This window comes from Salvelinus sp. IW2-2015, linkage group LG36 (genome assembly GCF_002910315.2).
Source record: "Salvelinus sp. IW2-2015 linkage group LG36, ASM291031v2, whole genome shotgun sequence".
In the NCBI taxonomy this organism is placed as follows: domain Eukaryota; kingdom Metazoa; phylum Chordata; class Actinopteri; order Salmoniformes; family Salmonidae; genus Salvelinus; species Salvelinus sp. IW2-2015.
The window spans coordinates 18056013-18158228 of NC_036875.1; the positions used below are offsets into that span (position 1 = coordinate 18056013).

Genomic DNA, 102216 nt, shown 5'->3' on the forward strand with positions numbered 1-102216 from the left:
GCCTCTTCTCCTTGTATCAATCATCTGCAATTCAACACTGACCTGTAAGTGTTGGACAGGTTAAGCATACCATACTAAGTAGGTTCCACAAGGTAAAGCGTCAATACAGGACTAAGATCGAATCGTACTACACCGGCTCCAACGCTCCTCAAATGTGGCAGGGCTTGCAAACTGTTACAGACAACAAAGGGAAGCACAGCCGAGAGCTGGAGCCTACCAGATGAGCCAAATTACTTTTATGCTCGCTTCGAGGCAAGTAACACTGAAACATGCATGAGAGCATCAGCTGTTCCGGACAACTGTGTGATCACTAAGACCTTTATTTTATTTCTTTATTTAACTAGGCAAGTCAGTTTAAGAACACATTCTTATTTACAATGACGGCCTACTCCGGCCAAACCTGGACAACGCTGGCCTAATTGTGCGCAGCCCTATGGGACTCCCAATCACAGCTGGATGTGATACAGCCTGGATGCGAACCAGGTACTATAGTGATGCCTTTTGCACTGAGATGCAGTGCCTTAGACCGCTGCGCCACTTGGGAGCCCAGGTCAACATTCAGGACGTGTACTCCGAGCATGCGCTGACCAACTGGCAAGTGTCTTCACTGACACTTTCAACCTTTCCCTGTCTCAGTCTGTAATACCAACATGTTTCAAGCAGACCACCATAGTCCCTGTGCCCGAGACCACTAAGATAACCTGCCGAAATCACCACAAACATACCATCGTAAAACTGACTATCCTACCGATCCTTGACTTCGGCGATGTCATTTACAAAATAGCCTCCAACACTCTACTCAGCAAATTGGATGCAGTCTATCACAGTGCCATCCGTTTTGTCACCAAAGCCCCATATACTACTTACCACTGCGACCTGTATGCTCTCGTTGGCTGGCCCTCGCTTCATATTCGTCGCCAAACCCACTGGCTCCAGGTCATCTATAAGTCTTTGCTAGGTAAAGCCCCGCCTTATCTCAGCTCACTGGTCACCATAGCAGCACCCACCAGTAGCACGCGCTCCAGCAGGTATATTTCACTGGTCACCCCCAAAGCCAATTCCTCATTTGGCCGCCTTTCCTTCCAGTTCTCTGCTGCCAATGACTGGAACGAATTGCAAAAATCACTGAAGCTGGAGACTAATGTCTCCCTCACTAACTTTAAGCATCAGCTGTCAGAGCAGCTGACAGATCATTGCACCTGTACATAGCCCATCCAACTACCTCATCCCCATATTGTTATATATATTTTTTTTGCTCCTTTGCACCCCAGTATCTCTACTTGCACATTCATCTTCTGCACATCTATCACTCCAGTGTTTAATTGCTACATTGTCATTACTTCGCCACTATGGCCTATTTATTGCCTTACCTCCCTAATCTTACCTCATTTGCACACACTGTATATAGATTTTTTCTATTGTGTTATTGACTGTACGTTTGTTAATTCCATGTGTAACTCTGTGTTGTTGTTTGTGTCGCACTGCTTTGCTTTATCTTGGCCAGGTCGCAGTTGTAAATGAGAACTTGTTCTCAACTGGCCTACCTGGTTAAAAAATAAATAAAAATAGACTGTTCTCTCTGCTACCGCACGGCAAGCGGTACCGGAGCGCCAAGTCTCGGTTCAAGAGGCTTCTAAACAGCTTCTACCTGCAACCCATAAGACTACTGAACATCTAATCAAATGGATACCCAGACTATTTGCACTGCCCCCCTTTTACACTGCTGCTCCTCTCTGTTATTATCTATACATAAATCACTTTAATAACTCTACTCACATGTATATATTACCTCAATTACCTCGACTAACCGGTGCCCCTGCACATTGACTCTGTACCGGTACCCCCTGTATATAGCCTCGCTATTGTTATTTTACTGCTGCTCTTAAATTATTTGTTACTTTTATTTATTTTCTTTATTTGGTATTTTTCTTAAAACTGCATTGTTGGTTAAGGGCTTGTAAGTAAGCATTTCACTGTAAGGTCTACACCTGTTGTATTCGCCGCATGTGACAAATGCAATTTGATTTGATTTCCCCCTTACCCTGCCAGGTCAGTACAGATAAGGAGAGGACGAAACACAACAAGAGGCTATTTTCTTACATGGCCTAATGCCTTCTTCAGACCCCTCTCTTGCTCTGCTACTCCCTTTCTATCTCTCTTCACCTCTTCCTTCCTCCCTTCTATCTTCTAGCTCAGTGATATAAGGAAAGAAGATAAGAAAAGGATCAAGGAAGCCATTTCACAGTACTGAGACACATCTCTGCCAGTGAGCCAGCCCAAGTAGGCCACAATCCAAGTCAGTCAGTTGGCAGGGGGTTGAGGAGACCAGCTGGAGCATATGTTGAGGCAGGGCCGGATCACCAAACGGACGAGGTTAGCCCCAGATACCATATGATAGAAAAATGTGTTGATTGCAGGAAATGTAGCTTTAAAACATTTTCTCTGAGCCTCATGGCAAAATTTATAGAATAGCAGTACATTTGTTTTAAAATTGTGTAGAAAATGTCTAGAATAGTGTTATAAAACTGCACATTTTTCTCTCTGCACCATGGCAAAATGTGTTGAAATTCAGGAAGTTAGCTGATTTCCAGACAACAAAAGAGGCCGGTGCCCCGGGCCCCAAATGCGTTAGTCAGGCCCTGTGTTGAGGGGATCAGGTTAATCAGAGGTAATAGGCTGTGTGGCAGAGCTTGGCTGTGGAAGATTTTCATAATAGCAAGCCACAGACAGGGAGGAAGGGAAGCAGCAGGAGTTGGGAAGAAGAAATCATTGGCCGTGTTCCCTTAATCAGTCGTTGCATGCATCAACCAATGATTGCATGCCATGTCATTGACTGTGCAGTTGCGCACCAGATTGCTATACCATATGATGTGGTTAGCTGATGCGTAAAATACCTATCCAGGCATTGTAAGATTTGGCATGCATCAGCAACATCTGAGCAGGAGAAAGCAAACCTTGTCTGTCTCACAGGTCAATCCTCCAGACCAGGCATTTAGCCTACCTCTTTTTGGGAATGTCAACAACCTTATTTGACCTGGCAGTGAACTCAGTGTTTTAAAAAAAGTTCAAAAAGGGCAAAAAAATGGGAAATTGTGTACCGGTATGTGTGTAGATATTCATATTTTCTGAGGAGTGCAATATCACTCTTTGTTCTACTTTATGTTCTTTTTAGTACTACATTGATATTGATTACGATATTGTTGGGTTTAGTGCTTGCAAGTAAGGCATTTCACTGTACTTTTGTACATGACATTTAAACTTGAAAATGAGTATAATTACGGAGGTGAAAAGGAATTAAATCGTGAAGTTACGTGATGAGACATCCCTGGATGCGTCCTGCTCTGTGAATTAGATTGCCCAGCAATGGAAGCTTTATCAAACACAAATATATGTCTGCTAATGATCTGCTGCCATCAGCTGGGCAATCTAATTCACAGCAGCAAAAAAAAAACACGTGCCTACTGTTCCCATCAGCCCCACCGTATACTTCACCGGAAGAAATCGTCGGACTCTTCCTCTTTCCGTCATCGGGGTTTAGGTAGGGGAATGGCGATTTTATTCTCTTCACATAATCCGAGTTAAATCTTGTTTAAAATCCTATCATCCTCTCGAAAATGTCACTAGAACATATATAATAAACACTGCTAAGTATAGTCGTTTTATTATTTAAGAGACAAAATGTGATTATTTCGTTTTAATTCTTGGATGAGTGGTGTGTGTCTATGGGTGTGCAGTGACATGGCCTATCGTTTTGGTGTACTTTACAGTAGTTGGTCTTTAGCCGCTGGTAGCTCGATTTTGTGGTTCGGTGATTTGTTCAGACGTTCTGTATTTATCCACGACCGTAGAGCCGCCGTGCAGTTGCTGTAGAATAGTTCACATAATCGCTTTTACCCAACGTTTATTTTCATGGTTTCTAGTTGGATGAACTTGTATAGCGTAGTGAGTTGGCGTCTGAAGTTTTATAGGTAGCTAACTAGTGTTAGCATACTAGGAAAATCCGCATGTTGGCTGGCTAGTAACCGTACAACTACATGCAAGTATATTGGCCATTTATTATATAAAATGTTCAGTTATCAATTCACCTTTCTTGCAGAACAGGATCACTACTTGATTTCAGAGTTAGTTGGTTAACTAGCTAGGTATATACTGTACATTTCTTCAGTAGCTAACTGCGGCAAGTGGCAGGTATTTGTAGAACAAATGTGTACCTACATAACGTTACACATTCATGTGGCATAACTTGCTATCATGTAGGCTATTGCTAGTATATCTCTTGAACTGTAGAAATCTCTACTTTGATCCTGGCTCTAACAGAATACTCTACTTTTTTGTTTCCAGTCACGATGGGACGTGTTATCAGGGGACAGAGAAAAGGTGCCGGCTCCGTGTTCAAAGCCCACGTGAAGCACAGAAAAGGTGCCGCTAAACTCAGACACATTGACTTCGCAGAACGTCATGGTTACATCAAGGGAATCGTAAAGGTAAGCGCTCTCACAATAGCTTTTGCTGTTAAAATATACGTTTTCTACAAGGTCCAAAGTTGCGTTTGCCGTGCATTTTTAGGTAGTTTATTTTGTGTAACACCATCTGCTTTGGACCTGACCTTTGTCTCTCTCAGGACATTATCCACGACCCTGGCCGTGGTGCTCCCCTGGCCAAGGTGGCTTTCCGTGACCCCTACCGGTTCAAGAAGAGGACTGAGCTGTTCATTGCTGCTGAGGGCATCCACACCGGACAGTTCATCTACTGTGGCAAGAAAGGTAAGGAATGGAGATTGACACACACTTGGCAGCCTACGGGTTAACAACCCGGTGTCTAACACATTTTATGCTATGCTGGTTAGATGGCAGTTGTCATCTCTTTTAGGATCTAATCTCCAAATACAATGTGAATACCTGGTACCTTAATAAATGTTCCCTTCTCAGCTCAGCTGAACATTGGTAATGTTCTGCCCGTGGGCACCATGCCTGAGGGAACCATCATCTGCTGCCTGGAGGAGAAACCTGGCGACAGGGGCAAGCTGGCCAGGGCGTCTGGGAACTACGCCACAGTCATCTCCCACAACCCAGAGACCAAGAAGTCCAGAGTTAAGCTTCCCTCTGGCTCCAAGAAGGTCATTGCTTCTGCTAACAGAGCTGTCGTTGGTAAGAACACAGGATATGACATGTTTGCTATGTGAATGTTAGCTGATGCTTTCAGAAGATGTTTCCTGATTTAATGGGGAGAGGTGGATGTATGACCTACATTTTGATCTTTGCCAGTGATGCTTTGGAAGTCGTTTTGATGTACCTTCTGTAGATCGTTTCTCATAAACTGGGTCCAATGTCAAGTTGACTACCTTCTCTTGGATCCTTGAAATGTAAGGAATCTGCTCTGATTTCCAGCTGCACTGTATGCAGTATTTTGGATCGATTTGATGACTAGTCGTTTGTTTGCGATGTTTGTAGGCAGATGGTTAAGCTAGAGACCAGAAACTTAAGCGGCTACAATTCTGATTTGTTGTTCAGAATACAGGTCTGCTACAAGTCATCGCAGGTGACATGGTTGCTTTCTGAGCATATTGGCTGGGTAGGAATCCTGTCCAACTGCTTAATGGTTCTCTCCTCTGGGCATCAGGTGTGGTTGCCGGAGGTGGACGTATTGACAAGCCCATCCTGAAGGCCGGTCGTGCCTACCACAAGTACAAGGCCAAGAGGAACTCCTGGCCACGTGTCCGTGGTGTGGCCATGAACGTAAGTGGACATTTTATCTTCTGCATATTTATTTTTGGGTAGGTTCAGGTATTTTCATCCATCACTATGTTTAAGAATCTTATGTTCTACCTCAATCTCTGGAAAAATAATTATCTTCTCTGCACCTGATGTTTGTAAATGGCCCTTTGCTGACATGTTTCTTCCCTCTTTCTAGCCTGTTGAACATCCCTTCGGTGGTGGTAACCACCAGCATATTGGAAAACCCTCAACTATCAGGAGGGATGCACCCGCTGGTCGCAAGGTCGGTCTCATTGCTGCCCGTCGTACAGGCAGACTGCGTGGAACAAAGACAGTCACGGAGAAGGAGAACTAACTCCCTTTACAATAAAATGTTCCAAGGAAGCTGACCAATGACTCCTTTTGTAGCGTCAGTGTTTGTAACCATGGAGTTGGAAACGAGGACATTTCGCAGCACTCATCTAGCAGTGAGGGTTATATTTTATAGAAGTGTAGTAGATTTGAGTGCGGTTGATGGGGTCGGATCACCATAATTCGTCTGCTTAATGGCATTTATCCAAAGCACACATTTTGCAAATTGTTTTTCCCAACAATGAATTAAGACTAGTGCAGTTAGACATGGTTAAAATAAGGGGAGCTTACTCATGTAGACCTCGATTGTGGTATCACAAGGTCCGATCTAGTACGCTGCATTTTATAAGCATGAAAGATCCTGCATGTCCTCAAGCTGCCTATAGGTATTGGCCATTTAGTTTTAGGCATGTACTGAGCACCCAGAAAGTAATTTTTCAATGTGCATCAAGTATATATACAAAAGACAGTCAAGATTCCATGTTCTTTATCTGCTACGGGCAATGCTTTTTTATTTTATATTTCTGTGCACAAAACCTCTGAAAGTTCACATCGCGACTAGCTCCAGAATTCAACGTCACACCATGGCCAAAACAAAAGTCGGCAAACTGGGCGCAGAACTCTGTTCAGTCAATATCTCCATTAAAAATAACACGGACAAATGTTCCTCAAATCAAATATTTTTTTGTGTGAAATACAACAAAATAAATTCTATAAAATAAGAGCAAAATATTTAAATATAATACGGTGTGCAGAATATTTTCATTTGCAGGAGTATTTGGTATTTGACAAATCCCCCAAAATACACGTGTTAAACTTACCAATTAAATACAGTATTTACTGATGTTTACGTTTAGCTCAAGTTGCAACATGACTAACCAGCCGATATCTTCTAACCCTACTGTGTTCCCATTCTCCCTGGAGGGAGAGGTCTCCGATGCTGCCGCCCAGTGAGCTCCATGAAAGAATGGTAGCGGTCGTCTTAAGACTAGGCTCTACCATAAAGAGACAGAAGCAAACCACACCGTCTAGTACACATCAGGTAGCCGGCAGAGCAAATCTGTTGCATATGTTTTTAATTTTCTCAATTCCTATAGATAAACTAAACTGATTGCCGAATGTGAAGTTGGAGGATTTTAGCAATTGAAAAGCCACTTATTCTTACATTGGTTCAACAAGGGGTAGATGAGCATTAATAAAGCCTAAAGGAAGTGTCCTCTAGGATTAAGGACGTCAGTTGGTATGATGACATTTTCCCTTGTGCTACGCTATTCTGGTGAGAAGCCATGCTAAATGTTACAGCATATTATCTATAGCTTCCGAAAGGATTGGATTAAATTACCAGAACAAAAATAAAAGGCAATGAGAGTTCCAGAACAATTTTGCATCACTTTTTCACATCAACCAAAACACAGTAAAAGTTCACCCAACCATTCCATGTCTCACACTAAAACCCCAGCACGTGAGTTGATTTGGCATGGGTCAAGAGGTTATGTGTCCTCCTAAAGGTGAATGACCAGTAACTGATGTCAGACCAAATCGCACTGCTGTGCATGGGTGATAAAACAAAGAGTTCTCTTAAGCGTTTTATTTTTTTATCTCCCAACAGCAAACCTGACAAAGTTATGCTATTGCGGGGGATTAATTTTTTGAACAGTCAAAACATGAACATATTATGTACACCTTTCCGTCATGTAGACAAGCGCATCAGCATCGTCAGGCCTGGGTCATTATGTTTATTACAACACTACCCCACTGCTGTCGACAGCAGCCAGGCCCCAGTCTGCAGGGCATAAGAACCCAGGGGAGAGCACCCCCCCCCCAGACAGGCAGCACAGGAGCAGGCTGGAGGGGGAGAGACTCACAGGAGCCTGGGGAGGAGCTGTGAAGCCTGCCCTGCCGTGCCCTTGAGGCCCCAGAGAGAGAGTGTCCCGATCAGGAGGTCGGTCGACGAGAGGAAAGAGAGCAGGACGATGGAGGCACAGCAGAGGGGAGGGCCGGTGTTACTCCTTAGGCGGAGCAGGGGCCACGGAGGGGACCTCCTCAGTGCTCTCCCAGTTGTCTTGTGCTTGTGGGCCTGTGCCGGGCGCAGGGCCTGGGGCAGAGGAAGGGACAGGGCCGGGGCGCTGGGGGTTGTTCATGTGCTGGGCAGCTGGGCCTGTGTACGGCTGCCCGTGGGGGTGGTTGTTCTGCTGGGGAATGAGAAAACAATCCGTTTTTTTGTTAAACTACTGATGTGCGGTGGAACTTGATACAAAATGTCTGCCATAGGTTCTTCAATTGTTGAGAAGTCTCTGTTTACATGGATCCTTAAAAGTCTAAATATCATGCTGCTTCTACAATATAGTGTGGGTGTGTACCTGCTGAAACTGTGTCGTAGTCCCTGGAGACGAATGAGGGTAGAGGGAGATGTCATCTGGAGGGGAGGTGTCCTGATCTTCAGGGGCTTCCTGGTCATCGGGCTCCTGGGAAATGAAGTCAAAGAATAGTTTTATTCCCAATGCATTTTTCTACCTAACACCAACATTCACACACAGCTCAAGTCTATGGACCCAATAGCAGACCAAAGAGTCTCTTAATATGCCTTTGCACTGGATGGGAACGTTGTCCTACTTTAGCCTATTTTAACTGAATGAGATGAAAGCGAGGCACACGCTGTGTAGGAGAGTGTGACAGCCTTGGATGTAATAATATCAACGGACAGAGGTATAAATAGAAAAGAGACTTTGTTATGTGAGTGGGTGTTATTCTCCGCTAGCGAGCTTCTCCAGTGTGGTGGGAGACATGCTTAATGAGCTCATGTTTCCATATAACACCAACGGGACTGGGGCCAGAGCTGTTCTTATAATGTTGATATGGGCTAATTTGCTGGGTCTAATACTAGATGCAAATGCACTGGATCTGAGAAAAACTGAAGGATTTAAACACACTGTTTAAAGTTTGTTCGATCAATGATAGTTCTGTGGCGGTTAGGCCAGTGTTATCTTTAGACTAGCATCTTTGTGCTTGGATCAACTGGCCCTGTGTCTATCTTGATTCGTTCTGCTTATAAAAGACAGACTGACACACTACAACATCCAGCTGAACACATTACAACATGTGACCAGACAAACCAGGGATAGAGAACAGCTTGTGTGTTAGTCTAAGTGGGGTAGATTAGGGTTGATGATATAACAAACTTATTGTACTGGAAATGTGCCTGAAAACATGCACTCAATACTACTACAGACCCCTATTGTAATCCTACAATAACCTGTGGGTAAAGTAGGTGCTGCCTATCGTCAATTAAACTTGTGGTCCAAAGACATGCTTTTTCTAAACTAGTGATTCCATCTGTCCAAATGTATTATGGGTTACAATTCTAACTGTATGCAAGGCAAAGTTTCCGATAAAAACAATCAACATGGGCCCCACTCTCTGTTTGCTGCTCATAGTTGGTGATGGTTCAACATTAGAATTGACCTGTTGGAGTTTGGCTCTATTAATTCTCTACTAGGATACATTTATCTCCAGTCTCTGCCTACGAACCTGGAGTTGGCTGCATTGTCAGTTACTGGATACTCAGAAAGGATTTTTTTGGTTGAATCATTTTCACCATCACTAACTTTCAAAATCACTTTTGGGAGCAGCACGCAAACAGCCGAGCAGACATCTCGTCACTGCCATCTGTTATTGTCCTGCTCCTATACTCCAGACTGTGTATGTGTTGTTACTGCCCAGGCTACTCTCCTCATGTCACTGTGCTAGTGGACAGCAGTAACATCGCACTGTATGGAACATCTAGAGAGAAGTCAGAGTGGAGGAGGAGAAGGGTGCCTGTGGCTGGGGTGGTTATATATGAGGGCTTACAGTGTGCTGCTGTCCTGTCCCTTCCCCTGGCAAAAGCTGCTGTGGCGAGGACGATTTCCGCATGGCAGCGTCTTCTTCAGACACCGCCTCACCGTGCTTCGTTAAGTGACACTAGTTTGAAATGGCATAATTGATATCATTGCATAATATATACAAGTGTCAATAAACGATGCTTTCAGGTGGATTTCTTCGTTTTTTAAAAAAGTTTTAAAGTAGCATATCATTTCTATCATATCGCTATTTATGATAAGGATCAATTAGGCTGAACATAATGTACACCGAGCTTCAGCAAATACAACTTTATAACACAAATAAGTGAAATGACAGAAAAAAGTATTGTAATAATGTTAGCTTACAATATACTATGGGCGTATAAACTGGAAATAAAAGATTACAAAAATACTTAAGAAATCATTTTTCAGCAGATAACAGTTTACTAATCCAAAATAACCTTTGCGCTAACTTGGAACTCTCAACTAGAGCTTTAAAAACATTCAGTTCCAGTAACACTTGAAAATACTTGAGACAGAGAAGAGTGAAAAAACAGATGGTTAGCGTCAACATGTTAACCATACAGCACATGACAAAGAAAATAGTATAGTTTATGTATTGCTGCATATTGAGGTCCCACATAATCAACACTGCTGTTTTACAAATTCATTAACACTATTATTACAACAGGCAAGCTCTGCGTCTCCACATTACATCATTTTAACTCTGTAGGTCAAAACCAACAAGGTCAGAATGATGCATCCTTCAAAAAGACACCACTTTTTTGGAGGGACTTTCCAATACTGACCTTTCTCTACTTCAACTACTACCATTTCGGCCATGCATCCATGTTAGATACTACTGTATTACCTTTGTGTTGTGTGTGTGCATCATTTGGTGTGAGTCTTACCTCCTCAGGGCAGAGTTCACAGGCCTTGGCCAGGGTCATGCGTGCGGAGTGCGAGCGCTCCAGGAAGTATCCGTTGGAGGTCTCGTTGCTCTGGACTGGGGGAGACCAGTTGTTGTAGGTGTACTGAGGGTTCCCTGTGTAGGGCCTCCTTTCCAGCTCGTCACCTAGCCACTCCACTGCCCACGTCCACTTACGCTTCAGATCCCCGTTACTCTGCAGGACAGAGAAACACATACTATTACTAAGAGTGCTTATCAATTACCTTTTTCCTTCCATTGCAATTCTGAATCCTGAAAATATGATTTCATTTTTTTTTTATAAAAAAAATGATCAATGAAGGGTTATTTACAGAATTTTCTCTCTGCCTTAATTCGGCTTCATAAAATGACTCCTAGAATCAGATTAGGGATGGGCATTTGACATTCAATAAATTAATTAAGCCCTAATCTATGGGCAGGGGCGCAGCCATGGGTGGGTCTTGGTGGGCACAGGCCCACCCCACTGGGGAGCCTGGCCCAGCCACTGGGGAGCCAGGTCCAGCCAAACAAAAGAAGATTTCCCCACAAAGGGCTTTATTACAGACAGAAATATTCCTCCGTTTCTGGGCTCCCGAGTGGCACTGAGGTCTAAGGCACTGCATCTCAGTGCAAGAGGCGTCACTGCAGTCCCTTGTTCGAATCCAGGCTGCATCACATCCTGCTGTGATTGGGAGTCCCATAGGGCGGCGCACAATTGGCCCAGCGTCGTCCGGGTTTGGCCAGATAGGCTGTCATTGTAAATAAGAATTTGTTCTTAAATGACTTGCCTAGTTAAATAAAGGATACATTTATTTATTTTTAAATTCATCAGCTGTCCAGGTGGCTGGTCTCAGAYGATCCAGTAGGTGAAGAAGCCAGATGTGGAGGTCCAGGGCTGGCGTGGTTACACGTGGTCTGGGGTTCTGAGGCCGGTTGGAAGTACTGTCAAATTCTCTAAAATGACGTTGGAGGCGGCTTATGGTAGAGAAATATACATTAATTTCTCTGGCAACAGCTCTGGTGGACATTCCTGTAGCAAACATGCCAATTGCACCCTCCCTCAAAACTTGAGATATCTGTGGCATTGTGTTGTGTGACAAAACTGCACATTTTAGAGTGGCCTTTTATTGTCCCCCAGCACAAGGTGCACCTGTGTATTGATCATGCTGTTTAATCAGCTTCTTGACAATCCATCCACCTGACAGGGTTGGTATATCTTGGCAAAGGAGAAATGCTCACTAACAAGGATGTAAAGAAATTTGTGAGAAATAAGCTTTTTGTGTGTATGGAACATTTCTTTGCTTTCATATTTTTGTTTAGTATAGAACACAAGGCCTGTATTTTTAGAACACAAGGCCTGTATTTTTAGAATACAAGTCCCGCAATAAAAATATATAATTGTAATAATCACATTTATCTATAGGTCTATGCCAACAATGCATAATTTGTCTAACCATTACAGATAAATCGTAATTGCTCAATTACCCCATATATACACAGTGTACAAAACATTAGAAACACCTGCTCTTTCCATGACATGGACTGTCCAGGGGAAAGCCATGAGCCCACCTCTTAAAACCACTTCAATAATGAATGTAGATGGGGGGAGGAGACAATTTTAAACCTTGAGACAATTGAGACGTGGATTGTGTATGTGTGCCATTCAGAGGGTGTTTGGGAAAGACAAAATATTTATGTGCTTTTGAACGGGATATGGTAGTAGTTGCCAGGCGCACCGGTTTCAGTGTGTCAAGAACTGCACCGCTGCTGTGTTTTTCACGCTCAACAGTTTCCTGTGTGTATTAATAATGTTCCACCCAAAGGACATCCAGCAAACTTGACAACTGTGGGAAACATTGGAGTCAACGTGGGCCAACATCCCTATGGAATGCTTGACACCTTGTAGTCCATGTCCTGACAAATTGAGGCTGTTCTGAGGGTGAAAGAGGGTGCAACTCAATATTAGGAAGGTGTTCCTAATGTTTTGTACACTCAGTGAATATTCAGTCAATAAATAAGCAAGTGCCATTTAAAGATACACTATGGAGAATTCGCTCCGCCATTTCCTGGTTGTTAAAATTAGAATAGTTAGCCTAATTTGAGTTTGTGAGACAAAACAAGCAAGTATAGTGTATCAAAATGTTTACTTATTAAGTATTCAACCCCTTTGCTATGGCAAATCTAAATATGTTCAAGAGTACAAATTTGCTTAACAAGTCACAATAAGTTGCATGGACTCACTGTGTGCAATAATAGGGTTTAACATTATTTTTTAATGACTACCTCATTTTTGTACCCCATTCATTCAGTGATCTGTAAGGTCCCTCAGTCGAGCAGTGAATTTCAAACACATACTCAACCACAAAGACAAGAGGTTTTCCAATGCCTTACAAAGAAGGGCACCTATTGGTAGATGGGTAAAAAATAAAAAGCAGCCACTGAATATGCCTTTGAGCATGGTAAAGTTATTAACTACACTTTGGATGGTGTATTAATACACCCAGTCACTACAAAGATACAGGCATCCTTCCCAACTCAGTGGTCGTAGAGGAAGGAAACTGCTCATGGATTTCACCATAAGGCCAATGGGGACTTTAAAACAGTTAGAGTTTAATTACTGTGAAATTAGAAAACTGAGGATGGATCAACACCATTGTAGTTACCCCACAACAGTAATCTCATTGACAGAGTGAAAAGAAGGAACCCTGTGCAGAACAAAAATATTCCAAAACATGCATCCTGTTTACAACAAGGCACTAAAGCAATACTGCAAAAAATGTAACTTTTTGTCCTTACAAAGTGTTATGTTTGGGACAAATCCAATAAGATATTACTGAGTACCACTCTCCATATTTTCAAGCATAGCAGTGGCTGCATCATGTTATGGGTATGCTTGTAATCGTTAAGGACTGGGGAGTTTTTCAGAATAAAAAAAGAAATGGAATGGAACTAAGCAGGCAAAATCCTAGAGGAAAACCTCCTTCAGTCTACTTTCCACCAGACACTGGGAGATGAATTCAACTTTCAGCAGGACAATAACCTAAAACACGAGAGCAAATCTACACTGGAGTTGCTTACCAAGAAGACAGTAAATGTTCCTGAGTGGCCAAGTTACAGCTTTGACTTAATCTATGGCATGGCCTGAAAATGGTCAACAACCAATTTGACAGAGCTTGAAGAATTTTATAATAATAATAATAATAAGACAAATGTTGCACAATCCAGGTGTGGAAAGGTTTTAGAGATTTACCCAGAATGACTCATGGCTATAATTGCTGCCAAGGTATTGACTCAGGGGTGTGAATACTTAGGTAAATTAGATATTTCTGTATTTCACTATCAATACATTTGAAAACATTTCTAAAAACATGTTTTCAGTGTCATTATGCAGTATTGTGTATAGATGGGTGAGAATGTCATTTTTTTATTATTTTGAATTCAGGCTGTAACAAAATGTGGAATAAGTCATGGGGTATAAATTACTTCTGAATGCACTATATTAAAACAAAAAAACATGTAATATAACAGAATATTTTTCCAAATGAAAAAAGTTGCCAGTGCAAAGTGATACACATCTCGCATCTGTAACTGTTATTCTCAAACAGTGATCATTTGAAAAGGGGCTCAATTTGGCGAGTATTTTTCTTTCTTCTTCAGGGTTACATATACAGACGTTCAACTTAGTACATTCTGCCCGTTCTTTGGAATTTTCGAAAATGGATGAACAATTCCACATTGAACACTGCATGGTGATCAATTACGGCCGCGACATCGGTTTGGTGAGTAGGCCTATGCTTAATGATTCTGATGAAAATATGCTCTTTGTCTTAATAAACTAATGTTTTTGCATATTTTCAGTGTGGAACCTGTCTATGTTTAGGGGGGGTTATAGCCTAGGCTAACCAATTATATACTAGCAGTTCGCAAAGTAGCCTAAGCGGAAAATAGACGGGACGCAATTATTCCAAAACTGCTGCATGTTATTGGAACACATTTTCCAACTTCAATCAACCAGTCCATTTTGAATTTGTGATAAAGCTGTAGTCATTTGGCAAGGAATGTAGCTTGTGTATCCCATCAGTTAGATATGTTTTTAAAGGCATTTATTTCTGTAAGCCTAACAGGAGCTTGGGTGTGCACTCAGCATGTGTGTGTGTGTGTGTGTGTGTGTGTGTGTGTGTGTGTGTGTGTGTGTGTGTGTGTGTGTGTGTGTGTGTGTGTGTGTGTGTAGGGAGCAGTCGGAACGCAATTGAGTGAATGACACACTGAGGGGAAAGGGACTTTAGGGAGAAAAATTGTGCAATGCTTGGCTTGGTTTCTTTTTTGTTATGCCCGGCAAATGCACAAATGGAACACTAGAGTCAAAGCAAATTAATGTTGTCTTCAAGACAATTTAATTTGCCAATTCGGGCAGCCACAATGCACATTCCACAAAATAGTTTGTGTTTGAAAACATTTAGGTCTTTGGTTAAAGATGGAGCTTTGAAGTCGGTTCGAGTACTAGATTACTCATGCCCATCCCTAATTCAGATGGTAGCATAGTGTAGTTGTGTCTCTTATACCTGTAGTATCTGGTAGGCCACAGAGCAGTTGCTGAAGAGGGCTACCATGCACTTGATACACTGGTAGGCCCGTTTCTGGTAGTGGTTCTTGGAGCGCTGGATGGTATCAAATAGGCCATCCCTGTCATCTGGTATACCCTTCAGCACGTTGTGGATCCTACACAACCAAGCAGGGAGAGAAAAAACAGAACAGGGATGATGATGTTGGCACAACAGAAAATCAACCAGAGACGAAAATCCAACCAGGGAAACCAGCCATTCCTAGAGGGCCACAGGGCGTGACATTTTTTGTCCCAGCCCAGCACTAAGCAGTCGGATGAGTTGAATCAGATGTGTTGACATTAGAGCTGTCAAACAATTAAAATAATTTAAAATCGAGGTAATGGTATTAGTTAATCACGAATTTGGAATTTGCTCAAATTTGGCCCTAGATAAAGATCTATTCTATTTTAAAAGCAGTGCATTGAATTACAGGCAAACTATGCTTTGATTGTAATGGATGGAAACACAAAATTATGTGTTAATAGCATTTTTAACATAAACACCAAAAAAAGTCACTAACATACAATGCTCCCAATGTTTAAGTAGGCCTACTCCCTCTTATCAGACACACACACACACACACACACACACACACACACACACACACACACACACACACACCTTTAAGTACTGTTAAAGCTTCAGGCATTCTAAATGAGTGTAACTATAGGAAAAAATAACTGGCTCTATGGATACAAAAAACAAAGAGATTTTAAACTTGTCCAACAATGTTATGAAAGCCCTGTAACCATCTGTACTGTTCAGATAACTTTACACACATAGGCCTACACTCTCACTCCCACACCCTCACTCCGACTCTCACACACACCCCACTCTTGCATATGCAGCCTACCATTGAAGCATCTCTTTGAGTAGCCTATTCCTTTTCAGTTCTTCCTGTGACATCCAAATTTGTGCATAGCCTAGACAGTGGTCAAGTTATCAGGTTGGTAGCTAGCTACCTAGCTAGGTAACATGACTAGATAGCTAAACAATGTTATCAAACCAAAACATTTTTGTCCTGCGAGTAGGTTAAAAAAGCCTGCGATAGGCACACAAGTCCGCAGCAGAAAGAAAAAACATAGCTCCGGTAATATTGGGCATGATTTTGGCTAGAGCCACACGGTCTTCAGCTATGTAAAGGCGCAACCATTGATTGTAGATGTGTTCCGTGTGGAAACACATGCAACTTAAAAGGTTCCGTTTAGTGAAGAAATGGAGACGTGATTAACGGCGCACATTTTTTTTTACGCCAATTAACATGTCACATGTTAACGCGTTATTAACACATGATCAACTTTGACAGCCCTAGTTCACACTAGGTTGGGACAAAAATCCTGAGTCCACTGAGTGACCCTTTCCAGATCAAAGTGAGGAGCAAAGATATGATGCTGTCCCCCGGGTCTGACCTACCTGTGAGTCTGCCAGGAGTCCTCAATGAGCAGGATCTGCAGCAGCAGGTCCAGGTAAGGCCTCAGCTCGTAGGTGTACGAGTACGCCACCTGGGGGATAACAAAACACACACTATCAATAAGATCTAGCACACATCTTATTAACGGAAATATGTCCAATATGAAGACATAAAGACCAGTTGGAGAAATTGATTGTAAGGAGGAGGAGACTTGGGGCTTCTGAGATGCAATAGTTTCCCACCTCCTTATTGTATGGGACACTTCTAAATGTGACTTTGGAGGCCATGCATTTCAATACTCACCTTTAAAACAAACTTAGGTGAAAAGAGTTCATCTTAAAAAGGAACAGGACAGATAGATCGTTTTTATTGCTAACAGAGGCACGGAATAAGTTAGAAAACAAAATTAAATTGGGGACTGGATGGAATATGGGGGAAAATGCACCATTTTTTTTTTTTTTTTTTAAATCTTCAACATAGAAATGCTAACAAAAATAATTTTCAGAAACTTGTTACGAATGATGGAGTCATCCATGATTCAGCAAACAATATTTTGAAAGAAGAGGCACAGTACTTTAAACATATGTTTTCAGTCTCCTCCAACTCCACTAACTGAAGTTAATTGTAAGGATTTTTTCTATTAATAGTGTAAAATGAACAGCTATACAGAAAGACTCATGTGAAGGCCTAATTATAGATGAGGAACATCTAGATGCAATTAAAGCCTTCATGTCTGGAAAAACTCCAGGGCTGGATTGCATACCAGTTGAGGTGAATTAAATATTTTTCGATGTACTCAAAAGGTCCGTTATTAACATGTTTTAACCACTATTACTGAAACAGGACCCAGATGGTAAATATGAAGATCCAGTCCACCTAAAAAAACTGGAGACTCCTTACACTTCAGTGTTGTGATGCCAAAATCTATGCAAAATGCATGGCGCATAGAATTAAAAAAGGTATTGAAAAATCTGGGAAACCAGGCCTGGTATTCATAGCCGACTTTGAAAAGGCCTTTGACAAAGTACGACTGGAATTTATATATAAATGCCTGGACTATTTTAATTTGGGAGAATCTCTTATACAATGAGTTAACGTTATGTATAGTAACCCCAGGTGTAAAATAGTAAATAATGGTTACTTCTCAGAAAGTATTAAATTGTCAACAGGAGTAAAAACTCTGTCCAGTATCTGTGTTCTTTTGCCCATCTTAATCTTTTATTTTTATTGGCCAGTCTGAGATATGGCTTTTTCTTTGCAACTCTGCCTAGAGGGCCAGCATCCCGGAGTCGCCTCTTCACTGTTGACGTTAAGACTGGTGTTTTGTGGGTACTATTTAATGAAGCTGCCAGTTGAGGACTTGAGGTGTCTGTTTCTCAAACTAGACATTCTAATATACTTGTCCTCTTGCCCGGGGCCTCCCACTCCTCTTTCTATTCTGGTTAGGGCCAGTTTGCGCTGTTCTGTGAAGGGAGTAGTACACAGCGTTGTACGAGATCTTCAGTTTCTTGGCAATTTCTCGCATGGAATAGCCTTCATTTCTCTGAACAAGAATAGACTGACGAGTTTCAGAAGAAAGTCCTTTGTTTCTAGCCATTTTGAGCCTGTAAACGAACCCACAAATACTGATGCTACAGATACTCAAGGCCAGTTTTATTTCTTCTTTAATCAGAACAGTTTTCAGCTGCGCTAACATAATTGCAAAAGGGTTTTCCTTACGCTTAATTAGCCTTTTAAAATGATAAACTTGGATCAGTTAACACAATGTGCCATTGGAACACAGTAGTGATGGTTGCTGATAAATGGGCCTCTGTACGCCTATGTAGATTTTCCATCATTTTTAATTTTTTCCCCCAAATCTGCCATTTCCAGCTACAATAGTAATTTACAACATTAACAATGTCTACACTGTATTTCTGATAAATTTGTTATTTTAAATGGACAAAAAATGTGCTTTTCTTTCAAAAACAAGGACATTTCTACGTGACCCCAAACTTTTGAACGGTAGAGTATATATTTACAAAAAAAAGATATGGGGGATTGGAAATGATGCAGACAATTACAGTGATAGAAGCCACAATCTATCTGCAATATTAAAGCTGACCTACCCCCTAAATAAATATATATTTATATCTGTATAACCTGCCTAGTTTGTGTGGGTGTGTGTGTGTGTGGTCTTGCTCTTCTATCCTCATGGGGACCTGAAATCCCCTAAAGTCCCCACAAGGATAGGAAAACAAGGAAAAGTATCCCTTGTGGGGACTTCACACATCCCCACGAGGACAAAGGCTATTGTAAGCTAAGGGGTTAGGTTTAGGGTTAGGTGTTAAGTATAGGGAAAATAGAATTTAGAATGGAAATAAATTGTAGGTCCCCATGAGGACAGAAAAACAAGTGTGTCCATCTGTGTTTTCACCAGTTTTAACACTTACCTGCCAGAGCAGCTCTGATAGTACAGTGGAGGAGAACTGGGGGTTTTCCCAGCAGCTGAAGCGCAGCAGCTTGACCGTCTCCTCTGAGTTGCTGCAGTCCTCAATGATCTTTTTCACGTAGCTGGTCCTTACGAACAGGATCTCTCCCACCAGCTGCTGCACAGGCATCACCGGGGTGGTCTGGTTGGCATCACCGTACGGGTTAGGGAGAGGGGGGTTACCTGGATGTAGAGAGAAAGAGGGAGAGAGAGAAGGACAATGAATATGACCCAGGTGTTACTGGCTCGTCTTTGTCCGTTGACCATAGGTCACGACCCCTCACCCCTGAGTGAACTCACCATTGATGGAGGACTGCATGCGCGCGGCCACGTCACAGCAGCGCACCAGTTGGGAGACTACGGTGTACAGTTTGCCTAGTTCAGCATACTGGTACTTTATGGGAGGGCCAGGCCCCTCGTCTAGAGCCACCAGCATGAAGGTAGCTGGGACACTCAGCTTCAACAACTGGGTCTTCTCTGCCAGCCCTGGAGAAGGGTGGGAGGGAGGGTATAAGGAAGAGAAGGAGAGCGAGGCAAGAAGAGAAATGAATAGCCAGTGAGCCATACTCTTCCTCAAAGGGTTGAGAGAGCAGGTGTGTATGGCAGTACTGTGTGTGTGTCTTCCTTACCCAGGTTGGCATACATAACGAAGAGGTTGAAGTACTGCTGCAGGTGTCGGCCGTGCTCTGACACCTCTCTCCTGAGCAGGTTCAACACAGTCCTCAACAGGTGGTCACTGAGACTCAGGTTATCACATGCCTGACACAGAGAGAGAGAGCGAGAGAGTGAGATGAGAGAGAGGAGGAAGAGCGAGAGAGCGAGAGAGCGAGCAGAGCGAGACGAGAGAGAGAGAGAGAGAGAGAGAGAGGAGAGAGAGCGAAGAGAGAGAGAGAGAGAGAGAGAGAGAGAGAGAGAGAGAGAGAGAGAAGAGACGAGAGAGAGAGAGCGAGAGAGAGAGAGAGAGAGAGATGAGAAGAGAGAGAGAGAGAGAAGAAGAGAGAGAGAGAGAGAGAGAGAAGAGAGCGAAAGCAAGAGTGAGAGGGGAAGTTAAAACATATTCCACAAGAACAGAGAAAAGTTGCTTTGTATGGGGTAATGCTCAGTATGCATGAAACGGGGGGTAACATTTGATAACAGAAGCCGAAAACAAGAGTTCTTATTGGACAAWTCCAGGTAGAACCTGCTCTGTTTCAAAACGTTTCTCCCGTTTAATGCCTACTGAACACCATCCTGATAGTTTGTGTTTTAGGAATAGGAGAACCAGCCCATTCACCTGTGGTTGGGTGGAGGCTCCGACAGGAGAGGCGGTGGGGGAGGGGCAGGGTCCGTCTTGCAGGGAGAAGTGTGCAATGAAGACGATAAGTTTGGCGAACGCGCCCCGGACCTCGGCACTGGGGCACTCCAGCAGGTACTCAGAGAAGCGGTTGGCGTAGGCAAACAGGAAGTTGTGTGCAAACCAGTAGCGTACATTCTTACTGTGTCTCAGCAGGACGCAAAGCGCATCATACCTGGGGATGGAGAGAGAGATACACACATGTGATTAGAGAAAGGGGAGAGAAGAGAGGGATGTGTCAATGGATGGAGGAAGCAGTGATAGTTTCCGAAGGGGAGAGAATGATGCAAGGGAGAGTGGAGATAAATAGCGAGGAGGAGAAAGGGAAGACTGATAGAAAGGAATAACAAAACATAGAATAATAAAACAAAGATCCTTCACTCTGAACACAGGTCAAAGTTGAAAGGTGAGACAGACAGTACTCACCAGTCACTGGCAGGCCCCCTCACTACTTTCTTGGTGTGGAACCCAGTGCTGAAGAGGAACTTAGCAGCCAGCTGAACACTAATCATAGCCATCTCCTCCGCCTCAGGCAGTAGATGGTCTTGTCCTGATTCAACCAAACAACAAACATCGCTTCAGACTTCAGTCACAAATTAACATTAAAGTTCCTAATGGAACATTTCAATGAAAAAAGGAAAGAAAATTCATGTTTCTTCTCTAAATGCAAATTAGTGAAGGATTAAGTTGGTATTGAATAATATTCAGCAAGAGACTATTCCTGAGCTTCACAGAGCGAGATATTTCAATTTCAAAGTTAATGTGTGAGTCAGTCACTGGAGCCGAATCCGAGAATCTCATCACTGTTCAAATAGCATATGACCTAATTTGCTGCTTACTTCTAAATAAGAGGCTGAAATTGGGGACATTGACGAGAACAGTTGTCCGTTTGCACACATGACACTAAAAAGAAACAAACACATCCTAACAAACCTCCCCCTCTTTCACCCACATACCCACATACATACATACATACATACATACATACATACATACATACATACATACATACATACANACATACATACATACATACATACATACATACATACATACATACATACATACATACATACATACATACATACATACATAATCTGAAGCATTTCATCCCAACCAAGTGCTTTTACACGGATGGCTAACCCTGCAGTAGTCAGTTCATTTCCCTGTGCCTGTCGTGCAACAGACAGACAGACAGACAGCAGTACACTGTGGCCTGGCTGGCTGCATTAATAATGCAGAAGGCAGAGGAAACTGCTGCAGTTTACAGTCAGCCAATGTTACGTTCAGCTCTGCCATCCTACACTCTCCCTCTCCATACAACTCTCTAAGGGGGCGGTGAAGTTGAATACATCTCCAATACAGTGCTACCAGTGGTAAGATTAAAACGAGGGGGTCTTTTTCATCTTTTTAAATATTGAAAGGAATGAAAGTATCTCCTATTAAAGCAAAAGTCATGTCGCTATTACAGTGATAAAAAGCCTTGTTATGGTACTAAGGTGAGAGGTTGGGCCATTCACAGTGCACAAATTAAAAAGGCAAATCACAGTAATATCAATCTCACTTCTTGGGTTGTACACATTAGCAGGGGAAATAACAGGGGAGAACAAAGAAGACAAACAAAACCTCAGACTAGCAGCAACACCCACCCCGAGAAGAACTCTAAAACTCAAAAGGAGGTATTCTGAAGCCTGTGTGTGTGTGTGTGTTCCACTTACCTGGCGGAGGGTTTAAATAGACACTGTTACAGGTCAGAAGTTTCTTAACAAACTGGAAATACTCCAGGCTGTACTGCATACGATTGTGCATGAACTGCACGTTCTGCTTGCGCACACTGCACTCGATTACACCGGGCATCTTGACCTGGTGCGACGGCTTGTTGTTGGACGAGGACGAGATGGTCAGCTCCTGAATGTATTTGACCAGCTCACTGTCCTTGTCCAGTGAGTCCATCCGCTCGTAGAAGAGGATGTATGCGTTCCACCAGCGCTTCTGACGCCGGTACGACATCCTCTTCATCATGTGGTCAAACACCTCGCCCATGTACTCCCCTCCGAAGCACTGGTTCTTCATCTCCTCCTCGTCGTCCATCTTGCACTCCGTCACGTCGCCGTCGTCAAACTTGTACCAGCGGTTCCGCTCGCCGTCTGCCCCACCCACGTTCCTCTGTGTGATGTAGGAGTAGTAGTGTCCGCCGCTGGCCTGGCCTGAGTGGACCAGCACCCCAACCAGGCGGTACTTGGAGCTGCCTGGGGGCTCTGGTTCAGAGGGCTCGTTCTGCTGGATCACCTGAGGGCAGGACACAATAATTGATGTTAAAGTGAACCACTTAATTGGTTCGTTTAAAGGGACAGTTCACTCCAAAGTGAGGTATGAAGACATCTGACACTGATTTTTGGAGTGAATTGTCCCTTTAAATGTGATCCCATCTGAATTCATTGACATAAAATATTTCTAATTTCAACTATCTGAAATGTTAGAACGACAACTACAACATTATGAAATCATTAAAATATACATTTACTCCGTATTTCTACACACAATGTAATAATCTGTGTCATCTTCATGCCATCCCTAACCTGGTTCTCTGGGTTGACGTCGTCCCCCTCCAGCTTGGCCACCCCGGCTACTGTGTAGGGCTCCATGTCCAGCTCCCTGGGGAACTCAAAGTAGTCGTTGAACTTGATGGCACACTCCCTCTCCCAGTCGTAGTCAAACCTCTTCAGCTGGATGGCTAGCACTGGGGGAAGCTTCTTGATCAGCAGCCGCTTCACTGTGTCCACCTGGAGGGTGGGGGGTAGACGACCAACACGTTACTGCTACTAGCCTTCTGGTCAGGGGGCCTAAGCTAACCCTCCTCCCGGAGAACTACTGGGCAAGCAGGCTATTGCTACAACCCTGGAAAGCCTATAGGAATGTAGCTAGTTAGGAAAAAGGGCTATTGGTACATTTCAATTGTAAGATCTGATAAGAAAAACGTTATTCTTACCTTCTTGTTGCACTTCTCACAGTGGTATGCGTTAGCACCCTCCAGCAGGTCTCCTTTGACGTACTGCTCCATTGAGTCCAACAGGTTCTGGTGGTTCCTGATGTCTACATTCAGAGTGGTGAATGACTCCTCACACTCATACCTGTAGCACACACAATATCCACATTCATTTCAACCAACACTGTATAGTCTCATAAACCCGACTCTAGGCAACAGCAATGACTAGGGTCTGGTTTCACTAGCTAGGTTTCCATCCAATTGGTGACGGATTTTCATGCAAATATTCACTTGGTGAAGGCCATAGGACTGAAAATGAAAGACTTCAACAATGTCTCTGTCACTAACAAATATAGTCATGGGGGGTAACGCCATAATGCAATTGAAAAAGGCAAGGCACACTGGGAAATTATTGGAGGCGTGGTTTGTGGGGGCGTTAAATGTATACCTTAATCATAACCTCTGATCTCCATCCTGCTCGATACCACTTTGTATTTTATTGAAGCCGATAAGGATGTGACGTAGGTAGTGACAAAGACATGTTATGCTGGAACATGTCAAGACAGAACATTTGAAAATGGTGAGAGGCAACCTGGATATCTAGGGAGACTAAACACTGAAGCAGCCTCATATAAAACCACAACAAACAAATCTCTCTCTCTGCAGAAATGCACATCTTCAAATCAATTACCCTGAGATGCGTGAACAATAAGCATTGGTCCATTTTGCCCCTAGACCAGATCTCAAGTCAGTTTCACATTCTCCCCCATAATGGTTGAGGTTATGAATTGCCAAGATATCACTGATCTTAGATCTGTTCCTATGGCGGTGTGTGAGTTACCTATGTGGGCACCCCTGGCAGATCTTCTGGTCAGCAAAGGATCCACCCAGCACCTTACTGAGCATGGCTGGGTGACCCAAGGCTTTCAGAGCCTCGTCCAGACTGTCCACTAGAGAGTTGAAGAACTCCAGGGCATCGTGCTGCTCTCGCAGGTTCACCGGCTCACCCCATAACCTATAGGAGGGGATGAGGTTAGAAGGGATGAAAGGTGAAGTAGCACTTCTGGGACTATAGCACTGGTTCCATTGTACGAGGCAATCTAAATCGAGTGTAGGTCAAGTATTTCAAAATATTTGAAGGGAATAAAAAAAAAAAGAATATTCTACTTCATATTCACAATCTACACAGCACCACCCCAACATCAACATGTGTAAATGGCGTGTTTCTATTKTCTGTAGTAAAAAAGAGATGAGGGTAAGTGTTGTTAATGACATGCCTACTCATAATTGGTTAAAAATCACACGATGCACACCGATGTCATTCMAAAAAAWTTTTTTTTTACATTAACCCATCAACCACCCCCTCTTTGGAGGACACATAGTTTGACAACTTTTTTGCTACATATACATACATTCTACATACAGTATCACAATTTACATATATATTTGACATACATTGTACTTTTATATACAGCAATCACATAACAATAACACATGACTGAACATGAGCTCTTCAATCGCATCCCTCAGCCCATCCCACCTATCACCGTAGACCACAACCATTTGGTTTCCATGTGTCATATATTTYTCAATTGTGTTGTGATGTTTTACATAAATGTTTAACCTTTCTAATGGTATACCACAGATTTTCATTAAAGATGAAAACCTTTCCTACAAGTATTATATTATTGACTGACTATAGCTTTACAAATCGCCCAACTCTGCTATTTGTAAGGTACATTTTAAGTGAATTTTGTGATTAAAAAAAAAAACACTCCTGAAACTGTAACCAAACTACATAGGGGCCATACCAGAACAAATGATCTTGTGATTCTCTCTTCGCAGCAAAATCTACAGAGCTTAGATTGCTGTATGCCCCACACAGTGCATTCGGAAAGTATTCAGACCCCTTGACTTTTTCCACATTTTGTTAGGTACAGCCTTATTTAAAATTGATTAAATTAAGTGTTTCCTCACCAATCTACACACAATACCCGATAATGGCAAAGCAAAAACAGGCCTTTAGACATTATTGCACATTTATTAGAAACAAAAACAGAAGTACCTTATTTACATAAGTATTCAGACCCTTTGTTGTGAGACTCAAAATTGAGCTCAGCTGCATCCTGTTTCCACTGATCATCCTTGAAATGTTTCTACAACTTGAATGGCGTTCAACCTGTGGTAAAGTCAATTGATCGAACATGATTTGGAAAGGCACACACCTGTCTATATAAGGTCCCACCGTTGACAGTACATGTCAGAGCAAAAACCAAGACATGAGGTCGAAGGAATTGTTCATAGAGCTCCGAGACAGGATTTTGTTGAGGCACAGATCTGGGGAAGGGTACCAAAAAATGTCTGCAGCATTGAAGGTCCGCAAGTACACAGTGGCCTCCATCATTCTTAAATGGAAGAAGTTTGGAACCACCAAGACTCTTCCTAGAGCTGGCCGCCAGGCCAAACTGAGCAATCGGGGGAGAAGGGCCTTGGTCACAAAGGTGACCAAGAACCCGATGGTCACTCTGACAGAGCTCCAGAGTTCCTCTGTGGTGATGGGAGAACCTTCCAGAAGGACAACCATCTCTGCAGCACTCCACCAATCAGGCCTTTTTTGGTAGAGTAGCCTGACAGAAGCCAAACCTCAGTAAAAGGCACGACAGCCCGCTTGGAGTTTGCCAAAAGGCAAAACAAGATTCTCTGGTCTGATGAAACCAAAATGTCTTGGGCCTGAATGCCAAGTGTAACGTCTGGACGAAACCTGGCACCATCCCTATGGTGAGGCATGGTGGAGGCAGCATCATGCTGTGGGTATGTTTTTCAGTGGCAGGGACTGGGAGACTAGTCAGGATCGAGGGAAAGACAAACGGAACAAAGTACAGAGAGATCCTTGATGAAAACCTGCTCCAGAGCGCTCAGGACCTCAGACTGGGGCGACGGTTCACCTTCCAACAGGACAACGACCCTAAACACACAGCCAAGACAACGCAGGAGTGGCTTCTGGACAAGTCTCTGAATATCCTTGAGTGGCCCAGCCAGAGCCCGGACATGAACCCGATCGAACATCTCTGGAGACCTGAAAATAGCTGTGCAGCGACACTCCCCATCCAACCTAACAGAGATTGAGAAGATCTGCAGAGAAGAATGGGAGAAATTCCCCAAATACAGGTGTGCCAAGCTATAGTAAAGGGTCTGAAAACTTATGTAAAAGTGAAATCCCTAAAACCTGTTTTGCTTAATCATTATGGGCTATTGTGTATAGATTTGTGATGGAAAAAACGACTTAATCAATTTTAGAATAAGGCTGTAATGTAACAAAATGTTGAAAAAGTCAAGTGGTCTGAATACTTTCCCGAATGCACTGTATAGTGTACGTTTGTTTATTTTTTACCATTTTGATTGAAAAGAAATCACAGTAAGGTACTTAATTGTTACCCAGATTATTTGATATTGAGATAAACACAGCTGCATTGGGCCTTTAAAATACTGGTATGTATGACCCATCTGGTTTTCCAGTTAATCATTCTCTTCCCTCCACTGACCTGAACTGTTTCCAGAAGCCTCTCGGTATGTAGTACTGCAGTCTGGAGGAGGCCAGGTGGCCAAAGATGACCTGCAGGTGGCGCAGCACCCCGATGTTGTACTCCTTCCTGTCCTCCGACTTACTGAGCGATGGCTTGTCGTCAAACTGGTGGTGGTAGTTGAACACCTCATCTCGTGGGTCCACATTACTCTGTAGGGGCCGATGGACACACAGGGTTAAGCTGGGTCCTGGTCATTAGGACACACAATGGAACACGTTTTAAACCACATACTCTGTTACCGCAACACCCCGCATCTTCAGTGCCATAAAAGTGTCTCAGCTAAGGAGCTAATATCAACTGCAGCTATCAATGGAACTACAGCTCAGCCTTCAACACCATAGTACCCTCCAAGCTCATCATTAAGCTCTGGGCCCTGGGTCTGAACCCCGCCCTGTGCAACTGAGTCCTGGACTTCCTAATGGGCCGTCCCCAGGTGGTGAAGGTAGGAAACAACACCTCCACTTCATTGATCCTCAACACTGGGGCCCCACAAGGGTGCGTGCTCAGCCCCCTCCTCTACTCCCTGTTCACCCATGACTGCGTGGCCACGCACACCTCCAACTCAATCATCAAGTTTGCAGACAACACAACAGTAGTAGGCCTGATTACCAACAACAATGAGACAGCCTACAGGGAGGAGGTGAGGGCCCTGGCGGAGTGGTGCCAGGAAAATAATCTCTCCCTTAACGTCAACAAAACAAAAAGGAGCTGATCGTGGACTTCAGGAAACAGCAGTGGGAGCACCCCCCTATCCACATTGATGGGACAGCAGTGGAGAAGGTGTAAAGTTTAAAGTTCCTCGGCGTACACATCTCTGACAATCTGAAATGGTCCACCCACACTGACAGTGTGGTGAAGAAGGCACAACAGCGCCTCCTCTTGTCACTTTAATAATGTTTACATACTGTAYTCTAATCTATGCCACTACGACATTGCTCGTACTAATATATAATATATATACACAGTTGAAGTCAGAAGTTTACATACACCTTAGCCAAATACATTTAAACTCAGTTTTTTCAGAATTCCTGACATTTCATCTTAGTAAAAATTCCATGTCTTAGGTCAGTTAGGATCACCACTTTATTTTAAGAATGTGAAATGTCAGAATAATAGTAGAGAAAATTATTTATTTCAGCTTTTATTTCTTTTATCACATTCCCAGTGGGTCAGAAGTTTACATACACTCAATTAGTAGTTGGTAGGATTGCCTTTAAATTGTTTAACTTGGGTCAAATGTTTCGGGTAGCATTCCACAAGCTTCCCACAATAAGCTGGGTGAATTTTGGCCCATTTCTCTTGACAGAGCTGGTGTAACTGAGTCAGGTTTGTAGGCCTCCTTGCTCAGAACACACATTTTTTCAGTTCTGCCTACAAGTCTTCCATAGGATTGAGGTCAAGGCTTTGTGATAGCCACTCCAATACCTTGACTTTGTTGTCCTTAACTTCTTATGGCTGCAGGGGCAGTATTGAGTAGCTTGGATGAAAGGTGCCCAAAGTGAACGGCCTGCTCYTCAGTCCCAGTTACTAATATATGCATATTATTATTAGTATTGGATAGAAAACACTCTGAAGTTTCTAAAACTGTTTGAATGATGTCTGTGAGTATAACAGAACTCATATGGCAGGCAAAAACCTGAGAAAAAATCCAAACAGGAAGTCGGAAATCTGAGGTTTGTAGTTTTTGAACTCAGCCCCTATCGAATTCACAGTGGGATATGGGTTATGTTGCATTTCCTAAGGCTTCCGCTAGATGTCAACCGTMTTTTGAACGTTGTTTCAGGCTTCTCATGTGAAGGGGGGCCAGATGGGAGCTGTTTGACTAAGGGGTCTGCCAGCAGCCTCGTTCTCAGTCATGCGCATTTCACATGAGAGGTATCTCTCGTTACATTGCTTTTCTACAGACAATGGAATTCTCCGGCTGGAAAATTATTGAACATTTAAGATAAAAACATCCTAAAGATTGATTCTATACTTAGTTTGACAAGTTTCTTCGACCTGTAATATAACTTTTTGAACTTTTCGTCCGACTGGACCTGAACGCGCTTTTGGATTTGTTTACCAAACGCCCTAACAAAATAAGCTATTTTGAAATAAATGGACATAAATGATGGACATTATCGAACAAAACGAACATTTATTGTGGAACTGCGATTCCTGGGAGTGCATTCTGATGAAGATCATCAAAGGTAAGTGAATATTTATAATGCTATTTCAGACTAATGTTGACGGCGCAACATGGCGGATATTTCTTTTGGCTGGTTTGGGTTCTGAGCGCCGTTCTCAGATTATGCTTTTTCCGTAAAGTGTTTTTGAAATCTGACACAACGGTTGCATTAAGGAGAAGTGTATCTAAAGTTCCATGCATAACACTTGAATTTTCATCAACATTTATAATGAGTATTTCTGTGAATTCATGTGGCTCTCTGCAAAATCATAGCATGTTTTTGAACTACTGAACATAACACACCAATGTAAAATTTGATTTTTGGATATAAATATGTACTTTATCGAACAAAACATACATGTATTGTGTAACATGAAGACCTATGAGTGTCATCTGATGAAGATCATCAAAGGTTAGTGACTAATTTTATCTCTATTTGTGGCTTTTTGTGACTCCTCTCTTTGGCGGGAAAAATGGCTGGGTTTTTCTGTGACTTGGTGGTGACCTAACATAATCGTTTGTGGAGCTTTCGCTGTAAAGCATTTTTGAAATCAGACACTGTGGCTGGATTAACGAGAATTTTATCTTTAAAATGGTGCCTAATACTTGTATGTTTGAGAAATTAGATTTATGAGATTTCTGTTGATTTGTATTTGGCGCCCTGCAATTTCATTGGTTGTTGGCGAGGGGTTCCGCTAGCGGAACGGGGTACCGCTAGCAGAACCCCAGTACTAGACAGGTTAAGAGTGGTGTCCAGAGATGGGGAAAAACTGGGACATGCTTCTGCCCAACTTAATGTTTGCCATGCGAAAATTACCCCAGGCGTCCACTGGGTTCTCCCCCTTCGAATTGCTCTACAGCAGGCCATGTCGAGGGATCCTCGACTTAGCCAAGGAGAACTGGGAGGTCCAACCATGCCTGTTCCAGTCGACGATAGAACATGTTACCCTGATGAGGGACCGCCTGTCGGCAGTCTGGCCTATAGTAAAGTAGCATTTGGAGAAGGCGCAACGGACTCAATCGTAGGCCGGGCCTACGATAAGTCAGCAACACCCAGGGAGTTCACCGTGGGAGAGAAAGTGATGGTACTCGTGCCCACGGCCAAACACAGCTTGCTGGCACAGTGGAGGGGCCCTACGAGGTAACGGAAAGGGTATCACCGGTCAATTACTTCCTCAAGCAACCGGACAGGAGGAAGAAGGTCCAACTCTATCATATCAACCTGCTGAAGAAGTACCATGTGAGAGAGGAGGGTGTGGCTTTGATGGCCGTGGAGGACAAGGAAAAAGAGGAGGCCCTGCTACAGGTGCGCAGTGGCCGAACTCTCCTGCCAGAGCAGTCGAGACAGCTAGCCATGCTGATTATGCAATTTGGCAGGGTATTCCCGTCCTTAACAGGACAAACAGATGTCCTGTTTCATCATATCGGCACTGAACCCGGCAAGAAGGTGCATATCCGGCCTTACGGGATTCCTGAGGCCCGCAGAGTCATTGCAAAGAACGAGGTAAGGGAGATGCTAAGGATGAGGGTGATTGAGCCATCTACGAGTGAGTGGTCCAGTCCCATAGTCATGGTCCCCAAACCGGACGATAGTATGAGGTTCTACAACAACTTTAGGGGGGTGAACGCCATTTCTACATTCGACGCGTATCCCATGCCCCGCGTGGATGAACTCTTGGAGCGCTTAGGAATGGCCAAGTTCATCACCACCCTGGATTTGACGAAGAGATATTGGCAAGTGCCGGTGGCTCCGGAGGACCGCCCAAAGACTGCCTTTGCCACACCGGAGGGGCTTTTTCAGTATGTGAGGATGCCCTTCGGACTGCGGCAACTTTTCAACGCCTCATGGATGCCATTCTACGACCCCATCAAAAGTACATGGCGGCGTATATAGACGATGTGGTCATCCACAGCAAGGACTGGGATAGCCACCTCCTGCGACTACGGTCAGTGCTCTTGAGGGCTGACGGCCAATTCCAAAAAATGCTACCGGGGTCTGTCCGAAGCGAATACACCGTGGGGAACGGAAAAATACGCCCACAGGCAGGAAAGACCAGGGCCATTCGGGACTGGCCGCGGCCACAGACGAAGCGGGACGTTCGAGCTTTCTTGGGGATAGCGGGATATTATCGCCATTTCATGCCTGGGTATGCAACCATTGCCAACCCCCTCACAAACCTCATCAAGTAAAACCTGCAAAACCGTGCAGCGTGGAAGGACGAGACGGAAGACACCTTCCAGTTGCTAAAAGAGAGCCTGTGCTCTGATCCCGTCCTGCATGCTCCTGACTTCTCCCAAGAGTTAATTGTGTAGGTAGACGCCTCAGATAAGGGGCTCGGAGCCGTCCTAATTCAGGGTGAAGGCAAAGCAGAGAGGCCTATTCTCTTTATATGTAGGAAGCTCAGTGATCGGGAACAGAGATATGCTACCATAGAGAAAGAGGCCCTAGCCATTAAGTGGGCCCTCAATTATCTCCGGTACTACCTACTCGGGCGTAGGTTTGCCCTCGTTACTGACGATGCTCCCCTCACGTGGATTGTCGGTAAGAGAAACAATAACAGAATAGCCAGATGGTTTCTTGCTTTACAACGATTCTCTTTCCATGTCATCCACGGGGCTGGATCGAGGAAAGGGAATGCGGACGCGCTGTCCCAACGCGACCAAGGCGGCGGCACGTCTGGCGCTTGGCCCTCCAGTCCGGTCCTGAGGGGGGAGGTATGTGGAAGGACCACCAGAGGGCAGGCTGCTCCCACAGACAGTAGCCCAGTCCGGCATGGCAGTCAAGGTGATCAGAGGCAATTAAGCACAGCTGACGGTACTAATGAGATATTATTTTTCCCCTACAAGAGAGAGGAGGGAACCGGCAGAGAGGGGAGAAAGAAAAGAATGTTTGCTTCTACAGAGGAGATGATGTACCTTTCGGAAAGGAGAAGAAGGGGACACACCATCTCTTGGGAATGGTCACCACGGATCCGGGCGACCACCCGACGGGAACTCTCCAAGGAAGGATCGTGAAGGCGGTGACGCACCCGTGATTGTTATAGTTTAAAGATACTCACCTTGTGTTCCTTGTTCTTGTGAAGAAAAAGATGTATGTTCTCCTTGGGGTATCATCCTTGATTGTGTTGGAGTGTTTGAGAAGGAAAAATTACCTCAATAGAGAACTTTGTTCAATTAAGAAAACCTGCTCCTGACTCGTTTATTCCACCTTTACGCTTTAGAGCAACCTCCAAGTGCTTGGTACGTTCACATATTTCTTAATTCCATTCTTTTACTTTGAGATGTGTATATTGTTGTGAATTGTTAGATACTACCGCATAGGAACATATTTCACTACACCCACAATAACATCTGATAAATATGTGTGTGTGACCAATAAAATCTGATTTTAACAAAACATGGATTAACCAACAAACGCAACATCACCGTATGACTAAACCCTAGTAATTGCTTTCAGAAAATTCTAAATTCCGGGGCCCCCAGAGTGGTGCAGCGGTCTTGAGGCATCACTACAGACCCGGTTCAATCCCGGGCTGTGTCGCAGCTGGCCACAACCGAGACACCCATGATGTGGTTCACAATTGTCCCAGCGCCGTTCGGGTTAGGGGAGGGTTTGGCCGGCTGGGATGTCCTTGTCCCATCGTGCTCTAGCGACTCCTTGTGGCGGGCCGGGCGCATGCACGCTGACTTCGGTCGCCAGCTGTACGTGTTTCCTCCAACACATTGGTGCGGCTGGCTTCCAGGTTAAGCGAGCAGTGTGTCATGAAGCAGTGCGGTTTGTCGAGGTTGTGTTTCAGAGGACACATGGCCATCGACCTTCGCCTCTCCCGAGTCCGTAACGGGTTCTGCAGCAATGGGACAAGACTAACTACCAACTGGATATCATGAAATAATAGAATTCTAAAGTCGTTCCTCGATACTGCTCTCTCCTGCATTACCTCGTTCTCCTGCTTCTCATCACCGGACATGTCATCGTCCACATCGGTGCCGGTGCCCTCGATGGCCAGAATGCCGTTGCGTATGGGCGGGATCATGTAGAGCTGCTGGATGACTGAGTTCATGTAGCAGGTGGCTCCGGCGTTCTTCAGTCCCACAAAGCCTTTAGTGGGCCTCGGTCCCACCGGGGGGAGATACTCCCACTCTGTCAGAGCCTCACAACCTGGGAGATGGGGGGCGAATATAATTTGGCCATACACAATAACAGGTGGGTAGGTTCTGTGCCTCACAACCTAAAGGGAAGTAAACCAGGGAGTGAGTTCTTATCACTTTAGATTGTATCACTAAATGTAAGCATAGAGTTGCAGGGATGTGATTGCACCAATATAAATTGAGAAGAAAGACTAATGTAATGATGAGATACAGATCAAGAGTAAGTAATAGTATTTCTGGCTTTCTGAGGTGCAAACATTGATCAGCGAAAGTTAATGGAGAACACAAATAAATCTGTGTAGTTTTCCTCTTAGAGCTCCTACCTAGGTAGTACATATCAGTGAGCGTGTCGACCATCTGCTTTAGATTCCGGACACAGCCCACCGCCAGCGCCACCAGCAGCTCGAAGCCTGCGTTGATAGAGGCGGGGCTGCTACAGACAGGGATGGCTTGCTCCGTGGGGAACTCCCCACTCTTCATGTACTGCAGGTACACATTCGATGCTGGGAAAATGAAGTCATCTATCAACTCCTGGACAGAGGGGGAGGGAGAGCGACAGTTAATACAGGGTAAGAAAGTAACATTTACTGCTTGCGGCACATTTATTACAGCCACATACAGATACGAAGGTCACTCTAAAATTAAAAATATTTATTACCACATAAGATCATTCTAGAAGTTTCTGGTGGGCCAAATCAAATGTTGTCGAGGGCCAAGTTTGGCCTGCGGGCCCCACTAATGTCGGTGAATAAGTAAAAATATTAAATTCAATACAAAATGGACGCCATCCTACCTTGATGAGGTTGGCCCCTCCCTTCTCACAGCCGATGTAGTACTTCTTCTCTGATGTCTGGAAGGCCAGCAGCTCCTTGGTGATCCCGATGTGGCCTTCCAGGATGGTTTCCTCTACGCCCGTCTCCCCTGTCCTCTTTACCTCATCCTGGGACACACACACACACACACACAGTAGTAACAACCAGGGTCCTATTCATTAAGCACACAACAGAAAAGGACTACATGGACTTGTCCAAAAACAAGTGCTTGCTTGATTCCCCCCCCCCCCCCGTTGATTAACATCTTGCTACGGTGTGTCCTACTGAATACAACCTAGCTCTGACTAGGGCTGTGGCAGTCACGAAATTTCATCAGCTAACGGTCGGTCTCACGGTAATTGACCGTTAATTAACATACACATTTAGCATCTCCTGGCTTCCATACATAGCTTACAAGCTACTGATGCATTTGGAATTTGGAACATCTACATTTTAAAAAGTATATTAAATCCATGTAATAAAGCTTACACCTTCACAATAAATCCATTATTTATTTTATAGTCAGGTTTAAAGAAACATGATATGAAGAAGTTGTCCTTATGTTAGGGCCTGAGCTGGCTATGCCATATGGCTGTGGGCTACACTAGTTCATTTACCAGACAAGATTTGGTTAGAATTCCATGGCATTATTTTATAGTAAGAAGAATACAATTGAACAAAGCTGAATCAAATAGTAAGGATATTTTCTCCAAAAGATTTGAGGGAGTGCGCACATTTGGCTATTCTGTGTTGAGTAGTTAACAAAGAAATAGGTACTCCAATATGCTTAATTTAAAGTTAACTTCTTATGGCTGCAGGGGCAGTATTGAGTAGCTTGGATGAAAGGTGCACAGAGGTGCCCATAGTAAACTGCCTGCTCCTCAGTCCCAGTTGCTAATATATGCATATTATTATTTGTATTGGATAGAAAACACTCTAAAGTTTCTAAAACTGTTTGAATTATGTCTGTGAGTATAACAGCACTCATATGGCAGGAAAAAACCTGAGAAGTTCCACTTCCTGTTTGAATTTCTTTTGAGGTGGCAGATTTTCAACCAAGCTCTCAATGAAATTACAGCGGCTTCCACTAGATGTAATAATAATCCTACGGCTTCCACTAGATGTCAACAGTCAATAGAACTTTGTCTGATGACTCTAATGTGAAGGGGGGCCGAAGGAGACAGGAATTAGTCATCACTGCCACGAGCTGAGCATGCTTTCACCATGCGCTTTCACATGAGGAGGACCTCCATTCCACCGCTCTTCTGAAGTCAATCTAATTCTCCGGTTGGAACGTTATTCAAGATGTATGTTAACAACATTCTAAAGATTGATTCAGTACATCGTTTGACATGTTTCTACTGACTGTTACGGAACTTTTGGACATTTCGTCACGTTATAGTGGATGCGCTTTGTGACTTTGGAATTGTTTACCGCTAACGCGCTAACCAAAKTAGCTAATTGGACATAAWTAACGGAYATTATCGAACAAATCAAGCATTTATTGTGGACCTGGGATTCCTAGGACTGCATTCTGATGAAGTTCATCAAAGGTAAGGAAACATTTATCATGTATTTTCTGGTTTCTGTTGACYCCAAMATGGCGKCTAATTTKRYTATWKTTCTGAGCKCCGTCTCAGATTAYTGCATGRKTTGCTTTTTCCGTAAAGTTTTTTTGAAATCTGACAYMGCGGTTGCATKAAGGAGAGGTATATCTATAATTCCATGTGTATTACTTGTATTATCATCTACATTTATGATGAGTATTTCTGTTGAAACGATGTGGCTATGCAAAATCACTTGATGTTTTTTGAACTAGTGAATGTAACGCGCCAATGTAAACTGAGATTTTTTTATATAAATATGAACTTTATCAAACAAAACATGCATGTATTGTGTAACATGAAGTCCTATGAGTGTCATCTGATGAAGATAATCAAAGGTTAGTGATTAATTTTATCTTTATTTCTGTTTTTTCTGACTGCTATCTTTCGCTGGAAAAATGGCTGTGCTTATTGTGGTTTTGTGGTGACCTAACATAATCGTTTGTAGTGCTTTCGCTGAAAAGCATATTTGAAATCAGACACTTTGGTGGGATTAACAACAAGATTACCTTTAAAATTATATTAAACACATGTATGTTTGAGGAATTTTAATTATGAGATTTCTGTTGTTTGAATTTGGCGCCCTGCACGTTCACTGGCTGTTGTCATATCGATTCCGTTAACGGGATCGATATGACAACAGCCAGACGAAGTGCAGGGTGCCAAATTCAAAAAACAGAAATCTCAGGTGTGTACAGACTTGACCTGTATGTGTGAAATTTGTTTTGATTTAGAAGGGACCATTATCATGCAAACAGGGGCAGGGGGAACACGTAATCTATGCATTTAAATAGCGAATGGAGGATGCTTTACCCGTGATTCATTTTCATGCCAGCCATGTAGGCTATACTCCTGTTGTAAAGAGAAGCAATGTGCTTAATATTAGGAAAGTTTAGAAATAAATATAGTAGGCCTAGCCTATAGAAAGCTGATGGGATCCTCTTTTTAACAGAGGCCATCTCTGTTTTCTCACGCAATTGCATAGCCTATAGAAACGTTGCGCAACATGAGCTCATATGCTCTCATGAAGAGTTTGATTTGATTTTCGATGACATTTGCATTGATGTCAGAGTGATTAGAGGGACAATAGAGTGCTGAGTACCAGGCAGTCTACTAATGACCATCAGCAGCATCAGTGCTTGGAGAAGAAGCCTAATTACAGTGACTCAACGGTCACATGGAATTTGACTGCCTTCATGACTCATGACCGCCGGTGTGGCGATAATACGGTCACCGCAACAGCCCTAGCTCTGACCAAGGACTACAACCTCAGCCATGAGCTGCAATTAACTCAACACAAAGCTCAGGGGCATTATTCATGACACAATATCTGGATGAAACATGGTCATACCCTGATCCTCTTGAGCCAGTCGATTTCATTGTTGAGCAGCACCTCTGCGTTGGGCAGGTTGATGTTGCTGTTGTAGGCGTAGTTCAGGAGGTGCCTGAGCAGGGTGAAGTAGTCCCCAGCATGCTTGGCCCGCTCCTTAGCGGTGCTCTGGAACACACACAGAGAGCATGTACATTCACATTAGTACTGTATTACCTGGAGCAGCAAGAGATCAATGTTGGAATACTTTATAGGGAATGTTTAAAAAAAAAAAAAGCTGTTAAAGCCATGAAAAGCTTACTTAACACTGCCTACTTTATACAGTACATGCGTACCTTCTCCTTCCTTCCTTGAAGTGATCACTGCTCTCTCCTGGCTGGATAGCTGAAAGCTATGATATAATACAACCTTAGCTTATTCTGATTTGGGAGATCAGTGAGAACTTCAACGAAGGCAGGCAGTGAGAGTGTAAGTTCAATGTATTTGAACAGGGCCATGATTGCAGTGAAAGTAATGTAAAACCACAAAGCACTCATGTATGTGAGAGGTGCTGATACGTACCCCCAGCACAGTGAGAGGTGCTGATACGTACCCCCAGCACAGTGAGAGGTGCTGATACGTACCCCCAGCACAGTGAGAGGTGCTGATACGTACCCCCAGCACAGTAAGAGGTGCTGATACCTACCCCCAGCACAGTGAGAGGTGCTGATACGTACCCCCAGCACAGTGAGAGGTGCTGATCTGGATTGACCAGTACACCCAGCACAGTGAGAGGTGCTGATACCTACCCCCAGCACAGTGAAGAGAGAGGTGTTGATACGTACCCCCAGGACAGTGAAGAGAGAGGTGCTGATACGTACCCCCAGGACAGTGAAGGAGAGGGTGCTGATACGTACCCCAGGACAGTGAAGAGTGAGGTGCTGATACGTACCCCCAGGACGGTGAAGAGAGAGGTGCTGATACGTACCCCAGCAGTAAAGAGTGAGGTGCTGATGTACCCCAAGGAAGTGAAGAGTGAGGTGCTGATACGTACCCCAGGACAGTGAAGAGAGAGGTGCTGATACGTACCCCCAGGACAGTGAAGAGAGAGGTGCTGATACGTACCCCCAGACAGTGAAGAGAGAGGTGCTGATACGTACCCCAGGACAGTGAAGTGAAGTGAGAGGTGCTGATACGTACCCCCAGGACAGTGAAGAGAGAGGTGCTGATACCTACCCCAGCACGTGATAGAGAGGTGCTGATACGTACCCCAGGACAGTGAATAGAGAGGTGCTGATACGTACCCCCAGGACAGTGAATGAGAGGTGCTGATACGTACCCCCAGGACAGTGAAGAGAGAGGTGCTGATACGTACCCCAGGACAGTGAAGGAGAGGTGCTGATACGAGCACCCCAGGACAGTGAAGTGAAGAGAGAGGTGCTGATACGTACCCCAGGACAGTGAAGTGAAGAGAGAGGTGTGATACGACCCCAGGACAGTGAAGTGAAGAGAGAGGTGCTGATACGTACCCCAGGACAGTGAAGAGAGAGGTGCTGATACTACCCCAGCACAGTGATGAGGGGGTGCTAATACGTACCCCAGGACAGTGAAGAGAGAGGTGCTGATACGTACCCCCAGCACAGTGAAGAGAGAGGTGCTGATACGTACCCCAGCACAGTGAGAGAGAGGTGCTGATACGTACCCCCAGGACAGTGAAGAGAGAGGTGCTGATACGTACCCCCAGGACAGTGAAGAGAGAGGTGCTGATACGTACCCCCAGCACAGTGAAGAGAGAGGTGCTGATACGTACCCCCAGCACAGTGAGGAGAGAGGTGCTGATACGTACCCCAGGACAGTGAAGAGAGAGGCTGATACGTACCCCCAGCACAGTGAAGAGGAGGGTGATGAAGAAGGAAGGGGTCGATGGCCCATGCAACACCTGGTGGCCATGAGGAAGAACTGCTCCTGGGCCATCTGACGAACTGACCTGGAAACAGATCAGAAGACAATTATACTACAGAACAACTAATCCATCAATCCACCAACTGACCTGGGACAGATATTACATTACCATAGACACAGACCGTCCAATCCCTCACCATCTGAATAAGCATGCCCCATTCAAGAAATTTAGAACCAGGAACAGATATAGCCCTTGGTTCTCTCCTGACCTGACTGCCCTTAACCAACAGAAAAACACCTATGGCGTTCTGCATTAGCATCGAACAGCCCGTGATATGCAACTTTTCAGGGAAGCCAGAAACCATATAACACAGGCAGTTAGAACAGCCAAGGCTAGCTTTTTCAAGCGGAATTTGCTTCCTGCAACAACAAATTCAAAAAAGTTCTGGGACACCGTAAAGTCCAATGGAGAATAAGAACACCTCCTCCAGCTTCCAACCGCTCTGAAGATAGGAAACACTGTCACCACGACAAATCCACTATATTGAGAATTTCAATAAGCATTTTTCTACGGCTGGCCATGCTTTCCACCTGGCTACCCCTACCCGGACAACGCACTGCCTCTCCCTCTGCTACTCGCCAAAAGCCTTCCCCATTTCTCTTTCTCCCAAATACAGTCAGCTGATGTTCTAAATGAGCTGCAAAATCTGGACCCTTACAAATCAGCCGGGCTAGATAATCTGGACCCTTTCTTTCTAAAACTATTGCTGAAATTGTTGCCACCTATTACTAGCCTCTTCAACCTCTCTTTCGTGTCGTCTGAGATCCCCAAAGATTGGAAAGCAGCTGCGGTTATCCCCCTCTTCAAAGGGGGGACACCCTTGACCCTAACTGCTACAGACCTATATCTATCCTACTGCCTTTCTAAGGTCTTCGAAGCCAAGTCAACAAACAGATTACCGACCATTTCGATCCCACCACACCTTCTCCGCAATGCAATCTGGTTTCAGAGCTGGTCATGGGTGCACCTCAGCCACGCTCAAGGTCATAAACGATTCGTAACGCGCCATCGATAGGAAACAATACTGTGCAGCCGTATTCATTGACCTGGCCAAGGCCTTTGACTCTGTCAATCAACCACATCCTCATTGGCAGACTCGACAGCCTTGGTTTCTCTAATGATTGCCTCGCCTGGTTCCCAACTACTTCTCTGATCGAGTTCAGGTGTCAAATCGGAGGGTCTGTTGTCCGGGCCTCTGGCAGTCTCTATGGGGGTGCCACAGGGTTCACTTGGACCGACTCTCTTCTCTGTTTACATCAATGATGTCGCTCTTGCTGCTGGTGATTCTCTTGATCCACCTCTACGCAGACGACACTATTCTGTATACTTCTGGCCCTTCTTTTGACACTGTGTTAACAACCCTCCAGGCGAGCTTCAATGCCATACAACTCTCCTTCCGTGGCCTCCAACTGCTCTTAAATACAAGTAAAACCAAATGCATGCTCTTCAACCGATCGCTGCCTGCTCCTGCCCGCCTGTCAACATCACTACTTTGGACGGCTCTGACTTAGAATTGTGGACACCTACAAATACCTAGGTGTCTGGTTAGACTGTAAACTCTCCTTCCAGACTCACATCAAACATCTCCAATCCAAAGTCAAATCTAGAATTGGCTTCCTATTCCGCAACAAAGCATCCTTTACTCATGCTGCCAAACATACCCTTGTAAAATTGACCATTCTACAATCCTGACTTCGGTGATGTCATTTACAAAATAGCCTCCAAAACCCTACTCAATAAATTGGATGCAGTCTATCACAGTGCCATCCGTTTTGTCACAAAGCCCCATATACTACCCACCACTGCGACCTGTACACTCTCGTTGGCTGGCCCTCGCTTCATACTCGTCGCCAAACCCACTGGTTCAGGTCATCTACAAGACCCTGCTAGGTAAAGTCCCCCTTATCTCAGCTCGCTGGTCACCATAGCAGCACCTACCTGTAGCACGCGCTCCAGCAGGTTATATCTTCTAGTCACCCCCAAAACCAATTCTTCCTTTGAACGCCTCTCCTTCCAGTTCTCTGCTTGCCAATGACTGGAACGAACTACAAAAATCTCTGAACTGGAAACACCTATCTCCCTCACTAGCTTTAAGCACCAGCTGTCAGAGCAGCTCATAGATTACTGCACCTGTACATAACCCATCTACAATTTAGCCCAAACAACTACCTCTTTACCTACTGTAATTTATAAATTTATTTTGCTCCTTGCACCCATTATTTCTGTCTCTACTTTGCACTTTCTTCCATGCAAACCAACCATTCCATTGTTTGTTTTTTTTAGTTTTTTATTTACTTGCTGTGTTGTCCTCACTTCGCCTCCATGGCCTTTTATATTTTTATTTATTATACATATATTTGTTTGCCTTCACCTCCCTTATCTCACCTCACTTGCTCACATTGTATATAGACTTTTTTTTTTTTTTCACTGTATATTGACTATATGTGTTTTCCATGTGTAACTATGTGTTGTTGTATGTGTCGAACTGCTTTGCTTTATCTTGGCCAGGTCGCAATTGTAAATGAGAACGTGTTCTCAATTTGCCTACCTGGTTAAATAAAGGTTAAATAAAAAAATTAAAAAAAATGCTCATCCACTACAAGAAGCAGTTACAACACAGAGCCCACTGTGGTACACCAGCAGCAACCAGCCTTGAGGTGTGGCAGGCCGCTCTTCCAGCCTAACACGAAAACATCTACATTTAGGGTATTTAGCAGACGCCATTTAGAAGACTCTCTTATCCAGAGCTACTTACAGTCAAGTGCACATCTGATGCTGATAGACAGGCAAACTGGCGCTCTCACACACACACAGGTCGTCTCCTTACACAGACACACGGCGGGGGGTACATACTTGCTGTGGCAGTGCATTAGCAGGTCTATGATGAAGGTCTGCCAGGCCTTCTCCTTGCTGAGTGTGTCCAGAGCGGTGGGCAGCAGGGAGAAACACAGGGTCATGATCTCCAGGGCCTCACAACACACCTGCTCATCCTCCCCGTCCGGCTCCTTAGCCGCATTCGTCTGTAGTGGGGGAGAACACACACACCGCGGTGACTTTATAAACACACACTTCTCTGTATTTCAGGAAGCAGATGCACACAATTAACCAATTAGTCCCTTCGGCAAGCACCACAGAGAGACACAGAATGACAGACATTAAACAGCCGCTCAACACACTAAAGCAGATCTAGGACTGTATAAGCTAAACAATACACACTAGCCTAATCAAGGTAGAAAATATACTAACAACAAACAATTGTGAACTGTTAATAGAAGGAAAATCAATGAGTGCAGTGGCCGACACAACACCCCACTATAGAGCAATGGATCTGCACAGCCTCCGAAGACTGAGATCAAAATAAAGCAGATAATCAATCAATGGACTGATGATCAAAGGATAAGCAGCCATGCGTACCTTCTCGTAGATCTTGCTGATCTCTTCGTTGGAGCTAAAGACTAGCTGTACGGTGCCGCAGCCCGACGCCCACACTATCTTCTGCACCGCCCGGATCACACATATGTCTGGGATGTACTTGGACGCCTGGAAGAAGTTCTGGAGGAGACGAGAGGGAAAAGGAAGGAGGGGGAGGGTCAGTTCAATTAAAGCAGATGATGTCACAGGCATCAACATAGTTGCATACGTACAGTCTGTCCTTCTACCCCATCTCTCCCCACTTCTTTAATTCCCAAGTTCTCATTCCTCTCTCGCAAGCTCCTTCCTCCCTCCCCGTTTCTCTCTCTCCCCCCCTCTCACCTCGTCAGAGATCTGCTGAGCCAGGCGTATAGCTACGTTGCGGAGCATACACTCTGAGGCAGGGTTGGGGATGTTTTGCAGGGCACTCTGGAGGACAAGGGCTTGGTCATGAGTGGCCTGGTTGATCTGAAGAAAGGATGTTAGCATTAACATGGCCATCACAATCCTAGTTCGACTTCGCATGCACGCGTTTCTGTGTGTGTGTGTATGTCTCAGTGTGCACGCGCTTGTGTGCGTCTAACCAACTAACCGGTGAGACTGGTATGGTCCCCTCAGCATTGGGCTGGCAGGCTTCGGCCACAGCTTTAACGTGTCCGAACCCCACGGCGGTGAGCAGCAGCTTGGCGATCTTCAGAGCGTTGAGGTACGCCCCTCGCCGTGTCTCCATGTCGGCCGAAGGCAGGAAGTTGTTCCGTGTGAGCATGCTCAGTACAAGAGGCAGCCCGCCACTCTTCAGGAAGTTGTACTGGAAGTCGCTGGCATCCTCCCCCAATGTGGCGCTGGCTGGCATGAGTAGGGCATACACCACCTGAGGAAGGGAGGGGGAAAAGAGGTATACAAACACACACAGAGTAGAAGTGGTCAACAGAGAGCAAAGCGTACACCACCCAGTATGGTAATGATGAGACAGTCAGCAGTGATCACACACAAGATGAGACCCACCTCTATGAGGTAGAGGACTTGTGATGGCGAGGGGCCAAAGAAGCGCGAGTCCAGTGTGGGGCTGAGGCTGTTCTCTCCCAGCTTGGCATGGTCCAGACACACGGCACGCAGGATCTCCACGGTACTGTTATCTACACAAACCCAATCAACAGGCCATTTACACATCCCACATGTATGTTTCATTTTAACCATGTTTTGATGCTATAAACCATTTGATTTTACAATTACAACCTTATATTTTGTGTTCTGAACTATACCCATGAGGCATTTATAGTTATATTCAACAAATGAATGGTATACCACTAATTTTAAAGTCTAAACAATTGATGTAGCAATTCCAGATTGCCCCTATAAAGTGAGTGAGTGACAGAGAGAGTGAGTACCTGGAGGCATTAGCTTCATGAGTACCCTGGCTCCATCTCGTAACAGAGGCATGTTAATGCCACAGCCCAGGTCCGCTACCTGCCACAGGAAAGATATGTAGCGCAGGTGGAGAGACATGATCTGGAGACCGAGAGAGGAGCGAACAGACAAGCGGTTAACATTGTTCCATTTACTCATCTGCAGTCATGCATGAGATAGGAGTTTTTCCTACTAGCTTGATGCTTTCCTAGGCAAAGGCAACATTTTGAATTATTTTCTAGGCAAGGACCGAGAGAGCTAGGCACCCTTCCTGATGAGGTGAGAGGTGACGCGCCACTCTGGGGAAGTTTGTGTGTGTGTGTGTGTGTGTGTGTGTGTGTCGCTCACCACTCCAGGGAGACAGCTCTCCACCTCTGGGTTGGGCCCGTCGCTGAAGTGGTTGCCGTGGTTACCAGGTGAGCCGGTGGAAGAGTCAGAGGAGCTGTCTGGGCTGGATGGCATGTTGGCACTCACCTGGGTCAGCTTGGCTGTGATCAACTACAGACACAACACAACGGGAGAATAGAAGACATCATACAAACCATTTCCTATAAATGACCTATACAAACAAGCTGTAAAGAACCCACCGGTGACATGAGGCTCGTCAAAACACGGCTCATCATGCTTACCGTTTTGTCTTTGAGGTTGAGCTGGCCAATCAGCTTTCTGTCATCGGCCGGGTCGACGACATCCCCGCCAATGAAGAGCTCTATCTTGGTGTGCGTGGCGTTGGCCTTGATGCGTGTGAGGATGCCACGGCGCACCGAGCCGATGGTGTCGTTGGTGTGAGACCAGATGTCCAGGTCATCTACCTGACGGCCCTGGTTAGGGAAACGCACGGTCAACGTGATGTGCTTCCCCCGGAACGCCCTGAGAGGTAGAGAGAGGAGGGAGAGAAGAGAAAAGAGGAAGAGGGAGCGAGGGAGAGAGGACAGGTTAGGGTGAAGTGGTTTGGGGGAAGAAAAAGGTCAGGACAACAAGCTTAAGCTCAGTGCTTGTGGGCTCCCCTACCTGGACATGGGCAGTATGGTCCTCTCCTCGTGGTAGTCGCTGTCACACTCGTTGATGTACTCCTTGAGCACAGTGAGCACGCGGACCATGCGGATGGCTTCCTGCCGGGCCGAGTTGATGCTGTCCTTGTCCCCGTCCAGGACACGCAGCGTATCGTACGACGCCTTCAGACGGTCGAAGCACGACTGGATGAAATCCTCGTGGATCTCTACCTGCATGGGGGACAGGAGGGGGAGTGAGTTCAGGAGAAGGGCATTCATGTCTAATGGTTGACATCCTGTTTGTCTGGAACTGCAGTGTTCCAATCCATCCCTCAGATAATAGAACCGACATGTACAACAGTGATCCCAGAGGAACGGATTGGAAAACATTGTGACTGTACCGAGGTATCACATACAGTGGGGCAAAAAAGTATTTAGTCAGCCACCAATTGTGCAAGTTCTCCCACTTAAAAAGATGAGAGAGGCCTGTAATTTTCATCATTGGTACACTTCAACTATGACAGACAAATGAGAGAAAAAAATCCAGAAAATCTCATTGTAGGATTTTTTATGAATTTATTTGCAAATTATGGTGGAAAATAAGTATTTGGTCAATAACAAAAGTTTATCTCAATACTTTGTTATATACCCTTTGTTGCAATGACAGAGGTCAAACGTTTTCTGTAAGTCTTCACAAGGTTTTCACACACTGTTGCTGGTATTTTGGCCCATTCCTCCATGCAGATCTCCTCTAGAGCAGTGATGTTTTTGCCCCACTGTATATTTAGGTGGCCGTCTCAAAATAGCTAGATGATTTAGGTTGATCTAATAGCAGATTGAGCTGTTATTGTTACCGGTACAAAGGGCACCGATGGTTACCTGATTGACTTGTAGTTTTGGTCCGAGGTTGGTGTAGATCTCTTTCAGCAGGTCTATGGCTCGACTGGCGATGTCATCGCTCCCTTGAATTACGACCTGGCAGGAGGAAATAACAGACTGATTCAATGGACGCCTACGGCCCTCTCCATCAAACAGACCTGGAGACAACACTGAAGAGACTGTGAGTGGTATGACTCATCATCCAGACTAGAGGGTCATTGATAAGCACTCAGCGGCAGCACACAGAAACATCACCAGTCATGACCACTGGCCCTGAGCTGCCCTCACACACTAACATCAGTACATTAACCCAGACTCAAATACGGTCTGTGTGTGTGTGTATACCACGCAATGCTTACCAGCCAAATCAATAACATCAGTGAATGAGCTTTACTTAGGATGCAATCAAATGAATTATTCACAACCAAACATTGCATACAAGGAAATCATATGAGCACAAACGTAGCCTCGGCCCCTGTGTAAACAGATCTAATACCCAAATATTCAATAACAACTCCTGAATCAGCTATTCATAGCAAGTGAAAACAAGGTTTACAAATCCCACATCTAAAACAAATTAAGCAAATCATCTAATATGCCCAGAGTGTAAATAACAATGTCAGAATAACACTTGAAGCCAACGCAGGAAACGCAACAGATTCTCCCATTGAGGGATTATAGGACATGTAGGTAACTAAAACAAACAGATAGGCCGCTGATGCTAACTAACTGGGCCATCCACCGCCCCCCCACCCATCCATAGTCTAAATATATCAGTTCAAGCAGCCCCTGAAACAATCCCACAGAACCCAGAGGTTAATATACACATGGAAATAACTAATGAGTGTCACCTCAAATAGCAGCATTCAAGAATATGGTCTTTGAAGTTGTGCATTTTTAAACGGTGAGACAATATTTTTTCAACACTTATTTCCATGACTGATGAAAACGAGTTCTCATGGCTCTCTCTTGTCCTTCTGCAGCAGACATATGGTTGAGCTATATGTTTGGAACATCAAATCGCAGTATCGAATCGCTATACATATAGCGCATTCGGAAAGTTTTCAGACCCCTTCACTTCTTCCACATTTTGTTACATTACAGCTTTATTCTAAAATGGATTAAATCGTTTTTTCCCTCATCAATCTACACTCAATACCCCATAATGACAAAGCAAAAACAGATTAWAMGTTTTTGCAAAAAACTAAAATACTAAACTGAAATATCACATTTACATAAGTATTCAGACCTTGTATTCAGTACTTTGTTGAAGCACCTTGGCAGCGATTACAACCTCGAGTCTTCTTGGGTATGACGCTACAAGCTTTGCACACCTGTATTTGGAGAGTTTCTCCCATTTATATCAGCAGATTCTCTCAAGCTCTGTCAGGTTGGATATGGAGCGTCACTGCACAGCTATGTTTCAGGTCTCTCCAGAGATGTTCGACCGGGTACAAGTCCGGGCTCTGGTTGGGCCACTCAAGGACATTCAGAGACTTGTCCCGAAGCAACTCCTGCGTTGTCTTGGCTGTGTGCTTAGGGTCGTTGTCCTGTTGGAAGGTGAAACTTCACTCCAGTCAGATCAGCGCTCTGGAACAGGTTTTCATCAAGGATCTCTGTACTTTGCTCTGGTTGCATTTCGATCCCGACTAACCTCCCTCGATCCCGACTAACCTCCCAGTCCCTGCCACTGAAAAACATCCCCACAACATGATGCTGCCACCACCATGCTTCACCGTAGGGATGGTACCAATTTTCCTCCAGACCTGACACCTGGAATTCAGGCCCAAGAGTTCAATCTTTGTTTAATTAGACAAGAGAATCTTGTTTCTCATGGTCAGAGTCCTTTAGGTGCCTTTTGGCAAACTCCAAGCGGGCTATAGTGTGCCTTTTACTGACGAGTGGCTTCCGTCTGGCCACTCTAAAATAAAGGCCAGATTGGTGGAGTGCTGCAGAGATGGTTGTCCTTCTGGAAGGTACTCCCTTCTGTCAGAGTGACCATCGGGTTCTTGGTCAACTCACTGACCAAGGCCGTTCTCCCGCGATTGCGCAGTTTGGCCGAGCGGCCAGCTCTAGGAGGAGTCTTGGTGGTTCCAAACTTCTTCCATTTAAGAATGATGGAGGCCACTGTGCTCTTAGGGACCTTCAATGCCGCAAATATTTTTTAGTACCCTTCCCCAGATCTGTGCCTCAACACAATCCTGTCTCGGAGCTCGATGGACAATTCCTTCGATCACGTCTTGGTTTTTGCTCTGACGTGCACTGTCAACTGTGGGACCTTATATAGACAGGTGTGTGCCGTTACAAATCATGTCCAATCAATTTATTTTAAAACAGGTGGACTTCAATCAAGCTGTAGAAACATCAAGGATGATCAATGGAAACAGGATGCACCGGAGCTCAATTTCGAGTCTCATAGCAAAGGGTCTGAATACTTGTAATGTATTGTTCTTCTCTATAAACCTGTTTTCGCTTTGTCATTATGGGGTATTGTGTGTAGAATGATGAGAAAAATACAAATGTAATACATTTTAGAATAAGGCTGTAACGTAACACAATGTTGAAAAAGGGAAAGAGTGAATACTATCCAAATGCACTATATATACAGTACCAGTCAAAAATGTGGACACACCTACTCATTCAAGGGTTTTTATTTATTTTTACTACATTGTAGAATAATAGTGAAGACATCAAAACTATTAACACATATGGAATCATGTAATAACCAAAAAAGTGTTAAACAAATCAAAATATATGTTATAGTTGAGATTCTTCAAAGTAGCCAACGTTTGCCTTGATGACAGGTAGTCACCTGGAATGAATTTCAATTAACAGGTGTGCCTTCTTAAAAGTTAATTTATGGAATTTCTTTCCTTCTTAATGCGTTTCAGCCAATCAGTTGTGTTCTGACAAGGTAGAGGTGGTATACAGAAGATAGCCCGATTTGGTAAAAGACCAAGTCCATTTTATGGTAAGAACAGCTCAAATAACTAAAGAGAAACGACAGTCCATCATTACTTTAAGACATGAAGGTCAGTCAATACAAAAACATTTCAAGAACTTTGAAAGTATCTTCAAGTGCATCAAAAAGAAAGGAGGACCAAGGCACTCTTCATATAATTAATTAAAATGCCTTTATTAGTATGGCATGTTCAATAGAAACAAAGTTTAAAAAATCCGACACGTTTCGACTGCATGGCCTTCGTAAGGGAGTACAAAAAAATAATACAATGTCCTCTTTTGAACAGCTTTTCCAATTAGCCCTAATTAGAAGAGGGAGTGGTTACAAAATTGATTGGACAAACCTAGTAAGCAATACTATACACATTAAAAAGTGAAATACTGTAGCTATGTTATTTTTAAACTTTGTTTCTATTGAACATGCCATACTAATAAAGGGAGTACAAAAAAATAATACAATGTCCTCTTTTGAAATACAACTCCAACTCTTGGAGTTGTATTTCAAAAGAGGACATTGTATTATTTTTTTGTACTTCCTTTATTAGTATGGCATGTTCAATAGAAACAAAGTTTTAAAAATCCGTGAAGGCCATGCAGCTGAAACTCGTCGGATTTTTAAAACTTTGTTTCTATTGAACATGCCATACTAATAAAGGCATTTTAATGAATTATATGAAGAGTGCCTTGGTCCTCCTTTCTTTTTGATGACCAATTTACCCCTTTTACCAAAGAGCACCTTCTGTCTACCAACATTTACTATTGTGTACCTTAGTAGCGCYTYCCTACCTCCTCTTTTTACTATATTCAAGTGCAGTCGCAAAAACCATCAAGCACTATGATATAACTGGCTCTCATGTGGACCACCACAGAAAAGGAAAACCCAGAGTTACTTCTGCTGCAGAGGATAAGTTCATTAGAGTTAACTGCACCTCAGACTGCAGCCCAAATAAATGCTTTACAGAGTTCAAGTAACAGGCACATCAACTGTTCAGAGGAGACTGTGTGAATCAGGCCTTGATAGTCAAATTGCTGCAAAGAAACCTCTACTAAAGGACACTAATAATAAGAAGACTTGCTTGGGCCAAGAAACATGAGGAATGGTCATTAGACCGGTGGAAATCTGTCCTTTGGTTAGATGAGTCCAAATTTGAGATTTTTGGTTCCAACCGCCGTGTCTTTGTGAGACGCAGAGTAGGTGAACGGATGATCTCCGCATGTGAGGTTCCCACTGTGAAGCATGGAGGAGGTGGTGGATGGTGTAGGGGTGCTTTGCTGGTGACACTGTCAGTGATTTATTTATAATTCAAGGCACACTTAACCAGCGTGCCTACCACATCATTCTGCAGCGATACGCCATCCCATCTGGTTTGCGCTTAGTGGGACTGTCATTTGTTTTTCAACAGGAAAATGACCCAACAGACCTCCAGGCTGTGTAAGAGCTATTTAACCAAGAAGGAGAGTGATGGAGTGCTGCATCAGATGACCTGGCCTCCACAACCACCTGACCTCTACCCAAATGAGATGGTTTGCAATGAGTTGGACCGCAGAGTGAAGGAAAAGCAGCCAACAAGTGCTCAGCATATGTGGGAACTCCTTCAAGACTGTTGGAAAAGCATTCCAGAAGAAGCTGGTTGAGAGAATGCCAAGAGTGTGCAAAGCTGTCATCAAGGCAAAGGGTGGCTACTTTGAAGAATCTAAAATCTTAAATATATTTTGATTTGTTTAACACTTTTTTTGGTTACTACATGATTCCATATGTGTTATTTCATAGTTTTGATGTCTTCACTATTATTCTACAATGTAGAAAATAATAAAAAATATATAAAAACCCTTGAATGAGAAGGTGTCCAAACTTTTGACTTGTAGTGTGTGTGTGTGTGTGTGTGTGTGAGATATATACACACACACACACACACACACACACACGCACAATTGTGTGAATCGCAATACATATCGTATCAACACCTAAGTATCGTGATAATATTGACATTGAGGTCCCTGCCAATTCCCAGCCCTACTTACGAGTAACAACAGCTGTCTGTTATAGTGAAAAGGCTAATAACTCACCCTCCAGAGGTAGTCCAGTCCTATGAGCTCCAGGTCGTCCATCATGTAGGCCCTGCGTTTGGCCACCAGCTTTCCCTCCCGGCAGTTGACAGCCTTGAAGAACCTCTCGAAGCACTTCATGCCGTTCTCTGTGAGCAGAGACGGGTCCAGCTGGAGTACGTTGTTCTCAAAGAAGTCCTTGTTAATGTCTGGGTCCAGGTCTGGCTCATCTCCCATCAGCTTGGAGTACCTGGGGATGAACAACAGAGTTGAGTGGGTGTTTTGTTGTTGTTGTTGAGAACATTCAAGTTGAGAAAATGTTGAATATTTGACTTGTTCTCCATGACAGAAAGGAAATAACATAAATTGAAACATGTTGGAGCCATATTCACCCTTTCGAGGTGATAATATTGATGATGGCAGCGTACCATTTGAAGCAGGCCTCTCTATCACATAGGAAGACAGCGTTTTCGGCCAGGCACTTCCAGATCTGTTTGGCCTGAGGAGCACAGAGCCACAACTGGCCATCCTTCAGCAGGAACCTGGGGACAACACAGACACATACATTAACCATGAAGATCAGACTACAGTGGCTTAGTTCATGGTTCAATTCCATTCATTGTATTCATGAAGATGGAGCTGGGTCGTATTCATTAGGTCACGTAAAGGAAAACGTTTTAAAAGCGTTTTGCAAAGTAAAACAACAATTAGTGCTTCTTATTGGACAAGTACAGACAGTGACTCATGCCTGTTTTAGTGTGTTTTCTTCAGTTTGGTGCCTAATTAATACAACCCCGCAGATGTGATGTCATACCTCAGGAAGTTGAGTCTCTCCTGGACTTCCTGTACGTGGCTGTAGCGGCTCCCTGCCCTCACCGTCTGGGGGTCAAACTCTGCCTGCTCGGCTACATAACACACAGGATCATCTACATCAGGGCTCAATGTACATCTTTGAATATCACGCAAATACTGATGTTTTTCAAATGGAAAACTAAAACTAACTGCTCAGGGTTAGATACAGAGGGTAGAGAACGTAGAGAAACACACTGAGTGTACAAAACATTAGGAACACCTGCTCTTTACTTTCCATAACAGACTGACCAGGTGAAAGCCATGGCCACTTGCTAAATCCACTTCATATCAGTGGTCACCAACTGGTCAATCGCAATCAACTGGTCGATCTTCAAGCATTCCTAGTGGATCACCAAACATTTCTGTAGAAAAGCCAATGATAAATGCTTGCACATATTTTTTTAATTATTTGCGTTGCACTGTTGGTGGTAGGTGTACTTGATTCAGAAGCCCTGCCCACCGGGTAGGCAAAGTGTTGCCATTTTGAACAATTTAAATGTCTGAAACAACTAACTCCTCCTACCCGGCAGACCGGGAGATCTATGGTTAAATCGAGCGAGTCTACTGCGCTGGCCAATCAGATCAAATCAGATCAAATCACAGTGCCTACAAGTTGGATACTAGCCTATGTGAAATGTCATAACTTTTAAAACCATGACCAGAGAGAGACTCAAAGAATATAGCAAAGAGCTGTTGTTATGAGTTCATGTAAAAAAAATATATATATATATATATTAAAACATAAAAGGCCTTCTCCCTATTCCCACTCTCGCTGCAATGAATGAGTAGCCCTGCACTTGTATTATTATTAGAAGCTCATCGTGTTCATTTTAATATCGAGGAATATTTCACTTTCACTGGTCATAGGAACAAAATTAATTTTAGCTTGAGTCAGATGTGACTCGAGTTTCGCCATCAGGTGGAAGACTGTCCCCTCTCTCTGCTCAGTCTCACCGGAGGAAAGGCAGGAGACCGTGAGAGGATGACCCTCTGCTGCTCTCTTTTTTTATTTTTTTTATTTCACCTTTATTTAACCAGGTAGGCTAGTTGAGAACAAGATCTCATTTGCAACTGCGACCTGGCCAAGATAAAGCATAGCAGTGTGAACAGACAACACAGAGTTACACATGGAGTAAACAATAAACAAGTCAATAACATGGTAGGAAAAAAAAGAGAATCTATATACAATGTGTGCAAAAGGCATGAGGTAGGCAATAAATTGAATAATTACAATTTAGCAGGATTACATGGAGTGATAAATCATCAGATGATCATGTGCAAGAGGAGATACTGGTGTGCAAAAGAGCAGAAAAGTAAATAAATAAAAGCAGTATGGGGGTGAGGTAGGTAAATTGGGTGGGTAGTTTACAGATGGACTATGTACAGCTGCAGCGATCGGGTAGCTGCTCGGATAGCAGATTTTTAAAGTTGTTGAGGGAGATAAAGTCTCCAACTTCAGAGATTTTTGCAATTCGTTCCAGTCGCAGGCAGCAGAGAACTGGAAGGAAAGGCGTCCAAATGAGGTTTGGCTTTAGGGATGATCAGTGAGATACACCTGCTGGAGCGCGTGCTGCGGGTGGGTGTAGCCATCGTGACCAGTGAACTGAGATAAGGCGGCACTTTACCTAGCATAGCCTTGTAGATGACCTGGAGCCAGTGGGTCTGACGACGAACATGTAGCGAGGGCCAGCCGACTAGGGAATACAGGTGCAGTGGTGGGTCGTATAAGGTGCTTAGTAACAAAACGAATGGCACTGTGATAAACTGCATCCAGTTTGCTGAGTAGAGTATTGGAAGCTATTTTGTAGATGACATCGCCGAAGTCGAGGATCGGTAGGATAGTCAGTTTTACTAGGGTAAGTTTGGCGGCGTGAGTGAAGGAGGCTTTGTTGCGGATAGAAAGCCGATTCTTGATTTGATTTTGGATTGGAGATGTTTGATATGAGTCTGGAAGGAGAGTTTGCAGTCTAGCCAGACACCTAGGTACTTATAGATGTCCACATATTCTAGGTCGGAACCGTCCAGGGTGGTGATGCTAGTCGGGCGTGCGGGTGCAGGCAGCGAACGGTTGAAAAGCATGCATTTGGTTTTACTAGCGTTTAAGAGCAGTTGGAGGCCACGGAAGGAGTGTTGTATGGCATTGAAGCTCGTTTGGAGGTTAGATAGCACAGTGTCCAAGGAAGGGCCGGAAGTATATAGAATGGTGTCGTCTGCGTAGAGGTGGATCAGGGAATCGCCCGCAGCAAGAGCAACATCATTGATGTATACAGAGAAAAGAGTCGGCCCGAGAATTGAACCCTGTGGTACCCCCATGAGACTGCCAGAGGACCGGAAACATGCCCTCCGATTTGACACACTGAACTCTCTGCAAAGTAGTTGGTGAACCAGGCAAGGCAGTCATTAGAAAAACCGAGGCTACTGAGTCTGCCGATAAGAATATGGTGATTGACAGAGTCGAAAGCCTTGGCCAGGTCGATGAAGACGGCTGCACAGTAATGTCTTTTATCGATGGCGGTTATGATATCGTTTAGTACCTTGAGCGTTGGCTGAGGTGCACCCGTGACCGGCTCGGAAACCGGATTGCACAGCGGAGAAGGTACGGTGGGATTCGAGATGGTCAGTGATCTGTTTGTTGACTTGGCTTCGAAGACCTTAGATAGGCAGGGCAGGATGGATATAGGTCTGGAACAGTTTGGGTCCAGGGTGTCTCCCCCTTTGAAGAGGGGATGACCGCGGCAGCTTTCCAATCCTTGGGGATCTCAGATGATACGAAGGAGAGGTTGAACAGGCTGGTAATAGGGGGTGCGACAATGGCGGCGGACAGTTTCAGAAATAGGGGGTCCAGATTGTCAAGCCCAGCTGATTTGTATGGGTCCAGGTTTTCCAGCTCTTTCAGAACATCTGCTATCTGGATTTGGGTAAAGGAGAAGCTGGGGAGGCTTGGCGAGTAGCAGCGGGGGGGCGGGGCTGTTGGCCAAGGTTGGAGTCGCCAGGAGGAAGGCATGGCCAGCCATTGAGAAATGCTTGTTGAAGTCTTCGATTATCACGGATTTATCGGTGGTGACCGTGTTACCAGCCTCAGTGCAGTGGGCAGCTGGGAGGAGGTGCTCTTGTTCTCCATGGACTTTACAGTATCCCAGAACTTTGGAGTTAGAGCTACAGGATGCGAATTCTGCTTGAAAAAGCTGGCCTTTGCTTTCCTGACTGACTGCGTGTATTGGTTCCTGACTTCCCTGAACAGTTGCATATCGCGGGGGCTCTTCGATGCTATTGCAGTTCGCCACAGGATGTTTTTGTGCTGGTCGAGGGCAGTCAGGTCTGGAGTGAACCAAGGGCTATATCTGTTCTTGGTTCTGCATTTTTTGAACGGAGCATGCTTGTCTAATATGGTGAGGAAGTAACATTAAAGAATGACCAGGCATCCTCAACTGACGGGATGAGGTCAATATCCTTCCAGGGTACCCGGGCCAGGTCGATTAGAAAGGCCTGCTCGCAGAAGTGTTTTAGGAGCGTTTGACAGTGATGAGGGGTGGTCGTTTGACCGCGGACCCGTGGCGGGATACAGGCAATGAGGCAGTGATCGCTGAGATCTTGATTGAAGACAGCAGAGGTGTATTTGGAGGGCAGGTTGGTCAGGATAATGTCTATTAGGGTGCCCATGTTTACGGATTTAGGGTTGTACCTGGTGGGTTCCTTGATGATTTGTGTGAGATTGAGGGCATCAAGCTTGGATTGTAGGACTGCCGGGGTGTTAAGCATATCCCAGTTTAGGTCACCTAACAGAACAAACTCTGAAGCTAGATGGGGAGCGATCAATCACAGATGGTGTCCAGGGCACAGCTGGGAGCTGAGGGGGGTCGGTAGCAGGCGGCAACAGTGAGAGACTTATTTCTGGAGAGATTCATTTTTAAAATTAGAAGTCGAACTGTTTGGGCATAGACCTGGAAAGTATGACAGAACTTTGCAGGCTATCTCTGCAGTAGATTGCAACTCCTCCCCCTTTGGCAGTTCTATCTTGACGGAAAGTGTTATAGTTGGGTATGGAAATCCCAGAATTTTTGGTGGCCTTCCTAAGCCAGGATTCGGACACGGCAAGGACATCAGGATTGGCAGAGTGTGCTAAAGCGGTGAGTAAGGCAAACTTAGGGAGGAGGCTTCTGATGTTGACATGCATGAGCCAGGCTTTTTCGATCACAGAAGTCAACAAATGAGGGTGACTGGGACATGCAGGGCCTGGGTTTACCTCCACATCACCCGAGGAACAGAGGAGTAGTAGGATGAGGGTGCGGCTAAAGGCTATCAAAACTGGTCGCCTAGAGCGTTGGGGACAAAGAATAAAAGGAGCAGATTTATGGGCGTGGTAGAATAGATTCTGGGCATAATGTGCAGACAGGGGTATGGAGGGGCGCGGGTACAGCGGAGGCAAGCCCAGGCACTGGGTGATGATAAGAGAGGTTGTATCTCTGGACATGCTGTCTCAATGGGTGAGGTCACCGCATGTGTGGGGTGGGACAAAGGGGGTATCAGAGGTACGGAGAGTGGAAACTACAAGGTCCATTGCAAACCAAAACAATGATAATGATAACTAGCCTGAACAACAGTATGCAAGGCATATTTATATTTGAGAGAGACATACAATAAGGCATAAAGTGATTGCAGGTCTTGATTGGGAGAGGCTAGCTAAAACAACAGGTAAGATAACAGCAGCAATAACGGGTGCTAGTCTAACACAGCAACAACAGGTAAAAATGGCGACGACTAGGCAGAGAGGGTCGGATTAACACACACAGATCCTGAGTTAAAGCACAGAGCCGACAGATAAAACACAAATAAACAGAATGGAGTAACGCTGAATTAATGGACAGTCAAGCATGCATCAGCTATGTAGCCAAGTGATCATAGTGTCCAGGGGGCAGCCGTAGATGGAGCAGGGAGGCCTCCACTAAGCTAGCACGCAGCGTTTTAAAGTTAGTAGCCCGGGGGGTGTCTGCTCAGACGTGGTCGTGTCGACAGAGAAACCAAGCCGGATGGCGAAAGAGAGGTTTGTGAGTTGTAGAATTGTGTTTGCTAACTGGTGCTAGCTTCGTGGGCAGTGCGCTAGCTGCAAGCTAGCTGTGAGGATCAGAAGTAGTGGCTCAGGGATTACGGCAGGAATCCGGCGTTGTTGTCGAGAGACAGTCCGATGCTGGTAAATTGGTGAGTAATATCCAGGCTAATAACAGGGCTGGGTTGTCTGTGCAGAAGGTAAAGCTACTAGCAGCGGCAAAAAATTAAATAAAAATAAATAAAAATAAAAAATAAAAATGGCTAAATTAGCTTGTAGCTGATTTAGACCAGTTGTAATGGATTGGCAGGGCTCTGTGTCGGCAAAAAAGGTCCAGTCCAATTGGCAAAAGAGGTATTGTAGCCCAAGAATTCGCTGGTAGACTCTTCGGCTAGCGGCAGATGGGCCTAGCTCGAGGCTAGCTCAAGGCTAACTGGTGCTTGCTTCGAGACAGAGGTGTTAGCCAGTAGTAGCCACTCGGTTGCAGCTAGCTAGCTGTGATGATACGGTGTAATTGTCCAGAGCTTGCGTCAGGAATCCGGTGATGTGGTAGAGAAAAAGCAGTCCAATATGCTCTGGGTTGATATCGCGCTTGCAGACTGGCAGGTATTGGCCCGGTATTGAAGCTGGCTGTGTCCGAGTTGAGGGTGAAGACCGCAGCAGTGGCTAACTGACTACTAGCTAGTAGCTAGTTATCTGGCTAGCTTCTGATTGGGGTTACGGTTCTAAAGTATAAAAAAATAGCAGGTCCGTACCACATTGGGTGAGGCGGAATGTAGGAATGTATATTCAGTTCCTAGATGKAAAGTGAAATTAAAATATATACGAAATGTATACGAAAAATACGAAGACTATTTACACGGGACAAGACAACACACGTCCGACTGCTACGCCATGTTGGATTCTCCTTCCCTTCGCTGAGACAAATGCAATGTTCAAAACATCTGGGAACTCTGACAACTCCGACTTAAGTACGTTCACTCTTCCTGGGGTCCACACAAAACACGACATAATACAGAACATTAATAGACAAGAACAGCTCAAGGACATTTTTTTTATATGTATGTAGTTATGTCCTTGAGCTGTTCTTGTCTATTAATGTTCTGTATTATGTAATGTTTCATGTTTTGTGTGGACCCCAGGAAAAGTAGCTGCTGCTTTTGCAAAAGCTAATGGGGATCCTAATAAAATACCAAATACCAAGACAACAGGGAATTTTTTTTTTTAAATACAAAAAAAAATAGATCCGACTGGGAAAAATAGTTTTCAACGGTCATCCAACTCGGAATTCGACCGGAGCATCACGGACGTCGTCATTTGACCTAGTTTTTTCACCCTGTTTTCCACCCTAACCCAGATGTCTTGAAAGCACCATGACCATCAGATGCAGGTACCATCAGTCCAGTAAATTAAAGCTAATTTGCTAATTATTTCAGTTTATACTTCAGCTGTGCCTCATAAGTTGTACACCAACTACGGATCAATTTTGTTATCAAAGCTAGAGTTTTGAAATATAATATGGTCTGAGAAGAACAATATTGGCAGGCCAGGCATATAGCCAATATGCTGTGATAATATATTAGGCCTGCCTACTGGACAAACTTCATTTCCTACAGAACTGTTTTTATTGGGTTAATGTTACATTTGAGTCATGTTGAAAAAAAACAGCGGTAGATCTCGGCTTGCTTTTTGACTGCGAAACTGATCTTTACTCAGAAAAGGAAGGTGACCACTGGTGTAGATGAAGGGGAGGAAAGAAGGATTTTTAAGCCTCAAGACAATTGAGACATGGATTGTGTATGTGTGCCATTCAGAGGATGAATGGACAAGACAAAATATTTAAGAGCCTTTGAACAGGGTATTGGTATTAACTGCCAGGCGCACCAGTTTGACTGTGTCAAGACCTGCAGCGTTGCTGGGTTTTTCACGCTGAACATCAAAAATTATCTACCACAAAAAGGAAATCCAGCCAACTTGACACAACTGTGGGAAGCATTGGAGTCAACATAGGCCAGCATCCCTGTGGAACACTTGACACCTTGTAGAGTCCATGCCCCGACGAATTGAGGCAGTTCTGAGGGCAAAAGGGGGTGCAACTCAATATTAGGAAGGTGCTCCTAATGTTTTGTACACTCAGTGTAGTATTTCTAAAGAAGTCTGAAAGTCAAGAATGAGGCAATCGTGATTAATGAGAAAATCTAATCTAATGTGTCAGGTGAGCCGTACCTTTAGAGAACTGCCTCATGGTCTCCATGTAGGCAGAAAGGTTCTCAGCCACCAGCGTGACCAGAGCATGGTTGTGTTGGAGCTGGTTGATCAGGTCATGACGATAGAACACATGAGGACTCCTCTGGGTCTGACTGTATAGCAGAGAGTGAGGTGGAGAGAGATATGAAGAGAGAAAGATAGTTGGAGGGAGAGAGAGATGGAGAGAGAGGGTGGAAAAGAGATACAAAAGTTCAGAGACTTAGCCACCATGTCTATGACAAGTAGACAACTTCAACTTATACTCCTACTAATGAAATTATTACAATGATTTGTGTGTACAATTAGTGGAATTTTGTTGGTTATCTGCATCTGTAGCTTATAGAAAGCAATATTGGTATATCCACTGTTCTAACCAGTAAGCCATTATCTGTGTGTGTGTGTGTGTGTGTGTGTGTGTGTGTGTGTGTGTGTGTGTGTGTGTGTGTGTGTGTGTGTGTGTGTGTGTGTGTGTGGTCTCTTATACACATCTAGATGTGTATAAGAGACAGGTGTGTGTGTGTGTGTAGCACGGGAAATGTTGAGGAATTTCAGTCTTAAAATTACTAGGATGTTGTGTTGTTTCGGAAATGTGAGTATGCAGCACCCTCAGAAATGCCCCCCAAAATGTCACCCTGCAAACAGTCAGTGATTGGAGCTAAGAAGAGCTAGTGCAGAAAGAGACGCATTTCAGTGTGACACCCTTTTCCCTATGTATTGAAATACTTTTGCACCCAATTCCCCAAATAATGCACTACTTGACAAGAGCCCTGTGTGGCTCTGGTCAAAAGTAGTGTACTATTTGTGGTAATTTGTGGCTCTGGTCAAAGGTAGTACAGTAGTGTATAAGGAATAGGGTGTAATTTGAGATTTACCCTGAGAGGTTTGCTAAAGCAGATTAATGAATGAAAATAAACATTACAGATCTGTTGTACCATCTGAGAGAGAGTAAATTAGAAATTATTTACAATTTATAAAAATATTGCCATAATATCCCCCAAATTAGCTGTCAACTTACCCCGCTAAGTTCGTTTGTATGTTAATAGGAATTTTCTTTCTGAAAAACAACAGGCATGTGGTGTGCTACATATTTGCTGCATTTACTTGTACTATTTCAGTCAGTACAACTGCACGTTGTTATTAAAAGCAGCACCTTATTCAACAACCTCCATGCTACTTTGAGAGCTCAGCGTTTAAGAAGCAAGATACATTCGCTCAGTTTTAGTCTTTAAGAATGCTCCCTGTCTAAGCGCTACTGAAAACCTGGTCAAGCTGGATGGCAAGGTCAAGTCACAGACTGTTGACATAAAATCCCTGTTTACAAAAGAGTTGGCATGCCTCAGCCTCTCTGGAAATGTGATTAAAATGCCAGAGACATCTGTGTCAGCTATGTGAAAAATCAAAGCCATGCTTTAAAGGCGTAGAGTAAATGTATAACCAAGCATAGCATTCTGAGCACAACAAAAATGGTCCTTTTTTAAGTGGGGTGAAATATTTAACTATTTAAAATGTTGCAGATAGAAACGTAAAGTATTAAGCTGACAAATCCCTTTTGTACATGACAAAAAACGTCTGCTCTACACTGTGCATTTCTATCTGTTCCCTCCTGAATAATACTCCATTTGTACTCATTCTGTTTCCATATCTTTGTCAATCACTAGCATGTTCAACTATGTCCCTCCTCCAAGCCCGTAGTTGAACTCTGACCATCTCCTTACCTGAGATTCTGAGGAGCCTCTCCGAACAGGCTACAGATCTCTCGGATCTGCTTTAGTGCAGGAATCACCCATTTGTCATTGGTGCGCAACTCTTCTATGAAGCGATCGATCCACTGGATCTTCTGCGTGTCTCGATCCTAAAATGAACACGAACATCCGTATTCAAGGAACACACACACAGCCATAAGCCGCTTCTTCTGAACACTCCAACAGACCCCTTCAAATAAATCTTAATTGATTGGTTTTCAGTACCTCGAGCCGTGTGGGAAAGCATTTGCCTGGCTCTTGACCGGTACCTAGTATTACCTGAGAGCAACTGTAGTCCAGTATCTTGATGTGAGCACTGAGGGCCTGGTCCATGATGTCTACAGGCACGTCATCGCTGTGAGCCAGGTTCCACAACAGGTTCAGCACCTTGTGGTGAGAGGAGGAGAGGAGCCTTCAGTACTTCTATCCAAACAGAGCACAAGGAGCTGGAATAAGACATCTCTTTAACCAATGCTCGACATTCAGGGCTGCCCGCTGGCCAGGGGAGGTTTAGGAAACCCCTCGGGCCAGTCTACCATCCCAGTCAGTGGTCCGCTTGGGYCAGTGAAAAAAAGGTTAATAAGGATATATAACTGTTTAAAAAACATGAATTCCCGAAGCTGCTAGTTCGTTATGTACACTGAACAAAAATAAGTGCAACATGTAAAGTGTTGGTCCCATGTTTCATGAGCTGAAAAAAAATCCCAGAAATGTTACATATGCACAAAATGGTTATTTCTCTCAAATGTAGTGCACAAATTTGTTAACATCCCTGTTAGTGAGCATTTCTTCTTTGCCAAGATAATCCAGCCACCTGACAGGTGTGGCATATCAAGACGCTGATTAAACAGCACGATCATTGCACAGGTGCAAGTTGTGCTGGGGACAATAAAAGGCCACTCTAAAATGTGCATTTTTGTCACAATACAATGCCACAGATGTCTCAAGTTTTGAGGGAGCGTGCAATTAGCTTGCTGACTGCAGGAATGTCCACCAGAGCTGTTGCCAGATAATTGAATGTTAATTTCTCTACCATAAGCTGCCTCCAACCGTTTTAGAGAATTTGGCAGTACGCCTAACCAGCCTCACAACCGCAGACTACGTGTAACCACGCCAGCCCAGAACCTCCACACCCAGCTTCTTCACCTGCAGAATTATTTGGTGGGGGGTGGCAGGGGGGGCTGAGGAGTATTTCTGCCTGTAATAAAGCCATTTTGTGGGGGGAAAAAACACATTCTGATTTGCTGGGCCTGGCTCCCTTCCAAGGCCCACCCATGGCTACACCCCTGCCCAATCATGTGAAATCCATAGATTAGGCCCTAATGAATTGATTTCAATTGACTTATTTCCTTATTAGAACTGTAACTCACAAAAATCTTTGAAATTGTTGCATGTTGCGTTAATATTTTTGTTCAGTATAAATTGCTTAATCGCTCGCGCGCCTCACACAGCCTAGTTTGAGATAATCTGTTGGGCAGAGAGAGCACACAGCTCTCCAACAGCTGATTGTTTCGTGGAGCAGCTCACCGAAGACCGACAGCGATAGGAAAGAGGTAGGAAAGATGTTGCAAGTTATGATATCTACCTGTAAAGGCTAAGGCCAGAAAGGGTATGTAAACCAGGTATGTAAACCAGGTATGTAAAAAGTCTTGGAACAAGCCTCCCGGGTGGCGCAGTGGTTTAGGGCACTGCATCGCAGCGCTAGCTGCGCCACCAGGGACTCTGGATTCGCGCCCAGGCTCTGTCGCAGCCGGCCGCAACCGGGAGGTTCGTGGGGCGACGCACAATTGGCCTAGCGTCGTCCGGGTTAGGGAGGGTTTGGCCGGTAGGGATATCCTTGTCTCATCGCGAGCCAGGTGCAACCAAGGGAGCCAGGTGCACGGTGTTTCCTCCGACACATTGGTGCGGCTGGCTTCCGGGTTGGAGGTGCGCTGTGTTAAGAAGCAGTGCGGCTTGGTTCGGTTGTGTTTCGGAGGACGCATGGCTTTCGACCTTCGTCTCTCCCGAGCCCGTACGGGAGTTGTAGCGATGAGACAAGATAGTAATTACTAGCAATTGGATACCACGAAAATTGGGGAGAAAAGGGGGTAAAATTTAAAATTAAAATAAATATATTAAATAAATAAATAAAAGTCTTGGAACATTTGCAATGTGCAATTCAGTCATCATGGAATAGCCTACCTTGAATTCAGACATTTAGGCTATTTGGTACTTGAAAAGTCCTTGACATGCTGGTAGCCGATTTAGAAGTTCAACGGCTCCGATTCATGATTTCCTTTATGATCCGTTTTTATGAGAGATGTAGCCGCTTTCATTTGTTTCAAGCCATTTCAATTGATAGGTGCTGCGCTATTCGGTTGCTTTTGTTGGGGTAACACCATGTACGGATATATTATTACRAAGGGAACCCGTTTTTTGCTCACTTTCTCGTTTCCAGCATACAATAACTCTTCAACATCTCAAATGGCGAGACTGACTAGCTACTACATGGACAGACTTCATGAGTGTTTTTGTGTCAGGAACATCTATCGCTGCATGCAGTCTATATAGTCAGGCAATGCCCACATTCTGACCTATTTTAGAATATAAAAATACATGTCAATGTCAACGCATAATGCTGTTGGGAAGGCCTATAAAATAATTTAAATTATGTTAATGTAAACTTTTTCGAACATTGGGGGGGGGAGTTTTATTTCTTTCGTCTATTACAATGAAATATAACATGTAGGTCCTTGAAAATTACAATGAAGTGCTTGAAAGTCCTTGCATTTGTCTGTAAGAACCCTGTATAGGATACTTGCTACAACCTAATGAAAGATAAAACCACCTGCTATTGAAATTATGCTCGCATCATTCGCTTTCCTGTCAGATCTTGACCTGGTCAGTATTTTGTTCCATTCGGGCCAGTAGCTTTCATTTGGCACTGACCCCGTCTGGACTGGCAAATTGACCTGAATGTCGAGCCCTGATTACCTTGTGGGCCATCACTCCATCCTTGTCATCCTCCGCCAGACGACGGATCAGCTCCAGCAGCTTCTCACGCTGCTTCTTACTAGCGTTCGTCCAACTCGCCTGCAGGCCACAAACACCACCACGGGGGTTAGGAGAGCAGTGTGTGTGTGTGTGTGTGTGTGTGTGTGTGTGTGTGTGTGTGTGTGTGCGCGCACGGAGAGAAGTCTCTCACCTTGAAGCAGTCAAAGAGGTGGTCAAGCTGCTCAGGAGAGAAGTCCCAGGCCAGCTTGGCCAGGAGGTCGTGGACGTTCTTCACGATGGCCTCATGTTTACCAGCCTGCGGGTGGAACAAAGTGTCAACAAACATGTAAACAATCACACTGCTGGATTACCATCTGTTTCCAGCCTCCGATAGAGACGATGCAGGAGCACATAAACATTACATTTACATTTTACATTTTAGTCATTTAGCAGACGCTCTTATCCAGAGCGACTTACAGTAGAGTGCATACATTTTATTACATTTTTACATACTGAGACAAGGATATCCCTACCGGCCAAGAGCAGACGCTCTTATCCAAAGCGACTTACAGTAGAGGTGTGCATCATTTAATGGATGCTTAAGAAAGTGCGTTTTCAGCCGATCAAACCCAATGACCTGGAAATGCCCCAGCTAAGACACAAGGGATTTCCCATTCTGCTTTTAGAGCCGTTACGGGTAGGACCATGCTTTTGGTGCACTTTTTGAGGCACTGTGCTTATACCGGTATTTCCAGCATTAACCACTAGTGTTGCTGCAGGTAAGAAATCCTAGGAAATATTTTGTAATTGACACAAGCCATCTCCAAATCAACCAATCAATGTCTGGTTGTGTGTTTGTGTTTGGCGGAGGGACCAGAGAATGTGTAGCTCTGCCACTTAAGGTGTTGGCTTGACAGTTGCTGGACCCAGGTTCGAGTTCCAGTCTGGGCTACCCCCCAAATTCACTAGAATATAATTCCATGGTTGGTTTCATTGACTTTCCCCTTTAACTGCATTGAATTTACCAGTTTTTTTGCTACAACTTCTGAGTCTGTTGGAGAGATATAGAATCACTGATCTACAAATCGTATTCCCTGACAAATAATAGGTTTTGTGAGATTAAGATTCACAGAGCTACGCCTCCCCTGACTCAGCCAATCACGCAACCAAACACACGCACAACCAGACATTGATTGGAGACAGCTTGTGTCAATTACAGCACATTTCCTAGGATTTTTTACCTGCAGCAATTCTAGTGGATAATGCTGGAAATACTTGCTAACAACTACACAAAAAAGCGTCGCCCTAGTTATAGGTCATATCCCTTTCAACTGAACCATGCACGATGTGTGTGATAATCAATGGCTGGGCCTCCCGGGTGGCGCAGTGGTCTAGGGCACTGCATCGCAGTGCTAGCTGTGCCACCAGAGTCTCTGGGTTCGCGCCCAGGCTCTGTCGCAGCCGGCCGCGACCGGGAGGTCCGTGGGGCGACGCACAATTGGCATAGCGTCGTTAGGGAGGGTTTGGCGGTAGGGATATCCTTGTCTCATCGCGCTCCAGCGACTCCTGTGGCGGCCGGGCGCAGTGCTCGCTAACCAAGGGGGCCAGGTAGTGTTTCCTCCGACACATTGGTGCGGCTGGCTTCCGGGTTGGAGGCGCGCTGTGTTAAGAAGCAGTGCGGCTTGGTTGGGTTGTGCTTCGGAGGACGCATGGCTTTCGACCTTCGTCTCTCCCGAGCCCGTACGGGAGTTGTAGCGATGAGACAAGATAGTAATTACTAGCGATTGGATACCACGAAAATTGGGGAGAAAATGGGAGAAAATGTATTTAAAATTAAAATTAAAATAAAAAATAAAAAAAGATAATCAATGGCTCTCTCTTCAAACACGTACACACACGTACACAAACACACAGTACCTGTGCAGCCCAGATGTTGTCCAGGTCCTGCATGGTAAGAGCTTTCTCTTTGATGACGAAGCGAAGTATCTTCTCTAGTTTTTCTACGTACTGAGGCTGGTGCAGACTGTCCCTCAGCACGATGGACAGGATGTGGTTCTGCTGGATCCACTCCTGAGAGACAGAGGCATCTTTCAATCTCCACTCAAACACCAACAGTTCTGCCGACTATGCCACCAGAAACAACACCAAGGTATACTCTCTATATTACGCACTTTGTGACAAAATCGCTCGTTATAAAAATACATTTGATATGTTGGTGGTTAACTCACCGCCATGCGTTCTGCAGTAAGCCACTCCTCYTCCTCAGGGTTGCCATGTCGATGTGTGTAGTAGGACACACTTGAGATTACCTTGTTTACTTCATTTAGTGCATTCATTTTGCCATTAAAAGAGGAAATTTGCAATAACCTGCAGATGAAAACAACCACCACAGATTACTATCAACAAATAGTTCACATWGGGGCAATCCCTAACTAAAGACTACAAAACCCTTATTGACATTAATACATGATTTGTGCACATCAGGTTAGCATTCAGCCAACAGTTTGAAAGGCAGGTGTTTTAAAACAAAAGCTTTAAGACAGTTTGGTCTGACGCGAACTCACCTAAGAATCATTTTTAACCTAAAAATCTCTAAGCTCTTCACGGTCTCCTCCTGCCCAGGCACCCTGGAGGCCAGGTTCTTCAGGGACTTGATGATCATGGACAGGGCGTCATTTTTGGCTTCGTTCTTGGCCTCCTTCTTCAGCTCCTCATCTGTCAGGTTCTCCAGAAACTGAGGAACCATCTCGATGATGGGCAGGAAGTACTTCTTCACCGTGTGCAATGTGAGGAACTCGTAACACTGCCCAAAAGGCCTGGAGGACAACACAAAACAGTCGCAACACGTCCAGTAGACCATGTCGTTCCCATAGCTCTATATAGGGTTCATACACATTTTAACAGATGGAATTCCATGACTTTTCCATTACTCTCCATGACTTTTAACCAAATTTCCATGACCAACAATTGGCGGCATCTCCACGTATGTTTAAAAAAGTATGCCTAATGTGGTATCGATACTGGGAGGATGCTCTCTGATCCCATGTACCATCTTCTGTCATTGTGCAAGGCACTTAACCCCCCACACAGAATACCTGTTAGGCAATTGTATAAAACACATGGTCAACCCTAAGTCTGGAGGGCTACTGTTGATCAAGCCCTGCTCAAACAGATAATCAAGATCTAATTGAGCAGTTAATTTCTAAAATGTGGTTAGTTATAAGGGGATTGCAATAAAAGTCTGCACACCCATTAGCTCTCAGGGAGGATGGTTGACCACCCTTGATGTATAACATTGCAACATTACAACCAAATACGTTTGCCTTTTGAAAAAAAATTGCTTATTCAATATATCAAAGAGCAAATGGCTATGTTAGGCTACAAATCTTGATATTCAGTTGAAGCAAGCTCACATACAGTGGGGAGAACAAGTATTTGATACACTGCCGATTTTGCAGGTTTTCCTATTTACAAAGCATGTAGAGGTCTGTAATTTTTATCATAGGTACACTTCAACTGTGAGAGACGGAATCTAAAACAAAAATCCAGAAAATCACATTGTATGATTTTTAAGTAATTCATTTAGATAAACAGTAAACTAGAGGGTACATTTTTTTTTTTGAATTGGCTACCTAGTCTGTTCTCTATCATATTTTATTGGCCTACTTGCTGCTGCAATGTCCTACTGTCTCTCCTTTAGTTACGGCCCACTCGTCTTGCACACATGCAGGTGATGCGCGCAAACAAAGACACGCTAAAGTGTCATTCCGATCCTGGCTGATATGTGGATTTTATTTGATTGACAAAATACACTGCTCAAAAAAATAAAGGGAACACTTAAACAACACAATGTAACTCCAAGTCAATCACACTTCTATGAAATCAAACTGTCCACTTAGGAAGCAACACTGATTGACAATAAATTTCACATGCTGTTGTGCAAATGGAATAGACAAAAGGTGGAAATTATAGGCAATTAGCAAGACACCCCCAAAAAAGGAGTGATTCTGCAGGTGGTGACCACAGACAACTTCTCAGTTCCTATGCTTCCTGGCTGATGTTTTGGTCACTTTTGAATGCTGGCGGTGCTCTCACTCTAGTGGTAGCATGAGACGGAGTCTACAACCCACACAAGTGGCTCAGGTAGTGCAGTTCATCCAGGATGGCACATCAATGCGAGCTGTGGCAAAAAGGTTTGCTGTGTCTGTCAGCGTAGTGTCCAGAGCATGGAGGCGCTACCAGGAGACAGGCCAGTACATCAGGAGACGTGGAGGAGGCCGTAGGAGGGCAACAACCCAGCAGCAGGACCGCTACCTCCGCCTTTGTGCAAGGAGGTGCACTGCCAGAGCCCTGCAAAATGACCTCCAGCAGGCCACAAATGTGCATATGTCAGCATATGGTCTCACAAGGGGTCTGAGGATCTCATCTCGGTACCTAATGGCAGTCAGGCTACCTCTGGCGAGCACATGGAGGGCTGTGTGGCCCCACAAAGAAATGCCACCCCACACCATKACTGACCCACCGCCAAACCGGTCATGCTGGAGGATGTTGCAGGCAGCAGAACATCGTCTCCAGACTCTGTCACGTCTGTCACATGCTCAGTGTGAACCTGCTTTCATCTGTGAAGAGCACAGGGCGCCAGTGGCGAATTTGCCAATCTTGGTGTTCTCTGGCAAATGCCAAACGTCCTGCACGGTGYTGGGCTGTAAGCACAACCCCCACCTGTGGACGTCGGGCCCTCATACCACCCTCATGGAGTCTGTTTCTGACCGTTTGAGCAGACACATGCACATTTGTGGCCTGCTGGAGGTCATTTTGCAGGGGTCACCTGACCAAGGCCCTTCTCCCCCGATTTCTCAGTTTGGCCGGGCTGCAGGCTCTAGGAAGAGTCTTGGTGGTTCCAAACTTATTCCATTTAAGAATGATGGAGGCCACAGTGTTATTGAGGACCTTCAATGCTGCTGACATTTTTTGGTACCCTTCCCCAGATCTGTGCCTCGACACAATGTTAGCTAGCAAGTCTGACTACACAAATAGTGAGTTAATGTTACCGAGCTAGCTAAATATCCCTTCCCTGGTGGGCTAAAGCTAGCATGTCACCATGTGAAAAAGTATGACTACACAAACCGTGAGCTAACGTTAACTAACTGGTTAGCTCACTAAAGACACAGATCTGGTATCCTTCCCCAGATCTGTGCCTCTATACAATCCTGTCTCGGCGCTCTATGGACAATTCCTTTGACCTCTTGGCTTGGTTTTTGCTCTGACATGCACTGTCAACTGTGGGACCTTATATAGACAGGTGTGTGCCTTTCCAAATCATGTCCAATCAATTTAATTCAACACAGGTGGACTCCAATCAACCTGTAGAAACATCTCAAGGATGATCAATGGAAACAGGATGCACCTGAGCTCAATTTCAAGTCTCATAGCAAAGTCTCCTATTTATTTTGAATACATTTCCCAAAAAAATCTAAAAACCTGTTTTCACTTTCTCATTATGGAGTACTGTGTGTAGATTGCTGAGGATTTTTTTWAAATRTAATCCATTTTTAAATAAGGCTGTAACATAACAAAATGTGGAAAAAGTCAAGGGGTCTGAATGTTTCATATAAAGTGAATTTGTGGGGGGACTAGATACATAAAGTGCTTTCATTTCTAAACTGTAAAACATATGTATGGAAATACCATTGAATAAAAGGTGACATTATGTACTGTCGCCTCGTATATGTTCTCAAATAAAAAAATACTGGAGTATAAAGCCAAATTTAACAAATGTAGCTTCACTGTCCAAATAAATACAGCGGGGAGTGTGATGTAGAAAGCACTTGGAAATGTAGTGAAACATGCTATTAAATGTAATCTATTAAAGCAGGGGTTTTCAACCTTTTCTTGACCAGGGACCCCCACCCAGGCAAACCGGCAACCCAGGGACACCCATATATGTCAGCAACAACAACAACAAAAATAACGTCTTATTATCAGGTGAATGGTAATGGCAAGTAATCAACATTTTAAAATGAATAGATTTGGTAGACTCATAATTTTGACCTCACCACAGCTCTAACAACTAGAAAGGTATAAGAACATTGTGCAGTTTTGAAGCCAATTTCGCAGACCCCCTGCCCCAGGGGGCCAGTGACCAGTTTGAAAACCCCTGCATTAAAGTGTGTGTGTGTTCACAGGCCAACTCACTTGATAAGTGCGGCGATGATCTGGACGTTCAGTGCTTGGCCACCTATGAAGCGATCGTGCAGTGTTTGAAACCCATTTAACGAGCCAAATTTGTTTATTAAATCCACCAACCAGCCCTGTAAACAAAGAGCAAAAAAGAACACACTTGGTAAAGACACTCACCATCCGACCACTATTCACTCAAGTTGTTGAGCTATACAAATACATCCCTCTCATCTCAAAGCTATTACACAGAAAGGCTTGGGTTGATTGAAGAGACAATCAGAGGAGAACTGGTTGGCTTCTGATTCAACCCACATGCCCATAAAGGCTGCAGCAGTGTTCATATTGGGCTGCCTGCCATCTACAGCAGACAGGCAGCTGCCGCCTTGGCTTCCCTCCGCAACAATGTTCACATTGACCCCCCCCCCAGCCCACGCTCCATTCATCGCACTTTTCATAGAAGAAATCACACTCTTCCTGGCATGGCCCACTCTCATTTAAACTCCACAACACTCGAGTGCATCCTTTTATTGTATTTTCATGCCTCTTCCATTTTCTATGCAGTACACGGAGGGATCCTCCTTTGTTTCTGTGTGCTGGCCCTAAGGCGGCAAGCCCAGAGCAAACAATACTGCTCTGTAGATTTGTTCCAAGAAAATAAATTGCAGGCCAACAGACGACAAAAAAGACTGTTCCCTGTTCCTATGGCAATCGCAGACATCCAGAGGATATTATATTTAGTCTCAATTCAAAAAATGTATTCAGACATTTCTCATTGTGCAGATATGAAGAGATTTAGATGGGAGAAAAAAAGACATTCACACAGTATCCCCAATATCAGTCCCAGCACATAAGTTTATTAAAAAATCCTCAGTATGTATTTTAGTTGATCCACCTGGCTACAAGTCATTTATTTTTTATTTAACCAGGTAGGCCAGTTGAGAAAAAGTTCTCAATTACAACTGCGACCTGGCCAAGATAAAGCAAAGCAGTGTGACACAAACAACACAGAGTTACACATGGAATAAACAAACGTACAGTCCATAACACAATAGAAAAATCTATATACAGTGTGTGCAAATGTAGTAAAGTGGGGTTTATTGGTGAATTTGGAAAAAGATCTTGGCAAACAGGAGTAAGTTGTAGTGGTAACACTCCCTGGAACCAGGGATGGGCATTTGAAATATTTTGACTGTTCCAGTACCCATGTGATATTTAGAGTAATTGAATGGAGAAAAATATACATATTTTTAGAACAAGGGTCGCACTGAATTTGTACTTATATACATGCAAACAGATCGCAAAAATAGCAAATTTATCATAACCATTATAGATAAATCCTAATTGATACATTTCCCCACATATAAATTCAGTCAATAAAAAAAGCAAGTGCCATTTAAGATTAATTTATTGAAACCGTAATATCAACTGGTTATATTATATTGTGGAACTCAAGCTTAAAAAAGGCATTAACCTCAGAAGCGGCGCTTGCTTCTAGAAGCCTATGGCTGTGTAATGGCATTGCTCTGTTAATTTAGCAGACAAGACGCTCTTAACACTAGAACCGCCTGGCCTTTCATCCTGTAAGTACCCGGTAGAGAACATTGCCGGGCATCTCTTTAGCATATGCATCAGATGCATATCAAGAAGTACAATGGGAGAACAACAGCTGGTTCACCTTGGGTGAGAAATAAGAAATCTTTGGGGGGGGGGGCTACCTTGAATTCGGACCCTACCTTGGGGGAGCGAGGGTCAGGGGGGCGGGCGAAGAGCTCGTCATCGGCCAGCTGCACCCCGGCAGGCACCGTCTCAGAGGGCCGTGTGCCGTTGTAGATGTGGAACTTGCAGTGGGGGTTGGTGGCCATGGCCAGCAGCTCCAACAAGGGGAACCAGTCCTGAGAGAGCTTGGCCACACACAGCTCCACCAGCCGGTGTGTGTTGTTGATGATACACCTCTGGACAGGGAGAGAGAGCGAGAGAGAGAGCGAGAGAGAGAGCGAGAGAGAGAGCGAGAGAGAGCGTGAGAGAGCGAGAGAGAGCGAGAGAGAGCGAGAGAGAGCGAGAAAACAATCAGTGAGGTGATTTGCACTGAAACAGCACAATAGGTCTATTTCAATCTTAACATACAAATGTAAGCAGTAGTAGTTCTCTGATACACAGAGAACATTTTGATAAAGCCTTGAAGTATAGTCTGGTGCCCAGAGCAAACCCAACCCCTACTATAGCCCCTAACCCTTCAGTCTTTGTAGACCTGGAGGAATCAGTGGCACAGCGGTCTAAGGCACTGCATCTCTGTGCTAGAGGCGTCACTACAGACACCCTGGTTCGAATCCAGGCTGCATCACAGCCGGGCCGTGATTACGAGTCCTATAGGGTGGCGCACAATTGGCCCAGCGTCGTCCAGGTTTGGCCGGTCTTCTTAACCGACTTGCCTAGTTAAATAAAGGTTCAATAAAAAAATAAGCAAAATGTATTTAAAGATAGCTGTCAGCAACATGGTGACGGCTCCACATAGCCTGGTTGACACTAGTTACCACAGCCACAAAGTCAAAATTGGTTACACCGCAAATATTCATGAAAACAATTTAAGGTTAGGGTTCGGCATAAGGTTAGCAGCAGGGGTTGTAACCGGTTTAAGGAACAGAAAACCAGGATCAATTTTTTGGGAGGGAAGGAAATGAACAAAAGTGATCTCTAGCGTTCCGGAAGATAACCATTATTTTAAAAGCACCCCCCCTGAAAAAAAACATAAAAGTGCCTATAAAGCCAGCATGATTTCTAGGTTAAGGATACTATAGTTATCATGTTTCATATTGGATTTATTAACAAACAAAAAAGTATGACGTGTTTTGAATTCTGGTGTCGCTGCACACACACAAGCTTGTTAGCTAGTTCTGGTCAAAAGCATTGAGCTAGCCTCGGTGATGAGCCAACTATCAGACGTTCAGATGTCCTCCATATTAGCCACTTCTCCTCAGGTATCTAGCTAGTATTATGTAATTGATAAGCTTACTACTAATATCCTAAAAACAGTCGAGTGCACGTTATATCATGATGCTCAGTGCTTCAAGCCAAGCCTCCATGTCATGTCAACCACGCAAAAAAACTTCTGTCAGATCTCGCGCCCTACACTGTCCAAGCATGTAAACTAGCTTGCCCGGTCCATAGCAAGCAGCTCTATCCGCAGTGATTGGTGGAGTTAATTAATGAGCTAAATGTAAAAACTCTGTTGATTTCACAGGTTTAAAAAAGGAACGATATAAACAGGTACTTTTTTTCGTTCAAACCAGTTCAGAACTTTATAATGCTGGTCGGAACAGTGGAACAAAACAAAAAATATATATATTTTTTTATTTCACTAGGCAAGCCAGTTAAGAACAAATTCCTATTTACAATGACAGCCTACCCTGGCCAAACCCTAACCCGGACGACGCTGGGCCAAATTGTGCGCCACCCTATGGGACTCCCAATCACGGCCGGATGTGATACAGCCTAAAATCGAACCAGGGTCTGTAGTGACGCCCCTAGCGCTGAGATGCAGTACCTTAGACCGCTGCGGTTCTGTTCAGAACAAAAACGATTGGGAAATAATTTTGGTTCCAATCCCTGGTTAGCAGGGTGGTTAGGTTTAAAATCAGATTTTAAGAAGAGAGATTATAGAAAAGGGCAGGGTTTAGCCATAATTATAACTTTGTGGCTGTAGTAACTAGTGACGACCACATAGCCTAGCTGAGAGCTTAGGGGGAGCTTCCTCCATATTTCTTAAAACTATCCAGTTCCATCATATCTGGTTCCTTCAGAACACATTCCTAAGTCTGCGGTAGCAATGTATCAACTCAAAAGAGCCATCATATTTGCATGGATGCGAGTGGCCAGAAACAATGTATATTGTCTAGTTTGATATCTTATCCACCCTACCCCTGACATTTCTCAAATCTGAAATTAGCTCCACCTTTCCCTTTGATATTGTACTCAGTCAATCCTTTCATGTCTAAGTCAAGTCCCAAGAAGTAAGTGTCAGGCATGGGAACTGATTTGAGACTATTGGGGGGGGGGGGGCTGGAGATAGAGCTGGGCTGTCAGAGTGGGTGGCTCACACTCTACTGAGAGCGGCTATTCAGGATCAATGTTACAGAGTTAAACAGAACAGCCAAACCAAAGCCCCCTCCAATAAAAAGAGCATTGATCACCCCTGTGATTCTCTGTTAATTTTTCCTTCTTTGCTCCAGCTCAAGGGTCCAGATAGCAAACTGTGTTGACCGACAAGACTGAGGCAGAGGAACATAAGCCACCTGCTTTGCTTTCAACAGAGGACAGAAAATAAATTCATCGGATCTCAACAGGAGGGTGCTTCTGGTGATGTCACTCCCCTTAGCAAGGCCCTGTTTGAATACTTCTTCAGAAATGCATCCTTCCCTCCTTGAGTTAATCACAATTAACACAATTGGATTGGTCAAAAAACAGGATTTCCACTGGATAGGTTTCCCCAATTCAATCTTGTCAAATTAGTGATTACCCTAAGGAAGGGACTGGGAGGAGGAAGGGTTTTCAAAGTATTGGAAGAGGGTCCGTGACTTCTTAAAAAACAGTGACCACTATCCTGATTAAATGATATACAATAAAGAAGAAGACTCACATGGATCTCAAACTTCCACCCGCTGACGGCCTCGTCTGTAAGGATCTTGGTGAAGGAGATGGTCAGGCCATCTCGGAAAAACCTCTGGCACGCCTCACACTTCACATCAAGTCCTAAACAGAGAGAAAATAATTAGGTGCATGGAGATATTGTACTCCCACATCAGTGAAGGCTCCTCAGGAGGAAGGGAAGGACCATCCTCCTCAGTGAATTTCATAAAAATTTTAATAGTTTAACTATACTTAATATATTCACATCACCAAATAATTTATTAAAACACACTGTTTTGCAATGAAGGTCTACAGCACTCTGTAGGGTAGCACTCTGTAGGGTAGCCGGAGGACTACTAGCTTCCGTCCTCCTCTGGGTACAATGACTTCAATACAAAATCTAGGAGGCTCATGGTTCTCACCCTCTTCCATAGACTTACACAGTAATTACGACAACTTCCGGGGGGCGTCCGCCAGCCTTTCAGAGCTCTTGCAGCATGAACTGACATGTTGTCAACCCAAGGATCAGAGAATGAATCTATTGCTGAAAGCATAAGCTACAGCTAGCTAGCACTGCAGTGCATAAAATGTGGTGAGTAGTTGACTGCAGCTAGCTAGTTTAGCCTACTCAAACACCCAGCTCAAAACAGAGAGGGATTCTATGTTAGCTAGCAAGTCAAGGTAAGCTTTTGGATTTATTAATTTATTGCCACAGGGGCCCGCCGGTGTAACTGCTAAACTGCTTGCTGACTGTATACTGTACTGCATGATTCTAGCGGGTTTACTAACGCGTTAGTTCTAGTAGTTATGTGGTCTATGAAGTGTGCTAATATGGTGTCATGACTTTACCTCCTTGGTGAGGATCAAAGGTGCCAGATCAACTGGCAATAGCAGACAGATAGCCACAGGAGAGCAGAGGGGGGAGTTGGGCCTGTTTTATGACTTAACAGCGGTCGTAAATTTGGAGAGAACTTTCTCTCTCTTGCCCTGCAGTATTGGGAAGGTAAAAATCCCTTTGTTACCGAGAGACTCTTGCCGCCCAGAACTTCAACATCAATCAATGGACACTGGGACCACATATTTCAACATCCAAATGTTGGGAATGATGAGAGATGGAATATGGAAAATGTATGTCTATTTTGTTGTCATTAAAATAGTTATGAAGACGCTATCACGAAAACATTGCAACTTGAAGAGCTTTTAAACTGTGTATATCAGGTTTACATTATTTATGTTGTGTAGAAAATATCAAGGATAAAGGGAATGTTTTTGTGATGATAGGATTGTTTTTAGTTCCCTAACAAGATCATAGTAATTATGATGCCTTGCTTCGTAACTAGCCATGCCCCAGGGAGCGTGTCAGCATGATGTAAACGCCCCTTTCTACCCGAGGGTATAAAAGGATTAAGTTCAGAATTAATATAATCAGACTAGATGGACCAAAAGCTGCAGCTTGGTCCACATTAGTCACGACCCCGAAAACTCCAACACGAGGTTGAAGAAGACAAAGGAACATCTTAACAGCTGGTTGAGTAGCTGTATCTAAGAAGGTGAATTTAAGTAGGACCATCCAGTTATTCTCTTCAAATCATCGTTGCCTGCACTGCTGATTAGCCCGTCCTCAGAAGACCACTTCCAGAACGAATTAAAGTAAACAGACAACTAAGAAGGACATTGTGACCTCTTGTGGACAATCAGAGACTTACACGCGCAAATGAAGGAGGCCATTCGAAGAACAGGCCCCCCTTCTCACCAAGCGGAACCCTGCCCACGAAGGCCTGGGCCCAATAGAGATACCCAGCGAAGACCTTCAACACGGAAATACATACATTACCTCTTAGCCAAAAGAGCGGCAGTTCGGGCAAGGTATTAGGGCTACTGTAAGGATAGTTTCCAAATGTATCCAAGTGTTGCTTCTCTTTCTCGCTTTCTCTCTCTCTTTAACACTCCATCTTGTGTAACAAGTGTCATAGTGTTAGTCCGCTAAGGACTTGTTGTCATCGTATTAAGTTTCTAATCAATACTCTATACCGTATGTGTGTGTGTGTCTTATGTTATCATTTAGCTTATTAGTAAGTAAATAATAAAATCAATTTGTGTGGTACGGAATGATCAGAGAGACCCGGGTTTGTGCAGATTTACGAAGTCTGCGACATTCAGAATGAGATTGATTAGGTAATAATTAATAATTGACTGTTATTGATGTAAGAGATATTTATATATCTTTAGAGTTTAAATCGGGAGATAGTGACTCAAACACATTTTCCTGTGGTGCCCCAAATTACAAATGAGTTAATTGCTACATGATTATAATATGGTTTGTAMGTTTTTTTTTGCCTTATCACAGACAGCTGATGTGTTGTGCACTGAAGTCCACAAGCAATGGAAAAACTTGAGAGGAGGAGAATGTGTAGATGCGAGAAGTAATTATACAATGAGCAAAGTGAAGATGCTGTTTGTATGTGGCTGCTATGAAAGTGAACTGTTTTGAGTGTGATCAGGAGTGTATTCATTCCGCTAATTCTGTTGGAAAACCTTTCTTAAATGGAAGCAAACAGAACAAAAACGGGGATAAACATTCCTGAATTTGTCCAATAGAATCTCTCGTTTGCAACTGTTCGACTAATGATTACACCCTAGATCTGCTAGATGCAGAAAAGAGTGTGCAAGACGGTACTGAATGTGTCACTGTCACCTTGATTACTCTAATTTTTCTCTCGACCTGTGCGCCTACGTTGGAAACTTTCATTCATAGGCTAGGTTGTAGCAACCTCATGATGGGTTTGGGCTTGGCGGTATAGGTATTGGACTATATACAACGGCTATATATGCACGGACCAGTTTAAGTTTTAACTTTACCTTTTATAACAGTAATTCAATGTTTGGTTTGTTAAATGTGATACTCAACTCCGGCTTGTATAATGTTAGTTTTAATAGTTTACTCCATTTACTACTTGAGTCATCTCTCTCCCTCTCCTCCTGCTGCTAACCACACAAAGCCCTGCCCAATCACTCAAGGAGAGAGCATTTGTTCGACCACGGAGTCACGAGMCCTTTCTTGCCATTCACTCTGCATGGTCAGATGGATGCAACAATATTGCTGACATGCTGATTACACAAGTATTCTATAATTACACTATTAGTTTGTGCACATTACTGTCTGCCAACGACTGTTTGCTAGTTTTTATTTTCTTAGCTTTAGTTGTTAACGCTAAATCGCTAGTTAGTACATTTAGCAAGCTAGCTAGCCAGCTAACAGTCAAAGCAAACATGGCTAGTTGGCTAATACTGCCTGGTACCAGTGCTGGTGTAGGCCTAGATAAGCATGTTTGTGCAATGGTATCTTATCAGAGAGGAATAGGTGAAGCATGAATATGTTGGCTAGCTAGCTACATGAAGTAAGAAAACATGTAATGTAACGTCTAATTAGGGTGACCTGGAAACATTGACCAACCCTTTGGTTCYTACCCTGTCAATAATTCCTCACTGGCTTATTAATTTGTTCGTTACCATGTCAAACAACAATGTATTCAAGGTGCTGCCCACTATATTCCAACTATAGAATTAGAAAAAACATATTTCCATGATTCCAACAGTTAACTAGGCCTAGATCTTCTTGCCCATATCAAAAACTGTGTGGCACAGTTTAGAAATTATAATAAAAGATGCTAAATTTGATGAAAATCATTTGTTTGGAGTTGGATTCAACAATATAAAATGGAGAAAGTCCCATTGAAATCACAATTTATTGTGATAAGATATTTTGTCCACATCGCCCAGCCCTATAATGGGTATAGGGAAAATTTGAGTATCACGTAGTAGCCTAAATCTATCAATTTTACATTGAACTGAATGAATGGAATATAAATGACAGTCATCCATAGAAGTAAGCCCATGCTCATAAAAAAGAAAATCGCCCTACCGCATCTTAAAAGTCAACAACCGCCAATGTACCACAGATTTTTTGGGAAGGGCTGCAAGTCAAATATCAATCTAAAGAGAAACTAAGTGGATGATATTTCATGAGTCATTGACAAAGCGAAAGTAGAGAGAGTCAACTACCAAGCAAGTCTAAACTCCATACACCGTGGGTGAAATACAGTGCAGTCATAATATTTCAAATGTGTACATAGCCAAGCTTTCTATACCATCTTGCTTGCCATAGTTCAAAGTATTGAGGAGTGATTTGAGGAATAGAATGAATCAACATTCTTACCTTTTTTACTAAGCTCTATAGCAGCTTCTAGAAGAACCTCTAACTCTCCCTTTGGAAGAACTGGAACAACCCAGCGGGGTCTGGAAACAAAACATCCACATGAATACAGATACACACACATTCCTTCTCACAACCACACACACCTCCTTATATCAACACACCCACCCATAGAACTCAATGCCAAACATACATACCTGTCGTTCAGCTTGGTCATGGGTGTAGGAGTGTGTTTGTACCTGTTGATCATGTCATCCAGCTTGGCCAGGTCTGTGTGAGGGAAGGCCGGCTCCTCCTCCTCCAGCTGGGGGGGGGCGTCCCCCTGACCCTGCTCATCCGGGGGGCTCACTGGAGAGTTCTCATTGGTGGAGTTAGGGGACGACGTCTGAAACACACCATCAAAAACAGAATATAGGACAGAAATTCCCCAAATCCCAATTTCGCAATAACCCGCCTCAAAACTAGGGGAAACACTGACTCATAATATATAACAGGAGAGCTAGAGAGCCTAGTGACAGTCATCTGGACAGAACCAGTCTATTCCCAGTTCCCACCAACATTCACTCTTCAACACAAGCTCACATCATTCGGTCCTAACTTGGGATCTGCACCAGTCACTCAGACTTTCACTCAAAATCATGCATTGATGACATTGGGAGATTTGCGTAAAAAAAAGAATAACTTGCAATCTGCACGCGTCACTGAAGTTAAGGTCCAGCCCATAAAGAGCTGAGAGACGATTTCATAAGGAGGCACTGCTGTGATAGAAAGATCTTATCTGAGGCCCCTGTTGCAGCCAGGTCTCAAAACCCGTGACTGTACTCCAACAATCTACAACAAATATGGGATTTTTACAAACAGTAGCACTGTAGTATAGGAATGATCAGCTATAGAACTCCTTCTCCCCGAAACATACCCATATGTTTTGTTTTCCTAATGTAGCCTAAGCTAAAGCCAATTAGCCAAACCATGAGGTACAATCAACATTATACACAAGCGTGCACAAAATGCACATTGCACACACACTAGGGGAGGCATGGAAAATACTTGACACCATGTCAGTGTGTGTGTGTGTAATATATTAATGTGGCATATGCAGGTGTTAAGGAGAAATGCAGTATGTCTCTTTAATTGTAAGGCTGTGAAAGTCCACAGATAAATTATTCTTTATTCCCATCATGTCTTCAAGAACTGTGTGTGTGTGTGTGTCTGACATATGTTAATGACTGTTCGTATGTATGAGCAGCAGTGGTAGCAGCAAGTGTGTGTGTCTGATGCGGGTAGCGGAGCTGAGAACTTGGGAAATGTGGGGGTGTGTGGAGAAGGCTCTTTCTGCTTGGTTGACCTACATAGCCAGCTTGCCTCTCACGTCTGGGCGCTACTCATCCCTAGCCCACACACACACATTCTCTCTGTCTTTATCTATTACTCTGGGGCTTGTGTTCATTGATTCCTACCTCCTCCTTCCAAGTCTCCCTGCCTTCTTTCTATGTCCCTCTGTGTGCCTAGGTGTGAGCACTGACTGTCACCCCCCTGCAGTTTAATTCAATTAGATGCGTCTCGGTGCTGCTGCTGTAACAATGTGGGCCACTGGTGCAGTATTTGTAACAGAACAACACTCAAGTCTAAACAATACACCAATATAGCAGCCATCAAACACACAACTTGTGTTATGGTTTCAGAGGCCAAAACAGGTTTGATTTATAGTTACCGTTAAATGAATCAGGACAGCTTTATGCCCCACAGGGCACGAGGAGGACGTTCATGTCATACTATGTGCTTTAGCACAAAGAGGAGCAGGAGGAGAGGATGGGGGCAACGAACGGCAGAGAGGAGAGGTGAAGAGGGGAGAGTAAAGGGCGAGAGATAGAAGAGGATGTTGAGACATGAAGAAGTGAGAGGATAGAGAAGTGAGAGGATGGGGCAGAGTAGAGGTAGAAAAAAAAACAGGATGTTGAGGTGAAGGACAGAAATCAAAGAACAGAGAGGCTTCTGACCTGGTTCTGTGGCAGCGGGGGCTGGCTCTGACTCTGAGCGTCGGGTGCCTGGCCTGCCTGGTTGTCGTTGCCGCCAACAGGAGAGCCACGAGTGGTGGCCGTCATGCTCGCTACGGGGCAGATCTTGGCAATCTTGGCCTCTTTTAGGGAGCACTGGCCGAGGGGGAAATCACAGGAGGCGCCTCAGCAACCTCAGAGGCAGAGCAGAGGGAGGAGAGCAGCGGCCGTGGCACGAGAGAGAGGGACAGAACCACCTGGAGATCTGGACGGGCCGCTGAGACCATTGCATAACCTGGAGAGAAGAGGGTTATAAGGTGTATGGGTTTTGTTGTCTGTAGACAAAATACTGCATGGTGGGATCACTCACAAAAACGTACAAACACGATAGGAGAGATTTCATGCGGGTCAATTCAATCAATGGGATCACTTCTCCGTTTATGGTCCGTTTGTGTGTTATATACATGGTTTCCTTTTTTCTTTTTTTAAGGCCATTATGCGTTGTCAAATCGAACCACAACTAGCTTGTTTGGGGGTCTCAGTGACCAACTTTGTCAGGTGAGCCTGATCAAGTTTTTGGTAAGCAAAACAATAAACATACACCGAATTAGAAATGTGAAGACGAGCAGGTTTCAATTCTTAACGATTCTCTGGGACCTATCAGATTGGAAGGGAACAATCTTTTGTATTTTCCCCCGACATTTGCTTGATTGTGTTCCATTTTTGCAGTTTGGAAGCTTTGTTGTAGAGACAATGTGCGGAAGTAAGAGATAAGCGTTAGAGCGTTGACGTGATAAGGAGGGACGGTACAGAGAAACATGTTAAGCATGCACCCTCTATGGCTGCTTCTGAGTCTGGGTGTATCATTTCCAATCAGATAAGCTGAGATCTTGGCATGGATTGGCCAGGTTGTCAGTATCACCATTAGCGAAGCGTAATATGACCTAGCTGCCAATCCAGTACTTGTTAGCACCACTAGACATCTTTGCAAATCCTACTTTCTAGCATTCTGGCCTGGTCTTGTCTAGTGTAACACCCAGACATAGCTAGCCGGGCAGTGGAATCAAATGTTTGTCAGAGGTTAAAATAAAATGTAGATAATATCCTACAATGATATTGCTAGCAACGGAGAGTGATAAGACAGTGGGAGAGATAACAATCCTCAACAGATGGAAATAATCTCTCTGTTCATCAGTGAGGCTGCCAACTAGCATGTTTCAAGGGCTGTAGTGAAGTCGGAGAGCAGGCAGCAGCATCTCCGGTTAAAACAGCATGACATTGACACCATTGGCCTGACTCTGGAGAGGAAGAAGCCTGAAGACCTCTGACTGCTCGTACCGCATGGATCCAATTAAGGCTAGTAGTGGAAATGCCACTACTATTGTATAAGGAAAACTAAAAGTGCACATTTTAGTCCCCCATTTTGTTCGCAAGCAAAGTTGTAGGCTATTTTACACAAACAAGCAAGAGAACAAGACAAACAGTTGTGGTTCAAGTCTAGCTATATGACTACAGTGGAGTGGAGTGTTACCTAGGGATGGCACAATTATCGTATAAATCTTGTAACCGACGACTATGGATAACAACCGTGAACAAACAAAACAAAAAAACATAATCGTCATACTGTCATTCATTTCAGGAGAAAGGGGATTCAACTTCATATTTAAGTAACAGCATTTAAAAAAAATAATAATAATAATTAACACATGAAGTGGGTAAAGTTGGTAATCATTTTACATGCAGAATAACACTTTGGTCAAAAGTTCCAGGTCAAAACCATTCATTTTTCAACAGGGTCGTCCGTCACCAAAGCTGGTTGTATTCATTAGGTACTGTATGTCACATCCAATTTTCAAAGATGCATTTCAAGTAAAACATGTATTTATTTTTTTATAACATTTGCATGACAATGAATCATTACTCAAAATTCCAGAACAGCCCTAGTGTTATATAAATGGGCTCATTCAGACAGTATAACGACCATCATGCACACAGCATAACCGACATGCCAGCAAGAAAAACTATTAAAGGTCAAGTGGATCATTAGCAAGATGGAATTGCCTGTGTTCCATAGTGCTGTTTTGTCACCTATGACCCTGTCCACTTTGTTCAAATGTTGAAATCAAGTGGCCTACCTTTGAGTGAACAAAACATTAAGAACATTAAGTTCCTAATGTTTGGTATACTCAGTGTATATTTCCCAGAATGAGAACGAGTTGCCAAATCCTTATATAAATGTTTCATGCTTATTGCACATTTATAAAACAGACTAGACAGCTAGTATAACAGTCTATGGCTAAAATAATCCAAGCAGAACGTGATGCAACAAACTGAACATTCATTTTCCAGAATCATTGTTCATTGATATTCACATTTTAGCAGTGTCTGCTCTGCGCATAATTTGTGAAAAGTAGGGGAAAAGATAACTTCTCCCCTACTACAGTAAAATAATGTCTCTGTGTGTTTCGGTGTCCACAGTGCATTCGGAAAGTATCCAGGCCCCTTCCATTTTACCACATTTTGTTATGTTGCAGCCTTATTCTAAAATTTATACAATTATATTTTTTCCTCAATCTACACACAATATCCCATAATCAGAAAGCAAAAACAGTTTTTTTGAATTTTTGCAAATTTAAATACCTTATTTATAGAACTATTCAGACCCTTTGCAATGAGATTCGAAATTGAGCTCAGGTGAATCCTGTTTCTGTTGATCAACCTTGAGATTTTTCAGAGCAAAAATCAAGCCATGAGGTCGAAAAGAATGTGTCCGTAGAGCTCCGAGACAGGATTGTGTCGAGGCACAGATCTGGGGAAGGGTACCAAAATAATTCAGCAGCATTATAGCTCTCCAAGAACACAGTGGCCTCCATCATTCTTAAATGGAAGAAGTTTGGAACCACCAAGACTCTTCCTAGAGCTGGTCCCCGGCCAAACTGAGCAATCGGTTTGAAAGGCCTTGGTCAGGGAGGATGGTTACTGACAGAGCTCCTCTGTGGAGATGGGAGAAGCTTCCAGAAGGACAACCATCTCTGCACCACTCCACCAATCAGGCCTTTATGGTAGAGTGGCCAGACGGAAGCCACTCCTCAGTAAGTTACGACAGCATGCTTGGAGTTTGCCAAAAGGYACCTGAAAGGTCTCTCAGACCATGAGAAACTGATTCTCTGGTTTGATGAAACCAAGATTGAACTCTTTGGCCTGCATACCAAACGCCACGTCTGGAGGAAACCTGGCACCATCCATACAGTGAAGCATGGTGGTAGCAGCATCATGCTGTGGGGATGTTTTTCAGCGGCAGGGACTGGGTCAGGATCGAGGGAAAGATGAACGGACAAAGTACAGAGATCCTTGATGAAAACCTGCTCCAGAGTGCTCAGGACCACAGACTGGGGTGAAGGTTCACCTTCCAACAGGACAATGACCCAAAGCACAGAGCCAAGACATTGCAGGAGTGGCTTCGGTACAAGTCTCAATGTCCTTGAGTGGCCCAGCCAGAACCCGGACTTGAACCCAATCTAACATCTCTGGAGACCTGAAAATGGCTGTGTAGCGACACTCCCCATCCAACCTGACAGAGCTTGAGAGGATCTGCAGAGAACAATGGGAGAAATTCCACAAATACAGGTATGCCAATTAGACTCAAGGCTGTAATTGCTGCCAAAGGTGCTTCAACAAAGTACTGAGTGAAGGGTCTGAATATTTATGTAAATGTTCAGTTTATTTTTAATTAACTTGCAAACATTTCTAAAAACCTGTTTTTGCTTTGTCATTATTGGGTATTGTGTGTACATTGATGAGTGAAACAAATTATTTTATCCAGTCTAGAATTAGGCTGTAACGTAACAAGATGTGGGAAAGTTAAAGGGGTCTGAATACTTTCTAAATGCACAGTATGACCGATTCTTTTGGACCAAACCTCAAATGCAAATAGCGAGTTGAACACTTTTCAGAGAAGAAGTGATCTCTCATCTTTGTTGTGTGAGTGGCAGGGGCATGGTGCGTGTGTGTGCAAACAGAGAGGAAGAGTCGAAGCGAGAGGTTTCACGCTCGCCAAAAAAAGCCCAATACGTTTCTATTTGCTTATTTTGGACCTAAACTTCTCGCCTGCCTTTTCCCACCTTTGGAACAATGACTCCCATTGTTACGGTGGAGACATGAGCATCTTGCTCTTATATACAGATCTCTGGTGTAAATGGGAAGGTGCAGACAGCACACTAGGAGCATAGGAGACGAGACCAAAAAGACAACATGAGAGCAAGCGGACATTCTCGCAATTCTTGCGATACAGGCATCTGGAATATCGCACAAAAACATTCATTCAATATAGTCGCCCTACACTCCACTTGGAATAATCATTGAACAAGGAATAAACCACTTAGTGACCAAAAGCCACACGATGGAAACTCTTACAATGTGTGCTTAGCGTGCAAGACTTATTTAAACAGGTAGCCCAATTCTGATCTGATATTTTTTTCACTAAATTGGTATTTTGACCAATCAGATCAGCTCTGAAAAATATCTGATGTGAAAAGATCTGATTGATCAATACGAATTAGGTGGAAAGAATATCAGAATTGGTCTGCCTGTCTAAACGCAGCCAAAGGGTTAAGGATGGAAATCTGGGATGGATGCGATTCCTACAAGACTACCACACTCAGTATTCTCCTCCACAATCCCACAACATTGGCCATCCAGACAGTCCTCTCCTAATGTTTTAGATTGAGCAACAACAAAATTCAAACAAAAGCCATTGTTCAGAAAAGAAAATCCAATCTTCAGTTTAATATTCATTCGATTGAGATCAGAAGTAAAACAAAGGAATAGCCTAGGCCTAAGCACTCAAAAATACTGAACAAAAATAAAACCAACCATTTTTTTTTTTTTACTGAGTTACAGTTCATATATAAGAAATCAGTCAATTGAAATTCATAGGGGCCTTAATCTATGGAAAATACAGATATGCATCTGTTGGTCACAGATAACTTTTTAAAAAGTAGGGGCGTGGATCAGAAAACCAGTCAGTATCTGGTGTGACCATTTGCCTCACAGTGTGACATCTTCGCATAGAGTTGATCAGGCTGTTGATTGTGGCCAGTGGAATGTTGTCCCACTCCTCTTCAACAGCTGTGCGAAGTTACTGGATATTGGCGGGAACTGGAATACAACAACCCAGAGCATCCTCAAATGCTCAATGGGTGACATGTCTGGTGAGTATGCAGGCCATGGAACTGGGAGATTTTCAGCTTCCAAGAATTGTGTACAGAACCTTGCGACATGGGGCCGTGCATTATAATGCTGAAACATACGTTGAAGGTGGTCGATGAATGACATGACATGACAATGGGCCAGGATCTCATCACGGTATCGCTGTGCATTCAAATTGCCATTGATAAAATGCAATTGTGTTTGTTGTCTGTAGCTTATGCCTGCCCATACCAGAACACCATCGCCACCATGGGGCATTCTGTTCACAACTTTGACATCAGCAAACCGCTCGCCCACACGACACCATACACGTGTTCTGCAGTTGTGAGGCTGGTTGCACGTACTTCGAAATTCTATAAAACAAGGGGGCTTATGGTAGAGAAATGAACATTACATTCTCTGGCAACAGCTCTGATGGACATTCAATAAAAGCCTGATGCTGATATCATATGAAAACATTTAGGCCTAGATTAGATTGGGAGAAGACTGAAGTTCATACAGTGCATTTGGAAAGTATTCAGAACCCTTTACTTTTTCCACATTGTGTATAGAATAAGGCAGTAATGTAACAATTAACACACAATACCCCATAATAACAAAGCAAAAACGAAACTGCAAAACTTAACACATTATTTCAGACCTTTTACTCAGTAATTTGATGAAGCATCTTTGGCAGCGATTACAGCCTCCAGTCGTCTTGGGTATGACCCTACAAGCTTGGCACATCTGTATTTGGGGAGCTTCTCCCATTCTTCTCTGCAGATCAACTCAAGCTCTGTCAGGATGGATGGGGAGCGTCGCTGCACAGCTATTTTTTGGTCTCTCCAGAGATGTTTGATCGGGTTCAAGTCCGGGCCCTGGCTGGGTCACTCAAGGACATCCAGAGAAGCCACTGCTCCCGAAGCCACTCCTGCATTGTCTTGGCTGTTTGCTTAGGGTCGTTGTCCTGTTGGATGGTGAACCTTCGCTCACGTCTGAGGCCCTGAGCACTGTGGAGAAGGTTTTCATCAAGGATCTCTGTACTTTGCTCCGTTCATCTTTCCCTCGATCCAGACTAGTCTCCCAGTCCCTACCGCTGAAAAACATCCCCACAGCATGATGCTACCACCACCATGCTCCACCGTAGGGATGGTGCCAGGTTTCCTCCAGATGTGGCATTTGGCATGCAGGCCAAAGAGTTCAATCTTGGTTTCAGACCAGAGAATCTCGTTTCTCATTGTCTGAGAATCCTATCGGTGCCATTTGCCAAACTCCAAGCGGGCTGTCATGTGCCATCTACTGAGGAGTGGCTTCCGTCTGGCCACTCTACCATAAAGGCCTGATTGGTAGAGTGCTGCAGAGATGGTTGTCCTTCTGGAAGGTTCCCCCATCTCCACAGATGAACTCTGGCGCTCGGTCAGAGTGACCATCAGGTTCTTGGTCACCTCCCTGAAACCTCTCGCTTCGCCTCTTCCTCTCTGTTTGCACACACACACACACCATGCCCCTCCCCCTGCATTTGGCCAGGCAGCCAGATCTAGGAAGAGTCTTGGTGGTTCCAAACTTCCTCCATTTAAGAACGATGGAGGCCACTGTGTTCCTGGCAATGCTGCAGAAATGTTTTGGTACCCTTCCCCAGATCTGTGCCTCAACACGATCCTGTCTCGGAGCTCTACGGACAATTCMTTCGACCTCATGGCTTGGTTTTTACTCTGGCATGCACTGTCAACTGTGGGACCTTATATAGACAAGTGTGTGCCTTTCCAAATCATGTCCAAKCAATTGAATTTACCACAGGTGGACTCCAATCAAGTTGTAGAAACATCTCAAGGATGATCAACAGAAACAGGATACACCTGAGCTCAATTTCGAGTCTCATAACAAAGGGTCTGAATACTTATATAAACAAGGTATCTGTTTATTTGTAATATATTTGCAACATTTTCTAAAAACCTGTTTTCACTTTGTCATTATGGGGTATTGTGTGTAGATTGATGAGGACTTTTTTTATTTAGTCAATTTTAGAATAAGCCTGCAACGTAACAAGGAGGGAAAGGTCAAGGGGTATGAATACTTTCTGAATGCACTGTATGTAATGGAAATGTGTGACATACTGAACTCGCTGCCTGCTTTTCCTACTGCCATAAACCCTGACCAGAGGAAAACTTGTCAATTATTCTACAAACCACATATGCTGGAAATGAGTCATACATCATTTCTAGTTGGGTCTTATTCTAGACATGTAGGCCTAAAGTGCTGGTGGTGCACATGGTGTTGTAGTATTTGAACTCTGGGCACCATACAGCAAAGACAACATGTCTTTCTGAGTTTCAGACAAGAGAGAAAAGGATTTCCTTAAGTAACCATGGGATTGGTTGGCCAGGAAGCCAGAGGTCTTTCATCCCTTTTGCGCTCACTCTTCAAGTCATTCCACCTCAAAAAGCACAAGTAAGAGGATTTACACCCACTATCTCAGATAGTTCCTGTAGTTAGAAATATAAGAATAGCATTCCTGAAACATTATTTTGTTTAAATAGAATTGGTCATTTAAAATGTATAGGATTGACTGACTGCATTGGTTCTTTTTATAAGAAACATTGTGTTGAAAATCCAAAAATGTTTGCATAGTCAATTTACACACAGTTCTGACACACACACTCTTACCCCACCAGACATGCCACCAGGGGTCTTTTCCACAGTCTCCAAATCCAGAACAAATTCAAGAAAGCATACAGCATTATATAGAGCCATTATTGCATGGAACTCTGTTCCATCTCATATTGCTCAAATGAACAGCAAACCTGGTTTAAAAAAACTGAAAGCCAACATCTAACTGCACAACACCTCTCCCCTATTTGACCTAGATAGTTTTTGTGTGTKTATTGATATGTAGGCTACAGTGAGTTAGGCTAGGGCGATATATACCATATACATACCGGGGTATTTCTCTCCAGCTCAGGGATCCAGCTATGCATTTGGTTTGCTAACTTCATAGATCTAAGTAGCTAGATGTCAAGATCAATAAGTATTTTTATTTTATTTTACCTTTATTTAACTAGGCAAGTCAGTTAAGAACACATTCTTATTTTCAATTATGATTTTTGTCCCTTGTTCAAAGAAATTAGCCATTGAAGTCACTTGCAATTTTTACCATAAATTGGTCTGAAAATACCAAGTTTTGCCCACAGATGCCGCTGTCCCTGCTACTGCCACCACACCCTTTTATACATTTTGCTGGTCTTGTGTTTTATTCAATGGATCACATAATTTTCTTTGCAACTTTGTGTAGAAAACCAACAGCTTTTGCTCCTGATGAAAATATATTGTGTGGTCAAGCCAGTCCTCCATGGAAGCAATTCAGTTTGTATTTCTCTTAGCAACCTAATGCGTCAACCCAAATCTCATTGAATAGTCCCRAAGAAATGGCAGCTCTGAGGGCTATCCATATGGTGAAAGTATTTTCCTACAAGCCCAAAACTTTGATGGAGAAATGGACTAGTGACAAAAAAATGTGACAACCCTTATAAAATACAATGTGTTTTTCAATAAAATGATTAGAAAACGTCTCTATACGTACTGTGGTTAGTGACATTTTCCATTAAACCAAACACCATTGCTAAACACTATATAGTGTGTGTTTGGGCCTTTTTTGGGATTAATGTAATAAAACACAAGACACCATTAAAATGAATAAAAGGGTGTGGTGGCAGTAGCAGGAAAAGTGGCATCTAGTGGGCAAAACTTGGTACTTTGACTACATTATGGTAAAGATTACAAGCGACTTCAATGGAAAATTTCTCTGAACAGAGGACAAAAACCATCACCAGATTCAAAGGGAATGTGTTAAAGGTTGAAGAAGCAATACTCCAAGCAGCAGCTCTATACTACTTGTCAGACATAGAGAGTTGATACTGTATACTGGTTATTGGGGTGATGTTGGCTTTTTACCATTTTATTGGGTTCTTCACAATTATGGTCGAAATCAGATGTTAGGTGCTATATATTTACTGAAGGTTATATGAACCCTGTGAATATAAAAATGGCCAATTTAGGTGTAATCAATTCACTTAATTTCTCAGAGATCAAATTATATTCCATATTTCAGGAATGCTAATCTTATGTTTCTAACTACAGAAACGATTTCTGCTGAAATGACCCCTTTACGATTCTGTTCCAGACCAGCACAGAACGTCTGGACGAGATACGCCTTTTTTCTCTGTCTTTGGGAGACCTGCTCAACCACTTCACAAATCAAAATAAACTTCCTCGAAAATTAAGCCAAACTGCAGACAAATATAATTTCAATAACCAGCCTACAGAAAGACATAACTTTGTCATAGCTTCAACTTCATAGAATGTCTATCTCCATAACTTTTATTCTCCCTCCAGCAGGACCGTACAATCTGGTTTATAACCACACACCACACACACACTGACCCTGTATAAGCCAACAAAGGCCAGCCGCAGCTCCAGAGGACACATAAGGCCATGAGCCATAATGATGAGTATTGTTTACTCTCTCGGTCCTCTACGCCCAGCTGGAAGCCTGGGCACTGGCTAGTGCTCAGTCTGGCACAACTCAAATATAAATATATTGATTAGAATAGACAGACATGCCTTTCTTTGACATGTCAAATACTGAATCATGTCTGATTATCTATTCATGGCATTTCTATCTGCAAAGTCCAGTATGTTGCATCCTCCTGAACACAGGGACGACACCAGTCCTGCCTGGCAAAGATAGACAATATGATTGGAAATCCAATCCACACAAGTATTGGAACATGAGGGTTTGATCATGTATTCTAACATGATMTTTCCTTCATAAAAGGCCACCCCTGCTAAGTCATTGTCAACATCCCCCCAAAAAAATATTTAACTTTTTTGTACACCAGGGGTCTGCCAAGACACCCTTTAAAAGGGACCGTGTGAGATTTTGGCATTTAGGTCCCTTTTTTCGATTTACCCAGAGTCAGATTAACTCATGGATACAATGTGTTTTTACAGTTCGAAGTTGCCAACTAGTGTTAAAGCAATTGCTAACCAGGGTTAGCGCAATGACTGGAAGTCTATGGGAATAGTTCATGTTGACTTCCAGTCATGGGAACAACTAGCATGCTAGCTGTTCCTGTAGACCAGGGGTCGGCAACCTAAGGCACGCGAGCCAGCCTTGGCACGCGAGGGTATTTGCCGTGGCAAGCCAATGCTTGGCAAGTCATCCCACCCCCCCAAAATAATACAAATATTTAAATTATATAGGCGGCACTGAAGATGAGACTAGCTTTCACATAGCTAACAGATAGCAAACCTTAAGTTATTTAAAAAAAAGTTAAGGGCACAAAATGTCATCAGCAAAGAAAAATAAGGCAAACGTCCACTCATTTATTGCCTCTGATTCCTTTTACTTTAGGGCCAGGCTGTTTGCGCTCTGTTGTAAAACTGCTATTTGTCAGACATCAAGTGCACATTGCATTTTGAAACGAGACATGCGGACCAGGCAGAAGGAATCAAGAGGGCCGTGTCCAGGTATGAAAAGCAAGGCACTGTGGGTTTTTTTCATTAAAAAATTGCGCAGTGCATTGCTAAACATGGAAAACCATTTATTGATGGGGAATATATCAAGGCTTTCCTCGGTAGTTCATAGGCTTTATTTGATGGATTGCCTAACAGACACAATCTTCTCAAAGATAAGACATGCATGTGTCTGCCAGAACTGTTGAAAGGCATGTTCCCAAAATAGCTGAAAGGGTAAAGGAGTTGCAAACTGTAGAGTTAAAAGATGCACCTGTGTTCAGCGTGGCTCTTAATGAGAGTGTGGATGTGAATGACATTACACATCTGGCAGTAGTTGCAAGATACTGTGACAGAGCAGGTACGCAAGTAGCTGCTTTGTCTAAAACCGATACATGTTAACACTAAAGGGGAAGGTGTAGCAAAAAAGCCTTCACGGATCATTTTGAGGAGGTTTCGAAATTAAGAACATATTCACTATTACAACTAACCGTGCCCCCACTATGGTGGGGAAACAGGATTCGTAAAGCTGATTGAAGATATGATTGGCCACCCCGTGGTTAAATTTCACTATCATTCACCAAGAGAAACTGTGTTCCAAGAATTCAAATTCYGATTTAGGTACTGTAATGGCTACTGTAATTAAAATTGTGAATTCCCTTGTTGCTCGCTCATATGTCACAGTGTCAGTCACTGCTGGAAGCGCTTGAACAAATCCACAAAGACTTGCCTCTCCACTGCAGTGTCAGGTGGTTAAGTGGAGGGAAGGTTCTGGAACGGTTCGTGGAGTGTTTGGATACATTTGAAGCCTTTCTGGCCAAAACTACCCAGAGCTTGAGGATGAGGATTGGCTTGTAAAACTGGATGTTTCTCACTGACATAACAGGTCACCTCAATGAGCTCAACCTGTGCCTGCAGGGTGCAGGCCAGACAGTGCTGGATCTGTTCCATGCACATAAGGCATTCCCTGCCAAGCTAGAAGTCTACTTGCGGGATATTCAAAGTGGAAAGTTCCGCTACTTCAAGCAACTCAAAGGGCTGTCAACGCGACACACTGTCAGTACATGGGGATGCTGTACAAGGGGGTGCTGAAGTCCGAGTTCTCTGTCCGATTTTCAAGCAACATCTTTTTTGATGAAGCCAGAGAACTTTGAGGAGAGCAACTTGGGTCTGTCTGTGTGTCACTGGATAGGGACCGAGGACTCTGAAATGCAGCTGTTCTAGCTCAAGGCAACCTCCCTTTGGTCATCAAAATTCACAGCGCTGCGCAATGAACATGAAGACAGAGAAATCAGGGGGCCTCCATTATCCACTGTTGGGAGAGCCTGCCAGTGAAAGATGACAGTCTGCAGAAGGTTGCATGTGTAATGCTTTCAGTATTTGGATCCATATATCTATGTGAACATATCTTTCACACATTAAGTCGATCCCCTCACGCAGCCGGCTGGCAACATACCACTCGGAAGCCTGTGTGCAGTTAAGTCTCCAAATATGGCGCAGATATGTGTCTCGGCAATGGGAAGCAGAGACAAGAATCACAACAAAAAAAACTCACAAAAAAAATCGGTAAGATGAGATTTTCAATACAAAATGATATAACCTTGTGATGTTCATGGCAGTAAATTTCAGTAAGTAGTAATKTGAACGTGTGTGTGTTGCAGAGGATTTGGAATAAGAGACTGGGGAGACAGGAGACTAAGGAGACTAAAATTCTCAGCAGCAGATATGGACTTGATCATACAGAAATAAGTCCTTTTTTATTACATTCAGTTATGTTTAGGGCTGTTGGTAGGCCTAACAGTCATCTCAGTCTTTTTACGAACTGAACCTTGTATTCTGCAATAACATTTTATATTTAAATCACATTTATTATTCAGCCCTTTTAATTCTGTAGCCCGTTTTAATGGAACGGTTCGACAAAAATGCAAGTAATGAGGTGCAATTTATACACATTAACAAAGAGTTATAACTAACATTTCCAAGTGTTGTAACAAAATTTCCATAGAAAAACAATTGAAACGTCTGATAAATGCAATTGAAAACGGCAAGGAAGTGTCACATCACAACGAAATTATGATTCTATCTTGATGAAAACGCAAAGGAATATTGTCCATAAATCAAAACACTAAACATATTAAAGCCACTAAATTCAGGCCATCAAGTCACAATAAGGACAACTTCAAAATGCAGATATCAAAATGACCATTGCATTAACACAGCTAACCACAACAGCATATTTCAGGCAAATATACATAATGCATTAAGAGGCATAACATCAAAGGAATTACTTACAATCACCAAGGATGCATGCCAAACAAATTCAACCAAACAATGGCAAAAATCCCTAAGTACAATACAAAGATCTATAAATGCGTTTTAAAAGGAGTGAAGACCACGCTGGATTCAACACCTTGGACAGAGCCTTGGTGCGGCTTTGCTCATCTGGGCTCCCGAGCAGTCTAAGACACTGCATCTCAGTGCAAGAGGCGTCACTACAGTCCCTGGTTCAAATCAAGGCTGTATCACATCCGGCCGTGATTGGGAGTCCCATAGGGCGGCGCACAATTGGCCCAGAATCGTCCGGGTTTGGCCGTCATTGTAAATAAAAATCTGTTCTGAACTGACTTGCCTAGTTAAATAAATACAAATCTGATGTAGGTAGGCCTATAGTGGAGCTCTGCGATGCTAATAGAAAGCTCCTCTGTTTAACAAGCTATGGAATTCTCCCGTTTCTGGGCAATTAGACATTCAATAGACAATTAGTTGTACTGCACATATGAAAATCATAACTGGCATGCAGATCAGTAGAAATGGTAGGATAAATTCTAAAATTGGCACTAGACACAAGAGGTTGCTGTAGACTTAGTCATCACACCAACACTAGATAGCAACGGGTTGCAAAACTTCCTACAACTTCCTTCAATCTGCACGCAGAGACATAAAAATAGTATCCATGATGAGTTCATCTGACTAAGTAGAAAAAGGGCTAAGTTGCCAAAATCTTGCACTATCCCTTCAAGATAGGAGTGACAAGTTGCAACTTATGTATAGCAAACAGCAAGCAGTGGCACAAATGAGAGCCAGCAGCACACAGCTGTCAGCCCAGCCAGTAAGGACATTTTGAGGATACTGAAACTGAGACATTTCCTGTTCTTTCTGCAGGTGGCCACTGACGTCAGAAACATGCCATTAAACTGCTTCTATTAAAATATATTTCCTAGCCTAGAAAGCCCAGCTCAAAACATTATGTAGGCTACAGTTGGATTACCATTCATTTCAATCAGTAACTATGTATTGAAAATGAATCCATACTGAATGGCATTGTTAGACACGGTGGTCATCCTCTGTTCAACATCTTTCAGTCTCTCACTGGAAGGCTAATAACACAGAAATGCTGTTGCGGCCTGTCGGGCTAGCTAGCACTCTAAACATCACTGGCTGGCTATGCCATGTTATGTTATGAAATGGGCCTTTAACTACAGCTATATCACGGATGACATGGGCCACAAAACAGTAATAGCCAAACTGACAGTCTACTCCTAAATCAGACTCCGATATCAGCTATGTCCATGATGACATTGGAGGTAACAAATAAATAAATAAATGCTACTGATCTAGTTAGCTAGCTGATTAGCTATGTATGTCTTCCATCATTATGGTAAGATCACTAGCTACAAAAACAATCACTGAATAGGTAGTATAACTATAACTTTTCAAAGACGTTGACCAGTAATTGATAAGCTTGTTGACGCACTCGTTTACAAGTTATACAAATAAATATCACAATTGACCCTACACGTCCATGATTATGCTGCTTCATCTTGCTATCTAGCTATCTAGATACATAAAATACTTCGAACAAGATCAACATGTCAACGTATCTAGCTAACGTTAGGTTGGCTCTGATCTGAGTTGATTCATAAAGGAAATAAATATCGTATTCTGAAGTCAGAATGGCATATCTTTAAACATCGCAAATCGAAAACTTTGGTAAAAACAGCTAGCTAGCTAAATTAGGAAGCTAACAGCACTCCTATACGGCTAATATGACTTATAGAAAGTCTGATATCGCAGTGCGAACTGCCCCTTGAAGGCCTGGTTTCCAATCGCAGTTTTCCGGGCCTTTGGCCTGACCAACTAGCGTTAACTAACCGTTGATGCAAGTTCATTTGGGTACGGATAGGTAGCTAGATATCTGGCTAGATTTACAGACACATTACGAATTGCTTGTTAAGAAACATTTGCATTCAGCAGAGAAGGGGCTAGTTAGCGAACTCGATAACGTGAGCTAGCTAGCTGAGCTAACTGTAGTTATGTAGCTAACGTTAGCTACTGTAGTTGTTTTGGAGTAGGCCGCGCAACCACGTCCATAGAGAAATAATTGTATGTGGTACTAGTTAACGTTAGTTCACCTAGCCAACGTTGACTAGTTAGTTTATGTCACTGTGCGACATTTCACGATTGAAACCATATTAAAACTCAGACATTACTTAGGGTTCAGGGTGGGGAACCGCCTGCCATTACCTAGATAACTTAAACGTCAACTAACTAGCAAGCAAGCGAACATTATCTGTCTGATATCGACCCGGCTTTCAACAACGTTAGCTAGTTGTTTAGCGATCAAAATAGTTAACTCCACATTGAAGACCCGTTTTCCCTGCTCTGACAGTGAGTGAGTCAGTAAACTTGGCTAACTAGCTAGCCAACGTTAGCTACCTTCTGCCAGAACCAACTAACTTAGCACGTTTACAATCCAAGTTGAATTCTTCAATGATTAAAGACGTGTATCAATGTATTTCAGGCCAATAAAATGTCAAACAAAAGAAATAGCTAGCTAATGTTACCAAGTCAGCTGCCATACCCACACTACACCAGTTGACAATGTTAAGAGCGCAAGCTAAGTTAGCTAGCAAACTAGCTGCTAACAACTTACCAGGAATTTGATAGGACTTCTCTATTCACGAACTACTCCAGCCTTGACGATTGTGTCGTTGTTTATGACATAAATGTGTCCTATATACTGCTATTTCATATTAAGCTCAACTGTCTGTTAGAATAACCTGGTTCCTTGGTTTTTTTTGGTCATATCTTGGGTGTTTTTCCTGCGTCACCAGCGCGGTAGCAGCCCCCCCGACTCTATCTAGTCAGTTCGGTCCTAGCCAGTCAGTCACAGCTTGCTGCTAGCAGAGAACCGCTTCAACATGGCGGAAGCACAGCCCTGAACAACGTCGCTGGTGAAAACAGATGCCAAACGCCTTTCGAACTCCAACCGTCAACATTAGTTAGCGAGCCAACTACTAGCTCTTCTGTGTAGCATCACTTTGCAAATGGAACCCGTGCTGAATGGTCAAAAATCCATACAATGTAGATGGTTGACTCTAACCCCGATATTGGATTCGCTTATCCAGGATTTTATTTAAACCCCGATTTCAACGCTTGTTGAACCAAAAAGGGTGTTTGTAGGCCTATATATCGCCTCCTACTGTCATGGATCTGTTGTTGAGTCTGTTGGTCAGATATTCAACAACAAAAATCAGCGGACATTGAAAACATATAAATTGGTCAGAGATAAATATTTATAGATGAATATGACCTATCATAAATTGTTTATTATTGGGCTAATAAGACACATTTCAATTGGCCCAAGGAGTAAAACGGCTCTGTTAAGGCTCTATTCAAATACCAATAGGACACATTGAAATACATCCCTTCCTTTATTCTTCCTTTATTCTTTCATGTGGGTGATTACTGATCTGACATGATTAGTGAAATCAATGCATTCTTCAATGAAGCAATCATTTTTAATTTGAACAAGGCCCCCAAAAGGTGTCCCCTTCCAGGTGCAGCGGGTCCCCTTGGCCCTTCCCAAGAGTGGGTGCCAGAAGATACCAAACCTACCTTTACGATTTTTTATACTGTGCACTGAGGTCGGAACGCAATCATGGTTACATTAAGACACCGTTAGTAATGGCAGTGTCAGCCAATCAGCTCCTTTGTTGTTCAACGCGACGTGCCATTCCATAATTGCTGCTGTGGCTACTGCTCGTTAGCGTGAGGACGAAAAGGGCAGTTTTCTGGGAAAACTAGCAGTATTTCAATCTTCTCGGTAGAGCAAGGTGGATAAAGGTAAAATTTGGAGTCCAGTGGCATATCCCACCCCTGCATTGAGGTACATTTTCTTACCCATATCTCGTTCCAGCTCCACAGTGTCTTAATGTAACCATGATTGCATTCCAACCTCAGTGCAGTTCAGTATAAACAGTCATAAAGGTAGGTTGTTATCTTATGGCAACCACTCTTGGGAAGGGCCAAGTGGTCCCGCTGCCCCTGGAATCATCTGGCAACAAGAGGGCTAGCCCTTCCAACACGTATCTGTAGAATGTGAGGAGGATGCTGGTACATCAGCTCATAGACAGATGAGGAGGGGTCAGGTTACTAAACTTTGTCTCTCACTCTGTGTGTGTGTCTGTGTGAAAAAGGCAAATGTTTAGATAGTGTTCACCTCATTTGCTTGATGTATTGAGCCCCTCTAAATTGCTGAAGATCCCTAGGTTACAGTTCATATAATGAAATCAGTCAATTGAAATGAATAAATTAGGCCCTAATCTATGAATTTCACATTAATGGGAAAACAGATATGCATCTGTTGGTCATAGATACAGTACCTAGGGCGTAGATCTTAAAACCAGTCAGTGTCTGGTGTGACTACCATTTGCCTCATGCAGCGTGACACATCTCCTTCACATAGAATTGATCAGGCTGTTGATTGTGTCCTGTGGAATGTTGTCCCACTCCTCTTCAAGAAGGTTGCTGGATATTGGAGGGAACTTGAACACTCTGTCGTACACGTCAATCCAGAGCATCCCAAACAAGCTCAATGGGTGACATGTCTGGTAAGTATGCAGGCATGAAAGAACTGGAAAAAAAATTTGCTTCCAGAAATCGTGTACAGATCCKTGTGACATAGGGCCTTCCATGAAAMATGAGGTGATRGCGGCAGATGAATGGCACGACAATGGGCCTCAGGATCTAGTCACGGTATCTCTGTGCATTCAAATTGTCATTGATAAAATGCAATTGTGTTTGTTTTCCGTAGCTTATGCCAGCCCATACCATAACCCCACCACCGCTATGGGGCACTCTGTTCACAACGTTGACATCAGCAAACCGCTCGCCCACACAACGCCATACACATACTCTGCGGTTGTGAGGCCGGTTGGACGTCCTGCAAAATTCTCTAAAACGACGTTGGAGGCGGCTTATGATAGATAAATTAACATTAAGTTATCTGGCAACAGCTATGGTGTACATTTTACAGTGGCCTTTTATTGTCCCCAGCACCAACTTCTTGATATGCAACACTTGTCAGGTGGATGGATTATCTATGCAAAGGAGAAATGCTCACTAACAGGGATGTAAACAGATTTGTGCACAATATTTGAGAGAAATAAGCTTTTTGTGCGTATGGAACATTTCTGTGATCTTTTATTTCAGCTCATGAAACATGGGACCAACACTTTACATGTTGCGTTTATGTTTTTGTTCATTGTAGAAGAAGATAAAAGGAAATACTCAAAGACTTGAAGTCCAGTGTACAATTACCTTTGGTTAGGATCAGAGACCTGCACAGTATGAATGAATGAACTATGAACTACTGTTGGGAGACAACAGCTAGAGAAAGCGCTCAACTGCTGACTCACTAGACAGCCATAGTCCAGCGGCTAGAGCGGGATTAACCCCTGCACACACATTTTCCCTCTACAGCTGTGTGTGTGTGTGTGTGTGTGTGTGTGTGCCTGTTTGTGGGTGCATGTGTGTGGATAATTGTTTGTGTGTGTTCCAGCACTTTCCCTTTATCTCCTCTTTTGTGCATCAACCCTCATGCCTGTCCTCTGTCCTGTCAGTGGTTTGACATTTCAGCCAGGGCACAGTTGTTCTTGAAATCTACAAGTAGGTGAAGCAATCTGGTAAATCCATAATCTGACCATTATCTGCTTTCTCTGTTCTCCCCAGAGCTTTGTCACTTTTCCAGACAAGGCAGCCATGTAATGCAATAAGAGACTTTGACAGTTATTTGAAGAGTTTATTTCCAAAACACTATGTCCATTTTTACAATTTTTACCTTAAGAAGGTACCAAATAGTTGATTTGGCCACATCCAATTTTTTTGCTAGCTCTCTGATGGGTTTGTTTATATTTTTCAGCCTAATGATGGCTTGTTTCACTGGCAGTGACAGCTCTTCGGACTTCATGTTGAGTGTTTACAGCAACAGATTCCAAATGCAAAAGCCACACTTGAAATCAACTCTAGACCTTGTATCTGCTTACTTGTAAATTAACTAATGAGGGAATAATTCACAGTTGGTCATGGAACAACTGAGCAGCCAATTGTCCCATTACTTTTGGTCCCTTAAAAGGGGGGGGGACCACATATAAAACGTGCTGTAATTCCTACACTGTTCACCCGATTTGGATGTACAGTTGAAGTCGGAAGTTTACATACACTTAGGTTGGAGTCATTAAAACTTGTTTTTCAACYRCTMCACAAATTTCTTGTTAACAAACTATAGTTTTGGCAATTCGGTTAGGACATCTACTTTGTGCATGACACAAGTAATTTTTCCAACAATTGTTAACAGACAGATTATTTCACTTATAATTCATTGTATCACAATTCCAGTGGGTCAGAAATGTACATACACTGAGTTGACTGTGCCTTTAAATAGCTTGGAAAATTCCAGAAAATRATGTCATGGCTTTAGAAACTTCTGATAGGCGAATTGACATCATTTGAGTCAATTGGAGGTGTACCTGTGGATGTATTTCAACGCCTACCTTCAAACTCAGTGCCTCTTTGCTTGACATCATGGTAAAATCAAAAGAAATCAGCCAAGACCTCAGAAAAAACTATTGTAGACCTCCACAAGTCTGGTTCATCCTTGGGAGCAATTTCCAAACGCCTGAAGGTACCATGTTCATCTGTACAAACAATAGTACGCAAGTATAAACACCATAAACACCACTCCAACACTGCCATAAAAAAGTCAGACTACGGTTTGCAACTGCACATGGGGTCAAAGATTGTACTTTTTGGAGAAATGTTCTCTGGTCTGATGAAACAAAAATAGAACTCTTTGGCCATAATGACCATCGTTATGTTTGGAGGAAAAAGGGGGAGGCTTGCAAGCCGAAGAACACAATCCCAACCGTGAAGCACGTGGGTGGCAGCATCATGTTGTGGGGGTGCTTTGCTGCAGGAGGGACTGGTGCACTTCACAAAATAGATGGCATCATTAGGAATGAAAATTATGTGAATATATTGAAGAAACATCTCAAGACATCAGTCAGGAAGTTAAAGCTTGGTCGCAAATGGGTCTTCCAAATGGACGATGACCCCAAACATACTTCCAAAGTTGTGTCAAAATGGCTTAAGGACAACAAAGTCAAGGTATTGGAGTGGCCATCACAAAGCCTTGACCTCAATCCTATAGAAGACTTGTGGGCAGAACTGAAAAAGTGTGTGTTCTGAGCAAGGAGGCCTACAAACCTGACTCAGTTACACCAGCTCTGTCAGGAGGAATAKGCCAAAATTCACCCAACTTATTGTGGGAAGCTTGTGGAAGGCTACCTGAAACGATTGACCCAAGTTAAACAATGTAAAGGCAATGCTACCAAATACTAATTGAGTGTTTGTAAACTTCTGACCCACTGGGAACGTGATGAAAGAAATAAAAGCTGAAATAAATCATTCTCTCTACTATTATTCTGACATTTCACATTCTTCAAATAAAGTGGTGATCCTAACTGACCAAAGACAGGGCATTTTTACTAGGATTAAATGTCAGGAATTGTGAAACTGAGTTGAAATGTATTTGGCTAAGGTGTATGTAAACTTCTGACTTCAACTGTAAATATCTTCAAATTAAACCTGGAAGTCTGCACTTTCAGCTCATTTTCATTATTTAATTTTAACTCCAATATGCTGTGGTAGACAGCTAAAATGATAACTTGGTCAATGTCCAAATATTTATATAGCGTTTTGCAAAAAAAACACATTTTAATTCACAACTAAAATCAATTAATAAAGAATCTGAGAACAGTAATATATTACACACACATGAAGGTACCCATAAGAAAAAGTTTCTGATGACAAAAAACACAGAAAGTTGAAAAATATGTGGATGTAGCGTTTTGGAAATATATATTTTTAATGATTATCTTGTTTGTTTCACAGTTAGATTATGTGTTAATGTTTTGATTGCCATGTTATTTTGCAGCCATGTCGTATTGACTTAAAGCTATGTATCATCCTGTGAAAATGAAATGGAAGGGAATGGAATGGAAAAGTAATTCCTATTTCCTGCCTCTGGGAATTGAGGATTCAGCAGTTATTCAAATCAGAATTCCATCCTAATACCTTTACCACTGACCCTGCCACTGCCAACATAATCCATGTCTTGTCATGCTTTTCTTTATCACCAGCCAGTTTCAGGTCCATGAGGAATTGAAATGAATTGCATCGCATAACCTTTATTTAATTTATTTTTCATTACATTTATTTTATAGGGACAATACACATCAATCTTCAAATATATAACATTTATACTGGTGTGTGTCTCTTTGTTTTTTCCTTTATTTTGTTTTGTCTGTGTGTTCTCCTCAGGGACAAATAAGGTGTATCTGTTATATGATCTATCTTACTAAAATGTCATGCACAGTATCCCATACGAA

The 102216-nt window shown here is 43.5% G+C and overlaps 2 protein-coding genes across 3 annotated transcripts; one reads left to right on the forward strand and one right to left on the reverse strand.

Annotated features, from left to right (window-relative positions):
- Positions 1 to 3448: 3448 nt before the first annotated feature.
- rpl8 (ribosomal protein L8) lies at positions 3449 to 6103 on the forward strand. Of its 2 annotated transcripts, none has more exons than XM_023980991.2 (6): positions 3449 to 3538; positions 4342 to 4484; positions 4622 to 4763; positions 4929 to 5147; positions 5620 to 5735; positions 5911 to 6103. In XM_023980991.2, the coding sequence occupies exons 2-6, from the start codon at positions 4347 to 4349 to the stop codon at positions 6067 to 6069; spliced, it is 774 nt and encodes a 257-aa protein (XP_023836759.1). In that variant the 5' UTR covers positions 3449 to 3538; positions 4342 to 4346; the 3' UTR covers positions 6070 to 6103. The 2 variants fall into 2 exon arrangements, with proteins under 2 accessions (XP_023836759.1, XP_070293831.1); XM_070437730.1 differs by lacking the exon at positions 3449 to 3538 and adding an exon at positions 3907 to 4036.
- Positions 6104 to 6548: 445 nt separating this feature from the next.
- On the reverse strand, positions 6549 to 96910 carry usp9 (ubiquitin specific peptidase 9). Its single transcript, XM_070437729.1, is given in 51 exon segments — positions 6549 to 8257; positions 8426 to 8530; positions 9915 to 10025; positions 10816 to 11028; positions 15395 to 15551; positions 16850 to 16938; positions 19280 to 19500; positions 19618 to 19803; positions 19947 to 20076; positions 20591 to 20825; positions 21077 to 21200; positions 22369 to 22939; positions 23230 to 23433; positions 23640 to 23781; positions 24478 to 24651; positions 27179 to 27369; positions 33326 to 33546; positions 33860 to 34067; positions 34330 to 34476; positions 37304 to 37450; positions 39141 to 39175; positions 39178 to 39248; positions 42078 to 42244; positions 42639 to 42776; positions 42978 to 43103; positions 43228 to 43506; positions 43641 to 43771; positions 44024 to 44144; positions 44391 to 44540; positions 44672 to 44912; positions 45054 to 45265; positions 45914 to 46009; positions 50942 to 51170; positions 51349 to 51462; positions 51735 to 51825; positions 59043 to 59176; positions 60079 to 60117; positions 60779 to 60915; positions 61085 to 61192; positions 63779 to 63877; positions 63990 to 64094; positions 65696 to 65848; positions 66007 to 66145; positions 66343 to 66594; positions 69974 to 70089; positions 71692 to 71910; positions 74592 to 74704; positions 78798 to 78877; positions 79034 to 79179; positions 80792 to 81083; positions 96420 to 96910. Coding segments are annotated over 50 exon segments (7911 nt in total). The 5' UTR covers positions 80897 to 81083; positions 96420 to 96910; the 3' UTR covers positions 6549 to 8068.
- Between the last annotated feature and the right edge of the window lie 5306 nt (positions 96911 to 102216).

Coding starts and splice junctions, on each gene's coding strand:
- rpl8 (XM_023980991.2), top strand. CDS start 4,347: ATGGGACGTGTTATCAGGGGACAGAGAAAAGGTGCCGGCTCCGTGTTC. Junction 4,485..4,621: donor ACATCAAGGGAATCGTAAAG/GTAAGCGCTCTC, acceptor TGTCTCTCTCAG/GACATTATCCACGACCCTGG. Junction 5,736..5,910: donor TCCGTGGTGTGGCCATGAAC/GTAAGTGGACAT, acceptor CCCTCTTTCTAG/CCTGTTGAACATCCCTTCGG.